Here is a 144,179-nt window from a genome sequence, read left to right as displayed (position 1 = left end):
GGATTTTAATACATAAAGACCCATTACTTGCTCAGGATCTCAATATATCTAAAATCAAAAACTTAGTTTCAAGTACTACATCTCGTTGGTCCCCGCTTTATTTGTCCTGGTGGGGTAGAATAGCCTCTATTAAAATGACCTTAGCCCCACAAATTAATTATACTCTATCTATGCTTCCCCTTCTCTGCCATAAATCATTCTTTCATTGGCTTAATATGAAAATTACTGAATTTATTTGGAACAAGAAAAAACCTCGTATTGCTCTCGCCAAGCTGAAGGCCTCTAAGATTAATGGTGGCTTAAATTTACCTGATTTTTATTATTACTACATCGCCTCCTTAGCCAAATACGGAGCTCACTGGATTGTTGACTCATATCCACAGGATAAACCAGCATGGTTTGAAATGGAATGCTTTTTATGTGCACCACTACACATCTCTTGCTTCCTTACAGTGTCGATACCTAGACACTTGAGAAAATATTCTTTGTTGAGTGCAACGCAACATGCTTTTCAACTATTAGATGCAGCGGCTGAGATCTCTGTTGCTGAAGGCCCACTTATGTCCCTTTGGAATAATTCTAAAATTCAAAATAAGGGTAGATCCCTTTCATGGAAGAGGTGGCAACGGGCAGGGGTGTGGTTTGTTCATCAATTGATCTCCTCCACTTCATTTATCCCATTTGATACTTTTTGTTCTGTAAACTCACTCCCATCCTCTATATATCCCCAATGGCTTACGCTTACTGAAATACTAGCTAATGTACAAATGCGCCCTGACTTTATGACCTCTCAACAAACTACTCGTCACTGGTCTACTTTGGCTTTACTGAAAGGTAGGGCGATATCTCTTTTTTATAGCATCTTAAGAGATCACACCTTCACCTTTACACCTCAATCCATGAACCATTGGGGCTCTATCCTAAAGACCACGCTTTCTGAAATAGATTGGGAACTCTTCTGGTCATCTACAAATCGCCCTCTATTATCCTCAAGAGTTTCACAATCAATGTTCTTTGTTATGTGGAATGCAGTATGGACTCCATTTCGAATGTGGAAAGCGAAACTGAAACAAGACCCTACCTGTTGGAACTGTTTGAAAGAGCCTGGAACTCTTGATCACATGCTTCTTCACTGCACTATGGTTCATTCCTTTTGGACTCGTATCTGGGACACCATAAAATCTATTACCAAATGTTCAGAAGCTATTTCCATAGACATTATAATCCTTCGTTCTCAACACCCTTGTTTCGCACTATCAAACTGTCCTCCTAAACTTATTGACACCATGATTGTGACAGCTCTTATGCACATTTTGAAAAATTGGAAGTCACCCACACTACTAGACTACACCTTTTGGTGGAACTCCTTAAGCATGTACCACAAATTCGAATCATATGCATATGAAAAGAACACGATATCTCGTTTATCTACAAATTTGGTGCGAAATAAATCACCTTGGTCATTCTTAGATTCATATGTTCATTCTGCCTTGTAGACACTTCTGCCTCTCTCTCTTTCTCTCTCTCTTTCTTTATCTCTCTTTTTTCTTTTTTATTTCAATTCATCTTCTCTGCTTTTCTATCCTTTCTATTTCTTTTCTTAGCAGTTTCAAATACTCTGAATTCTTCTTACTAATCTACTATATGCAAATAACAGCAATTATGGTTTCTTTTGTTTCTAAATCACTATTTCTTATTCAATTTTTATGTATTTGTACTGCTTTCTGTATATTACTTATAATATTCAATAAAATTAATGAACTAAAAAAAAAACAAATCAAAGTTCCGCATAGAAAATAATGGCAATGCAGACGATTCGTTCCACAACCTAAAAGGTGCTATCAGGAACTAGGAGGAAGTGGCAAGGTGTGGCCCAGGGGTGGGTACCTGTCTGGATGCTGGGTGCTGCAGTTTATAAGTGGCCAGCTGTGCGCAACCATCGGGTCCTTGTACAGCTGCAGGCAGCACCGCTTCAGGGAGATGCCTCTGCTGTCCACCAGCCTTTCGTACCATGTTGGAGAACCCCTGAACCCATGCAGCCGAGCGCCGTCCCACATGTGCATTACATAGAAGCACACACAATGTCGATGAGCGCATCATTGATGTGCGTTTATACGTAATCTTAAGGTTAGTGTGTTGGGGGTCCAGAATGGTGGGAAGGGGGGTCCATGGTGGAGGGAGGTTTGTTTGGGAGGATTATTTGGGGGGTGGGGGGGCTCGCAGGGGGGTTCACCTTCTGGCAGGAGAGCTTGGGTTCCCTCCTTCTGGTTCTGGAAGGGGGGTATTCGGGGGGGGGGGGTCTCGCCTTCCGGCAGAATTCCTATGAGCTTCAGAGCAATGTCGGCGCATTTAGCGTCCCGGGCTGTGGTAGAAATCTCTTATCATGGCTTAGTAAAAGAGGGCCTAAATGTGGACTATTGTGGCACAAAACAAAATAAATTTTATACTGTCAGATTCAAATTGATTTGCAATAAGAATTTTCCAATATAATTGAAGACTGGCATACCAGAAACTAACCTGATATACTGCATCACAGACATGACTGTGGTAAATTATGGAAACCCAGACTAGACCAATAACAGATCAACCCTTACATCTTAATATTTGATAATGATAAAAATTGTAATATATAAACTTAAGTACAGTTATAAGGAGAATCAGCTCCCATCTACTATTTTTATAAGAGCACAGCTTTAAATCTCAAGCAGCCTTGTTTGGATATTCAAACAACCTATTTATGAAGATTTGGCTTCATGTGAATTATGCTAATTAAACATCTACTGTATATAAAGCATTTAGACACCCTTTTATCAAGCCATGGTAGAGCGTTTTAGCGTGAGCTGGTGAGGTAAATGCTCCAACGCTCATAGCAATTGAATGAACGTCGGAGCATTTAGCTCGCCGACCCACACTAAAACACTCTACCACAATTTGATAAAAAGGGCCCTTATATAATAAACATAATTGATTTTTTTATACTTTTCTGTTATGAGTAGAAGAAAACCCTACATTTCTATAGATTTCTACCCTGCATTAAACTCTTGTTTCTTCCATTTACACTCAGCTATTACACTCTTGTATGTCTCCTTCTGCTCCTAAAGAGGGCATTTTATTTATTAGGATTTGACTCTTGTATTTTTCAGTTGTAACTCAACGTGAGTTACATTTCGTTACAACAAGTATTTCTAAGTTCTTGGAGTGCTCATAATTTAAGTGTATACCTGAGGCAATAGAGCAGGGATGTCAAAGTCCCTCCTCAAGGGCCGCAATCCAGTCGGGTTTTCAGTATTTCCCCAATGAATATGCATGAGATCTATTAGCATACAATGAAAGCAGTGCATGCAAATAGATCTCATGCATATTCATTGGGGCAATCCTGAAAACCTGAAGGAGGGACTTTGACACCCCTGCAATAGAGGGTTAAGTGACTTGCCAAGAGTCACAAGGAGCTGCAGTGGGTCTAACCATTAGTATATTCCTCCAGGAAAGTAGAAACACACATAAGCAGGACAGCAGAAAACTGCACCAGTACCGGTAATTTACAAACGTGCCAATGAAACCTGCACAGTTTATAATATACATGTATTGCTGCTCCCAAAGTATTCACATAATGGTGGACATATGAACAGAGTACGAGCACCAATATTATAAGGCAGTGTCTCTCAAACATTTTTTTAGTTTTGGAACATTAAACAGAGCAACGTTTTACACGGCACACTAAATGGAGCAAATGTTTTTCGTAGCACATTATTACCGTACTGAAATTATAAAATTGCAAAACCAACAAAAATTAACCCCTCCCCTATTACAAAACTGCAGCTTTATAAAAGGGGAGGGGTAAATTTGAGAGCTATTTATTTAAAGTTAAGATATGTATAGATAATTATAACTGGTGAAGTAGAACAGAATTACTAATCAATGCAATGAATGTGCTTGTTTTTGAATGCAAATTAACTCAAAGTGTGGCTCGATAGTTGACAAGCAAACATGCATTTCATCATCCACCATGTGCAGTTATTCTCTTTTTTCGATTTAAATTCTGTCAGAACTGAAAATCCAAGTTCACAAATATAAGAAGATCCAAACGGTAACAAAGCCTTGATTGCTTTGCTCAAGTTAGGATAGCTACTTCATAAAAAATAAAATTACTTGACAGGATCCAAGATGGCCGCTGCATCTCTGCTGCAGTGAGGACGCCGTCGAGTTTACTTACAATAATGCCGAAGAGACGGGGCAGGAACGACCCTTAACCCCTGCGGTTACCATTGATGATTTTCTTTGGCGCCTACAGCGGGAGCAGGAAGAGTCGGGTGCCAGCTCGCTAGGGACGCCACCGGAGAGTAGCGCGGTGGTGAGATCCCCTGGGCTTGATGTCACCCTTAGCCCCGATGTCAGCACGCCACCCCTTCAACCGACGCCGCAAGCAGCCAGCTCTCCACGGGACCAGAATGCACCCGAGGAGGTAGCTTCTTTGTTTCCAGAGGCTATCATGGAGGGCTCGCCGAACAGAACAACGCAGAGTGACATGCTCTCTCTGCTAGGACCTGCGACTGGGACAACAGAGGTTGGGGGAACACAAGACTTTGCTCAGGTAAAACTAACTTCAGAACAGTCATACACTACACCATTACAACCTTTTTCTCCTACTAAACCCCCCAAAGTTACACTTGAAGCATTATGGGACTTGGTAGTGAATTTGGGGAATTCCTTAAATCCTCAAATAAAAAGTTTGGACAAAGAATTAAAAGAACAGAAAGAAGAAATATAAGTGTTAAAACAGGATATATCTCAATTAAAAACAGAGACACAAAATACAAGTAAGGAGCTAATATCATTAAAACAAAATCAAGATTTGCTGGTTAAAGATAATATAATACTCAGGAGGAAGCTGGAAGCTCAGGAGAATAATGGCCGAGTTAACAATTTGAGATTTATAAATTTTCCAAAGATCTTGTCAACTTCTCCTAGAGAAATGTGAAAAGGTATTTTATGGAAATATTGGAATTTCCTGAAAGCTCTTTACCTCCTCTTACAAGAGTGTATTATCTTCCTGCCAAGCCCTAATCCAAAGAAGAAGAAGAAATCGAGGAATCCCGGGACAGACCATTGAACATTTCCGCAATTTTGGAACAATCGGATAGAGAATTGGCTGTTTCAGCCACTCTCTTGCAGTCTGTGGCCTTGGCTCCAGACAAGGATTGGATATTAAAACTTTCTTTAAAAATAGGTTCAGGGACTTCCTGGGATATCATATTCAGATTTTTCCTGATGTCTCTAGAGAGACTCAAAAGAGAAGAAAAGAATTTCTACTTCTGAAACCTGGAGTGATTCAAATAGGGGGTATTTTCTTTTTGAGATATCCATGTAAATGTGTAGTCAGATATTTATCTTTGAAATATATTTTTACAGAGCCGTCTCATCTGATAAGTTTTCTCTCAGCGAAACGTCTTGAGAAAGGAATAACAGCGCCCATGGAAGGTTAGCTCCCTGCACTGTAGTAAGACATGGTTTTCCTCTTAACCTATTGATTTATATTTGCTCTACTCTTTAAATCTTGGATCCAATACATGGAGGACTAGTGTGTGATCAATTAGATCATTTATTACTTCATTTAAGTATATTTTTATTTTTATTTTCAAATTGAATTATGTATTATGGTATATCTCAATTTTGGAAACTTAGTTTATTATGTTAGTGATCTCACTTTACTGTACAAGATGTATATGCTTGGTAATATTATAAAATTCTATAAATAAATAATAAAATAAAATTACTTGACGTTAGTTTTTAAGAACTAATCAAAGCAAAGAATGATGCTTGTCCAAGCGGTTGTATCCTTATGCACACAGATGCTCATAACATCGACAGACTCTTGTGTATGCAAGGTGCATGTCATCTATTCTAGTGTATACTTATGAAGGGAATTTTTAAAAATAAAGTCAAATTCTTGAATCTCTCTGGGGCACAGAGCTTGAGAGACACTGTTATAAGTCTATGTTCAGTACATACTGTAGACTTTTCCAGTTATGCAAGGAGCCATCAGCAAAACAAAAATAATGGCTCACATGAATTTCTCATGGAGGGATATGCATTTTCATGGGCCATTATTACTGTATCATGGAGACACAGTAATAATTGCCCAGGAATTGTTGATGCTCTCCCAGGAATTGTTGCTGCTCTTAAAGTGTATGGAGGAAGCAGGGCAGGGTGAACTGGGACTGGCATGTCCTTGTCTGCCATTTTAACCAGTAGGCCTTTTATCCAAGAAAGATAAGATCTTGCAAGTTTATTGATTCAAGAGTCACTGTGTAGATTTCAAGGAGGTAGGTGATGGAGAATACAATATGGGAAATGTGTATGTTTCTGTTCTCGAGATGCTGTAGTACTAAAGAGGATGATCAAAGGATTTTCTGGTCAAGGATAAAATTAGCAGGTAAGTTTAATCTGTATTGCAACTTGAGGATATTTTTGCCAGTAAGGGGAGAAAAAAAAGGACAGGCCAGACTGCTTGATTAAGATGATTGCTTTCAGCTGTCATGTTCCACATGCATTTGTATAGTAGCCCCCAAATTCTGTACATGGCGCCTAAGGTTGTATGCACATATCAGAATGCATAGCCAATGTGCATGCACAACTTAATTGATTAATTGGCTTAATCGGTAGTGAAAACTCCACATGGTAAAGAGGAACCTGTTATATAGCTATGTGATGCAAGGTTCCACAGTAGGAAAAGGATCTAGGTGTCATCATTGAGGATATGATGAATGGGGGCTTTGTGGAATTTTTGGCAAAGGATATTTGGATAACTTCAAATGTTCCACGTATTGATTTGTATAAGTTTGAGGATTATAAAGAAAGACACTACAAAAGTCTGCGTAGAATTGACGGAGTATTTATTGGGTACATATGAAGGTGTAACAATTGCAGAAAAGGACATGATTGGTTACAGAATTGCATATTGACATCCTAGGGAGTCAAGGGGGCAATAGGAGCCCCCTCATTTTATTATTTTTTTTGCTTGTTTTTAAAATAAGGGTCCCTGCTGAAGTGGGGGATTACAGTGTAGTAATTATATTGGAGTCTTAAACTGAATATAAGCAGTTATTTGTGCAAGCATTTGAAAGGTTTTTCCAAACTGAAGAGCTTCAGTGTAAATTTGTAGTCCATAGTGAGGTATGTTGCTTTGTCTGGTGTCTGTCTATTGAAATATTCTGTTTTTCCCAAGATTGAAGAGAAATGAAGTATCATTTGATGGTGTTGGAGAGGCAATCATTATGTGAGGAACAGGTATTATTATTCTTGTATGAGTTTGATTAGATTGCCATATTTAACAGCTGTACAGTTTGTGTCCTATATATGGTGATTCAATGTAGGCTGGGCCGAGGAAGGCATCAATGGGATCACCGCTAACTTGGAACATGAGGATGTTACTGGCCATACTTTATAGTAGATATCCTGCAATCAATGGGATGGTTGGATAGGCTGGAGTGACAAAGGGATTGAGGGGTACAGATAAGAGTAGAGGTAGATTATAGGGATGGGATTAGAGGTAAGTTACAAAATTAATCAGGGACCACTGTTCAGGCACTAGGCCTGATGGGCCGCTGCGGGAGCGGACCGCTGAGCAAGATGGACCTCTGGTCTGACTCAGCGGGGGCAACTTATGTTCTTATGTTCTTATGACAGTACCAGGTGGACTTTAGTCTGTGGCCCAACGATATCACATCAACCATATTTTACAGTACTCGACAGCATATCAATACAGAAACATTCATTTAGAGTTTTGATACAGTCTCTTATACTAAGCCAGCTTGATTACTGCAATATTGCCTATATGGCAATTTCCCAGAAGAATATGCAACAAATGCGAATAGTACAAAATTCGGCGGTCAGGCTGATTTTTAGGTTGAAGAAATATGATCATGTAACACCCTCCTATCGAGTACTGCATTGGCTGCCAATGTAGGCGCAGGTGAAATTTAAGTTTGGTTGCTTCTGTTTTAAAGCTTTGTTTGGTTTAGCTCCCAAATATATAATTGAGCTTTTCTCTTTTGCAACCAACAGACATAAGATAAACTTACATCTGAATTTTGTTTTTCCGCCTGTTAGAGGATGTAAACTTAAAAAACATCATCAAAATCTTTTTTCATATTAAGCAACATTATGGGGTAAGGATTTAGAACAATTGCTTTTGCTTACTGACACTTAAGGGGAATTTAAGAGACATCTAAAAACATATCTGTTTTCAAAGTATTTAGGCAGCTAATTGTAAAAATTTTATTATGCACTATTTTAATCATTTTAGTGTCTCTAATTATTGGCTTTTAACTTTTTTAGCTCTATTCAACCTCTTTTATTGTGTTTTTTTTTTAACTATTGTAAACCACATAGAACTTTACGGCCTTGTGGTATATAAACTGATTATTATTATTATTATACATATCTGTCTCCAGAATATCAGCACCTGGTACAGGAAAGCCTAGTAAAGCTGCACACAGGTGTCCTGAGTAGCCTGGTGGATGGACTAGTGAATCATAGAAAGGAATAGCAAGTCCCATAAGCCACTCTAACTACTACATTCATGGTGGAAAATGTGAGCCCCCCAAAACTTCCCAAAACCCTACTCTACTGCCATATATAGTAGGTGCTACCTGCAGCCATAAGGGTTATACAGGTTGGAGACAGGTGGGTATAGTGGGTTTTGGAGGCTCACCATGATCTATACAGGTGAGATATTTATCTGACACCATGTATGTGAAATTCATAGCAGTGCCCTCTATGGTGCCCCACTGCTCTGTTGCCATGTTTGGTTGGCCATTCTATAACAGGATTGGCCCTTCCCTCATCCAAATTATTTTGTTCTGGGCATTTGGGACTTGTATGATATTTTGGTCAAAAATGTGGTATAAAAATAGATGTCCTGGCGGTCTAGGCATCCCAATGGCCTGAACATCCAGATAGAAGATTTTCAATAAAAAGATTATTTCTAGACGTATGGTGGTTTGCCTTTCAAAAAAAGGCATTTTCTTACTGCCAACTTTGGACGTCTAGCACTATATGTCCAAATCGGACTTAGACATATGTTTTGAAAATGCCTCTCAATGTGTTTCAGCCTCAAAGCCTGCCTCAGGAGTCTTAGATTATGGAGTGACACTATATACATAGGGTTGTAGAAAAACTTTGTGTCAGAAAATCATATGCCAATATACCAGTGTTCTGATGTATCTATTCAAACCACAGCTGCCATGGGCCATGATGCACAATTATATATGAAAGCTACTTATGCATGTGCTGGAGAGATGTGACCCTTGATAGCAATTAATATACCCTTCTAAGTACTTTTGGCCTTTTTGTCAGAAATATTATTCCACTGCATATAACAGTCAATCCCCTTTAAACATTCAGTCCACTGTAGCCTTGTGCCTTCTAACATATATGGAACAAAACATTTATACAGCTTCCAAAATAGGGCATTTATTCAAGGAAACAAGTAGACTGATTTGCAAATTCTGAAAGCAGAGTTGCTTGAAACTGTGCGGTTCTCTCACAATACAAATTTTTTTTTACATCACAAAGCATAGATAAATTTTCTCCACAGCAAGCTTATATAGATATGAGTAAGAGTCATGCTTGAGTACCTGAATAAATTAATGTAAACCGTTCTAAGCTCCCCTGGGAGAACAGTATAGAAAACTGAATAAAATAAAAAAATTTGATATACCATTTTTCTGTGATGCACAAAAATCCAAACTCAAAATTGCAGAAACTAACAAAATCCCTATACTGAGTTTTATACAGTATATGGGAATTAGCCCTTCATTTGCTGTGAAGACAGGAAGACCTTTGCCCTAGGAATCAGCAGACTTGGTTTATCAACTTCTTGCAGGTACTGTATATCTCAAATACTGATCCAGGAATACAGTGGTTTGCTAGGGCAATGCCAGAGGAAATGGAGAATTATGAGTCCCTAAAGCAGAGATGCCAAGTTACCTAGTTCTAGGTTGAAGATTGTTGGCTAGTCCTGATTTTGAACTTACATCTCAAAGCAGTATGGGATTTGTAGTGCCTGATTCTGCCCATTTAAATCTGTGTTGCAGGTACCATAATGCACTATGATAAGGTCATCAGAAATCCAGAACTGTCCCAAAGTCTCCAGCCTGGAACTGGGTAACTTTATATCTGCTAAATAAGTGATATAAAACCAGCAGTGAATTAAGTAGTCTTGAAATAGGCTGCAGGAAAAACAGCCAAAAGGAAAGCCATTAAAGTAGTATTTGCCTGAAAATATACAGATTAGAGGGGATAGTTATGATCAGGATTCTGCCTGAGAAAATACTGCTCCCAAGAAATGCTTATCCTTTATATACAGATGTCACATATTTTATTTTAGTTTCTTCAAAATAAATTATACTACCAATTGAGCAGAGTTAAAGCTCGTCTACACGGTTAAAAAATTATAAATCGCCAGGACTGGATGGTATACAAGGTACTAAAAGAACTCAGACATGAAATTGCTGACCTGCTGTTAATGATCTATAACCTGCCCCTAAAATCATCTGTAGTATCTGAGGCAGCACTGGAAGTAACGGCTGGGGTACAAGAAGAGACTCGAGACGATGACACTGGCAACTAGTCATCTCTGCCAGCAAACACAAAAGGCAGTCCTCCTCTCGGTTATCTTCAAGCAAATACAGCAACCTCACATCAACTCTGCAGATCACCCTGAGCAACAGTTTTCAGCTCCTACATGAAAGACCTGCTAGCAGAACTCAGGAGGATACTCAGGAAGACATCCAAAGGTGTAATCTTGAAGCCCGGCAGACGACCCCAACTCAAGAAGCAATGAATCAGCACCCCTCCAAGAAGCGCAGAGTGGTTGTCATTGGGGACTCTATGCTGCGGGGAACTGAGGGACCGGTATGCAGACCAGACCTACAAGCAAGAGAGGTCTGCTGTCTACCAGGAGCCAGGATCCAGGATGTGACTACCTGCATAGGAAAAATAATTAAGCCCCAAGACCATTACCCAATGCTCCTCATCCATGTCGGGACAAACAACACTGCCAAGAACTCACCAGAGAAGATACAGGAAGACTTTAGAGCCCTAGGAAAGAAGCTGAAGCAATTGGAAGCGCAGGTGGTCTTCTCCTCCATCCTACCAGTAAGAGACAAGGGGAGAGCCAGAGAAGAACGGATCAAGAGAACTAATGAACGGGGATGGAGCAAAGATATGAACATTGGCTTCCTGGACCACGGAGAGGCTCTTCAGGGACCAGATGGGCTACACTTAACTAGAAGAGGGAAGAATGTCCTGGGACGATGCCTGGCTAACTTGCTCTTGAAGGCTTTAAACTAGGTGAGCTGGGGAAGGGGACCCACTCACACTAGTAGGGTAAGTATCTTTTAGGTAAGTAATCGCGTGATTACAAAAGGGGACAGAAGGAAACAAAGGCATGATCAAGGAAGATGTATTAACTCGTGTCGATGTAGAGAGGGGCAGCGCGAGCGACAGAGACTTAGTATCTGAGGTAAGCAATCGAGTCGGTAAAGTGGGGGACAGAGACTCCATCTTGGAGTCAGAGGTGAGAAATTGCATGAACACTGAAGGAGACAGAGGCAATAATAAGGGTGACAAAGGCAAGATTGAAGGGCGACAAAGGCATGATTGAAGGAGACAAACTATCTCAGACAGAAAACACTTCATGCAAACAGAAAGAATGGACAGCCATGTATGCAAATGCCCGCAGCTTAGGCAACAAAATAATGGAATTGGAAACAGAAATGAGAAACGCCAACTTTGATGTAGTGGCAATATCAGGAACGTGGTTCTCGGAATCCCACAGATGGGATATGGTCATACCAGGATACAACTTACTCCATCGCGACAGAGAAGGCAAATCAGGAGAAGGGGTAGCTCTGTACATAAGAGAAGACATCAAAGTTACAAAAATCACAGACATCAAGTATATGGGAGAATCCCTCTGGGTAAACCTCGCCAGGGGCAATAACAAATGCCTATATCTTGGTGTTGTATACAGACCACCAAAACAAAAAGAAGATGCAGACGATGAACTAATGAAAGACATTGAGACCATCACACTACATGGAGATACAGTGCTGATGGGATACTTCAATATGCCCGATGTGGACTGGAACAAACCAGCAGCTACAACCAGCGGCAGCAAGAGGCTACTAGCCTCCATGCAAGGAGTGTGCCTCAAGCAGATAGTATTAGAACCCACCAGGGACCAGGCAATCCTGGACCTGTTACTCACCAATGGAGACAGTGTCACAGAGGTATTGGTGGGAGACAACTTGGCCTCCAGCGACCACAACATGGTGTGGTTCCACTTCAAGAAAGGAACCACTAGGTCAAATACATCGACTAAGGTCCTAAATTTTAAAGAAACTAACTTTCGGGACTATGTCTACAAAGTGCTGCAAAACCAAAGCACAACGGACAGTGTAGAGGTACTATGGTCAGCTCTGAAATCTACCCTGCTAGAAGCAACCAACATATACAAAAAAAAACCGTGAGCAAACGATGCAAGAAAAATAGACCACAGTGGTTCTCCGCAGAGATCTCAGAACTAGTAAAGCAAAAGAAAAAGGCTTTTGTTACCTACAAACAATCACAACGACAGGAAGTTAAAGAAACTTATCTGACGAAATCTAGAAAAGTTAAGACGCAAGTCAGAGAGGCCAAACTCCGGATGGAAGAAAACATAGCTGGGCAGGTAAAGAAAGGGGAGAAATCCTTTTTCAAATATGAAGGTGCGCTAGTGTTTTTAGTGCTCGCTACAATGCTGCGTGCGCTAACCCTGCACTACGTGGAAAAAACTAACACCAGCTCTATGGAGGCATTAGTATGTAGTTCGCACAGCAATGTAGCACGCGCTAGGCGTGCATTAAAACCGCTAGCGTACCTTCATAAAAGGAGCCCTAAATCTTATAAATATTTTACAATTAATGGTTGATATTCAAAGAGTTTCCCGGGTAAATTTAGGAGTTTTCCAAACTGCCATTTTAAAGCTTCTGCACAATGACCGGCAGCTAAAGAAACTTATCTGGCAAAATCTAAAGAAAAACAAGTCAGAGAGGCCAAACTCCGGATGGAAGAAAACATAGCTAGGCAGGGGAGAAATCCTTTTTCAAATACGTTAGTGACAGGAAGAAGACCACAAGTGGTATTGGGAGCCTAAAGAAACCTGACGGCAACTTTACAGACTCAGACGCAGACAAAGCAGAACTACTCAATAATTACTTCTGCTCAGTCTTCACCTGCGAAGGGCCAGGATACGGTCCCCAGCTACAGACAAAGGGAAATCGGAGGACCCTTTCCAGGACATGGAATTTACTGTGTGCGACATCTACCACGAGCTATCAAAACTAAAAGTAAACAAAGCTATGGGCCCAGATAATCTACACCCTAGAGTACTTCGTCAGCTGATAGATGTCCTGGCAAGGAAAAAGTGCCCCTGGACTGGAAAACTGCCAATGTTATCCCACTCCACAAGAAGGGATGCAGGCCAGAGGCTGAAAACTATAGACCAGTGAGTCTCACATCAATAGTGAGTAAGCTCATGGAAACGTTGATCAAAAACAGATTGGACACAATTCTGGATGATGAAAGATTAAGGGATCCCACCAGCATGGCTTTACAAAGGGAAGGTCTTGTCAATCCAATCTGATAAGCTTCTTTGACTGGGTAACAAAAAAACTGGATGGGGGTGAGTCCTTGGACATCGTTTATTTAGACTTCAGTAAGGTCTTTGATAGTGTCCCACACCGTAGGTTATTGAACAAAATGAACTCGTTAGGACTAGGTGAAACACTGACAGCATGGGTAAAAGACTGGCTTAGCGGCAGACTTCAAAGGGTAATGGTAAATGGTACTCCCTCAAAAACGTCAAAAGTGACCAGTGGAGTGCCTCAGGGCTCGGTATTGGGCCCAATGCTATTTAATATCTTTATGGGGGATCTGACTCAGGGACTTTGAGGCAAAATTACATTATTTGCCGATGACGCTAAACTATGCAACATTGTAGGCAGGGCAACAGAACCCGACAGTGCAACCAGACCCAACACTATGGAGCAGGACCTACTTTTACTGGAACAATGGTCCAGTACTTGGCAACTGAACTTTAATGCCAAAAAATGTAAAGTAATGCTCCTTGGAAGCAGAAATCCATGCAGAACATACACCTTGAATGGTGAAAACTTAACAAGAACTACTGCAGAAAGGGACTTGGGAGTACTCATCTGGGAAGATATGAAAGCTGCCAATCAGGTGGATAAAGCTTCCATAATGCTAGACAAATGTTGGGTTGCATCAGAAGGAGCTTTATCAGCCGAAAGCCTGAAGTCATACTGCCATTATACAGATCCATGGTGAGACCTCACCTCGAGTACTGTGTCCAGTTTTGGAGGCAACATTATCAAAAGGATGTGAAGAGAATGGAGTCGATCCAGAGAATGACCACTAGAATGGTCTCAGGAGTTAAAAATATCCCATATGAAGAACGACTGACCAGACTGCACTTATATTCTCTCGAGGAGCGCAGAGAAAGGGGAAACATGATAGAAACATTCAAATACATCTCGGGCCGCATTGAAGTGGAGGAAGAAATCTTTTCTCTTAAGGGTCCCACAAGAGGACATCCGCTAAAACTTAAGGGGGGAAAATTTCATGGTGATACCAGGAAATACTTCTTCACCAAAAGGGTGATTGATTGATGGAATGGTCTTCCACGCCAGATGGTCGAGGCCAGTAGCGTGCTCGACTTCAAGAGTTGTTGGGACAAACAGGTGGGGTCGCTACAGAGTTATGCTTAAAGGATGGATTCTCAGGGGAGGGAGGGTTCTTGAGTGGGCAGACTTGTTGGGCCGCTGGCCCTTTTCTGCTGTCATATTCTATGTTTCTATGTTTAAGTCAGAATAGCATAAGGAATACTATGCAACTTCAGCCATCAAAGTATCATCCAGATTCTCTTTCTTTTTCCTGTTCTTGCTTCAAATTCATCAACAGAAGGTTCTAAAGAGGAAGTGGTAAGAACACAAAAGCAGAAGGGTGACATTCTATGTTGGGGGGGGGGGGAAGGGATGAGAGCAGAGAGCCCTGAGATAAATGGAGGTCTAAATAGGGGTTTGAGTAATAAGGCAATCCACTAGGTGCTGAGGTTAGTCTAATGTTAAAGCTTTGTAAACCAGCATAAGGTTTTTATGATTAATTCAACAAGCAATGGGAAGCCTGTATTGGGCTGCCATCAAAGTCACATGATTGAAATATTTTGTTCCTGAGAGCAGCTTCACAAATTTTGGAAAAAGTGCTTTAGCAGTGAGGAATGAATCTAGTAAACTATTATAGAGGGCATTACATTAATCCAATCTAGGGAGAACCAGAGCATGAAAGAAAAGCCTCAAACTCAACATTACTAACCAAAGTTTCAATGCCTTAATCCTTTGCAATATTGTTAAAGAAAAATGACCTATAGCTAAACCTGAGACAGTGCAGAATCTAGCAAGACCATAGGATACATACGGAGTCACAAACCTGCAATGGAGTCGCATAATGGAGGGAGCAAGGACAGGAATTTTATTGGGATGACCCAACCAAATTACGTCACATTTGGTGACATCCAAAACAAGTTTCTGGGAGCATAGCCAGTTTGCAATGGCTGATAATAAGTCATTCTTAACAGAAATATCTCGGGATTCTTGAGGTCAAAGGATTTCAATGACATCTGCATAGATGTTGGGGTTGCAACTATATAACTGAATTAGAGTTATCAGTGATAGATAAAACTGTTGAACAGGGTTGGATCTAATAAGAAAGCTTTGTGGAATGACTGAACGTGGCAGAAAGTCTGCAGAAAAAGAACCTTTGGGAAGCTATTTGAAATGTCTGAGAAAGTGAATAAGATGTAAAGCAGGCTAAAACAGTAGCAGTTAAACCCTACTTCCTTGAGCCAGGAAAGAAGGCACAAATGATCTATAAAATATTAAATAGTGTAAATTTCCTAAAGATGAATTTTCAGCAGAGGACTTATGCTCCTGAATTTGGCTGAAAACAGGGCACAGATTTACGAGGCTAACTTAAGGGTCCTTTGATTGTTGCAGTTGTTTGGGACTCGCCATGTCTGGATAGGTAGAACAGATGTTTTAGCCTGGGTCCTCCAACTGGGTCTTTCAACCTGATTGGCTGGGGTTTGAGGTTACTGAGGTAGGAAAATCAGTTGGTCATGAATTTGGAGGACCCACTATATCTATATATATAAAATCGGAGGTATGTATGTGTGTGTGTATGTGCCGCGATCACACAAAAACGGCTTGACCGATTTGAACGAAACTTGGTATGCAGATCCCTCACTACCTGGGATGATATGTTCTGGGGGTCTCGTGGCCCACCTGCACACGTGGGCAGAGCTACAAACATAAATTCAGATTTCACCCATTCATGTCAATGGAAAAAATGTAAAAAGCTGCCATTCTCACAGTAATTCAAAAACGGCTTGACCGATTTGAACGAAACTTGGTATGCAGATCCCTCACTACCTAGGGTGATATGTTCTGGGGGTCTCGCGGCCCACCTGCACACGTGGGCGGAGCTACAAACAGAAAATCAGATTTCACCCATTCATGTCAATGGAAAAAATGTAAAAAGCTGCCATTCTCACTGTAATTCAAAAACGGCTTGACCGATTTGAACAAAACTTGGTATGCAGATCCCTCACTACCTAGGGTGATATGTTCTGGGGGTCTCGCGGCCCACCTGCACACATGGGCGGAGCTACAAACAGAAAATCAGATTTCACCTATTCATGTCAATGGAAAATATGTAAAAAGCTGCCATTCTCACTGTAATTCAAAAACGGCTTGACCGATTTGAACGAAACTTGGTATGCAGATCCCTCACTACCTGGGGTGATATGTTCTGGGGGTCTCACGGCCCACAACTCTATGTTGCTTGCTCAAGGGTGGGTTCACCCAAGAATTTATATGTTCTTGCTCCAGGAGGTAAAACTAAAATTATTGTTTATAATCACGTTTTGCGTTAGTTGTATTGTATTCATTTTGTCAAATATTTCACATTATAATTTGAATATTGTACTTTTTATTAAACTGTAAAAAAATAATTTCTTTCACCACTATAAAGTATCTTTATTTGAATCCATTTACAGTGTTATTGCTATAATTAAATACCCATGCAACGCCGGGGCATCAGCTAGTTGTATATAAAGGCAAACTGCAGACCTCACAGCATACCATGAAGCAAGCCACAGCATGATTGCTGAAACGCTGGTTTTACCTATCCAGATGTGGAGGGACCCAGACAACTGCAACAATCATGACGCCAGCCATGGAAGCCTATGAGAACTTAAGGTTCCTTTTAATAAAGTCACAGCACAAGGGGCCTTAGCGAACTGCTTACACTTTTCTTTGCTGTGCGCCAAGGCAATGTGTGCTGTGGCTGTGGCTGGAAGATAGCAGACTTTCCTATTTTCCCAATTAAGGGCCATACATAATATCGTTTAGACCAGGGGTGTCCAACCTTTTGGCTTCCCTGGGCCGCACTGGCTGAAAAAAATGTTTCTGGGGGCCGAGCAAATGCCGCAGCAAGACAGAGGAGGGAGCCGGCAAGACGGTAAACACTCGTAGGCAGCAGAGGAAAACACTGCATCGCCCTCGACCAGGGCTGCCCAAAATACTTCACGGGGCTGCAGGTTGGACACCCCTGGTTTAGACTTTTAGGAGCCTTTAACATACAAAGATAAAGACTGATATAAGAGATACAGGAAAGGAATAATGACGGTAGATGTCAGTCTTTCATGATTCCACAGTGGGTTTTTTCTTTTTAGTTCATACACTAATTTTGCCATTGGTGTGTGGCCATTAAAAAGAGTTACTGGGTGAGTCATAAGAACATAAGAACATAAGCGTTGCCTCTGCCGGGTCAGACCAGGGGTCCATCGTGCCCGGCAGTCCGCTCCCGCGGCGGCCCCCCAGGTCCATGACCTGAAAGTGTTCCCTACCTAACCTAAAATATCCATACCCTATTCGCTCAATGTCCTGTAAGGTAAACCTCTATCTGTACCCTGTTATCCCCTTTGCTTCCAGGAAATCATCCAGTCCCTTTTTGAACCCCAGAATTGTACTCTGTCCTATCACCTCTCCGGGAAGCGCGTTCCAGGTGTCCACCACCCTCTGAGTGAAGAAGAACCTCCTTGCATTCGTTACGAATCTGTCTCCTCTCAGTTTTTCTGAATGACCTCTTGTTTTAGTTGTCCCTGCTAGTCTAAAGAATCTGTCCCTCTCCACCTTCTCTATGCCTTTCATGATTTTATAAGTTTCTATCATGTCCCCTCTCAGTCTCCGCTTCTCCAGGGTAAAGAGCCCCAGCCTGTCCAACCGTTCGGCATATGAAAGGTTCTCCATACCCTTTATCATCCTCGTTGCCCTCCTCTGGACCCTCTCGAGTATTGCCATGTCCTTCTTGAGGTATGGCGACCAGTATTGGACGCAGTATTCCAGATATGGGCGCACCATTGCTCGATACAGTGGCAGGATAACTTCTTTTGTTCTGGTAGTGATACCTTTTTTGATAATGCCCAACATTCTGTTTGCTTTTTTTGAGGCCGCTGCACATTGTGCCGCCTGCTTCATTGTGTTATCCACCAATACCCCCAGATCTTTTTCTTGGCTGCTTCCCCCGAGTACCCTCCCTCCCATCGTATAGCTGTACATGGAGTTCCCCTTCCCTATGTGCAATACCTTACATTTCCCCACATTGAAGCTCATAGAGTCCTTACCGACATCTATTTTATAGGCGATAAGGGCCCACATACTAACCCCGCAGTAATCAATTAGTGTGTGGCAATGCCTCACACTCTGATCAGCACTATCATCCCAACTCTCCACCCCCAAACATGCCCCCCTTAGAGAAAATTCAGAAAAATTATTTGAATGCATATTGTACTCATGGAGATAGGCAACTTTACCCCTGGACTGCAGCACACATCCCAAGGTAAGTCATTTTAACATGCAATAAGAATGTGCTAGCACTTATTGCGGTTTAGTAAAATAATCCCTTAAAAGCATAGATTTAGAAGTTCAGCATTTTCAAAATATTAGAACCCTTAACTTCTAAAACATTTTAGCTAGGAACAAAAGATATGAAATAGGATGGAACTGAGACAATTCTTTTTAGGATCATACTGTTTTGAGCTATGGATAGATCACTGCCTTCTTCCAGGTGATCTTGGGGGAAAATAAATCAAACAAAAAACCTTACCAGTAAAGCATAGCAACAAGTAGCTTTGTTAGGTTTCTTTTCACCTGTAATGCTGCTGCTGGAACTATGCAAGATGAGGTAGATTTAAGACTAACTAAGGTCTTTCTAAAGCAAAAACAACAACAGCAAAAGAAAAAAATAAATAAATAGGGTGAAAGAAATCAGTCCAGTAAGAAGAAATAGGAAGCAAATCATCAGATGGGAAGAAGAGTAAAAGAACAGAGGCCCCGATATTGTAAATGGCGCTATTATGGGCAGCCTCCAATCGCATGTCAATCACGTGATGGTGCCATTTAGAGAACTGCACCTCCGGCACAGATAGGCATCAGAAATATAGGCCAGGGTTTTCAAGGCCTACATTTGATATGAATCGTGCCTATGAAGGTATCTAATGCCTCTTCTGGTGCTTGCTATGCCTACTGTAGCATTAGGCGCTAGTAGACACCTCTGGAGGTGTGATTTTGGTGCAGATTTTTTAGACACCGGTAGGTGCCTTATAATTTCTCTTAAGTCCGCTTTTAAACAGCATTTTGGACTTAACTTAGGCACTGGTAAGGCACCTACTGGTGCCTAAGTTAAGTCACCATTTATACACCACGGGCCTGAATCTATGAGTAAAGGTTTTGAATTAGAAAACCCCTGTCTAATGGTGATCATCTTTCGCTATAAAAAGTTGGCAAAATCATCTACTGATGGCATGGAGGAGAGATACCAGAAAGCGTACTTGTTGGATCCTAGTCAGCAACTATTTGAAATCATTTTGGGGGGATGGTAACTGGAAGAGTTCTGTGATTTAGAAATGTTTGTCCTTTTACTAATCTCATTTATTTCTCGTACAACATTGCTTTACTATAGAAAAACCCTAAAGTGGTACCATATAAACAGCTACTAAATTATAAGTTGGTGGAAGTGGGTAAATAAATATCATACATAGAGAACTACTCCACTAATTAGGCTGAGTCTTATTCTGATGGAAGAAAAAGCCTCAGGTCTATTCTGGTAGAGTATAAATACTCAAACCACCGCCACCACCACCCAGCAGTCCACTCACGCGTTGACCTGGGGGCAGCCTTGTGAGTGGACTACTGGGCACGATGGACCACTGGTCTGACTCAGCAGTGGCAATTCTTATCTTCTTATGTTCTTATTTGCTTTGAAAAAACTTCCGTAGAGAATAACTAAGTACCACTATGATACTTTTTGTGTGGGACTGAGATATTGAACATCAATACTGATAACTGTGGTAAATTTAAGTGGCGTCTTGTTTGTAGCCAACATTTCACGGTACTTAACCATTTCTTCAGGGCTCTTAGACTCCCACTATCTTTGCACAGTTTGGGTATTTGCTCACTCTATCACCAGCTGGAGTCTAGGAGCCCTGCAGAAAGGGCTAAGTACTGTGAAACATTGGCTACAAACAAGACGCCACTTAAATTTACCACAGTTATCAGTATTGCTGTTCAATATCTCAGTCCCACACAAAAATTATCATAGTGGCACTTAGTCATTCCCTATGGAAGTTTTTTCAAAGCCAATGATGTGGCTGGTGGTGGTTTAAGTATTTATACTCTACCAGAATAGACCTGAGGTTTTTTCTTCCGTCAGAATAAGACTCTCAGCCTAATTAGTGGAGTAGTTCTTTATGTATACCATATAAACAGCAAAATAGGCACCAGAAGTAGAGATATTGAAGGTTTCTTTTTTAAGAACACTGGTTTGCTAAGAGGTACGTGTCACACAATTGAAAACAAAGGCACAGAATTAAGAAGTAGGTTTGCAAAATTCACAGAACTATGCTGGGGGCACTGGAATAGAGGAATAGCCTAATGTTTAGAACAGTAGAGTGAGAGCCAGGGGTATCCAGTTCAAAACTTACTGTAGCTCCTTGTGATCTTGGGCAAGCCCCTTAGCTCTCCATTGCCTAAGGTACAAACTCAGATTGTGAACTCTCCAGGGATAGACAAATATCTACTGTACCTAAATGCTTGAATAGTTTTAAGGCTAGTAAGCAATATGTAACAGATAAATAAAATAATGTCATAGAGTTCAGAATAGTAACATACGAAATGAGGGACATTTTCAATAGGACGTTTAAGTCTTTTTTTGTAAGATGAAATATGGGACCTGAATGATATGTATTTAGGGCATTTTGAGATTTTTACAAGGTTTGACATTATTGTCATGAATGTTTTATGATGGTCGATATTATTGTTGTGTATGCAAATTGATTATGTTTGTATTTTGTTGTGACCTGCTTTGAGAAAGATGGGATACAAATAAATAAATAAATATACATATATATATATATATATATATATATATATTTTTTTTTTTTTTTTGTGTGTGTGTGTGAAAATGACCTATGTAGATGTTTTGGTCCTTAGTATGTCTTTTTTATTTTTACCATTCTCAAATATAAAGACATCCACATGAAAAATGCACAAAAGCAATCTTTTCGGACATTCAAGCAGCCAGCATTCTTAGCAAACTGGCCACACAGACATCTGAGCAGTGCAGAGGGGAACTCTAGGGGGTACTACAGTGAATGTCTCATTTAAAAGTCTCAGGTACACATTTCACTATAACCTGCTTATATTGTATGGTGAGTCCTCCAAAACCTCCTGTAGCCATCTGTATACCACAACAATAGTCTTTATGCCTGCAGGTCTCATCTTTATGTAGGTATAGGGTGGGTTTTGGAGGGCTCACTATACAATCTGTAGATACGGAATTCATGAATACGGAGGGGGAAGTGTACTAAATAAGCAGGTTATGGTGACATGTATCTGGGACTTAAATGTGACATTCACTGCAGAACCCCCCTAGAGTGCTCTTCTCTGTTAGACTCAGCTGTCTGTGTGGCCATATGAAGCAGTAAGAAGGGGTGCTGAAAAGTTCTCACTCAAACCAAGAAGAGAATAACATGGATATGATTCAATAAATGATCTGAAACAATGTCAAAATATAGAATTTTGTTAATCTTAGCTATACATTCTGGTGGAATTCATTGTGCCACATTTACAAAACGGAAAGAACAACTGTTATATAGAAAGGGAAATATAATAATTTTTAAAAGATTTGGGGGACATTGACAAATTATTGTCATGATTAGACATCATTTTCCACTGACAATATATTTATACATAGGGGGAGGGGGATGGTATAAAGTTCTATTAAAGGTTTAATCAATAGATAAGAATACAATATTTATATGTTATTTTTGATTGAAATTTTTATAGGAAGGGTGGGTTTTGAGGGAATAAATTTATGTATTTACGATGACAATAGAAAGAAATTCAAGTGATGTGTAAAAGTTTTAAATGATGTAATATTGTGTACTTGTAAGATGAAAAATGAATAAAGAATTTGAAAAAAAAAAAAAAAATTTGTTTCTGCAGTTTAGCACTTAATGAAATAAGATAATACTCTTTTCAGCTACAGTGGCAAAATAATATTTAGAATTTAGGAAGTTGGTTGGTCGGGCTGAAAAGTTTTCAGTACCTGCACTTAATACAGGCTAGAACAAGGGTGGGCAACTCCGGTCCTCAAGGGCCGGAATTCAGTCAGGTTTTCAGGATTTCCCCAATGAATATGCATTGAGAGCATAGATCTCATGCATATTCATGGGGGAAATCCTGAAAACCTGACTGGATTCTGGTCCTCGAGGGCCGGAATCCAGTCGGGTTTTCAGGATTCCCCCAATGAATATGCATCGAAAGCAGTACATGCAAATAGATCTCATGCATATTCATTGGATAAATCCTGAAAACCTGAAATGGATTCCAGCCCTCAAGGACTGGAGTTGCCCACCCCTGGGCTAGAATGTACTGTTTTTATTTGTTTGTTTTTTCACATCTTTGGTTGGTAGGAAGGGGTCGGTGACCTCTGGGGGAGTAAAGGGAGGTCATGTCTTAATCTCTCCAGTAGACATCTAGTCAGTTTGGGTAACTGGTTGACCCTTATTCGTTTTTAAAATAGGTCTAACTCCAAACATATTAAAAAAAAAAAAGTCCTGGATGTTTTGTTAAAGGTTTGATTATTATCCCTGCAAAATGTCCAAGTCCTAAGCCCATCTAAAACACGCCTCTAACACGCCCCCTTAAGATTTAGATGCACTGGAGACAAAACAACCAGAAAGACATCTTTAAAGTCTGTTTTGAGAGTGCCCACATGGATGTCCAAGTGCCAGTTTATGCTTCCTTTTGGATGTTTATTTATTTATTTTTTAATGAGCCCCATAGGGTATATATTTTGGATCACTATAGAAATAATGATGTATAAGATATGCCTGCCCTTCTAAGGAACATATATGAAAAGATACACCAGGGATGAGCAACCTCATTCCTCAAAGGCTACAACCCAGTTGGGTTTTCAGGATTTCCCCAATGGATAAGCCTGAGATCTATTTGCATGTACTTCCTCCATTCATGCAAATAGATCTCATACATATTGTGTGGGGAACTGAGGACTGAGTTTTCCCACCCCTGCAGATATATGTACAGATGCTTTAGAAAGCACAGACAGAGAGAAATAGATATGGCGATTAAAAATATATGCATTTTCTGTAGCATTGTAGATGTCCCACAAACATTCATGAAGGAAAATTCTTGCACAGAGAATGGCAAACCTACTTTCCTAAAGGACAAGTTGCATACTGCAATCTGGGTTCACAAGTACCTGATCAATATATTTCAATGTGTTGGAACTATTAGATGAATGAGATCCATGATAAAGCCATGGTAGCAATGCTGCTACGGTAAATGCACTGAAGCATATTACTGAAGCCCATTCAATTTGTACTTTGGTGCATTTACTGCAGCAGCATCACTACTTCAGTTTTGTAAAAGGGACCCTGAATTAATCAATGAGAAGAGAAACAACTCTCAATATTCATTTTCCATTCTTCCCCCAAATAGCAGTTTTTATATTTCAGCCTTTTTCTTACAGTTGAGTTCTTTACAATAAGAATTAATAGCAATCAGAAGATCTGCTTTATTGATCCCAAAGAAGTTTATTAAGAGGAAACTTGTTAAAGTACATACAAGGGGTCGCTGAAAAGTTCTCAGCCCAGCCACCAACGTTGTGGTATAGTCTCCATCGAGGGCTATATACTTAGTCCAGTGATTTTCCATTTTCCAGTGATTTTTCATTCCATCAGAAAAATATGGAACGGAAAAGAAGAAAATTGCTGGACTACGCATAAAGTATTCGATGGAGACTTCCCCAGCTTTGGTGGTTGGGGCTTAGAACTTTTCAGTAGCCCCTCGTAAAATGTTTCCTTAAGCAGGTCATATCTATGAATATTTAAAACAGTTCTGTTGCTCAGACCAAGCATGGGAAGTTCCGGTGGCAGCTAGAGGCATGTTACTGACTTCCAAATTAAAGGAGCTGTGGCCAGGAGGAGGGGAACTCCTCAGGAACTGGCTGGTGGGGCTTCAGCATCAGCACTAATAAAGCTATCTTTAGTACATGTGCATGTGGGGGAAAGGAGGAATGTGTTACCCACCTAAGTGCCCCCCCCCCCCCCCAATTGAAGAGCTTGCTACTGCCCTGGTACATGGTAAAGAACTTTTCTGTGAAGTAATGAATTTTTCTGTTTAGTAGCTGCAAGACAATGCTATGAGGTATACTCCCAGCAGTTAGTATATAGCATTTCCATTTACCATGTGAATTTTTGCAGTTAAAATACAGTAAATGTCAAAAAATTATCACACTTTAGTAAACAAGTAACAAAATGAACAAAACAATTCATTCATTACGGTACTTTCCTTCATCAAATTTTTCCCTCTTTAGAGCTTTGAAAATATATCTTTGCTAGCTGATTATTTAGCTAGGGGTTGATTTAAAACACAAATTAAGAGCAGGGCTTTAATTCCTCAGTTTTCCAAGAGCTCCTCCATATTATCCTTAAGGTGCTCTGACAGGTGCGCCAAAGGGGTAAAACCTGGCGCTTAGGTCACGCCCCTTAAGGCACACACCAGAAACGGTGTTCCACAATAGAACACCAATCTTAAGGTGTTGGTGAAGGGCCTCATGTGACGTCAGCTAGGTCGTGTTCTGCCTGCAGAGGTGCCTACACTCAGACAGGTACTCCAAATCACTCAAGATGTTCCAGATTTCAAACACATTTATCATTGTTCTCTAAAACTGCTTGCTTAGGTGTGGACAATAATCGGCTGGTATTGTCATAAGTAGAAGTATAGAGGCATGCATAGGTATAGTTTTATCTAAAAAGTAACAAACCAGCATTTTATTAACTACTCTGAGACTTACAGAAAATCAATTCCTTACGCAGCTGCTTGATATGAATTATTTTGTTATTTTATGCCTGACAAGATGTTTAGAATTACAAGTAGCTATTAATGATAACCAGTGATGATACACTTCCCTTCTTTACTGCTTTGGTTGAAGAGACATGGACAGGTTATTGAGAATGCAATATATTTAGGCCTCAATACTATCACTAAATATAGTATAATGTTGCTTAACTACTATAAATTAACGGTTTTAAATGTCAGGAGCCTGATATTTAAAGCTCCTAATAGTATGCTCCCAAGTTAGACTCTTAAATTTGTGATCTAGTTTAAGCCAAAATTTTGAGTCTAAGATGCTCATTTTCAAAAAAGAAAAACATCTGAAAAATATCATAAAGAGATAGGACATTTTCCCTACAAAAGTGTCTAAGTTGCAATTTTCAAAACTCTGATCTGAAACATTTTTCTTCACAGTTTGTTCAAATTTCAAGGGTGCGTGCTTGAAGTGTGTTTTTGGCGGGACTTGGGCATTCCCAAAAGTTAGACATTTTTCTGCCATAATGGGACAAACCCAAAATGACTGGAACAAAAATTGAGATGGCTTTGTCTGGACCTGTTTCAACCATGGCTAAGTTACAAAAATGTGTCCTAAATGGTCAGGTGACCACTGGACAGATTAAGGTATGACCTCCTTCCCACCCCTAAAGATGTAGGGAAGAGGTCATGCAATTATCTATGACAGCTTCAGATATAATGGCCATTCCTATTAGAGCAATAAAGCAGCAAGCTGGTCCCAGTTGACCTACAATGAGAGGCTAGAGAAACTGGACCTCTTCTCCCTTGAAAAGAGGAGACTGAGAGGGGACATGATTGAAACATTCAAAGATATTGACTTAGTAGAGAAAGAGAGATTGTTCACCCTTTCCAAGGTGGAGAGCACGAGAGGGCACTCTCTAAAGTTAAAAGGGGATAGATTCCGTACAAATGTAAGGAAGTTCTTCTTCACCTAGAGAGTGGTGGAAAACTGGAATGCTCCTCCAGAGGCTGTTATAGGGAAAAACACCCTCCAGGGATTCAAGAAAAGGTTAGATAAGTTCCTGCTGAACCAGAATGTACGCAGGTAAGGCTAGACTCAAATAGGGCACTGGTCTTTGACCTAAAGGCCACCGTGCAAGTGGACTGCTGGGCACGATGACCACTGGTCTGACCCAGCAGCGGCAATTTTTATGTTCTTAGTGATCAGTGCGATGGACTGTTGCGAAGGAAAGCTAGGGCCATATCACACTCTAACTGGTACACTTGTGGTGGAAAGTGTGAGCCCTACATAAAACATTAAATTGTTGTTGTACCTATATAGTATATAGGTGACACATGCAGGTTTGGGGGCTATTGTAGGGTGTACAGTGAGATACAATTGTTTCTGGTTTTGTTAATGTTCTTAGAGGGCTCAGAATACAAGAGAGTTACAGTGAAAGTTGTACCTGGGAACTTTTATGTGAAGTTCATTGCAGTGCCTCTTAAGGTGCCCCACTGATCTACTGGGATGTCTGTATGGCCAGCCTACTAAAAATGCTGGTCCCCAGACTTTCTAACTGTCTGAAAGGGTGTACATATGTAACACACACATCTTGAATGTATACACCATGGACTTGCAGGTAGTATGGGTTTTGTTCTGTTCTAGTTGGTTTTATAATACAGTAACCATTAGCATGGGTTAGTGCTAATGTCTACCTTGTGAGAGAACCTGCACTAGTCGCTTAAATGTAGCTTGGAATAAGGGCTCGAAAACAAACAGCAGGTAGTTCTCTATAACAGGGAGCCTAGAATACATTGTAAGCAGGCATTTATTTCAAACCAATGCTAAAAATAAATGTAAACACCTGTTTTTATGTGGAATCATAGCACAAGTTTCACAGTAACATAGTAAATAATGGCAGATAGACCTGCATGGTCCATCGTGAGGGTCTAGGACGATTCATCGCAGCTAATTCAGCACAACTGTTTCATTGCGGCCATTTCATCACTGAATTGCCCACGATGAATTCTCCGCAGCAGCACCTGGCCTTTTATGGGGGAGGGGGCTTTGCCTCCCACCAACCCCAAAGTAGGAGCTCCCCCACATCCTTCCACCCCTCCCCCCCAAGTTAGGAGTGCCTCCTCACCCTACACAACTCTCAAAAAGCTCATTGGCACAAGCAGTATCTTCCACCTCCTGCTCGCACTAGAGGAGAACCATCGGTGCGAGGAAGATAGGCACTGGCAGAGTGGAGGGGGAGAAAGAGAGGTTCATCGTGGCCATTGTGGAGTGGACAATTCATCATAGCCATTTCATCGTGGCCATGATGAAATGTCTCATGATAAATGGCCATGATAAATCATCCCATTCCGATCCAGTGTGCCCGACAGTCACATTCATTATCAAAGCAATGTTGAACCAACAATCCAGTACATTATTACATTTTGCTTGCTAAGTTCCACTATAAGATGTCATTCTTTTCCCCCTGAGATATGCCAGATCTGTGTTCAGACAATATGATCCATCCTTGCCATCTTTAGGCCTCAGACTGTAAATAAGTGTGCCCTGCAATGGCCCTGCTTCCCAGCTACCATGGTACCATTAAAACCTACTCCAGCAAGGGGTGGCTCAGGAGCCGGAAATGGAAGTGAATGGCGGGTTAGCGAATAAACTCACCCAGACTCCACGCTGATGAGGAACAGGTTAGCATATCATCTCACTAAATGTTAGCAGCACTGAAGCAAAGGAAAGTTACCTCTGAGACATCTCTGCCCGAGCTGTGAGAGGGAGAACGCGAATTGTGGAGGAGAGAACCTTGTTTCCAGTGGACAACGGCAAGTATTACTGGGACAAAGAGGAGGGGCTATTCCATGGCTCTCCTGTTTTAAAAGCGAGTTGTGGAAGAGGAGGACACATTTCCTCTAACGGACCTTGCCAGGTTCTGTTGGAAACGAAGAGGAGCACAGGAGTGGAGGAGCGGTTTGACCCCTGAGAGCCTGAGAACCTGTTCAGAGGCAGTGAGTTGAGGAGGGCATAATCCCTCCAATGGACCTTGCCAGGCTCCATTAGGAGTAAAGAGCAGCGCAGGAGTAGAAACTAGATCTGACCCCTGAGAGCCCAAAGACACGTTCTGAGGCAGTGAACCATTGTGCCGGCAGCGGATTGGGCTCAAGACCTCTGGCAGCTGGTCTCTTGGTAGAAGAGGTGAGGAGAAATTCTGCATATTCTGGTTGAGGTTGGGAGAATTTTGGAGGTCCTGAAGCCAGGAGGCTTGAGACTTTGTTGGCTAGAAATAAATGGTATAGCTTGGACTAAGAAGAACTTCTTTAGACCAAAGGGGAAAGTACAATGATAACACCTATTGAAACTGCTGGGGGGAATTTTTTTTTTTTTTTAAAATAAATCAGGTGGCTAATAAATTAAAAGCTCTGCTCCCATACTGAAGTAAAAAAATTTGGGGAGAAGCGAAGATTTAATTACCTCCATTAAATTAAGTACAAGAACAAGAAGCCACAAAAGTGGGCTTAGGTCGAGCTGAGCTGGTGAGGAAAACAATTAATAAATCTCTGGACTGTTTAGCTATTCTGCAGTGAAATAAATTTTAGAAATATGGCTGATAAAAAGACTAGACCGGATCTTAAAACATTTGCCTATTGTGCAGAAGAACCAGAAGAAATGTTGACTTCTAAGCAGACTTCAATTTAGGAAGAAGTTGAGCCAAAAATATGTGATAAAGAAACAACAGAGACATTAGATCCTCCTTTGGCGGATTCAATATTAGCCAGTAAAGGAGATTTACAGCATTGAATGGCTGATATCAAACTCTCATTAGCAGTATTCACTTCAGATATTAAAGCAAATATTGATGGTTTACACAAAAAAATTGATGATATGAGTCAGAATCTGAATTTGAAGAACTGATTATTTCACATGATCAGGAGATAGCTGAAATCTAAAATCATTGTAAACAAATAGATTCATCAATAGAAGAATTACTCCTTAAAGTTGAAGATGGCGAAAACAGAGCAAGGCAAAATAATTTGAGATTTCGTGGAATCCCTGAATCAGAAAAACTTAAAGATCCATCGACATTTATACAATCTTTATGTCATAAGTTCTTGCAAATGGAAAATCCAGCAGCGGACTTGCCAACTATAGAATTTGAACGGATATATCGAGCCCTGGGACCATGTAAGGCTGAAAGACCAAGATATATAATAGTATGCTTTTTAAGATATCCACAGAAAGAAAGAGTACTGCAGGCAGCACAAAAAACTGTCCATTTATTGTGAAATAACACAAAAGTGGAACTATTTGCAGACATTTCCTCAGCAATCTTGCAACAAAACAATATTCACTATAAATGACATTATCCATTTGGATCTCTTTTATGTTGGAGAATAAACAATATAAAGTAACATCAGCTTTAGAGGCCCAACAACTGCTCAGACAGGCCAAACTATGGACTAATGAGGGAGAAAAACAACAAATGGAATAAACACAACCTGTTTCAGGAGGGCTTCCGAACCAGAGATGGCATAGAACTGATAAAAAAAACCATTTACAGAGACAAGTAAAATTAGAATTTTAACATAAATAGTGAAAGGGATAGATAGTAAATTTGATAATAGCTGTAAGATTTAAGGGTAAAAAGGAGCTGAAATGAGGTAGATAATTAATAAAGCAGTGGAGAGTCTGGGATAGGGTTAACCCTCTCTAACCCTGACATCTGGAACTAGACCTGACTTCTGGTATTTTTTGACTGGAGGCTGGATCTAGCTCTAAAGGAAGGGGAAGGGTAAGATTAGATAGGGTTGGGTTGAGGGGATTGGGGGTGAAATGGGGGGAATATGTGCAGAGCAGAGGCCACACTACCGTAAGGACGTACTGAGAGTTGAGTCGGTTCAGCGCATGGTCACTAGGATGATCTTGGGGCTTAAGGATTTCTCATACGAGGACAGGCTGCACAGATTGCGGCTATACTCTCTCAAAGAGCGTAGGGAGAGGGGAGACATGATTGAGACATTTAAGTACATCACTGGCCGCATAGAGGTGGAAGACAACATTTTCTCTTTCAAGGGTCTGTCAGCCACAAGAGGACATCTGCTGAGAATCAGGGGCAGGAAATTTCATGGGGATACCAGGAAGTACTTCTTCACAGAAAGAGTGCTAGACCATTGGAACAAACTCCCAGAACAGGTGATCGCGGCCAGCAGCATACAAGATTTTAAGAATAAATGGGATGCCCACGTCGGATCTTTACGAGGGCAGTGTAGAGGTGATGCCACCTGTGAGCGACCCCTTAGGAGGTTGTTAGGGGAGGGTTAATGGAGTGAGCAGACTTGATGGGCTATGGCCTTTTTCTGCCGTCATCTTCTATGTTTCTATGTTTCTAGGGAGGTATGTATGAGTTATGATTGGTGGAAAGATATGTATGGATTGGAAGAGCAACTGGGAAAATATATGTTATGCACTGTACTTATGGTAATTTTATGTTTATTAAATGGCTGAATGAGTATTTATGTCCCTGAATGATTGAGGATTAAATTCACAGTGTAAAAGACAACTCTATTTCAGGAAACTAGTAGAGTTAAGATGGCAATCAGTTTTATACAAGAAACACACTAACACCAGCCCATGAAAGACTTTTCCACTATGCTCACTATAAAGAAATTTATTTTACTTCTAACAGATTTAAATCTAAAACTAATGGAGTTGCTATTGTATTTGCCAATTATGTATTTGTCAATGTTAAAGAGGTGATCCGTGATAAATAAGGTTGATTTTTGCTTTTAAAAATATCTAGGGGGGGGGGTCAATTATATACTTTGTTAAATCTCTATGCTCCCAATGTAAATCAAGGTGTCTTTTATAATAAAGTAAGTGATGTATTGATACAATATGCAGAAGGGAAAATCATAGTAGGATGCGATTTTAACTTTATTCTAAATGTAAAGTTGAATAATTCTAGTATTGTGAATTATAGTAAAGTTGAGAGACGTCAGCTATGTCTATTCATGGAATCATGGGACCTAATTGATCTATGGAGATATCAACACCCGACAGAGACTGATTATACATATTACTCAGATGTACATTCTTCATATTCTAGAATTGATCTCTGGCTGGTGGGTAAAGATCTGATGGAACTTGTCAGTTCCTCTTCCTTAGAAACTAGGATATGGTCTGATCATGCTCCAATCTGTTTTAATCTAGTGAGGGGTGGTAGATTCAGGGGCAATGTTAGGAAATTCTACTTTACGGAGAGGGTAGTGGATGCCTGGAATGCGCTCCCGAGAGAGGTGGTGGAGAGTAAAGCTATGACTGAGTTCAAAGAAGCGTGGGATGAACACAGAAGATTTAGAATCAGAAAATAATATTAAATATTGAACTAGACCAGTTATTGGGCAGACTTGCACGGTCTGTGTCTGTGTATGGCCATTTGGTGGAGGATGGGCAGGGGAGGGCTTCAATGGCTGGGAGGGTGTAGATGGGCTGGATTAAGTCTTAACAGAGATTTCGGCAGTTGGAACCCAAGCACAGTACCGAGTAAAGCTTTGGATTCTTGCCCAGAAATAGCTAAGAAGAAAAAAATAAAAAAAAATTTAAATTGAATCAGGTTGGGCAGACTGGATGGACCATTCGGGTCTTTATCTGCCGTCATCTACTATGTTACTATGTTACTATGTATATGTTACTTTGATACAATCTGTCCAATCTGGTAGAAAATACTGGTGACTAGATGATAGTCTTCTTCTAGACCCTGTACATGTGCAACAACTGGGTAAAGATCTAGAAGAATATTTACAATTTAATGATACAGGAGATATCTCTCCTGAGATTCTCTGGGAATGCCTAAAAGTGTTTATATGGGGGAAAATTATTGGCTTGGTAGCTCATGTTCGGCGGGAAGTATGCTTAAGATTGGGGATTTGCGAGATCAGATTTATGCACTGGAATGGGATCGTAAGGGTGGGAGTTTATCCCCTGAAAAAGAAGCAAAATTGCAACAACTTAAGTTAGATCTTCAGGCGCTAGATCTGGAGAAAATTAGTGTTAGACTCCAATGGTTACGCCAGGAACATTTTGAAATAAATAATAGAGCGGGTAGAATATTGGCGCATAAGTTGAAAAAAAGACAACTTTGCAATGTTATCACCCGCATGCAGGGCCCAGTGGGGGATTGCACTACCCTAGACCATTTAAAGCACGCTTTTATTAACTATTACCATCAATTATATCAGCCTGAATATAAAGTGAAAGAAGTGGATATTTGTGCCTACCTGGATTCTATACAACTACCTAGTGTTACTCCTGGGGAAGCTATGGAACTCTTTCTCCCTATTACAGTGGAAGAATTATCATGGGCTATTAAAGATATATCGGTGGGAAAATCGCCAGGATTGGACGGTTTTACTGCTAAATCTTATAATACATTTCAAATAATATTGATCCCCCCCATTATTGTATTTTTTTAATACTTTAGTAGATAGTATTCATGGCAATTAGCTGGCATAACTTTGATATTAAAACCAGATAAAGACCCGACATCTTGCTCCTCTTATAGACCTATTTCACTGTTAGATGTGGACTATAAATTATTTACTAAGATTTTAGCTAAACGTTTACAAATGTATATGCCGTATCTAATAGTTGATGATCAATCTGGATTCGCATGAGGTCATCAGACTTTCGATAATATTCAACGAGTTTGTCATATACTGTGGCAAGTTATAGGTGGAAATGATTTGACTCTTATTCTAGATATCGAAGCTGAAAAGGCATTTGATAGGGTCTATTGGCCCTATTTGTTTCAAATACTAGAAAAGATGGGGATATCTGGAATATTTTTACATTGGCTTCAATTGTTGTATATGGACCCTTTGGCTTCAATTAATATTAATGGAGGGTATACTGAATGCTTCACTTTGAGAAGGGGTACCCGACAAGGCTACACTCTGTCACCGGTACTTTTTGCACTAGCTATGGAGCCCCTTGCACAATTGGTATGACAGACCTCAAATATTTCAGGTATAAGCTGTGGTGGGTTGGAGACAAAAATGCTACTATTTGCAGATGATATTCTTTTTACAATACAAGATCCTACTACTTCGCTAAAAGTTATAATGGAAGTACTAACAGCTTTTGGACAGATGTTAGGATTTCTGATAAATATGTCTAAATCAGAAATTCTAGATCTTACTATGTCAGATTTATATTGCAGATGGATCTCTAGTAACTATTCTTTTAAAAGGGCACAACAGTCATGACAATATTTAGGGATTAATTTGACAAGCATGTAGATCAGCTATATGCCGCCAATTACCCTCCTCTTCTGAAAGCGATCTGGCAGGATTTGGAGAGATGGAAACATCTATCTCCTGGTTGGGTAGGGTACAAACAATAAAGATGGTGGTGCTCCTGAGGTTGCTGTATCTTTTTCAGCTCTACCAATCCCTTTATCTAAAAACTTTTTTTACACAATTAAAGTGGAAGATTCCAAGAGTATCTCGAGCAATGATGTATCAACCTAGAAAATTGGGAGGAATGGCAGTACCACAATTTTGATATTACTATCAAGCAGCCCAATTATGATATCTAGTTAACTGGAAATGAGATAAAGGAAAATCATGGGTACGTATGGAGCAGGAAATACTGGGTGTGGTTCCATTGTGGGCAATACCCTGGCTCCAACTCCCACAACTCTCTATAATAGCCAGGAAGTCTAATCCTATATTACGACATATTCTTGATCTAGGTGTGCAGGCGATGTTATGGAGAAAAGAACTACTTTATAGGGAAATACTTTATAAGGAACTACTTTATAGGGAAATACTGGGTGTGGTCCCATTTTGGGCAATACCCTAGCTCCAACTCCCACAACTCTCTATAATAGCCAGGAAGTCTAATTCTATATTACGACATATTCTTGATCCAGGTGTGCAGGTGATGTTAGGAGATAAGAATTACTTTATAGGAGCAGCTATTACATATATGCCTAATTTTGCTCCAGGAGAGGTTGATGTAGCCTTCCATCGGAGGGGAAAGAAGGGTCTCAAAACATTAGGCCAACTGTTGGAAGATGGGAACATTTTCCTCTTTGAAGTACTGAGGGAAGAATATGGCCTCTCATCAAGTGATCTATTTTATTATAGACAAATTGAAAGCTTTATTAGAAAAGTAGTTCTTAGAGAAATAGTTATTGTTCAACAGTCGGAATTAGAGAAGGCTATGATAAAAGAGAGTGGGAGAGATTGTATTACTAAATTATACAATTCACAATTGGAGCATTTACATCCCCCTCTGAAATATAGATGCTGTTGGGAAAAGATTATAGGTAAATCCTATACTGATAAAGAATGGTTTGAGATATTGCACTCTCTTCTATATGGCACTATAGCTAGTAATATGATAGAGAATGGATATAAGATGCTTTATTGTTGGCATTATACACCAGTACAACTGCTAACTATGTATGGGAAAGGATCAGATAAATGTTGGAGAGAATGCTTAGAAGTGTGTACTTATGAACATGTTTGGTTGTATTGCACTAAAGCTCAGATTTATTGGGATAAAGTAATTTCCTTTATTGAGGCAGTACTAGGTATTTTGATTCCTAAAAGTATGGAGTGCTGCCTGTTAAATAAGGGACCAGATGCCCTGCCTCATAAGCACCAGAAATGGATACATTTGATAATGATAGCAGGTCGACTGGTTTTGGCATCTGATTGGAAACAACCAGATTTACCGATGTTCCGAGTACTATTGATTAAAGTTCAATATATATAACAAATGTCAAAACTGACTGCTCTGCGGAGAAATCAGATACATAATTATAATACCATTTGGAGTGCATATGAAACCTGGAACAATTCCCATAAGGATAATCCCATCGAATTTTAATATTTTTTTTTCTTTCATTTTTATATATAATCTTTTGCTTATACTTTATAAATCTCCTGCACATATCCTCCCATTGGGGTGGGAAGGGGGAGGGGGATAGGAGGGCTGGAATATAATAGTCATTATAGATATTTTGATATTTTGTAGCATTTATTATGAAATAAGATATATAATGAATTAATGTATTACTTTATGTATGACTTTATGAATTAGATGTTTTTAATTGCATTTAAATTCTAATTTTTTTTTTTTAAACCTACTCCAGCACATCGACCTGGATTCTCAGACTCACGCTGTTCAGAAGGCACCAATAGGCATCCAAACAGTGCCTAAGTTACATGTTTGGGTTTTTTTTATTTATAATTTTCATTATAATTCAACTAAGAACAGTAAGGAATGGAATATAAAATATAATCAAACACATTATTTCTTCCAATGTCTTCCATCTAGCCCACATTATGAGAGGACATAACTCATTTGAACAAGGTAAACACAACTAAGCTAAGTGTTTTAATTGGCCATTAATGGTATGATAATTGACCATGCTGTTAAAAACCAATTATAAACTAATTTAGAAAAAAAAGTTGGTGCCATGAGGTGCCTTAAAAAAAAAAGTGCCTGAATCACATCTACAAAGATGTTTAGCATTGCCAAACATCAAAAGAGGCATGGTTATGGATAGACTTGACATTCTGGCACCTATATTTGACACAGGCTACGATTCTGAAAATGGCACCGTAGTTTGAGTGATGTGCAACCAGCACCATTTTTTCAGGCGTCAGCTGATTCCGGCACTGTTTTGAGAATCTGGGCCATCCTGATCCATTTTTCCATTTACGAGACACAGACCACTGAAGTCCTTCCAGCATTGGCTTCCTTACTGCTGAAGTTGTCATCAAAACTAACTTCAACCAATCCTGACCCATTTTGCCACATACAGGACACAGACCGAAGAGGTTCTTCCAGCATTGACTTACTGTTTGGCTACCTTAAAATCATCACATACAATCACACCCAAGTCCCGCTCTTCTGTCATGCACTTAAGTTCTTCACCCCCTAAACTGTACCGTTCCCTTGGATTTTTGCAGCCCAAATGCATGACCTTGTATTTCTTAGCAAACTGTTTAAGAGTGTCAATGCACATGAAATGTTTTATAGAAGTCCAACATACATATTAGATTTAAAAAGAAGAAAAGACCCAGCATGGGCTGTGCTTCAGTGTATTTACCTACTTCAGGGGTCCAACATCATCTTCATAAAACTAATCAATGATATAAAATTAGATAAGTGTGAAAAAAGTACAATAAAGGTTTTGAATAGGATTTGAAAAGTCATGGCTCCTAGCTGCAGCTCAGCAATATGTCCTATGTCCTCTACCTTTTTTTTATTTTTTTTTTTTTTGGGGGGGGGGTGGACTTGCATGATCCAGTAGGCCTTGAGCACAGATGCTCAAGGCTCCATGCTGACTCTTCTTTAAACATAGTGAGTTAAAAGAACATCCTTCAAAAAATAGAGGAATCAAAATTAAGAAAAAAGGAAACGGCATAAGCAATGGCAAGTTAAATACAAAGTACTGATAAGAAAGGTAAAGAGAGAATTTGAAAAGAAGCTTGCATCAGAGACAAAAACATATAATAAAAATTTTTTAGCTACATTTGAAGCAAGAGCATCAGTTGGACAACTAGATGATCAAGGGGTAAAAGAAGCATTCAGGGAGGATAAGCACATAGCAGAGATCATGAATTGATTGTTTTGGTCTTCACTGAGGAGGATTTGGGAGAAAGAACCATACCAAAAATGATATTTATTGGTGATGAGTTAGATTCATTGAAACAAATCTCTGTAAACCTGGATGATGTAGTATGACAAATTGAATAGCAAATCATCAGGACCAGATGGTACATGCCTCTGGAGTACTAGTAGAACTTAAAAAAAAAATAATAAAGAAATTGTAGATTTTATTATTAGTAATTTGTAACTGATTGTGCTAGTTGAATTTGAAGGATGGCCAACATAATACCAAATTTGAAAAGATATCCAGAACTGCCCCTGGAAATGGTAGACCGGGGCACTTGATATCAGTGGCAGGCAAAATGATATAGACTATCATAAGTTAAAAAGTTACTGAATATATATAGGCATAAATTAATGTGACAAACTCAACATGGATTTAGGCAATTAAAATCTTACCTCACCAGTTTTGCTACATTTTTTCAAAGGGTGTAAAGATGAACTAATCACTATTAAGCTAAGTGAGGTTCCTCTTTCTAATAGGATTAATACAAAGATGATGACTAAAAGTAAATGAAGATTTTATACATATAAAGAAAAGGATAAATAAAAATAATCAATAAAGATTAATAAAGATTGGACTGACGAAGAATGTAGCAACTGAGGCGGTGTGGTGCCCGGTTGCAGTCAGAAGGTCCATACAAATAAATAGTATATAGGACTGTGTGAACAAGTGATCCACAAAATATAGTGGAATTGCTATAGTGAAGATCTAAAGGAAGACTTAGAACTGAATAACCCATCCTTGAGACAGCCCAAAGCCCGCCTATAACACACCTCCACCAAGCCCATCTTGTGCTCTGGGCGAAAATAAATGTGGATAAAGATAAGCTGGATAACATTGTATATCTGGATTTTCAGAAATCATTTGACAAAGTTCCTCATGAGATAGGAGGCAAAATCCTACTGTGGATTAAGAACTGGTTAAAAGAGAAAAAAGGGAGAGTAGGGTTAAATGATCAATAATCTCATTGGAGAAAGGTAAATAATGAGGTTCCTCAGGTAATTATTTTGCAATCACTGCTTTTTAGGAAATTTATAAATCACTGGAAATAGAAATAATGAGTACTCGTAAATTGATCAAATTTAGGGCTCCTTTTACAAAGCCGCGCTAGTGGGTTTAGCGCACGTGACTTTTAATCACGCGCTAACCCCTGCGCTGGCCAAAAAACTACCGCCTGCTCAAGAGGAGGCAGTAGCGGCTAGCGCAGCCCACAGTTTAGCGTGCGCTGTTACGGGTGTTAAACCGCTAGCACACCTTTGTAAAAGGAGCCCTTACTGATGACACAAGTTATTCAAAGTTTTTAAATCACAAGAGGATTGTGAGAAATTGCTAGATTTATGAGCCTGGGAGACTGGGCGTTCATAGAGAAAATGAAAGCTAATATGAGCAAATACAGAGTGATGCATATAGGGAAAAACAACCCAAACAATAGCTACATGATGCAAAGTTCCACATTAGGAGTCACCACCTAGGAAAAAGATCTAGGTGTCATCTTTAATGATACTTTGAAATCCTCTGCTCGGTACGTAAAGGCCTCAAGAAAGCAAATAGAATGTAATGAATTATTTAAAAAGGAATGAAGAAAAGCAGAGAATATTATAATGCCTTTGTGTTGCTCCATAGCGTGACCACATCTTGAATTGTGTATACAATTCTGGTCACTGCATCTCAAAAATCATATAGAAAAGTTAGAAAAGATACATTAAAGTGTGATGAAAATGAAAGCGAATAGAGCCTAAAAGGAAAGGCTAAAAAGGCTAGGGCTTTGCAACTTAGGGCTCCTTTTACGAAGGTGCGCTAGACGCTAATGCCTCCATAGGCATTAGTATTTTCCATGCAGCATGGGGTTAAAGTGCACGGCATTGTAGCGCATGCTAAAAATGCTAGCGCACCTTCGTAAAAGAAGCCCTTAGAGAAGAAACAGCTGATAGGAGCTATGATAAAGGTCTATAAAATCATGAGTGGAGTGGATGAATAGATGCAAATCATTTGTTTACTTTTTCCAAAAATCCAAAGACTAGGGGGCACACAGTGAAGTTACTAAATAATATATTTAGAACAAATTGGAGAAAATATTTCTTTATTCAATGTGTAATTAAAGCTCTGGAATTCATTACCAGAGAATGTGGTAAATGTGGTTACCATAATAAGGTTTTTAAAAAATGGATTGGACAAGTTTCTAAAAGAAAAGTCCATAAACCACTATTAAAAAGGGCTTGGGAAACTTCATTGCTTTTCTATTTTACTCTTTTCAATCCTTCCAGGTACATCTGATCAGATTGGCCACAATTTGAAAAAGGATACAGGCTTGATGAACCTTTGGTCTATCCCAGTTTGACAAGACAATGTACTCATGTAATTATGTAAGCTGACTGCTGCAACAGGGGAGTATATGGAAAGGAAGGGAGATGAGAGAAGACACCAAATATCTTGGGAGGAGGGGAAAGGGAGATGCTGAACATTTGGGTAGAGGAGAAGGAAAAAGCAGAGAAATGGTGGACACCTTTGGAAAGGAGGTAGGGAAGTTTAAATAGTGGACATCGAGGAATAAGGAAGGGAAGAGGAGATACTGGACAGCAGGGAGGGTCTTCAACTGCCCCTTGGAAGAGGGAGCTGTGTAGCTGGTTTGTCATGATTGGCCCTGATTGAAAAATAGAGAATACAACTATTCTTTTAAAATCTACCCAAACCACACTGTGATCATGGCACTTCAAAACTATGACTTTCCTAAGATCATACACGTGTACATGTATAAATGGCACCAAACCCTTCAAAAACACATTATATCTATAGTATCTATCGTTATTTCTATATCTAGATAGATACAGTAGATATAGACATGTACCTATGCATTTATAGATACACAAAGAGAGAGAGAGAGAAAGATGAATACCCATGGATATAAATCAGACTATATGTAAGTAAAGTGGAAAGATGATTATATTATCATGATTTAGGAAGCAGTACTGTGTATTTAACAGGAAATGAGGGGGATTGTAGTAAGAGATAACTGCGAGGTAGAGAATGACAAGGGGAAAAAAATCTGTCCCTATCACTGCACCATCCCCTTCACCGCCCCATCACCGTCACTGCCATCCCATTCACCGCCCCGTCACCACTACTGCCATCCCATTCACCGCCCCATCACCATCCCCGCAGCATCCATACAAGCCTCAGTACTGCAATATTTAGCTTATTCCTTTCTTATAAATCAAAGTTCTGGCTACTGAACTGGAGAAAGAGATCTTCAGCTGCCAGGGCTTTGTTTATAAATTTTTATCAACATAACTAATATATTACTTTATCTTAAAAAAAAAAGAAAGAAAATAAATAGAAATTTTTTTTCTACCTTTGTTGTCTGGTTTCTGCTTTCCTCATCTTCTCATTCAATTCCTTCCATCCACTGTCTCTCTTCTCTCTGTGTCTTCCATTTGCTCTGTTACTGTGCCTCTCCCTTTCTCCCCCCCCCCTCCAAATTGGTCTGGCACCCATCTTCTTCCCTTCACTCCCTCCATAGTCTGGCATTTCTGTCTACTACCTTGCCAGCATCTTATCCCCACTCTCTATTCCCCATTTCTCTTTAGCGTCTTCTCCCACTCTGTCTTCCTCATGTCCTTTCAGTGTCCTTCTCCCCACTCTGTCTTCCCCATGTCCTTTCAGCATCCTTCTCCCCACTCTGTCTTCCCCATGTGCTTTCAGCGTCCTTCTCTCCCCTCTGTCTTCCCTATATCCTTTCAGCGTCCTTCTCCCCACTCTGTCTTCCCCATGTCCTTTCAGCATCCTTCTCCCCACTCTGTCTTCCCCATGTCCTTTCAGCGTCCTTCTCCCCCCTCTGTCTTCCCTATTTCCTTTCAGTGTCCTTTTCCCCCCTCTGTCTTCCCCATATCCTTTCAGCATCCTTCTCCCCCCTCTGTCTTCCCTATTTCCTTTCAGCGTCCTTTCCCCCCCTCTGTCTTCCCCATGTCCTTTCAGCGTCCTTCTCCCCCTCTGTCTTCCCCATGTCTTTTCAGCATCCTTCTCCCCCCTCTGTCGTCCTTCTCCTCCTACTCTCTTCTCCATGTCCTTTCAGCATCCTTCTCCCCACTCTGTCTTCCCCATGTGATTTCAACATCCTTCTCCCCCCTCTGTTATCCTTCTTCCCACTCTGTCTTCCCCATGTGCTTTCAGCTTCTTTTTCCCCACTCTGTCTTCCCCATGTGCTTTCAGTGTCCTTCTCCCCACTCTGTTTTACCCTTTTCCCTTCAGCGTCTTTTCCTCTCCACCCCACCTTTCCTCCCTTTCTCCCTCCCTGCCCCTTACCTTCGTGGCACTTTCATCTCCCCCCTGCAGTGAGAACACTTCTTAGCCACTTCCGCCATGCACTCGTGCCCTCCCCCTGCCAACAGGCCCAGTCTGGTAAACCTCCCTGCCCTTTACCTGTGGCCGGCGATGTCTAAACTTCCTTCTTACAGCAGCCAGAGCGTTGAAGTTGCATATGGCTGCCGGAAAGGTCGTCTCTGATGCAACTTCCAGTTGCATCAGAGATGACCTTTATGGCAGCCACATGCAGCTTCGACGCTCTGGCTGCTGTAGGAAGGCAGTTTAGACATCGCGGCCATGAAGGTAAGGGGCATGGAGGGAGTAGGTAGGAGGGAGGCAGTAAGGAGGGAGGTTGCGCGATAGGTGACTGCGTGCATTCCCTCCCTTAACTGCGGGGACAAGGTCATTCACCGCTCCATGGGGTGGTGAATGGCCTTGTCCCCATAGCCACGGTAAACACAGGTTTTTCCTCACCATTTTGGTGGATTACCCATGGCTACCCGCAGGTAACAGCCACCCTGTCATTCTCTACTGTGAGGAATAATAGAGAGCTGAACAAAAGTAGATATATGTTGGTCTTTATTAAAACATGCGTCTTCCACTGTTTGTACACAGTGATCAATAAAACAGTACACTTAGTTTTCAATAGGCCTCAAAATTCCAAACGGAAATACAACCCAGTTCTTTTTACAATCATAGGCCTGCTCTGGAAACAAGCCAACGAGAAATAAAACTCCCTCCTAATAAGGGAGAAAATGTCTCTGGCCCCAAAAACTGGGCTTAAATTAAACTGACTGAAAACCAGATCACTTAGCAGAAGCAGTGTTTAAAAAATTCAAAGGTTAGCACAGCACAGTCGCCAGTCCTCATCTCAAGGCAGTCACTTCCTGCGTCATGCTACTATTTCCTCATTCCGCCGATGGTAATATATCCAAATATCATAGGATCAACTGATGATTGTAATCCAAAACTGCAACCTCTGCTGCAAACTTATCATCCAAGAATTAACTCTTCCAACATTCTCAACAAGAGTCCTTGCAAGACCTTGTTTTGCAGAACGCTGCATCAGAAGAATAACTGTTTGTTTTCCCATGCTGGGCAGTTTGAGTTTTGAAACAAATGGTTATTCTCCTGACGCAGCATTCTGCAAAACAAGGTCTTGCAAGGACTCTTGTTGAGAGTGTTGGAAGAGTTAATTCTTGGATGATAAGTTTGCAGCAGAGGTTCGTTTGGAATTTTGAGGCCTATTGAGTAACTAAGTGTACTGCTTTATTGATCATTGTGTACAAACAGTAGAAGACGCATGTTATATTAGTTAGTATACTGCAAAGTACTTGTGTCTTTCCTCCTGGGTTTAGTAATAATGAGATGGTCTTTATTAAAAGACATGATAATAATTAGGGAAGGGTAAAGCAATTTGGATTTTATTTTTGACCTATCTGAATTGTGGGGGTGCAGATAGAAAATGTCTGATTTAGAAACAGTTAAACTGGGATAGATAGCTGGGTATTAATATAATGTGATGAGGTCACCCGAAGGGAACAAGGAAAGACCCAATGAGAGGGAACACAGCCCCAGGGTCCCAGGATTATCTTAGAGGAAGATCATGAGAGCAAGGAAAAGCTGAAATGGATTCCCTATCAAGGAGACCAGCATCCTTATCACAAACATAGGGGTGGTTTACCCGATCTCCACTGGGGGTGGGGGGGGGGGGGGGAGGGGAGCATGAGAAAGATGAAGCTTGATTTCCTAGGCTGAGAAATTAGTATATTATGGCCCTAAAGAGAAATGAAGGAGAGGGAACAGTCCCAAGAGACTTCCCAGCAGCCTATAAGGGAACTATTAAAAAGGCCAGCACACCTGAAGGGGAGAGAGCAGGAGCTAGCCACTGAGTACATGAAATGGACGGAGGCTGAACCCCCAAGTGCTGGTGGAATCTGAGGAGATAGACTGCAACTTGAACAGAGGGCCTAAAAGAATACAAGGCAGGTATTGGCAGCCTAGTGGGAGACCAAAGTTAACCAAATTAATCTGTGAGAGGGAGGTGAGGAATAGAGGAGGGTTTGCAGCAGCTGTTATTGTGAGAAGGGAGCATTGACTGTTTGCCTTTCTCAAAGGACAAGCGTTTTGAAGCCATGGATTGAACTGTATTGCTTTGTATATTACAGTGTTCATGAACGGGTTGGGCTGACATAAAAGCAGAAATCCTGGAACGGCTGGTTTTAGAGCCATGGACTGATCTATATGGCTTTGTGGATTTCAGTGTTTTGAGTAGAAGGAGAGACAGCAAGACCAGAGGGACCGGCTTTGAAGCCAGGAAGGGAGCTGGTGCAGAACAAGGGTGTCTTGAGGGCACAGCCTGGACATTTCCAGAGAAGACCTCACCCTATCCATTACAATAAATAAATTTAAATCATTCACAGTACTACTCAAATCACTAAAATTTTTTGCTATTCAGCTTAAATGTATATTTATACATTTATACATAATAAATATAAATAATAAAATTTATTTATTGGGATTTATTAACTACATTTGTGAAAATTTTCACTCAAGGCAGTGTGTAACAGATACAGGTTAACATAAAACTTACAATTTTAGTATAACAGTAGTGAAAATGACCAAATATAAGACACACTTTTTCCCCCATAAAAGTGGGTGGAAATAAGGGTGCATCTTATGGAGCGAATACTCCTCACCCCCACTCCCAGCATCAGAGCGGCGCAAAAGGCACAGCTCCAGTCATTGAAGCGGGAGGAAGGAGCCCTTCGGATTCCCTGAGGAACTGACTGGCAGCCAGCGGAGCACATGATGAGGCGCGCTCGGCCTGATTCTCATCATTTGTGACCGTGACCCCTCCCCCTACCTTCATCTGCCTCCACTTGGCATTCATACCGGTGCACAGGCAGCCGTTGGGAGAGGCTTCTGCAGATGATGCCAGGCCCGTGTTAGCCCTCGCGGATTTCTCGCTCGGCCCATGAGGAGGAAGAAGAGGTGGTGGTAGTGGGGGGCATGGTGCCAGGCAAGGACAGCATCAGTAGCCTAAGTTTGGGCACGTCGCCTCTATGATGAAGTTTAAGCTGAACCAGACTCGGACTTACGACCAGGAAGTATTCAAGAAATGGGTGGCCTGCCTGTGTTTCAGGAACAAGCTGGAGGATGAGGTGAGCGCAGCTTAAAAAGTAAGCTTGGGCTTTGTGTGCACAGCCGTCATCTGGGAACGGGAGGATGGCAAATCTTGTCTGAGACACCGGCTGGGCTAGTCCATTCACTCCCCAGGGGGTTTTATGTGCTGGTTGAAGGGATTCATAGCGTCAGCTGTCATCACCTCCCTTGAGATTCCTGCCCCACCCCCACCCCCTGACTCTCTCCATGGCCCTTGCTTTAAGGTGGTCAACTTTCAAAGGATATTTTGAGGGAGAGTTTTGAAGCATGTGAGGTCTGAAAGGAGGTTACAACTGAAATGGATCCCTGTTAGTCTTTGATTTTTACAAATAATAAAAGGGCAGGACCACCGGAGGAACTAAAATAAAGTTTGGGGGGTCTACCTACCTGCCTCATAGTGTGGGGCCTTGCTGCCTGCCACTAGGTCTGCCTGCCATGTCCCTGCCTACCCTGTGCCCTGTCCCAGCCTACCACTAGACCACCAGATGGGGGACAGGGTGAAGAGCTTGGTATGGAGTGTGGGGTTGGGTGCAGAGCCTGGCAGGGAGAATTTGTTTAATAATTTTTTTTCTTATTTTCCTCCTCTAAATCTAGGATGTGTCTTATGGTCAGGTGCATCTTATGGAGTGAAAAATACGGTAAATACAATAAATGAAATAAATTCAAAATCAGCACATTGAAACCCAATAATAGGACTAGCATGAACAGTAACAAAATATAAATAAATAAACTGAGTGCCCTTGGGATGTGCCCGAAAGTGATGGACTGGATCAGGAACTGGTTGAGTGGAAGGCAACAGAGGGTAGTGATCAATGGAGATCGCTCTGAGGAAAGGATTGTTAGCAGTGGTGTGCCTTAAGGTTCTGGTTCTTGGGCCTGTTCTTTTAAACATTTTTGTAAGCAATATTAATGAAGGGCTGTTGGGTAAGATTTGTCTCTGTGAATGATACCAAAATCTGCAATAAAGTAAACTCCCCTGATGGTGTGAATAACATGAGGAAGGACTTAGCGAAGCTTAAAGAATGATTTGAAATTTAACAGCTAAGATTGAATGCTAAGAAATGTAAGGTTATGCATTTCGGTAGGAAAATCCTGTGGGAATGGTATGTGAAGAACTTTTGTACATGAAAGAGGAGAGGGACTTGGGTGTTATAGAAGGGTGCCATGGTGCATAGGGAGAGGTATGGCTAGTAGGAAAAAGGAGGCATTGATGCCTCTGTATAAAACTCTATTGAGACCTCATTTAGAATAATGTGTGTAATTCTGGAGACTGTGCCTTCAAAAAGATATAAACAGGATAGAGTTGGTTCAGAGGAAGGCTACTAAAATGGTCAGTGGTCTTCATCATAAGGCATATGAGGGCAGACTTAAAGTTCTCAATATGTATACTGTACTTTGGAGGAAATGCAGGAGAAGGTAGATATGATAGAAATGGTTAAGTACCTGTGTGCTATAAATGCACATGAGGTGAGTCTCTTTCATTTGAAAGGAAGCTCCAGAATGAGAAGGCATAGGATAAAGTTAATAAGTGATCGACTCAGGAGTAATTTAAGGAAATAGTTTTTTACAGAAAGGGTGGTGGTAGATTCATGGAATAATCTTCCGGTAGAGGTAGTGGAGACAAAGACTGTATCTGAATTCAAGAAAGTGTGGAACAGGCACATGGAATCTCTTATGGAGAGTGGGAGATAATAGATGCTGTGAATGGACGGACTAGATGGGCCATTTGACCTTTATCTGCTGTCATGTTTCTATGTTTCTCTGTTTCCTAATTTCACTGAAATTCAAATCACAGAGATATAGTACAATATCAGACTAATACTAATGAAACACCTAATAAACACAATCAATTGTCATATGATTTTGCAATATTCCAAATCAAAGAATATTTTAATAAATAGCAATAATAATAAATCCATATCCTCCCAAAATAATTAAAAAGATAATATGCGTCATATTTATATCAAGTTGGAGCTTAGTAATTATTCAATTAAGGATTTTTCCCTCTCTATAAATGGAGGTAGAGTAGAAGTTGGGAGGTGGAGGGAGAAAGTTGAAGGAATCATGTCCTAATCAGAAAACAAAAAAATTTAGGGAGCTTAACTTGTATTTAGATGAGGTTGGAGGATGCTTCTTCATTCCTGATATGGCGTTATCAATTATATCATGGTGTCATGATGAAAATAATACACAGTAAGATAATGTAGGTCTATGAAGAACAAAGGGAATTTTGACCTGAAATCACATAACAAAATTTGATCATGAGGCTCCTAATATAAACAGGCAAAATGAAGAAAAACCCTACAGCTTTAATACCTAGCGAATGCCATGTGGCAAATGCACTGAAGCCCATTCAATCTCAATGGGCTTTGATGCTTTTACCAAGATGGCTTACACTATCTGACTTGCTTAAAGGTGCCCTAAATCTGAATCAACATTTCTACTGTTATTGTATGCTGAAGAAGTCATGATTTGATTCATACTATAAAAGGAACACTCCAAGCTCTCTATATGGACAAATAAACTGTCTGATGGCATTTTATTTGGATAACTAAAACATTAACTCTTCCAAAATTATGTGTGTCTTCCTGTTAAATTATAAAGATAATATGTAATATCAGATTACGGATTACATGAAAAACCTTGCTCTCTTTAGAAAAAGGGTGGTGATTGTTTTGCTTTACAAGGTGTCATTCCCAGACCGCCAACAGATCAGGTTTCCAGGATAACATTAATGAATATGCTTGATAGAGATATGGATGCCAGTTATCCCCATTATCTTTCTCATTCTGTAACAGGTCACCCAGATGTAAGCGTGTTTTGCATGCTTAAATTTATAGACTACATTCATCTACGAGAGGCATATAAATAGCAACAGTGCTCCTCCTAAGCTCTATTCCACAATTATGCACTAAAATCGCATAGAGTGTAATTGTTAGGGGATGTTCAGAGGGGATGGGCATGGGAGGGGCACAGACTGAGCCATCATTTACATAGGTTATTTACAGAATACTGTAAGTTACAAATGTTAATGTTGCATTTAAGTGCTGGATGCCATAGATCTAAATTAATATTTGTTCCTAAATTTTGACACATTGATGTGGCTTTACGCTAGTATTCTCTAAGGACATTTATGTCTGCAAGTGTTCTTATAGAAAAGACTTACTATCTCAGGTTACAGGGCACTCTATTATAGAACTATCTCTTACAAGGGACCGCTGAAAAGTTCTCAGCCCAACCAAGAAGAGAATGATGTGGAGTCATGAAACTTACAAGTTATTCCACACTTTTCTTAACACTTTTCATTTCAATGATATGAAACAAAACAAAAAGTGTCAAGAAAAGTGTGGAATAACTTGTAAGTTTCATGGCTCCACATCAATCTCTTCTTGGTTGGGCTGAGAACTTTTCAGCGGCCCTTCATATAGGCAAAATTATCTCATGTCTATTCATGAGGGAGATGCTGAAAACCTAACCTGTTGGCATCCCTGAAGGATGAACAGTAAACACTGCAATAACCCCTTTCTTAGTTAAGTCGAATGGTTAAAACTTGAATAAGTTAAAATGATACTATTTGAGGGTCTCACACATTCTGAAAAGAATGGAATGAGATAAATAGGGATAAGGGACTGTATCAATTGTATTTCTTTTAAGGTGTTCTGAATAAATTTGATCAGAACTAATCAACAGTTATTTCATGTAAAAGCTGGTTAAATACTGTGAAGTGAACTGATTTTCTTTTCAGTGGGCAGTGTTCATCCTGGTTGGCTAACTGGCAACTCTGAAGCCAATTCTGTGTGTCTTTCTCTCACCTTCATTTCTCAGATCTGGCTGTGCTAGTAGATTGGAAACATGCTTGCTCTTTTCTCCTGTATGCTTCTTGTTTAGATTAGAAGCATATTTCAGATGAGGAAGATTGCGCCAGAGCAATCCATTGCTGTTTTCTGTTGCTAACACATTTTCCTCTGGATTCTATACAGGTTGTCCAAGTTGAGCATGCAGATTTGGGTGCAGGTCCAAGATCCACAGGCAAACCAATTAGTTAATGAGCAGTTAACAATCAAGAATTGGTGTTAATTGGCACTCATTTAGAGTTACACATGGATCTGTCCTACCCTCTAATCTATCACATACAACACCTACATTTATGGCATATAAATCAAAAAGGGGCATGGTCATAGGAGGGGCATGTGCAGAATAGGGGGATTTAGGCACATTGGTCCCAATTCTATAAACACAACCTAAGACATAGGTGCCGAGGAATTTTATGGGCGTCAGAGCATTTACATCACCGGCCAGCACTAGAAACCTCTAGTGCCATTTAGTAAAAGAGCCCAGTGTTTCTTAAAAGACAACTTATGTGCACGACAGAAGAGCGGGATTTGGGTGTGATTGTATGTGATGATCTTAAGGTGGCCAAATAGGTTGAAAAGGTGACTACGAAAGCTAGAAGGATGCTAGGTTGCATAGGGAGAGGTATGGCCAGAAAGAAAAAGGAGGTATTGATGCCTCTGTATAAGACTCTGGTGAAACCACATTTAGAATGTTGTGTACAATTCTGGAGGCCGCACCTTCAAAAATGATGGAGTCGATCTAGAGGAAGGCTACTAAAATGGTGTGTGGTCATCGTGATAAGGCGTATGGGGACAAACTTAAAGATCTCAGTCTGTATACTATGGAGAAAAGGCGGGAGAGGGGAGATATGATAGTCATTTATATACCTATGTAATATAAATGTGCATGAGTCAAATCTCTTTCATTTGAAAGTAAACTCTGCAATGATAGGGCATAGGATGAAGTTAAGAAGTGATAGGCTCTGGAGTAATCTGAGGAAATACATTTTTACGGAAAGGGTGTTAGATGCATGGAACAGTCTCCCGGAAGAGGTGGTGGAAACAGAGACTGTGTCTGAATTCAAAAGGGCCTGGGATAGGCACGTGGGATCTCTCAGAGAGAGAAAGACATAATGGTTACTGTGGATGGGCAGGCTAGATGGGCCATTTGGCCTTTATCTGCCGTCATGTTTCTCTGTTTCTATTTAACTAATTAGCAATGGCTGCTGATCACTTAAATAGTGTTTGGATGGCTAACTGTGAAAATACAGTGGAATATAACCGATTATTTCACTGACTATTTGCAGTTAGCACATAGTAGCTGTGGCTATGTCACACACTATAACCAGTTGGCATCGATATTCTGCACAGGGTTTGGCAGTTGAATAGGACGTCAGAAATAACTTTCCAACTTTAACCACTAGGAACTTAACTGGTTAAGTTCTGTAGGCCAAAAATGAAATCAGAAATTCAATGCCGATTGCCAGTTATTAGCTATTCAACAGGCAAAGGAGATCTACGGTATTGCTTACGCAGGTCGGGAATACAAGGTCTCAGCTTATGCAGATGACATATTGCTTCATTTGGGGAATCCTGAAACAACCATTCCACATTTACTAGATTAGATTGAAAGATTTGGAAAATTTTCAGGATATAAAATAAATTGGAGCAAATCAGCGATTCTTCCGCTTAATGTACATTGTCAAAAAGGATTGTTTGATTTATTCCCCTTTCTTTAGAAGGAAGAGTGTATAAAGTATTTAGGAATTTGGATTTACAAAACGCTGGAAGAAATGATGAAAGTTAATGAAAAATCCTTATTGCTAAAGGTCATAGAAATGTGTAAGCAATGTCTTGGTGGGGGAAAGTTCAGACGGTTAAAATGATGATTTTGCCTGTGGTTTGTTACCAAATGGTATGTTACCTATGTTTTTTCAGGGGTCCTTTTACAAAAAATTAAATGGTATTCTTACAAACTTTATTTGGCTGGGGAAAGCAGCAAGAATTGCTTTAGTATACTTACAAAAGCCAATTGTGGAGGGTGGAGTAAATTTCCTAAATTTTTATAGGTACCATAAAGCCTATATAATGCATCAGGGTATGCATTGGATCCTCCCCGAGCTCATGGAAAATCTTCCAAACTGGTTAAGGTTGGAATGGCAACTCCTGTCTCCATTGAGATTGTGTCATGTTTTGAGTATCAAGATGCCTATGTTGTATAAGGACAATAGAATTTTAATGGACAGATCTTCAAATTAACAGATCTTCCAATTCATAAATCCACTTCTTAGTCCTTTTGGTTGAACCCCAAGATTCAGATTGGTGGGTTTAAGGTCATCTGGAAACACTGGGTGAAGGCAGGCATACGTACTTTAGATGATGTAGTATCGGACGGAAAGCTGCTTGAGTTTTCACAAAAATTTGACATTGTTAAATCTCAAAGTTATAAGTGGTTGCAGTTGAAGCAGGCCATTCAGGAGGGGTGCCCTGACTGGAAAAATCTTAAAAATCAGTATTGTTTGCCATTCCTGTGCTTCCAGGCGGATTTCCTGGGTCACCAGGCCGTTCAGTGGTATAAATTAATATCTGGATTTTTGAATAAGAAACCAAAAACTGGTCTTCGTGACATTTGGAGAATTGAGATAAAGCATCAGATTACTGCGTCTCAATGGCCACAAATCTGGACTTGGAGGATGAGATGTATGGTGTCTGCATCTATGAGACAAACTTGGGTTTTTTTGTTATATAGAGCAGTTTGGACCCCAGTTCGGTTACAGAAATTAGATAGTTCCAAGTCTAATAGGTGTTGGCTCTGTCATCTTGAACCTGGCACATTAGATCATTTATTATTTTATTGTCCCTTGATACTTCAATTTTGGAGATCCATTTGGGATCAGGTAAATATAGTAATGGAAAATCCAGTGGCACTAACATATGACACTGTGCTATTTGGCACTATGATGAGAGCTAAAAGCCACATATTATCTCCAAATGATAAACTTTTCTTTAATATAACAGGGGTTGCCATACAGCTTATTCTAAGGAATTGGAAAAACTGGGATAGACTGAACTATACCTTTTGGTGGGAGTCTCTCTGTCACGTTTTTAAGATGGAACGTAATATGGCTGTACAGCGAAAGATTAGAGAAACTGGGCCTCTTCTCCCTTGAACAAAGGAGATTGAGTGGGGACATGATCGAAATATTCAAGGTACTGAAGGGGACAGACTTAGTAGATAAGGATAGGTTGTTCACCCTCTCCAAGGTAGGGAGAACAAGAGGGCACTCTCTAAAGTTGAAAGGGGATAGATTCCGTACAAACATAAGGAAGTTCTTCTTCACCCAGAGAGTGGTAGAAAGCTGGAACGCTCTTCCAGAGGCTGTTATAGGGAAAAACACCCTCCAAGGATTCAAGACAAAGTTAGACAAGTTCTTGCTGAACAAGAATGTGCATTGGGAGAGCTAGTCTCAGGGTGCTGCTCTTTGACCAGAGGGCCGCCGCATGAGCGTACTGCTGGGCATGATGGACCACTGGTCTGACCCAACAGTGGCAATTCTTATGTTCTTATGGCTATACATCAGGGACATTATAAGAAGTTTCTGAAGATTTGGGAGCCACTGATAAAATTTTGCAAAGAGTGATTGGTGATTATGCCCTTTGGTCATACATGTCCAGGGTGGGTGGGTGGGAGTGCTGGTTGGAATGTATTTTTCAATTTCTCAATCTGAGTTTACTTTTTTAATATAATTATGTGTGTGTGTGTGTGTGTGGGGGGGGGTGATATATCTATTTGTCACAGATTATAATTGTATTTAAGTGCTTTTATAGAGTTATATGATAGTATTATATTTTATACTTACTTATGGCTTTAAAATGAATAAAGAAATTAAAAAAAAAAGACGATCATAATTTTTCCAGTTGTGTGTTATCATCTGCATTGTAATCCCAGTCATGACTTGAAAAAGACAACTTTTATAATAATCAAATGGGGGCTTAACATGTATTAATGTACCGCAGATTACTAGCTCATATGTTAATGGGATTGATAAATTCCTAAAAGGGAAGTCCATAGGCCATTATTGAGGTGGCTTGGGGAAATTCACTGCTTATTCTTAGGACAAGTAGCATAAAATCTGTTTTATTACTTGGGATCTAGCTAGGTACTCGGGACCTGGGCTGGCCACTGTTGGAAACAGGATACTGTGCTTGATGGATCTCTGGTCTGTCTTAGTACAGCAAGACTTATGGTCTTTTTTCTATAGGCAACCTAAGACATTTTAAAATTAGACATACGTGTCTTATTCAGTGTTATTAATGGTTTTTATTTTGTTATCTGCTATAAATGCTCAGGATGCAGTGATCCAAGGAGTGGAGCAGCAGTGATTCTTCCTTTTCCAGTAGGATAGTATGCATCTATCTTTGCACCAGTTGAAAGAACCCTGAGGAGGGATTCTTTTAAATCTACAGTATCCATATTTCCAGTTTAATGGAAATGAAGCTATGCTGTGGGAGCACTTCTCACCAAAAAGGCAATTAATATATATTTTATGGGGGGCGGGGGGTTGTCATAAGAACATAGGAACTTAAGCAATGCCTCCGCTGGGACAGACCCGAGGTCCATCGTGCCCAGCAGTCCACGCACGCGGCGGCCCAACAGGTCCAGGACCTGTGCAGTAATCCTCTATCTATACCCCTCTATTCCCTTTTCCAGCAGGAAGTTGTCCAATCCTTTCTTAAACCCCAGTACCGTGCTCTGCCCTATTACATCCTCTGGAAGCGCATTCCAGGTGTCCACCACACGTTGGGTAAAAAAGAACTTCCTGGCATTTGTTTTGAATCTGTCCCCTTTCAACTTTTCCGAATGCCCTCTTGTTCTTTTATTATTTGAAAGTTTGAAGAATCGGTCCTTCTCTACTCTCTCTATGCCCTTCATGATCTTGTATGTTTCTATCATATCCCCTCTAAGTCTCCTCTTCTCCAGAGAAAAGAGACCCAGTTTCTCCAATCTCTTAGCGTATGAAAGGTTTTCCATCCCTTTTATCAGACGCGTTGCTCTCCTCTAAACCCTTTCGAGTAACACCATATCCTTCTTAAGGTACGGTGACCAATATTGGATGCAGTACTCCAGATGCGGACGCACCATCGCCCAATACAACGGCAGGATAACTTCTTTCGTTCTGGTTATAATACCCTTCTTGATTATGCCTAGCATTCTATTTGCCTTCTTAGCGGCTGCTGCGCACTGTGCCGTCGGCTTCATTGTCATGTCCACCATTACCCCCAAGTCCCTTTCTTGGGTACTCTCATTCAATAACATCCCTCCCATCGTATAGTTGTATCTCGGGTTTCTGCTTCCCACATGTAATACTTTACATTTTTCAACATTGAACTTCATCTGCCATCTCGTTGCCCATTCCCCTAGTTTGTTCAAGTCCCTCTGCAATTCTTCGCAGTCCTCCTTAGTCCGAGCTCCACTAAATAGTTTGGTGTCGTCCGCAAATTTTATTATCTCACACTTCATCCCTGTTTCTAGATCATTTATGAATATATTAAATAGCAGCAGCCCGAGCACCGAGCCCTGCGGAACACCATTCGTGACTGTCCTCCAGTCCAAATAGTGGCCCTTCACCCTTATCCTCTGTTTCCTACCCGCCAACCAGTTTCTGATCCATCTATGTACGTCTCCGTCCACTCCATGGTTCTTCAGTTTCTGGAGTAGACGTTCATTAGGCACCTTGTCAAAGGCTTTTTGTAAATCTCAAAGTTGTCCATGGGGTCTCCTCTGTCCATCTGTTTGTTAATTTCTTCAAAAAAGTGCAATAAGTTAGTTAGGCACGATATCCTCTTGCAGAAACCATGTTAGCTGGTTATCAGAAGTTTGTTTCTTTCAAAATGTTCATCGATGCTTTCTTTTATCAGTGCTTCAGCCATTTTCCCCGGAACCGAGGTCAGACTCACCGGTCTGTAGTTTCCCGGGTCACTTCTTGATCCCTTTTTAAAAATGGGCGTAATGTTGGCTATCTTCCAATCCTCCGGGATCACGCCTGTTTTCAGGGATAGGTTGCAAATTTACCGCTATCTCCTCCTTTAATTCCTTCAAAACCCTCGGATGGATTCCATCCGGACCCGGGGATTTGTCAGTTTTTAGTTTTTTTATCTGCCTGCGCACATCTTCAAGGCTCACTTCCATGGATGTTAATTTTTCTGCTTGATCTCCATTGAAGAATTGCTCAGGTTCCGGTTTGCTGGTTGTGTCTTCGTTTGTAAATACAGACGAAAAGAACGTGTTTAGTCTTTCCGCAACTTCTTTCTTCTCCTTCACCCTTCCTTTCTCCATCGTCCAGCGGCCCTACCTCTTCCCTAGCCAGCTGCTTCCCTTTAACATATCTAAAGAACGGTTTGAAATTTTGAGCTTCCCTGGCTAGTCTCTCTTCATACTCTCTTTTGGCTTTTCGAACCACACAGTGACATTCTTTTTGATATTCCCTGTGCTCATTCCAGTTCCCCTCAGTTTTGTCCTTTTTCCATTTTCTGAATCAATTTTTCTTATTGCCTATCGCTTCCTTCACTATTTTAGTTATCCATGCCGGGTCTTTTGTTCGACTCTTTTTGCACCCCTTTCTGAATCTGGGAATATACAGATTTTGCGCCTCGCTCACCGTGTCCTTGAAAAAAGACCAGGCATGTTCTACCGTTTGCCGTTTTTTGGAAGTTTTCCTAAGTTTCTTCCTTACCATATCCCTCATTGCTTCATAGTTTCCTTTCCTGAAGTTAAAATTTGTCGCTATGGTTCTCTTCCCTTTCGGTATTCCTACCTCAACCTTGAACTTGATCATGTTATGATCACTGTTTCCCAACGGTCCCGCTACTTCTACTTCCTTTGCAGGTCCCTCTAACCCATTTAGGATTAGATCCAGAGTGGCATTTCCTCTCGTCGGTTCCCTAACAAGCTGCTCCAAGAAGCAATCTTGTGTAACCTCCAGGAATTCTGTCTCCCTAGTGCATTTTGATCTTCCAAGACTCCAGTCTATCCCGGGGTAGTTGAAGTCTCCCATAATAACCATGTTACCGCTTTTGTATTCATCTCGGCTTCCATTTCTTCATCGATATCTCCGATTTGCCCGGGTGGACAATAGTATAGGCCCATCTTTATTTCAGGCCCTTTCATTCCCGGTATTTTAACCCATAGTGATTCCAGCCTGTTTGTCGTCTCTGCTGTGTCCATTCTTGTCGATTGTATGCTTTCTTTTATATATAGGGCTATTCCACCTCCTTTTTGCACTGACCTATCCTGGCGATAGAGCTTGTACCCCGGCAGTGCTGTATTCCAATGATGTCAATGTCCTCTGCATTGGCCATGACTTCTAATTCCCCCATTTTATTTCTTAGGCTCTATTCACTGAGTTAGGTGGGGAAGGGTCATTGCGGTGGGCAGACTGGATGGGCCGTGGCCCTTATCTGCCGTCTATTTCTATGTTTCTATGTTTCTATGTTTCTATGTTCCTTGCATTAGTATATATGCAATTTAGATCCTGGTATTTTGTTGTCTTCATTTCCTTTCCCTGTGCTGCGGTCTTTAGTGTCTTCTCTTATACTACAATCTTTCTAACCTCTTCTTCTGGGTTAATTGACTCCTGTTTCCCCTCAGTATCTTCATGGGATACCTTCTTCCGAATTGTTGACGCTTGGTCAACTGTCGGCTTTCCCCTTCCTCTCAGTTTAAAGCCTGTTCTAGTCCTCTCCTTACGTTATTTGCTAGAAGTCTAGTTCCCGCCGTGCTCAGGTGTAGTCCATCTCTCCTGTAGAGCTTGCTCTTGCCCCAGAACGTTGTCCAGTTCCTCACGAAGTGGAATCCTTCTTCCTCACACCATTTCCTCATCCACGCATTTATTGATTATAGTTCCTCTTGCCTTTTCACATCTGCCATCGATACCGGTAGGATCTCTGAGAACGCTATCTTCTGGGTTCTCATCTTCAGCTTTCTTCCCAGAATCTTGAATTATTCTATCAGTGTGCTTCTTCTGTAGTCTCTCCTGTTGACATCATTCGTCCCGATGTAGATCATTACTGTAGTCTCTTCCGTCTCTGCTCCTTCCAGGATCCTTGCAATGTTGTCCACGATGTCCTTGGTTTTCATTCCCAGGAGGCAGGTCACCAGTCGATCCTCTCTCCCTCCTGCTATGTGGCTGTCCACATGCCTCAGGATCGAGTCTCCCACTTGGATCGTTGACTTTCCCTTATTCAAATTTCGCTTCGGTCTCAAGTCAATGTCCTCGGTGTTCCTCGCTCTTTCTTCTTCTGGGTATCGACAAGCCAATTTCTCCCTCTCGTGTGGCTTCGGTCTCAAGTCAATGTCCTCGGTGTTCCTCGCTCTTTCTTCTTCTGGGTATCGACAAGCCAATTTCTCCCTCTCGTGTGGTATTCCTCTTTGGGTGACTTCTTTGAGGTCATCTGCTTGTTGTTCTCCCTTCCATGTTGGTGTTGGTGTAACTTCATCTTCCATCTGAAGTTCGTTCTCTTCCACCCTCTTCCTGTATGCTTCCTCAATGAATTTCTCAAGTTCCCTGACTTCCTCCTCGATGTGTCTCTCACTCATGATGTCCTCAGCTGTCCTGATTGGGTCCTCTGTGGTGTAAAGTCCTTCTAGCTCCTGTATCTTGTCCTCTAGTCGCTTGACTTCCTTTTTTAAGCTTTTCAGCTCCTGACACCGACCGCATACATATGACAGTCTGTGCAGAACACCGGAAAGCTCATCTTCTGGTTTCCCTCTGCTTCCATTGTCGTTCCTACTTTAAGATAACAGTTAAGGTTACGCGTTCCTTCTGTGCCTGCTGCTTGTCTTGCTGCCTTCTTCCTGTGAGTGCTGCCTTCGCTCTACCTTACCTTACTTTTCCCTTCTGCACCTGCTTCTTACCTTGCTTCCTTTTTCTTGTGTGTGCTGCCTTCTCTCTACCTTACCTTACTGTTGCTTGTGTGTTTTCGTTCCTTCTGTGCCTGCTTCTTCCTTACCTTCTGTGCTCCTGTGCTTGCCACTTCCTTACCTTTCAGTCCTTCCCTGGTGCTCCTGTGTGCAGTGACTTGGCCCTTCTTGAGGCCCTTCGCAAAGGCGCTCTCGCTAAGGCGAGCATCTTTGCCGTTCGCCTTCGCCACGTGCCGAACGGCTGCGTGCTATTGGCTCTTCCCCCTTTTAAGGGGGAGTTCGGCTCTGGCTCCGACGCGGCTCTGATGCGGTGGGGGTGGGCGGAGCGAACTCTCGCCTCTGCCCCAAACTGCTGGTATTATTCGGCTTGTCTGCTCTGCCGTTGCTGTCTGCCTCCCTTAGTGCTCCTTCTTACGATGCTGCTTCTTACTCAGACAGGGAAAGGAGAATTGTCATAGTTTTCTTGCAAAAATTAGGAGGTCCAAATTTCCTTCAAAAGTGCTCAAAAGTGAGAATTACATGAGTTTATTTTCTATGTTAGAACTATATAAATCATGAAGAAGGAATCCATAGATTTACAGAATTCATTTTTTCTGCAGTTTTCAGCAATTCTTCTACCTGATTTTTGCTTCTCTCTTAGTGAGCCTGATTTGATTTGGAACAATAATTCTGGAAACGGGTTATTCTTGACTGGCGTAACAGAGATGGTAATCCTTTAGTCTTGACTTCACACCTATATCTGATCCAAGCCCAATAACCTGATTCTAGATATTGTATCCAGCTATTTGTATATTTCAATTTCTGACGATGAACCCCATTTATCTCTAGGGAAAGATCCCTAATAAAACATAAGTTATACATGCATACTTGTGGCTTGATTTAAAAGAGATGATGAAGAGTGCCTATATAAGAAATAGATACTTTAGTCCTTACTGAAGTCAAGGAATCAGTGAAACCAGATTGTCTGGCTGGGAAACTGGAATGAACATAAACAGGCCAAAAGAGTTGCTTGCAATAGTTAATCAGCTCATGATACTGAGGACTATGAGACCATTGAAGGCATTTATTTTATTTATTTATACAATTTTAAAAATGCCTCACAGTTGTATACTTATATAGTATCACAAGTTGACTTACAATAAAATAAAATTAGAATAAAGAGGAAAATGGGTAGGGGAGAGCAAGAAAGGAAAAGTAGGTGGAATTACAGAAAGTTCTAGAAGGCTGATTGGACTATTAGAGGGAGGGTGATAGTAAACTGAAGGCCTGGATTGAAAAGAATCTCTAGTAATAATCTCTAGTCAGATGTGTGGTAGAGGTAGAAGAGCATGACATATTTTGCTGATCATATCTGTGAAAGAAGGGGTACTGCATTCACAGAAGAGAAATGAATAGCGGTAGAAACATAAAAATAGATGACAGATAAGGGCAACGGCCCATCCAGTCTGCCCACCCTAATGACCCTCCCCTACCTTTACCTTGTGAATAGGGAGACTGGCATAGAATAAAGAATAGGTAGTATAATTAGGGGCTGAAAGAGTTGATAAGGACATTATGGGCTCCTTTTACAAAGGTGTGCTAGCGTTTTTAGCGAATGCACTAGATTAGCACGCGCTACCCAAAAATACCTAAAGTTTCAAGGTTTTTTTTTTCTCATATCATTAACAGCAATGCACTCTTGCTCAGTAGTATACCCTACTAAAAAGTGGCATACCTATTGTGAGATAGTGCTGAATAGCAGGTCTCAGCTAGACTGGTGGTATAGAAACAGTGATTGCATTATCCATATATTCAGTGGCATTACCTATACAAATTAAAATTTAACTTATCTGGTCACTGCCCTGGCTGGAAATGTTTTAACCTCTGCCTATATAATTGTTCTGATTTGCAATAATGGACTACTTAGTACTGTGTTAATATATTCAATATTAATGATGATCACAGAAACCCAGAGGAATCTCCAATATGAAACATGCATGAGGGTTGTTTAGATACCTTCACCAACATGGCCAGTTTTTGTACCACTGAGATGAACTGATTTGATCTCAATGTTGGGAATGCTCTGCAACTCCTTCAGACAACATCCCCGAATGTTCATGAACAACCATTTCATAGTTTCTTTTGGAGCATGGGTTTATGTTTTCCTACAATGTCTTATGAAATGACTTTCTGCTAAACAAACTGAAATAAATTAGCCTGCACCTTTACGAATAAGCCTTTCTTGAAACGTTATGACTAGAGCAGGGCAGTCAGAAATGTTATTTGGTTAGTCTTCATTTCTCTTCCAGGAGCAATGCCAATAAGACTGCATGTTCTTTCAAAATAGTGTGCCCTCTTTGCAATGCAGGCTTTCTTCTTTTTCAGACAGAGTTCACCAACTTTCCTGATATTGTGCATATGAGTGCTGGTGTGTGCACAATTGCACTCTCAGGAAAGAGTGCACATTCATTTTGAAAAAGTGCATTCTCTTTGCAAAAGTATGTGTTCTATTATTGGCAACAGTATCAATTATAGTCATGGGCAAGTAAGACATTGACAAGTATAATCGCCACAATTTTTTCAATGTCCCAGATATTCTTTATACTTATTTTATAGATCCTATTTAGGGCCTCAGATTTGCCATTAGGTGTCACACATTTCTGGGGTCACCAATCAACTTTTGGCTATGGCTTCCTCACTAGCCCCATTATACTTTTTTTTATTTATACTAGGGATGCTTAAGTTTGACCCAGGCTACTTTTGGGTAAAACCACACCCAGCTTTGGGTGAGCTTAACTGTCTCTACCCATCTCCCTAGACCTGCAACAAGCACCTACAGTGTAGGCATCCTGCCTTGTTTTTTGTTTTTTTTTAAACATGCATCCTGATTGGCTGTCAGATGGTGATAGGACGCCTACCGCTGCCTACAATCGGGACATCCATTTATAGAATCAGCCCCTGAGTGCGTAAGTGTTAGGCATATCCATGACCCACCCATGCCCCTCACGTCTATGCCCCTTTTACAGCTGCACGCTATAGGTTTGGTAGGTTCAGTTTATAGAATACGAAGGACAGTTATGCAGATAACTACAAATTAGTGCCAATTATTGGTTTGTTAATGCCAATTTTCAGCTAATATACTCTGGGTTTTATTAAGCAGCGGTAGAGGTTTCTACCATGGCCCAGCGAGGTAACTGCTATGAGGCTCATAGAGCTCATATGAGTGTTGGAGCAGTTACCTCGCCAGACCGCAAATACATAAGTCACGCACAATTGTAAATCATGCAAAATTTTGCATGCTAAGCATCAAGTTTTTATAATTAGGGGAAATGTGTGTTGTCTGCTTGTTTTCATCTATTAATGACACACAATGTTGCGGGATATATACTGACATTCCCCCTTGACCTCTAAGCAAGGCAATCTTCTCGGTATATATAAAAGATATAGTATAACACCAAACAAATATATACCTCTATAAAGATTAGTTGAAAAATGACCTTCTGAAGTTTAGCCTTAACGATTGTATAGCATATCGCTAAATCAAGAAGGACGTTGCCAACTTCGTCATTAGGTCAGATTTTACTTAATCATATCTTCATTCAAGTAATTATTTTAATTATTATTAGTTTTTTTTCAAGTTTTAGTCAATTTATCTTTAACATTTGAAGACTATTAAATAGAAGACATTTTCACCCTAGAAATCATTTCACCCAAGACATCTTCACCCTTGGAGAAGTTTCACCTGACATGAATCCAAGTTTTGCTATAATTGCTGAGTCATGAGAATTTCCTTAAACTAAAGCATGACTCGAAGTTGTGTTGGTAAAGTCCTTCTTGATTTAGCGATATGCTATACAATCATTATGGCTACACCTCAGAAGGCCAGTCTCCTATAATTAACATTTTTCAAAGAATCTTTCTAGAGATATATATTTGTTTGGTGTTATACTGACATTTTCCACGCCAGTATAAACAGCCCATCACTAATGAAGACTTCACTATTTCCATTCAATTGAAAATAGCCCTATCTCTTGTTGATTCATGGGGCCTGTTATTTTGTTTTTATTTCCTAGATAATTGCCTGCTTGAAATTCTTCTCTGTGGTGCTTTCTATTACTTTGGGTAGCTATACATACAGTAAATGTTTAAAGTTTTAACTCTGATTCACCAGAAAATTTATGCTAAAGTTATGTCTTTTATCAGTCAAGACATACTTTACAATTTGAATCTGCTATGCATTTCAATGTTTCCTCTGTTTCAACTTATCTTTAGGCCAAGACTTATTCTTGTGAGTTGTCTGGTGTTGAAATGTGGAATGATTTGCCAAGATATCTGCATCTTTGTTCAAATGTTCGACAGTTCAGAAAATGTTGGAAGACTTCTTGCTTTGTAAAAGCTTTTCTGGATAGTTAGACATTTGCATGTGTGAGATCTATTGATTTAATAAGCCTCTGTACAAGGTATGAATTGCATATTATTTTTGTTACATGTTTTGTTTGAATGATATTATGTTTTATTGTAACCTGCTTTGGTTTAAAGTGGGTTATAAATAGCAAAATAAACATTTCCATACTTAAAGGACACAGCTTCCCCATGTTTTGTTTTGTTTTTTACCTGATCTCTGAATCCTGATACCACTGTTGTCTTTTGGAACTATTCTAAACATATTTGAATTCTGTTATAGTGTTGATGTCCCCTCTCATCAATGGTTGGATATTCTAAGCTTTGCTATCTTCCTCTTTGGTTCCTAGAAGACCCATTGTTAAATCAACAGCCAAGAAACCAGTTTTACTTTGGCCCTATAATCTGGCTGATAAATTGCCTGGTAATTTTTGTCAGCTAGTGCTAAATATCAGTGTTATCTAGCCAAAGTTGAATTGTGTTCCAGGAACATGCTCACTACTGTATTTTTTTATCTGGTTAAATTTGGTATGAATAATTATATTCTTAGACAAAATTTTGCTGGTATCAGCAAGAGGTGAGGGACATAAACATAGAAACATAGAGTATGATGGCAGAAAAGGGCCGGCGGCCCAAGTCTGCCCACTCAAGAACCCTCCCTCCCTTGAGAAACCATCTTTTAAGCATGACTCTGTAGCAACCCCACCTGCCTGTCCCATCAACTCTTGAAGTCGAGCACGCTACTGGCCTCGACCACCTGGCGTGGAAGACCATTCCATCGATCAATCACCCTTTCGGTGAAGAAGTATTTCCTGGTGTCACTATGCAGTCTTCCCCCCTTAAGTTTTAGCGGATACCCTCTTGTCGCTGTGGGACCCTTAAGAAAAAAGATTCCTTCCTCTACTTCGAAGCGGCCCATGATGTATTTGAATGTTTCTATCATGTCTCCCCTTTCTCCGTGCTCCTCGAGAGAATATAAGCGCAATCTGGTCAGACATTCTTCATATGGGATATCTTTAAGTCCTGAGACCATTCTAGTGGCCATTCTCTGGATCGACTCCATTCTCTTCACATCCTTTTGATAATGTGGCCTCCAAAACTGGATACAGTACTCGAGGTGAGGTCTTACCATGGATCTGTATAACAGCAGTATGACTTCAGGCTTTCGGCTGATAAAGCTCCTTCTGATGCAACCCAGCATTTGTCTAGCCTTTGCTGAAGCTTTCTCTACCTGACTGGCAGCCTTCATATCTTCCCGGATGAGAATTCCCAAGTCCCTCTCTGCAGTAGTTCTTGTTAAGTTTTTACCATTCAAGGTGTATGTTCTGCATGGATTTCCGCTTCCAAGATGCATTACTTTACATTTTTTAGCATTAAAGTTCAGTTGCCAAGTACTGGACCATTGTTCCAGTAAAAGTAGGTCCTGCTCCATAGTGTTGGGCCTGGTTGCGCTGTCAGGTTCATTGCCCTGCCCACAATGCTGCATAGTTTAGCGTTATTGGCAAATAATGTAATTTTGCCTCAAAGTCCTTGAGTCAGATCCCTTACAAAGATATTAAATAGCATTGGGCCCAAGACCGAGCCCTGTGGCACTCCACTGGTCACTTTCAAAGTTTTTTAGGGAATACCATTTACCATTACCCTTTGAAGTCTTCCGCTAAGCCAGTCTTTTACCCATGCTATCAGTGTTTCTCCTAGTCCTAATGAGTTCATCTTGTTCAATAACCTGCAGTGTGGGACACTGTCAAAAGCCTTACTGAAGTCTAAATAAACAATGTCCCAGGGACTCCCCCCCATCCAGTTTTTTTTGTTACCCAGTAAAAGAAGCTTATCAGATTGGATTGATAAGACTTTCCCTTTGTAAAGCCATGCTGGTGGGGATCCTTTAATCTTTCATCATCCAGAATCGTGTCCAATCTGTTTTTAATCAACGTTTCCTTGAGTTTACTCACTATTGATGTGAGACTCACCGGTCTATAATTTTTGGCCTCTGACCTGCATCCCTTTTTGTGGAGCGGGATAACATTGGCAGTTTTCCAGTCCAGGGGCACTCTTCCCTTGCTTAGGGAAAGATTGAAGAGCTCTGCTAACGGTTCTGCCAGGACAATTCTCGAAGTACTCTAGGGTGTAGATTATCTGGGCCCATAGCTTTGTTTACTTTTAGTTTTGATAGCTCGTGGTAGATGTCGCACACAGTAAATTCCATGTCCTGGAATGGGTCCTCCGAGTTCTCCTTTGTCTGTAGCTGGGGACCGTATCCTGGCACTTCGCAGATGAAGACTGAGCAGAAGTAATTATTGAGTAGTTCTGCTTTGTCTGCGTCTGAGTCTGTAAAGTTGCCGTCAGGTTTCTCTAGGCACCCAATACCACTTGTGGTCTTCTTCCTGCCACTAACGTATTTGAAAAAGGATTTCTCCCCTGCCTAGCTATGTTTTCTTCCATCCGGAGTTTGGCCTCTCTGACTTGTTTTTCTTTAGATTTTGCCAGATAAGTTTCTTTAGCTGTCGGTCGTGGTGCAAAAGATTAAAAATGGCAGTTTGGAAAACTCCTAAATTTACCCGGGAAACTCTTTGAATATCAACCATTAATTGTAAAATATTTATAAGATTTAGGGCTCCTTTTATGAAGGTACGCTAGCGGTTTTAATGCGCGCCTAGCGCGTGCTACATGCTAATGCCTCCATAGAGCTGGTGTTAGTTTTTTCCACATAGTGCAGGGTTAGCGCACGCAGCATTGTAGCGAGCGCTAAAAACACTAGCGCACCTTCATAAAAGGAGCCCTTAGAGGCCCTTTTACTAAAGGGTGTTAAGCCCTTAATGTGCAATTAACACATGGAAACGGATTACTGTGAAATCATTTTAAGAGTTTTTTTTGGTAGCTTGCCCTCCCCAAATACATTTATTTTGATGATGTCCCTATTTCCTGTCATTCCAGATAATGATGTCTTATTCCTTAAATGTTCTTTTATATGGAAACTTTAATTATTCAATTCATACAGAAGTCTTGATTTACCACTCTTGTGTTCCTTGCCAATGTTTTTCTTTTATTGTATGAATTCATAAGGTAGAATTGTTTCATAGTCCCCTAAGCTGAAAGGAGTTAGGGGGCTCATAATCGAAAGAGAAAAAATGTCCAAAAACTGGCCTAAGTCGGCACTTGGACGATCATAAACGAAAGACGTTCAAGTGCCGATAATAAAACTGGATTTTGGACGTATTTCTAAACGACCTAGGCCTTCATAGTGCCGCTGAATGACCATAGCTAAATGGGGCGTTTCAGGAGGAGTGTTGAAGGTGGGATTTGGGTGGGACGTGGGCAGGCTTAGACTTAGTTGTACTGCATGTATAACCGAAAGTTATATATAGCCCAGGATCGACGGAACTTGGACGTTGTGACTTAGACCATTTAAAACATGGTCTAAGTCACAAAACAAACACCTAAAGTGACCAAATAAGCACTGCAAACACATAATACAGACCCCCACATACTACCCCAGTGATCTCTGACCCCCATACCCCCATAAAAATATTAATCACAACTTGAAAATTGTGCCTCCAGAACATCATCACCTGGCAGCCTGGCATAGGAAAGCCTAGTCGTGCTGCACAGAGGTGTCTTAAACCGTCTTGGGGGTGGGTTAGGGACCCATAGAGAGGTGGACCCATGCCCATAAGCCCCTGTAATCACTGCATTGATATTGAAACATGTGCACTCCCCTATACACCCCAAAACCCTTTTATACTAGCATATAAGTGACTCCTGCAGCCATAAGGGCTATTGGGGTGGTAGATAAGTGGGTCTAGGGGATTATGGAGGTGGTTTGGGGGGCTCATCATGCCCTATAAGGGAGCTGTAGTGAGATGAAGACATGGCACCCTTTTTGTGAAGTTCACAGCAGTGCCCTGTAAGGTACCCCATTATTTAGGTGCCATGTCTGGGTGTTCAGTCCATCACTTTGCAGACCCCTCCCACGTCCAACAGGGCTTGTTCTAGGCATTTTTGGCTTGGATGAAAAGTTGGACAAAAATGATTTAGCGGCTTGGACAATCAGATCGGCAGGACGTATACTTAGACGATTTTCAAAATGAAAAAAAAATTGGATGTATTTTTCAAAAATGTGTCCTAAGCTATTTTTCACTTTGGACAACTTGCAACTTGGACAAAAACAGACTGAGACGTTCCTTTCGATTATGCCCCTCCATGTGTATATGATTAGATCATTGGAGAGACAGCAGAGACCCAAATTTTACTGTGGATCTTATCTGCTTTTAAAATAGTTTAGATGGTCTCATATTAGCCTTGCTTCTTTTACAAAGTCACATCTTAAAAATAGGTTATAATGAGCTTCAAAAGTGGAACAATTTTTTTTTAATTAACAAGAGAAATCTGTAATTCATAAATAAAGACATCCATAAAATTGCCAGATGAAGTATAGCTCTTCAATTAAAATCAAATGAAAGTCTCAAAAGTCATATAACATCTAGAGGCAAAAAAACCCCCAAAAGCAGCAGTAACAAAAATATTCTAAAGTACATTAAGCAAATAGTACAAGATTCAGTAAATGGGCACCGAAAGATAGGCAAGGGGATGGTTCATGCTAAGGTAATATTCTGCATAGGACAATTTGAACAGAACAACCTTTACATTCTAGCTACTTAGCATACATTGGGCTCCTTTTATGAAGCCACGGTAGCAGCTTTAACGCGCACGACTTTTTATCACGCGCTAACACCCACGCTAGCCGGAAAACTACCGCCTGCTCAAGAGGAGGTGGTAGCGGCTAGCGCGGCCGGTGGTTTAGCGTTAAACCACTAACGTGCCTTCATTAAAGGAGCCCATTGTGTACCTAACTTTGGATGGCAGCAGTTATGCCTGCCAAAAACTGGTGTAAAATACTGGTGGCCCAACTACCATATTTTCACATAGATAACGCGCACCCGTGTAAAACGCGCACACGGGTATAGCGCGCAAAAAACACATATTTATGTACATAAATTTTTATATACCGCGCACACCCGTATACCGCGCATGCTGCCCGACTCTCCTTTCGCACGCCCCGACTCTCCTCTGGAGACCCCGACTCTGTTTTCGCCCGCCCCGACTCTCCTTTCCTCCTTGAAGTCCTGTCCCTACCCTGAAAGCCTGATGCCCCCCCCGACATCCGATTCACCCCCCCGCAGGACTGCTCGCACCCCCACCCCGAAGGACCGCTCGCACGCACCCGCACCCCCACCCTGAAAGACCGCTCGCACCCCCACCCCGAAGGAGCGCTCGCACTCCCACCCCGAAGGACCACTCGCACCCCCACCCGAAGAACCACTCGCACCCCCACAGCCTCACCCCCCTCCCCCATGGAGAAGCTGTCTACCTTGTTTCCGGATGCCAGCGAGCCCAGCTGTTTTCTCTGCTGGCGGTCCCGCCCCTTCTCTGAGCCCTGCTGCGCTGCTTTTTCTTCCGGTGGTCCCACCCTTTCTCTGACATCAGAGAAAGGGCGGGACCGCCTGAAGAGGAAGCAGCGCAGCACAGGGTTCTGAGAAGGGGCAGGACCACCGGTAGAGGAAGCAGCTGGGCTGGCATCCGGAAACAAGGTAGACAGCTTCTCCATGGGGGAGGGGAGGAGGCTGTGGGGGTGCGAGCGGTCCTTCGGGTGGGGGTGCAAGCAGTCCTTCGGGGTGGGAGTGCGAGCGCTTCTTCCGAGTGATGAATAGGCCGTCGGGGGGGGGAAACTATGTAAAAAAAATTTTGTACAACGCGCTCACGCGTATAACGCGCAAGGGTATGCGTGGTTTGTAAAAACCACGTATAACGCGCGCGTTATATGCGAGAAAATACGGTACTGGCAGTGGGGCCGGCAGATGACTGTATTCTAGTAAGGTTTGAGGAATGGTCTGAAATTTGCCAGCTAAGATTTAATGCTAAGAAATGCAAGGCAATGCATTTGGGCTGCAAAAACATGAGGAAACGAGGTGAAGGGGGTGAAGAACTTTTCTGCATGAAAGAGGAGCAGGACTTGGGTGTGATAGTATGTGATGATTTTAAGGTGGCTGAACAGGTCAAAAAGGTGGCAGAGAAAGCTAGGAGGATGCCAGGGTGCATAGGGAGAGGTATGCTCAGTATAAGAAAAGGAGGCATCGATGCCCCTGTATAAGACTCTGGTGAGACCTCATTTAGAATATTGTGTGCAATTCTGGAGTCTGGACTTTCAAAAAGATACAAACCAAAAATGAATCCAAGAAGTCTGCAGGTGCAAACAAAAATCAAAAGGAGAATTGCAGAACTGATGCACTTGATGCAGGAACATTATTGAGTCAATAAAACGTTGCTTGAAAATGGTCCACCTTTGTTCTAGGGAAATAAGAACTCAACACAGTCAATGTTTTGATTAAAACATCTTCCTCAGGAGTCCATGACATTGAGAGATGTGTCTCAGAACACTTCGTCATCAGCAGTGTTCTGAGACACATTTCTCAACGTTTTTATCCCGTCGAACAAACAGGCATCGGATTCTTTTATACGTTGTTGGGTTCCACTTAGTTCTCTCTAGAAAGAACATTTTGGACCCCTGAGGAAGATGTTTTAATCAAAACATGGACCGTGTTGGGTCCTTGTTTCCCTAGAACAAAGGGCGACCACTTTGAAATCCGTTTTATTGGCTTAATAAAGTTCCTTTTAAAAAGGTATAAACAAGATGGAGTTGGTTCAGTGGAAGGCTACTATAATGGTCGGTGATCTATTTCATAAGGCATACGGGGACAGATTTAAAGATCTCAATATGTATTCTTTGGAGGAAAGGTGGGAGAGGGGAGATATGATAGAGAAGTTTAAATATCTACTGTATGTGGCATAAATACTCATGAGGCGAATCTCTTTTAACTGAATGGAAACTCCAGAGTGAGAGAACATAGAATAAGGTTCAGAGGTGATAGGCTCAGGAGTAATTTGAGGAAATACCTTTTTACAGAAAATGTGGTAGATGTGTGGAATAGTCTCCCTGAAGAGGTGGTGGAAACAAAGAATGTGTCTGAATTCAAGAAAGCATGGGATAGGCATGTGGGATCTCTTAGGGAGAGGAGGAGATAGTGGATGCTGCAGATGAGCAGACTGGATGGGCCATTTGACCATTATCTGCCATATAAAAAAACCCCAATAATAATAATATTGAGCCTAAATTCTGAAAACACCCTGACTAACCCTTGATCTCTCCCCCATACCCATGCCCCCTTTGGAGTCAAGCACTATGAAAATTAAGCACAAAAGTTATAGAATAGAGTGCAGTTCAGATCCACATGTAACTCCTAACTATCACCAATAATTGATTGCTATCACCTAGGGGTCCATTTACTAAGGCGCGCTAACCGATTTAACGCACACTAATTGATTAGCGTGTGCTAAATCGATTAGCGTGCGCTAAATTGGTTAGCACACCTTAGTAAAAGGACCCCCTAATTAGGTAACTAGTTTAAACATAGGTCTAGGATTAATGCCCAAAATTCAGTGCCCAACTTTGGGATACCTATATAGTATCCAGATGTTAATGTGTAAATTAGTGCATATTAATTGCTATCACACAAGCATGCAATTTCCATGGTGGTTTAGCAGTTAAAGCACACTAATTCATGCATTGAAGTATGTTTTGTGCTGGGGTGGGAACAAGGCACGGAATAGGTGAACAATAGACATAGATAGTACATACTGTGTGCTGTCACTTATTCAGTTAACAGAGGGTCACTTAGGAACACTTAGGGTCACTTAAGAACACTACGCGTGTTCGCACATGGAATCATGTTAGCATGTGCTAACCGCTTAATAATATAATAGCCATCTTTAGCAATTAGCAAGGCACAGGCGGAATAGAAATCCCTAATGTAATGTAATGTAATGTAAGCATGCGTTAATGCACTTAGCACCCTTTGATGAATTCCCCCCTTAGCACCATCTCAATAGGAAGAACTAAGGCATGGATTCTCTATAGGATGCTGATATCAGTGGGCACCTATAAAGTAGCCACTGATCATGTGTCAATCACATGATGGCATCCTATAGAGAATTGCACCTCTGAGAAAGATAGGTGCTGGAAATGTAGGCTTGGAAAACCCTATCTTGCCATGAATTGTGCCTATGTAGCGGCACCTAATGCCACTTCTGACATTAGCCACGCCCATTGTGGCATTAGGTGCCATAAAGCACCGATGTAGGCACAACTCTGGAGCCTTTTATTTAGGCACTGGTAAGCACTTTAACTTTGTGGGGTTTTTTTGCCATTTTAAATGGCGTTTGTTAATTAAATGAGATATCGGTAGGGCGCCCCCCCCTAAATGTGTCTATGCTAATTACAATCAAATTTCACTTGCGTTAATGAACATTTCTCCACTGGAACTACAGAGGTCATGCTGGGCACCCCCCCAACAGTGCTGTCTTTGCATATATTGTGCTTTACCTTTTGATGTTAAGGTGTGCTAAGTGTAAAACCTAATACATTTTAGCAAAAGACCCCCCTATGTCTTCTCTTCCATTACAAAAATATTGGAAAACTAGCTGTATGTCCAATAAATTAACAACTGCAACCCATAACACTACCAGAATATACTTTATTCTAAATCTGTAAATTATCTCTGCTGTTTTAAAACATTGATATAATTGATTCCCATCTAAAAACCTGAAAAAAAAGCATATAATGGGTAAATATTCATCTGGCAGTGGTCAGTGATTTTTTTTTCAACATCGGGTATCTTTATGCCTGGATATTCGATGCTGGACCACATCTAGATATCAGCACTGGATACCTGGATATGTGCAGATGAATGGCCCTTAACCAATGAAGTGCCAATATTCAGCCTTAACTAGTTAAGTTAAACAGGCCAAAGATAAGACTGCTATTGGCCTAATTGGACGGTTAACTTAACCGGTCAAGGGCTGAATATTGGCATTTAACTAGGTAAGTGCCGTCTTTGCCCTCAGATTGCCAATTAGATAGCTAGTTTTGGCTTGGGCAGTTGGTGCTGCACTGTTTGGTTATGTACTGCTCAGTATCGGCAAATAGCCCCACACAGGTGATTTAAACATGCAGGAGCCTCTCCTGCCCAATTATATCGCTTTGAAGATTGACTCCCTAACCCCCTCCTTTCACAAAAGTGTGGAAGAGGTTTTTAGTGCCAGCTGGCATGCTGAATGCTCTGCGCTGCTCCGACGCTCATAGGAACTCTATGACTGTCGGAACAGCGCAGAGCATCTAGCACACCAGACGGCGCCAAAAACCTCTTCCTCACTTTTGTAAAATGGAGGGGGGGGGGGTTAGATGTTTTATTAAAACAGATATTCTCAGTGCAGTCTTAGGGACGTACCTAGCCAGTCAAGATTTCAAGATTCCCATAATGAATATGCATGAGATAAATTTGCACGCACCGCCTCCATTGTATGCCAACCTATCTAATGCTTATTCATTATGGATATCCTGAAAACCACTAAAGAATAACGGTGAATAATAAGATCCAAAGGTGAAGTTATCATCTTCCCTACCCACCCCACCCAAAAAACCCAAACAAACAAGGATTACCTCCAAAATCTGGTCTGAGGCGAATGTCATACCCCTTCAGCAATTTGTCCACAGTTTTTTTCACCACAGAGATATTCCCAGAAGGTGGGCTGAAGAGACAGAACAGGAATGAGAACTGTAGCAAGAGTTTGGAACAATAGAAAGTCACCCTACCCCACCTCCAATATACATCCCTTCCAACCTTCCCAAACAGTTTATCTTGATGGCCTTTTGCATCTAGAGTTAAAATATTGTACTTTATTTTTTGCTGTTCCATATGCCTTAGCAACCCAGCTTTAGATCCTCGTGAATGGATCATTATTATATTTCTATACTCAAAAGATAAAACAGCTTCTGTTTTCTGACACGAAGTGGGTTATATCCACTGGTCTCTTGATCTCTAACCATCCTTTGGGACAGTGGAGAGGGAATGCTTAGCCATAATAAGAGTGGTAAGTTGAATTAAAAGCTAAGAACATGGAAATATTGCACAAATTGAAGAAGAAAAGAGGAGAGAAGAAAGAATAATGACTAGAACCAGGTGATGGGGGAGAGGGGAAGGTGTAAAGAATCATGGCTGTATATGTATGGATGTTATGCACATCTGCCATTTCACAGTATTTTCTCATAACCACATATTTAAATTCTCTGTCATATTTCTACACAAATTAATACAGTCTAATTGGGAATCCTTCTGACTCTCTTTCCTAAGTCTCACTATCTTGTGCTCAAGAGAAATAAGTTCAAGTTCAATTTATTTAATATAACGCAAATATAAAACCAGAAGGCAAATCTAAGTGGTTTACAATTAAAAAAACAAAAAAAGAACAGAACCTAAATAGAAGGTTCTTGTTAATAGCAAGAGTTACTTTTCACAATATTACAGTCCTGCACTGGTCATTGTCACTGATATTCCAGATCCAAACAGGGCCAACACTATAATTAGGCAAACTAGGCAGTTGTACAGGCATCAAACTTTTGAGGCTGGCAAAAAATCACCCCCTTCCTTCCCCCCCCCCCCCCAATTCCCTGGCAGTAGTGGCATCCTGTGTCCCATCCCTGCCATTAACACTTCTGAGCCATTGCCACATCTCATCATGACTGTCGGTGGTGGTGACAATGGCAATGAAACAGGAAAGAAGTGAAGTGAGGAGCCTTGGAACCCCTTCCTGCGGCACTTGGAAAGTCATCTGACGCTGACTTTCTACTTGCATGTGGGTGAGACTGGCTGGCTCTCAGAGGGCAGCACACAGGGGTTCAGAAGCTCTGAACCACGTTTCTTTCCTGTTTTATTGCTATTACTGTTGCTGTAGATTCCAGAGAGATGAAGGAATGAGAAGGGGGGAAGGGGTGTTGGCAAGAATAATATTTCACCTAGGTGCCTAAATTCCTTGCACCAGTCTTTTTGAGCCAAAGCCACATATTTGGTGCAACACGGTCTTGCTGCCACTGTTGTATCCTTCCATTGCCAAAACTCATCTGCTTCCTCCCCCTCACAAAAAAAAAAAAATCAACAAACAAAATCTATTATTACCCCACTACAAAGGGCAAGAGTTTACGGGAGATGATTCTGAAACACAAGCAGCACTTGGCCTTATTTATATTAATCACTACTGCCTGAATTACAATGTACCTGATAGAACAAAAACATGCATCTCAAATATGGTAATTGTTAAGGGGAAAAAAAACTTCTGGGGGGGGGGGAGAGAGGAGACAAACTGATAAATGGGAGAGGAAAAATTAATAGAGGGATATAAACCATGGAAGGGGAAGACTGCTGAGAGAGGAAGGGGGTGAGTGGGAGAAGGTTGGAAGAAAGACACAGGACAGAAGGTTCTCCTATTGTGGAAGATATACTGTTGAAAGTAACAAAGACTGTTGAGGAGGAGGAAATTGAAAGTTTTAAAGGGAAATACACTACTGTGGAAGAAAAAACACTAATCATAGAGGATGTGTGAAATGGCAGAGTTGCTAGAGACAGAAAGAAATGCTGGGGAAAAAGTGCAAAGAGAAAAGATGTGTATAAGCAAAGAAAAACCATGAGATTAATAGGGTAGACTGATGGAGGGAAAAGTGGAAGAAAAACATGAAGGGAAAGGAAGAGATTAAGGAGATTAAAAAAAAAAAAATGCTGGGGAAAAAACTGCAAAGAGGAAAGATATGTATGAGTAAAGAAAAACCGTGAAGTTGAGATTAATAGGGTAGACTGATGGAGGGAAAAGTGGAAGTAAAACAGATGAAGGAAAAAGGTGAGGTGAGATGAACAAGAGGAAAGGGAGAGAGAAAAAAAGAAAAGAAAAAGACTACAGAAGAACAATGATTAAAGGGAAACAGACTAGGGAAAATAGTGACATAATGAAAAAGATAATGAAAAGTATCAAGGGAACGGAAAAATGTATATGTTGAGCGAGAGACTAAAATTTAGACAGAAAGCAGAAGCTGAAAATCTGTTTTGGTTTGTTTCTAAAAGAGATTCTGGAGTCAAAATGTAGTCAGTTTAAAATATATATGACTTTTTATTGTCTGACCACATTTTCACATAATAAAGTATTTACATTAGAAAAGTCCAAATTCAGCTGCTTTGGTGTAGACTGTAGAGTATAATGCATCTGCTTAGGAGGTTACAGTTAGGCCACAAATTGAGAGGCATCCACATTTTAGAATGGTTCATAAAATCCTGCTTAAAATTAAAGTAAAAGGAGATATCTACCGTACTTATGCATCACAAATATATTATGATAAAGTAATGTATTTTGGATATATTTATCAATCCATTTGTAGGAAGAGAAGGATATGGGTTCTGTACATAAGTAGTGGGCCAGTAGGATAGCACATGGAATTGCTCCATCATTATTTTCACTGGAACCACATTTAAGTTTGACCATTTATCAGAGAACATCATATTTTCTCATCACATCATTTTTCATTGTTTAGTGTAATTTTAGTGAAGGCTATTCTGCAGTATGCTTGCTCTTATTGTTGTATCAAAAATAATATACAATTACATAGAAGTTTTACTTTGGATGCACAACAAGAATGACTCAGTCTCCCACTGACGCCACTAGAATGGAAGCAACCAAGCCAAAAGAAGCATAAGCTAAGGATGGAAATAGTATATCCAGGATCATTCTGCATTGTATTATTAGGATAGAGTGAGGAAGAGGAAGGGCAGACTGAATGGATGAAGAGGTGATGGAGTGGCAGGAAGGGAGGGAGTGAAAGGGTATGGTAAGTAATTCTGCTGGGCAGGAAGGAACCACTGATGGGCAGGGGTGGGGAGGGGGGGGAGGAGGGGAGCAATAATGCATAGGCTTCATCAAAGGTAAACTATAAAACCAGAAGTCCAGAATCCTTCATTTTATTATCATTCTTCATTATCATGCATTTCCTTATTTGCAAGTAACTGGTGATCAAAATTACATTTCTGGGCAATGTGGAAAGAGAAAGAAGTCCTTTATTTATGTTATCATTCAATAAAATTCAGCAAATGGTAATGAAAAAGCACAACTGATTCCAGGAAGTGAGTACATATGATATGAGTGCAGCATTTTTTTAAAAAAATTAATAAAAGACCATTTAGCAGTAGTATTTTAGTCTTTTCAGCAGCAAACCGTGAGTTTTAAAACGAGACCACATTTAAAAACACGGGGACACACATTTCTTGAGAACAATGCAACATGCTGACTCGACCTGTGCCCAGTCCAGCATCTAACCTGCAAAGCAACACTTGCCTTGCCAACAAAGCCTAGACACACTGGGAGAAGGGTTTTCTTTCCCCAGCTACCATGTTGGCATTCTGTGCAAGCTTGTCCCTATGATGAGTGCATCCATGCACAGAGCTGCATGCATGTGTGCACATGCGACTTTATGTCTATGCAGTGTATATCGTATTGACTGTTTATTACAGGCTCCGTAAATCTGGACAACATATTCCTCACTAGAGAGTTTGTTTTGCCAGTTCCCCCTCCATGTCTGCTTCACTTAGGAAAATCAAATGGACCACTGCAGGAAGGCAAATGTTCACCTAATGTACGCACATTAACAAGACATACTGTAGCAACATTGGTAAAATATGCAAATTATATTTTTGCAAGATTTTTAATGGAATGATGCCTCTTACCTTTGTGCACAGCAGACAAAGCAAAGAGCTGCTAAAGCAGATAAAATTCCACTAAAACTGCCTGCCTGAAATCTCCACATTTCCACATACACCATTGAGGGGAAAAATATGGAGGGGGAGGGGAAGTGGATCTTCTGGAATCCCCTCAAAAATAATTCCTAAAAGCTTTTCTCTATCTACCTATATATATATATGTATATATATATATATATATACACACACACACACACATATATATATATATCTATATAAAAAGAAAAAAAAAAGAACAAAATCTTATTAGTGCCAGTCAAAGAAATCGTCTTTTCTTTCTTTCAGCATCCTCTCGGCAAGAGGCATCTTCTGGCTATGAAGAATATCCCAAGAGAAATAAGACAGATGTCTCCAAATAGAGTCAAAATGTGGAATAAATCTTGTCGAAAGATATATTTTTTCTTCTCCCCACTTTGATTTTTTTCTCATGCTATTTTGCCAGCCGGTTCTGCAGATGTTGCATGGTTCCTGCTTTCCACCTTCGGAGAAGGAGGAGGAGGAGGAGGAGGAGGTGAAGGGGAAGGGGGAGGGGGTGAGAGTTATCTAGCAATTCAATTTTACACTGAATTTCATCCCGGTTTTTTTTGTTGTTGTTGTTTGGGGGTTTTTTTTGTTGTTGTTGTTGCTGCTGCTCCCCCTCTTTTGGTCGAACCCCCAGTGTGTTTAGGGTCTGTGCACTGCCACTGATGGATGCTTAAATGGTCTTGTTCAAGAAAAAACAAAAAGACCAACAAAAAAAGCAAAATAGCTGTGATGAAAGGATGGCCACAAAAGGCAGAATTGCATCTCTTACTGCTGTTGTCGCAGCTCCTGTACAGTTTGCTCTGCTCATTGCAAAATCACAAAAGGCAGAGGGGAAAGGGGAGGAGAGAGCGTTTGCAGAATGTTAAAACCCACCTATCTATCTATCTATCTATCTATCTATCTATCTATCTATCATTTTCTCTGGGCAAATTAAGATTTTGACGTCTTGGCTGACCATATTAACCCTTCCTAGCTTGGAAGGCTTTCCTTTCCATTTTATTTCCCAGAAGATTGGGATTTTGTAAGAAGGAGAAATGTTATAAGAATTGACAGATTCCTCCCTTATTACTGATTCTCATCATCCTAGATGCACTTTTGCTCTTTAATTCCTGCAGTCTCTCTTTACTCCTCTCAGACATTTCTCCCTCTGTCTTTTTCTCCGTCTCACTTAATCATTAGCCTTCCCTTTTCATGGGTCTCCTTGTTCCTCTTTTCATCAGTCTTTTTTTTTTTTGTCTTCTTCTTATCATCTCTCTCCCTTGATTGTATTGCTCTTTCCCTTCAGTCTGTTTCTTCCTTCTTTTTAGCACTCTTCTATTTTGATGTCTTTCTATTCCAATATACATCTCATTTTTACTCTTACTATTTTCATTTTCAGTGCTTAGGTCTCTCCCTTTTCATAATGTTCTGTAATTTCCTCATCAGCATCTCTTATTACTCAGTAGTTTTGGTCTCTCAACACTTCTTTTTGTTCCTCCATCTCAGCATTATCTGTTCTTTTCACTAGTATCTCCCTCTCCCTCTCTCTCCTGCAGTCTCTGTACATAAGCAGCCTCTTTCCCCTTCTCAGTAGTTACTTTCTGTTACTTCTCAGCAGTTTCACTCTTACTCTGTCATCAACAGTATCACACTCAGTAGTCTCCATCTCCCCTCAGCATTTTTTTCTCCTTCTTCAGCAGTTTCTCTACCTGCTCATCAGTCTCTGCCTCTCTTCAGTTTTTCTATCACTACACCTCAACTGTTTCTCATCGCAGCAGTCTGTCTCTCTTGCTAAGGTCACTACTATCTTTTCTTTATAAGGAGTTTCTCCCTTGTGATGTCTCATCCTTTAAGTATTTTCTTTTAACAGTTTCAGTCTTTTCTTGAACTCCTATCGACTTTTTCTTAATACTCTTTATGGCGACTCAGCAGTTTGCTCTTCTTCAGCAGTCTCTTTTAGCTCTTATTTCTTTTCCACTCTATCAGCGGCCTTCTTTTTCACTTCTAGCAGTCTTTTCTCCCTTTGGCCAGGATTCATTAACCTGCCTGATCGGGCCCGATCCGGGCAGGTCCGACAAATTCAGCAAACTCCAACATGCAGATGAGGGTGATCGGAGGAATGCCCCCATCTGCAGGCACGGATCGCTCTATAGCGATCCCCGCGCATGCGCAGACCATCTGTTGGAGTTGTTGGGTATTTTTTTTTCTTCTTCTATTTTTTTACACTGAGCGCAGCCAGGGAACCTGAAAAGTGCTTGACCTCAGGGCCAGCATAGATTTTTTTAAAATAGGCAATTAAGGAACTTTTGGGAGCCCGTGGTTTTATCCCGCTTAAGCCCGTGGGTTAAAACCATGGACTTGCAGTACGGAGAAAGGTGGGAAAGTTGGGGCAGGCAGGCAGGCAGAGTGTTCGGGTTTGGGGCTGGAAAGCAGGCATGTTCGGGGCAGGCAGGCACGTTCGCATTATCGCAAGGATGTGCTGAGACTGGAGTCGGTGCAGAGAATGGCCACCCAGATGGTCTCGGGACTCAAGGATCTTCCATACGAAGAACGGCTTGACAAATTACAGCTATACTCGCTTGAGGAGCGCAGAGAGAGGGGGGACATGATCGAGATGTTCAAGTATCTTACGGGCCACATCGAGGCGGAGAAAGATATCTTCTTTTTCAAGGGTCCCACGACAACAAGAGAGCATCCGTGGAAAATCAGGGGCGGAAAACTATGAGGTGACACCAGGAAATTCTTTTTCACTGAAAGGGTGGTTGATCGCTGGAATAGTCTTCCACTACAGGTGATTGAGGCCAGCAGCATGCCTGATTTTAAGGCCAAATGGGATCGGCACATGGGATCTATTCACAGGGCAAAGGTAGGGGAGGGACATTAGGGTGGGCAGACTAGATGGGCCGTGGCCCTTATCTGCCGTCTATTTCTATGTTTCTATGTTCGGGGCTGCAGGAGGCATTTGGGGCAGCAGGAGATCGGGGCATACAGGGCAGAGAGCAGAGCTGAAGAAGGCAGGGCAGTCGCAAAGGGCTTCAGCAACTGGTCCTCAAAAGTTGCTTTTTTTTGATCGGTCAGCCCAGCCCAGGTGTTGCAGGGTTTTGTTTAGTGAATCGCTTCCCTGCCTACTTTGCATGCCGTTGCCCTCATTTGCATGTGCAGATCGGAGGATGGTTGGAAGACAGGTAAGTGAATCGGGCTGGGGTCGTTAAGGGGTCGCAAACCGATCGGTACACGATCGGTTTGCTTTGTGAATCTAGCCTTTGTAAGCAACATTTGCCTTTTCAATAATTTCTGAACTTGTTTCATCTCTGATGGTACTCTCTCATAAGTAGTTTCTTTTCTCAAACCAGTCTGTTTCCCATATTCATTTACTTCCTTCTCAGCAGCAACTTCCCTGTGAGCAATCTTTTTCTTTTTCCTACCATAGTGAAATCTCTGTCCTCTATAGCTCTAGCAGAGCTTCCGAGAAGTTTATCTTCTGTTGAAGTTTTGCCTTCTTGCAGAAGTCTAATTTACCTATTCTTTGCAATGCGGGCAAAAAGGATAACCCCTCTGGTACACAGACATGAAGAGAACATCATGCTGCCTCTTTGAGTCTGTTTGTAAAAGGGATGGCAGCATCCTTTATGCTTAGTGTTATTTTGTCCAGCAAGGACTCAGCTAGATAAATGGCGCCCAAAGTTTCAAGTTTTATTAGGATTTTATATACCGCCTATCAAGGTTATCTAAGCGGTTTTTACAATCAGGTCTCAAGCATTTTCCCTCTCTGTCCCGGTGGGCTCACAATCTATGTAATGTACCTGGGGCTATGGAGGATTAAGTGATTTGCCCAGGGTCACAAGGAGCAGCGCGGGGTTTGAACCCACAACCCCAGGGTGCTGAGGTTGTAGATCCAACCACTGCGCCACACACTCCTCGGTTGCAAGTCGATAAAAATTAGCACTAAGTGTTATTCTATAAATGGCACTCAGAGCTGGGTGTCATTTAAAGAATAGAGTTTGGTGCTAGGATCTGTGCTTCATTTTGGATGTGAGGATTTACACCAATTGAAACCTGATGTAAATTCCCAAGCTTAAATTAGGTGTGGATCTTCTTTATTCCATAACACTGCATATAAAATTCAGGAACAGCCCCAGATCCCCTGGCTGTGTCCCCTTTCCCGATCCACGCATAACATTTGCACACAGATCCTGGTTCCTAAAGATGAATGTATACATTTAAATTAATACCAATTAGCACCAATAATTAACAACAAATTATTGACACTAATTGGCTCATTTGTCAATTAAATTATGCATATAAATTGGGTATGCACCCAAATTTGTCATGCAGTTTTGAATGCCATATATGGAATTAGGGTACAAATGTCTAGCATAGCAGTCTATCCAATCTATAAAACTTTCTTTGGGAAAAGATGGGGTTATCTTCTCTCCACCTAATCATCCCTTACACCTGTTCATTATTGGGTACACACCTGTTATTTTTGGTTTTATTTCATTAAATTACACCTACCTCCCATTTGACATACAAGGAGTTCAATAATTTATGTGCCTCAGTAGGAAATAAGAGGTTTTCTAAATTTTGTTTTGTTTTATTTTTCAATATAGTCCCCTGATTGCTCCATGCACTTCCTCCACTTTTCCTGCAATGACTTTAATCCCTTTAAAAATAATTCTGTTTGATCTTCAGACCAGGATGTCACAGCTTCCTTGACATCTTCATCACTTGAAAACTGCAGTCCACGGAGAGATTTCTTCAAAACTTGGAATAGGAAATAATCCGAGTGAGCCAGGTCTGGACTATAGGGTTGATGGTTCAGCTGCTAAAACCCACATTCTCGGATGGCAGTCTTGGCATGTGCATTGGCTCATTGTCATGAAGAAGCAACACACCTGCTGTGAATTTTCCTTGTCTTTTCTCCTTGATTGACTACCGCAAATCAATCATTGTGTTGGTGTAACTCTCCCCGGTTATGGTTGTCTTGTATGGCATGAATTCCAGAAGCAAAAGTCCTTCATCATCCCAGAAGACAGTTGCTATGACTTTGCCTGCAGATTTTTTTGTCTTGAACTTTTTGGGGGTAAGGGATGGTTTGTGTTTCCACTGCATTGACTCCATTTTGGACTCAGGATTATAGAATGCCACGGGGACTATTTACCATGGTAAATCGTGGTCACCGCAGTAAATCCGCAGTAATGGGGACATTTGCAAATGGTTTACCGCAGGAATAGGGACAAGACCTTTCACTGCCTTGTGGAAACGGTGAAAAGTCTTGCTCCTGTGGTAAAAAATTACACCCATGTAAGACTCAGCATCTCCTCCCCAGCTCATCTTGTGCCTATTTTACCTTTAGGAGCCAGCCAATGTTATTTGAAGAATAAAATTACCAGACAACAAAAGGTAGAAAAAAAAAAGATTTTATATTTTGTGATTAGAATATTGCAGATTTGAAATACATATCCTGCTAGAGCTGGTATTAGACATAACTGGGGACCACAAAACCCAGACTGTGCTTCTTTAGCTTCCAGCTAGCTTAGGGCTCTCTCTATGACCAGGGGGCAGTTGCCCTAGTTGCACTCCCATAACTGTTCAGGTTTCAAGTTTGTTAATTTTTAATATACCGACCATCAACTGGTATCTAGCCGGTTTACAATAAAATGATAAAATAAGAAAAGGAGAAATGCTTGTTCCTGCCATGACTGACTGAAGTATTCTGTTAGCTTAATTTTTCTATGTAGTATTCTGTAGTAATTTGGTTTGTTCAGTTTTCATAATAGTGGAGGGGATATTTGTGAAAAGGAGAGGAGACAGGGGTTTTGTTGATCCTTGTTCTGTATTATTTGTGTTTATAAAATGATAATTGTACAGAATAGTCTCTTTAATAAAATAGGTTCAGTATAAAATCATAACTATTTGAGGCTTGTACAGATGGGGTCTGACAGTTTGCAGGATGGGGACGAGGATGGGGACTCAGTTCATGGGAATGGGGCGGGGACGGGGACTGATCTCGCAGGGACGGGGATGAGCTCATGGGGATGGGGCGGGAACGGTGATACATTTTTTCCCCATGTCATTCTCTACTCAGGATCTCTGTGGTAGACCCAAGTCCCATCTCCAGTGATCAAATGATGAAAAAAAAAATTAACTTGGTTTTCACAGACCATCTCCAAATTCTCCTGATATCACCAGAGCTTTGTAGCCACTCGACATGGTGCCAGCATTTTTAGAACCCATCTTGTACTAACCCTGGACATGCCCATCTTTTCAGGAATTATTTTACAAACTGTACTTGTCCAGATGCCCATTTCTTCAGCTATTTGAGAAACCTTAATTCGTTTGTCTGACAAATTTAAATCCTTGACTTTCTTGCACATTTCTATGGAAATTGCTTCCATAGGCCATCTAGTGTGAAGGTCATTTTCAATGAACTATCTAACCCACTTAAACTGCTAGCTCCAAAATTGTACTTTGTAGGATGATGGGGAAGACTCATCATAAACTGCAGTCATGTGGTCATTGATCTCATGTACCTTTTTCTTTTCTTTTGTGAGAAATTTTATCACTCAATGGTGCTCCAAATCTAGTAGTTTCTTACTTGATTTGCATGAGGACTCTCCTGACATCCTCTTTCTTGGAATGTTAGACTTGCATTGACCCACAATTGTGCATGAGTAACCTTGAGACATGCTCAAATTTGTTTCAACATGCTTACTACTTTCTTTCTTACTCAGACAGATAAATTATTGAACTCTCCTTCGTGTCTTACCCCCTCTTTTACTAAGGTGCGCTATGATTTTTAGCGCGCGATAAATATTAGCATGAGCTAAACATGCACTTAAATGCTAATGCATGCATGTTATCCCATGGATGCATTGGCGGTTAGCTCATGCGTTGATATAGCGTGCGCTATACGTGTGTTAAAACGCTTAGCGCACCTTATTAAAAGAGGGCCTTAAATTCTTGTCATTGAAGAATATCAGGGCAATTCTAAACTTAGGCACCCCAATAAAATATGCTTAGCATCAATTCTTTAATGGTAGCTTGGTGCCAAGATTCCAATGTAGAATACTAGCATATGTCAGCATTGGTGCCTCCATGTTTAAGCATGATCTCTTACAGCAGTCATTACAGGCATAAGTTGGCATGCTTAAATGTGCCAAGTAATATGTGTAACTTCTAACATTCTATAAACAGTTTAGGGGGTGAATAATTTTTTTTGCGTAAAAGAGCAACAAAGATTTGGTATGGTAGCATGTGATGATCTTAAGGTGGATAAACAAGTTGAAAAGGAGGTGGTAAATGCTAGAAAGATGCTTGGGTGCATAGGAAGAGGAATTGCCAGTAGGAAAAAGGAGGACATGATGCCCCTCCAAGGATTCAAGACAAAGTTAGACAAGTTTCTGTTGAACAAGAACGTGTGCTGGTATGGCTAGTCTCAGTTAGGGTGCTGGTCTTAGATCAGAGGACCACCGTGTGAGCGGACTGCTGGGCATGATGGACCACTGGTCTGACTCAGCAGTGGCGATTCTTATGTTCTTATGACCTCATATAAAATATTGTGTACAATTCTGGAGACTGTACCTTCAAAAAGATATAAACAGGATGGAGTCAGTCCAGAGTATGGCTATTAAAATGATTGGTGGTTTTATCATAAAACTTAGGGGGGTACAGACTTTAAGATTTCAATGGGACTCATAATCAAAACTTCCAGATATCCAAAAACCCACCTAAGTCAGAACTCAGACATCCTACTAGTTGGTATGTCCAAGTGTTGATTTTTTTAAACCAACTTTCTGGATGTCCAGTAGGACTTCTAAGCTGCTGTGCATCCAGAGCTCAAAAGGGAATGTTGGGATTCATGTTATGGGCGGGCATCGGGCAAACTTAGACCTGGATGTTCTGCAGTGATAATCAAAGCTTTCCCAGGATGTCCCGATATGAGACAACTTCGCCCCCCATCACCCGACACCCCCATACCTTCTGATGCAAAAATCAGCAGGAGGGAAGCCCACTCCATCCTGTTTACAAGGCCATGTGCTAAGAATGATTGGCCCTCAGGGGGTAGAAGACTCCATGGCTTTGGGAAGGGGGCAGGGGTGTTGGGGGCTTGGGGTAGGTGTGGGGGTGGGAGGGGACTGTTGAGCTTGGTTTGTATGACAGTGGGATGAGTGGTAGAATGCTTCAGTTATGTTATTCTGTACATGGACATGGGAAGAATTGGGACCAACTAGTAGAGCGGGGTTGGGTACAGGCTGGGATGCTTGACCCCTTTGGTTATGGTTTTATTATGCTTTATTTGTTTACTCTCTTTCAACCACACGCCTTGTAAGATTATCTCAAGGAATGTGGGGGGCATCCATTCACCATAAAGAGAAGTAAGATATTGCAACAGCTGAACCATCACAAGGCGCAACTAGCTTTACTTCAGGAAACACGTCTCTCCACACCTGACTATGCTAAGCTTTGCATATCTATGATCGTACTTTCTTCAAACCCTTTCTTCACACCCTTTTTTCCTCCCAGGCACTTGTTAAAATAGGGGGAGATTTTAACATGGTTTTTGACCCTCTATTGGATCATTCCTCTACCCCAGGGGTCACCCCTATCAACTATTCAAAAGGGATCCCTCTTTTGTATGAATCTCTGGATTTGTTGGACTCTTGGAGATTTTTACATCCCAATGACAGAGATTATACCCATGTTTCTCGGGTACATGGTACTCAATCTAGAATAGATTATTTTTTGCTCTCTTCTTCCTTATCTTCACGATTATGTTTGGTGGGCATTAGGCCCTGTTGTATATCAGACCATGCGTTCATTTGGATGGAGCTGCAGGAGATTGGGATGGCTTTTAAGACCAGGCACTGGAGGTTCCCTAAACACCTTTATATCAACACAAAATTTCAGGCTTTGCTTAGGGAGCATTGGAAATTTTCTATGGCCAACAATGACGCTTATACCTCCCAACCTTCTCTTTTTTTGGAGGCCACAAAAGCTGTACTCCAGGATGAGATCATCTTTTATAGTGCCCTCAAAAAAATGTGCAAGAGAAACAGAGATAAAACATTGGGAGAAACAGGTTCATTTGGATAGGCAGCATTTTGGGTCCGTCCCTTCAGGAACTCACAGGGTGGCTGGGCTGGCTTCTCAAGCTACTTTAAATCATTTACTACAAGAACGGGCTCACAAATCAGCCCAATATTATAAATTTCAACTGTTCCGCTTTGCTAACAAGCCAGGCTCTATGTTGGCTCGGCTGGTGGCTAAATCTCAAGGCCCCCAATGTGTTTTACAACTTCAGGAAAAGTGGGAGAATCTGCTTCACTCAGACCAAGAAATCTTACGTGCTTTTTCAGTTTACTATGAAAGGCTATACGTACCCCCCGAACATCCAGTCCTAGAGAGTACCCTATATCTCTCTAATGTGGCCCTTCCCACTCTTTCTGAGGCTCAACAGCTGTTACTTAATGCCCCTATCTCTGAGGATGAGATTTCTTATAATATCGGATTCAGCGCATTGGGTAAATCCCCAGGGATTGACAGTCTTGCGTGGAATTCTATAAACTTCTTCAATCAGAAGTGTCGGGCTGTTTGATGGAGGTGTTCATCTCCTTTATCAAGCGTGAGCGACTGCCCAACTCTTTAAAGGAAGCCCTCATCATAGTTCTTTTGAAGCCAGGCAAGGATTCCCACTCGCTGGATTCTTATAGACCCATTTCCTTGATATCTTATGAGGTCAAATTGTTTGCTAAAATCCTGGCTCAGGTGGGATTTGTGCGGGGCCATTCGGTTACCAAAAGTATTAGACAAATACTTTTGTCACTGAAAAGGGGAGAAGAGACTCCTTACCATCCCTGCTTATTAGTTTTGATGCCAAAAAGGCATTTGACTGGGCCCATTGGTCTTTTATGTCTGCAGCGCTAAGGGCCTATGGCTTTTCAGGAATCTCTGTGTCTGGCGTCCAAGCATTATATCACTGTCCTATGGCACAGATGGGGGTTAATGGTGGTATCTTTGAATCTTTTCAGGTACACGGCAGGGATGCCCACTGTCTCCTCTCCTTTTTGTTTTGAGTTTGGACTCCCTGCTCAGGGATATTCTCAGAAACCTGGTCATTGAGGGAATCCCCATGGGTTCGGAGATCTTTAAACTCTCTGCTTTTGCTGATGATATTTTAGTACACATTACTCAGCCACAAAGATCTTTACCAGCTCTGATGGAAACTTTTGCCGAATTCGGGGATTTTTCCGGATTTAAACTGAATTTGACTAAATCTGAATATTTAGAGACATCTCCAGGTTGGTGTCCGAGGGAGATATTTCACTGCCCTCTGTAAAGAGCCCACAATTCCTTTCAATACTTGGGAATATTTCTGAGTGTGGATCCTTCCTTGCTGTTTGAACTTAATGTCTCCCATTTATTGTCAACTACTCAAACTTATTTTTGAAGGTGGGCATCCTGGTACATAGCGCATATTTGTCTTGTGTGCATTTGACTTACCACCGGGCATCCCTTCCCCTATCTCTTATGGGTCATATTAGTTTATACGCTATGGCAGTGTTCCTGAGATGGTTATATTTTCTGCAGGTTCTTACATTATACTTATTGTATAAAGACATTAAGGCCCTTTACAGTATGCTGATTCATTTTTGTTAGGGGGTAGGAGGTCAAAGATACATATGAATACTTTGATGGGTAACTGGAGATGGGGTGGTTTGGGAGTTTCAGATGTTAAGCTTTACAATATGGTGTGCCTTCTCTGTAATTTGGAGGACTGGATTAATTCTACCTCCTACTACTCCCCATTGGCAATGGAGCAGTCCTGGTGTACTCCATATGATCTTCTTTATATTTTATATGCTCCATCCTTAGCTCATCCCCCTCAGATCGCTTCCTCGATAATATTCCAGGCTGCACGGCAGCTTTGGAAGGATCTTGCTGCATGGGGCCAATTTGTCCCTCATAGTCCTTCTTCCACTTTCTGAAGGATTCTCTTTTAGCTCTAATAGCTTACTTCACCTCACTCGTTAACCACACTGGCTGCCGTTTGGTCTTCCTTCCTCCTTTTTTAATACATGAAATGTATCTAGTGTGTGCTTCTAAGATGGAATTTTTAAATAACATCCACACCTGATGTATATTTTTGACCTTTGCAGCTGCACCTTTAAGTTTCTTTTTTTACTGTTCTCCTCATGTTATCATAGTCTCCTTTTTAAAAAGTTAAGTGCTTTTGTATTGGATTTCCTGATTGCACCAGACTGTGAAGTAAATTCACTTGAAATGATAACAGTGATGTGTGGAAGTTATTCTAGAAGCTTCAAAGATAGTGGAGGGGATATTTGTGAGGAGAGGGGAGACAGGGGTTTTGTTGATCCTTGCTCTGGGGACAGGGCAGGGATGGGGATCAAGCTCGTGGAGACAAGGCAGAGACGAGGATTGAACCAGCAGAGATGGGGAGGAGATGGGGACTGAGCTGGTGGAGACAGAGAGGATGGGGACTGGCTGGTGGAGATGAAACAGAGACAGAGCCGATCTCACGAGACAGGGACAAATTTTTTCCCTATGTCATTTTCCCACATATGCCAGTCCACAAGGACAAGTGATGCAGTATATAACATAAGCAGAGTTACAAGTGGTATTAGCTCTAGCTGAAAACATCTCAAATGTTTGAGGATCTCTCCACTCAACCCCAATTTGGGCTCGATCACACCACTAACAGGATTCACATTTTTGCTGGCCTGATATAACCTCATCATTAAGCTGATAATCCATTCTTCTATAAGTCAAGATCTCCTCAATGTTCTTATGTCTGAAAAAAAGAAAAGATTGGTCGATCCTTAAACCACAAATGTAAGGATAGAATTTATCAATGTTTCATACATATAGATATTATTTTTGAATTATATTGTGAATGAGGAAAACAGTTATCACCATCTCTCCCTGTGGTCTGTTCTTATGTTGTAACAATAGTTTCCCCTGAGCATATCTTGCCTGGGTACATGCCTTACAATAATCACGATCCAAAAATCGTGACTCCAGGTCCTCAGACAAAATTTTAAAATCGTCCAAGGATGAACAAATCTGGCGAAAGACATAAAAACTGAACCACTGGTATTCTGGATTTAAGAGAATAAGGATGAAAACGTTCAAACTGAATAACAGGTGGCAAAGAAATGCATATTAAACAGACTGCAATATTAAGAAATTGAAAGTCATGCATTTGGGCTGCAAAAACCCAAGAGAACTGTACAGTTTAAGTGGTGAAGAGCTTTTGTTATGAAAGAGGAGCAGGACTTGGGTATGATAGTATGTGATGATCTTAAGGTGGCCAAATAGGTAGAAAAGGTGATGGTGAAAGCTAGAAGGATTCTTGGATGTATAGAGAGAGGAAAGGTCAGTAGGAGAAGGAACATAAGAATAACCTTACTGGGTCAGACCAATGGTCCATCTAGCCAGTATCTCTAGTGTAAAGTCTTTTATTTATTAGTTTACTATACTTGATAATACCCTTCTGCTAACAAATCAATCAGAGCAGTTAACAAAAATTCAGCCCAATAAATAAATGACAGAATGAAGAACCAACAAAAATGGTAATCATCTCAGCAAATGACAAGCAATAGACAATAGACCAGTGGCACTTAAACCTGTGCTAGGGGACCCCCAGTTAGTGAGGTTTTCAATATATCCCTAATGAATATGCTCGAGGCAGGTTTGCATATAACAGAGGTGACAGGCATGCAATATACCTCATGCATATTCATTAGGGATGTCTTGAAAACCTGACTGGCTGGGGGTCACCTAAGACAGGTTAAAGAACCACTGCAATAGACAATATATTTGGTTAAGCTGGCAGGACAACCTAGTTAGTGATAAAAAAAGAATTGTCTGTGGGCTTTGCAGCGACATGGACTGTTTGAAAATTGCACTTGAAAGTCTAGTTTTCCTGTTTTTCTTATGGAAGCTACTCAGGATGACAATTTCATGAATGCGTTGGAGAACCAAACAGGTCTTTTTCCGCTTATCCCCGAAGATCTGCAAATCATGTGATGCTTGGTTTGTGTTGGGTATGAAACTTACTTTACATACTCAGAATGCCTGGTGGCTCTTAAAGATTTTTTAATTACTATTTAATTACTTAGTTATATCATTCACATTCATTTCAAGAAGACGCTTGAAGAGAAAAATAGCTATAATAAAGTAGTAAGATAAACCAACCCCCAAATAAAATGACAAATGCTTTGTCATATGTTCTCAATAAAGGGTATAGGGGAAAATCAATATGGACAGAAGATACAACTCACATGATAAAGAAAAGAAACCTATAGCAATACATTGTTCAGCAGTGATTCATTTGTAAATGACAGGTGGAACGGAGTTGTCCTGACTAGGATGTCTCAATTTCTCCCTCAATGTCTTGAGCAAAATGGAATTTAGTTCATTTTGTATAACATTTTTTATTTAAAAGACAATCAAGGTGGTTCATAATATGATTGCAACTAATATGTGTTAATCGCATTAATGAATAAAATATTAAGTGCAATGCATGATAAAGTAACGAGCTACAGAACATTAAAATGCAGACAAATCAGATCATCGGCATATAAAAAGAATACGGGCCATTGCATTAACCCTCTTTGCTACACGTTGCAGTCTGAATGCTAACATACCTCTAGTGGTATAGTTAAGTTTCCCCAGGCACATGAACTCACTAATATGGGAGATGATGCTTGTGGGAACCATCTTAAAGAATCCAGCTAGACAAAGCAGAAAAAAAGGCCCATTCACTCTACTCAGTATGTACTCAAAAACTTTTTGTGGCTTACTGGTCACATCAAAGCATTTCTCTTGCAGGTCCCTCCCAAGAAGAAAAGCATAGAATAAGTATTTCTAAAAAAAACAAAAACATTCTCCATAGTGCTTCTCATAAAAAGGACACCATGATAATGGATCCATACCTCTACTTGGCGATTCCATATGACTTAATGTAAGAGCCCTAGAAACCACACTTCTTTTTCATCTTGTTCATGGCCCCCAGCCATTCAAAAAAAGTACTGCCCTGGTGTCATTCTTTCCATGATAGTACCATTGTTCAAAATGGCTCCATCTGATCCCTATCAGAATACCGAGGAAGGGGAAGGAAAAAGCCTGCACAGGTGCATAGAGGTGAATAGGTAAGACCTCCATGAAACTGGAGGTGAAGATAGAGACCCCTAAGATCCCCAGATTAACAGAAATATGACAATACCATTACAGGCCTGAAAAACACCCTGAACAAGCTGTTACATCTCTCTGCTAACATAAGTAAATTTCAGGCGAAACTCATTTTTCACAACAGGCATGCTGACCATGGGAAACAAGAAGTTTGTTTGTGAGAAAGGAAAATTACTGACATCAGAAGGAAATTAACACATCTCTGTAACCTAGGTTAAGTTGATTTACCAGAAATAAGATCAACCACAAGGATATGAAACTGACAAACTGCAGAAAAATAAAGAGGAATATTATAATCCCTTGCTCGGAAATTGATGATTCTTGATATTAAAAGGACATATGCCAGTAAATTAGGCAAGCCTTTTGGTAAACAGGACATCATGCTCAATATGACTCAGAAAAGTATAAATATTAACCAATCAATGAACTAATAAGAGAAATGACAATTATAAATAGCCAATAGAAATTAGGAACGTAATATGTACTAATGTGGTCTCAAGTTGTCTAGAATATATAAAAAGACAGTCTTTTGAGGACTTAATCAGGACAGACACCCAGATTTACTCAAGCCGGCTTGACGTATATATGCTCTGTTAACTCAATTGGCTGAAAGACTTGTTTCTGTAAGCTGTTATTGATTATTAATAAAATATATATTACTTATACCAGCACATTGAGTTGTCATGAGGTCATTGGTGAAAGCCTAATAACAGGTGGTCTTCAATACATGACTAAGGGACAGGTCGCATAATAAAATGGTGGTGCCAGAGCCCTCATGCTACTTTGAGCAATGTTGCTCTGGGAGAGGAACAACCTGGTCTCACTTCCTCTTCCACTGTCTCTCTTCCCTCTCCCCCTCCCACACACTAAATACCAGAAATGTTCAGGTTAACCTGGAAAATTTTAGAAATATAGGGTAGAAGTCAGAGTGCCAGTGTGATAATTGTAAAATGAAGCAGACCATCAGTAAGGGGTATAACTTTGAATGTCCTTCCTTTTAATAGTTTAGGATAAACCTGGTAAGAGTGGAGGATCATTATAAGATGGCCTTTGGGGAGATTAGAACTATAGCAACTGGGCTTCAGAAATGCTTATATTTTCTATTATTTATCTCAAGAGGGACCCATGAGGAGAGGCTTCAACATGATCAGTAGGCCTATGTGATAAACAACATAGGGGATATCTTAACATTTTAATGCTAGCTCTTTCAAATAAATAGACTTGGAATGGGGTCCCACAATGCCACATTATTGTGACCGGGGCATAGGGATGGTTAGGGTAATTAGACAGAGATCAGTTGAATAGGAGATACACAGTGTGTCATTTAGAATTTAGATGTGTAGTATAGCTAGATTTTGTCAGCTGTTTTGGTTTTGCCTTTTTTTCTATGCCTTATTTGCAATCAGAAAAGTTGGAATATATTTTATGGTTTGAGGGAACTGCATATTTTGAAAGAGTATATATAGATAAGAAAGGGATTTATCCTCTACACCCCTTTCTATAGACTCACACTTCTTAACGAGTCTCAATATTAACTGACCCTGAGAGGTACCACCATGATATTCAACATGTTTCACTGTATCCGGCTTCACGTACCATATCTTAACCGGGCCATACTATATAAATATTCTTACTTTTTCAAATATTTTGGCAAATATGATTCAGGCGTTCAAATACTTGAAAGGTATTAATGTAGAACACAATCTATTCCAGAGAAAGGAAAATGGTCATAATTTAAAAAAACAGAGGTCATAATTTGAGGTTGAGGGGTGGTACATTCAAGAATAATTTTAGGAAATTCTTCTTTACGGAGAGGGTGGCATGCGCTCCCAAGGGAGGTAGTAGAGAAGAAAATGGTGAAAGAGTTCAAAAAGCATGGGATGAACACAGGATCTCTAATCAGAAAATAATGGGTATACATTGAAGGAACTAAGGCCAGTACTGGGCAGGCTTGCCAGTTGAGGATGGGCTGGGAAGGAGTTTGATGGCTGGGATGGTTAAGATGGGCTGAAGTGAGCTTTGATGGAGACTCCTGTAGATGGAACCTAAGCACACTACTGGGCAGGACTCTAGGTTTCTGGCTAAGAAATATCTAAGAAAAAGGACCATTTAAACTAAATAATTAATTTATGGTGCATGCATGGTTGGGCAGACTGGATGGACCACTCGGGTCTTTATCTGCCCAATGTGTGGTGGCAGCCAAAAAAGCAAACAGAATGCTAGGAATTATTAAAAAAGGGATGGTTAACAAGAGTAAGAATGTTATAATGCCTCTGTATCGCTCCATGGTGCAACCTTATCTGGAGTATTGCATTCAATTCTGGTCTCCTTATCTCAAGAAAGATATAGTGGCGCTAGAAAAGGTTCAAAGAAGAGCGACCAAGATGGTAAAGGGGATGGAACTCCTCTTGTATGAGGAAAGACTAAAATGGTTAGAGCTCTTCAGCTTGGAAAAGAGATGGCTAAGGGGAGATATGATTAAAGTCTACAAAATCCTGAGTGGAGTAGAACGGGTAAAAGTGGATCGATTTTTCACTCAGTCAAAACTTACAAAACTAGGGGACACTCAATGAAGTTATAGGGAAATACTTTTAAAACCAATAGGAGGAATTTTTTTCTACTCAGAGAATAGTTAAACTCTGGAATGTGTTGCCAGAGGATGTGGCAAGAGTGGATAGTGTAGCTGGTTTTAAGAAAGGTTTGGACAAGTTCCTGGAGGAAAAGTCCATAGTCTGTTATTGAGAAAGACAGGGGGGAAGCCATTGCTTGCCCTGTATCGGTAGCATGGAATACTGCTACTCCTTGTATTTTGGCCAGGTACTAGTGACCTGGATTGGCCACCGTGAGAACGGGCTACTGGGCTTCATGGACCATTGGTCTGACTCAGTAAGGCTATTGTTATGTTCTTATGTACTTTTGAAAATATTTCTTTCAGCTAGCTTTTAGTGAAGAATCCTTCAAAATGACCACATTTACTTGGCTCTCTTGGGTGGTGACTGGGACTCTCCTTTCTGACATGACAATTGTTTTTTAAAAAAAAAAAATTTATATACAGTATCTTGCATGAATTTTTTTAGGTCTTTCCAATATTTTATGGAGGGTTTTTTTTCTTTTAATTACCATTTAATTGTAAACAAAATGTCTATCCTTATGGCTTAATCCCAAAATAATGGTGGGGAAACTAAAAATCTTATGGAAACAATGGTTACAGGCTGGTATTCAAACATTAGACAATCTCTGATGATAAAATGGCTTCTTTAATTCAATTACAGCAATCGTTTGATCTATCAAAAACTCAAGGTTATAAATGGTTACAATTAAAGCAAGCTATTCAAAAAGGGTTTCCAGAATGGCGTGCTTTAGTAAGTCATCATAGTCTGCCCTTTTTATGTTTCCAAGTGGATTTCCAAGGTCATTAGGCTTCTAAATGGTACAAAGTAATAAATGGTTATCTTTCTAGAAAACCAAAAACAAGTTTAAGGGATATATGGAGCATAGAAATACAACAAAATATCACTGCTACTTAATGGCCCTGAATTTGGACTCGAAGGATGCATTGTACAGCATCAGCATCTATGAGACAAACTTTGTTTTTTCTATTTTATAGAATATTTTGGACCCTAGTAAGATTGCAAAAACTTGATAGTATTAAATCTAATAGATGCTGGTATTTGTCATCTTGAAGTGGGAACATTAGATCACCTTTTATTTTATTGTCTATCAATACTTAATTTCTAGAAATCAATTTGGGGCAAAATTAATTTTGTTTTAGGAGTCTATTCCATTGTCTTATGATGTGATTCTATTTGGTTCATTGTTGAGACCTAAAAGCCCAATTGATTATGTGACAGGGAAGCTCCTGTCACCAGTTTAAACCCGGCTTTAAACCCTGCCAGGCAAAGGGCTGCCCCTATTCCTAAGCCCAGGAAGCTACCCATTAAGAGCCAACCGGCAGGGCAAGGCAGAGAGAGAAGGGCAGAAACCACAATATCTGATTTAGGGCACTATAATCCCTTTTATAAATCCTTGGGCAGTTCTCCAGTAAAGCCTCTGGTAAAGAAAACTAGCCCAGGAAGGGTTAAGGAAAGGGGCGGAGCTGACAGGCAAGACGAACCCAGAGGGAGAGTGGGAATGAGCCTGCAGCATAAAACCAACACACCTGGGAACACTCAGGGGAACTCAGGAACTGCAAGAAAGAGACGTGCCGTGCAAAGCAGGAAGGAAACAGCTAGGAGTTTTCTTTCACAGTCCAGGGCTAAAGAACAGGCTGTCCTACAGCCTTCACGAATTAACAAACTTCTGGCTCCCAGGCAGAGGCTCAAGGGAGGAGAAAGGCTTCCAGAGCAGGGCTGGCCAGTAGCTGCCCCTGAAGGGAATTCCTATCCAGCCTCAGAGAGCGGGGAGTCCCTAATGGCGATAGAGATAGAAGTCTCTGAAGGAAGTGAAATGGAGTGCAATCTGGCAGCCTGGGATCTCCTACCTAACTACAGTCAATAAGGTAATGAATGGGGGAGGGGAATGAAAGTTAACGTCTTTCTGTGCAGCGTTCTTTCTCCCTTAGGCAGGACTGTAAGGAAGTGTGAATGTGTCAATTAGAGCCCGAGAGATAGGCCCTTGCAGAGAGAGTGACCTGATTAACCTCCAAGAAAATCCTGAACGGGAATTCAGTGACCTGACGTTATATAGCCCTGAATAGGGGAACTTTTGGGTGGGGACTTAAACCAGTCAGAAAAAGGTGGAGGGTTCCCCAGCCCCTACTCCAGGAGCATAAGGGTAGTGGGGGCATGGTACTTCAGGTGGGTCAGGTGGGAAAAGCTTCCTGAAGTATCCACAGGCACAATTGGTGAAACTGAAGGAAAAAACGTTTTTGTTTATTTTTGGTTTATCTGCCTGAACAGCAGTCTGGACTCTCTTATAAAGGAGAAGCATTGCTGATGTATTATTTGTTTCAAGTCCACTCAGCCAAGAGGGACTATTTGAGACCCAGTACCTCGAACTGGGGATAATAAAAAGAAAAATCTGAACTTTACCAAGTGAGCAGTGTATATTATTTTCTACTGGGATTATCCAGCGGGGCCCTCCCGGGAGTGCTCCGTCCTGCACCTGGGGCGGGAGCCGGGTTGCCAGCGCTAGGCTTATTCCTGGCCCCGCCACAATAATAATAAAGATAGACTTCTTCTTATAATGACTGTTGTGGCCATACAACTAATTACTAGAAATTGGAAAAATTGGGATTGTCTATATTTTACATTTTGGTGGGAAATGCTCTGTTTATATTACCGGTATGAAAGAATCAGAGCAATCAGGAAGGATCAAGAATTTTGGGGTCCATTGGATTCATTTGTTAAATACCTTAAGGATTATTTAATTACCTATCAGATTCAATTTATCTTTTTATTTTTATACACACATCCAGGACGGGAGGACGGGGGGAGGGGAGGTTGGGTAAATTGATGATTCATGACTAAGCAAGTATGCAAGTGATGTTTATTGATTATTGAGTGTTGAAATGTTGCACTTTTTATATGCTGTATAAAATCAAAATATTTCCGTTTGTTGAAGAAGTAATTTAACTTCTTTTTGGTTTATTAAATTAGAGTGCTACCCAACAAAGGGGGAAAGAAAGGGTACTAAGGAGATTATGTAAAAACTAGGGTAGCTTTCTACATGCTGACTAATGCTAAAAATGAATAAATAAAAAGTTATTTTAAAAATTCCTCTTAAATAGGTAAATAAAGTAGCCTAGTGCATCTATATGCACACACAGATATCTAGGATATTTAGGATTAAGAGATCACCAGGAGCATCTACCTTTTCCATCCTCTCTCTCTCAAGGTTTAGATATGCATACATAGTTATTGATAAAGGATTTTAGATATCTGTAAATATATATGTTTCTCTCTGATAAATCTATCATATAGCTCTATCTATTTGATAATATAGCCAATACTGCAACAAAGAGGAAATAGTTGGTTAGTTCCCAGTAGGAATGTCTATAGGATAAACACAGTAGGGACAGGGGATAAGATAATCATAGCACATATAACCAGATTTATCAGGAAGTTAGTATTTCCAAGATGAACATAGATCACGATACAGACACTAAACATCAATTGAAATAGGAGTAGTATGAATATACTACACAATATTAAATATGGATATACATATGTATATATTTATATGTGTGTATATGAAGGTATAATATGAATACATATATGATATATTTTATATAGGTATGTACAAGTAGGTATGTATAAGCAGGTAGAATGATTATATATTATAGGCGGTAATAAGAGAGAGAACTGATTATGGTTTAAGAGGGCTGTATTGAGAATCAACTAAGAAAATTCAAAATCTGTTTGTAACACCTTTACAAAAGCACAAGAATTGATTAAAGTTTAATAATGTATTGATTATGGTTTAATAATTTCTATATTGAAACCATCCCAGGAAACGCAAACTCTGTATTGTAACACCTTTACTGAAGCTCATGTATTGTAACACCATTACAAAGCTCATATAAACCACTCTGAATTGACTCCCCCAGTCATTAGCAGTGGTACTGAAGCTTTCAATAAAGAATAAACAAACAATAGATAGATAGATAGATAGATACCTTCAAGTTACACAGAAAGAAGAAGACCTATAAACCTCTTCTGTAAAGAAACAAGGGACTTTGGGTGGTTTCATTGTACTGAGTTACTTAGCAACAGGCTGGGAATGCTGATGCGGTGTAGTACAATGCAACTCCCTTCTGAGGCTGTGAACAGAAAGGCTCATTTAAAGATATGATGTGCAAGCATTTGCAGAGATGGTGAGCCAGGAAGACAGATAAAAAGGAAAGAGAAAGATGTAAAAGAGATGGGGAACATGGGAAACCACAAGGCAGTGTGGAAGATTTAGGAGCAAATGATATGTTTAGTACTTTATTAAAACTGGAATTACCAGATTGCCAGAATGCAAATGGGACACGTTGAACATTATTGCAGTGTGCTGTTGTGATCTAAGGATGGGGGGAGGGGAGAAGGGAGAGAGAGTAGGTTCTGCATATACTTTTTGCAGAATTACTCTGCAGGAATATGAGACATTCCTAAGGTGATTTTGGTCAGGCATCAGAAGCATGGCACAAACAAGAAATTATGGAGCAGGTTTAACTGACGACATGTGTATCATCTAACTAAAACTTGAACCCTGTAGAAAAATATATCTTTCCAGAGGAAACTGAGATGGTAAAGATAGAACACAGGTAGCATATGCTTCCTTATAGTTTACCTGTAGAAATCAATGATAAAATGTCATTTGAAGAACAGTTGGAGGAGCCACACCTTCAAAAGAAAATAGGGAGTGGAGATCATCCAGAGAAGGCTTCCCGAAATGGTGCAGTCTGGACCCAAATACCTATGAAATGAGACATAATAATAATAATAATAACTTTATTCTTTTATACTGCCATAACCAAAAGTTCTAGGTGGTTTACACTAAAAAGAGCTGGACAATCAGTGAAATACAATAATACAGTAAAAAAATACAAATTTTGTAAAATAGAATTTCAATAATAAAACTCTCATTAGGTAATAAACTTATTAAATCAAGTGGTCTTAATTAATTTCCGAAAACAGCAATAGGATAACATAGCTTGCTGAATACATTTACCTAACCAAGATTGTTGCCTATCTAATTTTTGGATAATCAAATAAGTAGAAGTTTCTAGTTTCTCTTGATGGTCTATGCAACACAAAATGAGGAAAAAGGTAAGCTGGAGACAATCCCGATATCAGCTTAAAGCAGATACAGGAAAATTTGAATAATACTCTTGCCTCCAAAGGCAGCCAATGAAGTAAACAATAATATGGCCTAATATGGTTGTTCTTTTTAAAACCTAAATACATGTGGGTCAAGATTGAGCCGGCTGTTGGTTGTAAAATTAGACCCAGATATTCAATGCTGGGCCTAACACAGGCATCAACACTAAGGCCCTGATTCTCAAAAAGTGCGTCCCGATTTTAGGCAGCTGTAGGCGTCCTACAGCTGTCTAATCAGCCAATCGGGATGCACATTTTTTTAAAAAAAATGCTCCCCAGGCAGGCCGCCTATATTGAAGGCGAGGCCCGCAAGACACCTAGGCCCTGATTCTGTATAGGACGCCCGGGAGAGGCGTACTATTCAGAATCGGCCTACACTAAAACCCCGATTCTGTAACCGGCGTCCATGTTACAGACGCTGGTTAGAGAATCGGGTTAGGTTAGATTAGACATGGCCCGCTATACTTATCGCGGCAAGGTCTGATTGGCCAAGTGGGGATGGGCGGACCCGCTATGCCTAAGGCCTGATTGGTCCAGGCTTCTAGAGCCTGGGCCAATCAGGCCTTAGGTTTCGGCGGGATGGGCCGGGTAGGGGCAAGCCCGCCTTATTTCGACGAGGCGGGCTTACCGGCTAGACGGGAAAGAACCGTCTGGCCTGAAGAACAGGTTAGTTTGGGGGTTGTTAGCGCCGGGGGGGGGGGGTGTGCCATCTTCGGGCAGGAGGGGGGGTGTGCCGTCTTCGGGCAGGAGGGGGGTGCCGTCTTCGGGCAGGAGGGATTGGACACTCTCCTGCCAGCATCGGTAGTGTCGGGGTGGGAGGGAGATCGGTAATGTCGGAAGGGGGGGGCGGTTGGTAGTGTCGGGGGGGGGGGGCGGTCGGTAGTGTCGGGTGGGGGGCATCCGATCGGACAGGCCGCCGCCCGCTATACTTATAGCGGCAGAGAGATCCCTTGCCGCGATAAGTATAGCGGCTGCGTCTACTTACAATGTAGACCAGCATTTTGCTGGCCTACATTTTTAAGGTTTCTTCCTCTACTAGGGAGACGCGTAGGGCCACCTAGGTTCACCTAAGGCCCTTAGGCGAGCTTAGGCGTCTTGCGGGTCTCCCTAGGCTCCCGGAGGCGACTTCAGGCCTGCCTGGGGAGCATTTTTTTAAAAAAACGTGCATCCCGATTGGCTGATTAGACAGCTGTAAGACGCCTACAGCTGCCTAAAATTGGGACGCACTTTTTGAGAATCAGGGCCTAAATATCTGGGTTAGGGCCAGTGGAGTAGTGAGGGTGACCAGTACCCATGGCGGTGGCACTCCACTCCTCCCTCCTCCCCCCACCCCTGCTGTGCACACACCCGCCCGTACCCTTTCCCCATACCTTTTTAACTTCGGTGCAAGCAGCAAAGAACTTGCCCAGAAGTGACATCAGAGAGAGCTCTGAAGCCGGTGCGAGAAGCAAATTCTTTGCTGCTCATGCCGAAGTTAAAAAGTTACGGGAAGGGTTGCAGCAGGGGGATGAGTTGGAAGGGGAACAGAGAGGAGGAGGGATGCCAGTGCCCTGAGGAAAACCGCACCCGGGGTGGACTTCCCCCCCCCCCTCACACCCCACTTACTACACCACTGGTTAGGGCTGGTAAATGGAAGCTTTCAGGGTACTGCTGATATTCAGACTGGTACCTGAATAACTGCCCAGATATCATTAGCCCTTTCTCGGTACTTCATTCGGAGGGCAGGGCATCGGAACTGGTGACATGACTGCCCTATGACCTCTAAGATTGTCAAGAACCAAGAAATTCATCGGCCACCAGTCAGATCGCTATGTCAAGATTAAGCAAAATTGGCGTAAACCTAGAGGTATTGATAATAGAGTTTGCAGGAGGTTCAAAGGCCAGATCCTGATGCCAAACATTGGTTATGGCAGCAACAAAAAAACCAAGCACATGCTGCCCTCAGGATTCCACAAGTTCCTGTCTGGGAGATTGAGGTTCTCCTGATGAGTAACAAGTCCTATTGTGCAGAAATCGCCCACAATGTTTCTTTGAAGAACCGCAAGACCACTGTAGAGAGGGCAGGTCAGCTTGCGATAAAGGTCACAAATCCCAATGCCAGACTGCACAGTGAAGAGAATGAGTAGATGTTTGTGTGTGGCTTTAATAAAAGATATAAAAAAGACCTGAAAAAAAAAACCAAAAACAAAACATTAGGGCAGCCATTTCTGTCCTCAGTGTATCTGGGCATTTACCCTGTCGGTGGAATAAATTTCCCTGCTAACCAGGTAAATCCTGGCATTATCCCAACTTTCCCCCAGACTGTCCTAGCTAGTGTCAAAATGGGCACACCAAATTTTTAGTGGTATTACTCAGTTAAAGGGGGTAGTTATCAACATGGGCTACCTTAAGTTAGCTTAGTTTGCAATATTCAAAGCTATTTAATTAGCCAGAAATGGTTACTTGCAGAGAGGCAGAGGAAGAGACACATGCACCATGCCCCAGGGCCAGAGGAATTACAACAACAGGAGAGGCACATTCCAGAACAGGTACCTAATCAGGAAAGAGAGTTGGAAATAAACATTCCCATCATCAATTTATCTGATGTTATGGATTCACAAAATCAATTGCTCCAAAAAGGCTTGAGGTTTGTATCACCTACAAATATAATGCCATGCAAACATGCATCAATCTTTTTCAATTTACTAGAAAACTCAGAATCTTGGAATTTTTTTCAAGGAATTCAGAATCGACCATAGATAGAAAAAGAAGGACGGATTGAGACATCCAGGTTTTATTTCCACAGAAAGCAAAGGAAGTAAAACCCAGATGTCTCAATCCGTCCTCCTTTTTCTGGAGCCATACGGTAACCCTTTACATGAGTATATCTATATATATAAAATCGGATGTATGTATGTATGTGCCGTGATCACGCAAAAACGGCTTGACCGATTTGAACAAAACTTGGTATGCAGATCCCTCACTACCCGGGATGATATGTTCTGGGGGTCTCGCGGCCCACCTGCACACGTGGACGGAGCTACAAACAGATAATCGGATTTCACCAATTCATGTCAATGGAAAAAATGTAAAGAGCTGCCAACGCAAAAACGGCTTGCCCGATTTGAACGAAACTTGGTATGCCGATCCCTCACTACCTGGGGTGATATGTTCTGGGGGTCTCACGGCCCACCTGCACATGTGGGCGGAGCTACAAACATAAAATCAGATTTCACCCATTCATGTCAATGGAAAAAATGTAAAACAGCTGCCAACGCAAAAACGGCTTGCCCGATTTGAACGAAACTTGGTATGCAGATCCCTCACTACCTGGGGTGATATGTTCTGGGGGTATCGCGGCCAACCTGCACACCTGGGCGGAGCTACAAACAGAAAATCAGATTTCACCCATTCATGTCAATGGAAAAAATGTAAAAACTGCCTCCGCAAAACCGGCTTGCCCGATTTGAACGAAACTTGGTATGCGGATCCCTCACTACCCGGGATGATATGTTCTTGGGGTCTCGCGGCCCAACTGCACACGTGGGCAGAGCTACAAACAGAACTTCAGATTTCACCCATTCAAGTCAATAGGAAAAATGTAAAAAGCTGTGGGACCGATTTGAACTAAACTTGGTATGCTGATCCCTCACTACCTGGGGTGATATGTTCTGGGGGTCTCGCGGCCCACCTGCACACATGGGCGGAGCTACAAACAGAAAATCAGATTTCACCCATTCATGTCAATGGAAAAAATGTAAAAAACTACCATTCTCACAGTAATTCCAACTACCTGGGGTGATATGTTCTGGGGGTCTCACGGCCCACCTGCACACGTGGGCGGAGCTACAAACAGAACATCAAATTTCACCCATTCATGTCAATGGAAAAAATGTAAAAAGCTGCCATTCTCACTGTGACCAATTTGGACGAAACTTGGTATGCAGATCCCTCACTACCTGGGTTGTTATGTTCTGGGGGTCTCGCGGCCCACCTGCACATGTGGGCGGAGCTACAAACAGAAAATCAGATTTCACCCATTCATCTCAATGGAAAAAATGTAAAAAGCTGCCATTCTCACAGTAATTCAAAAGCGGCTTGACCGATTTGAACGAAACTTGGTATGCAGATCCCTCACTACCTGGGGTGATATGTTCTGGGGGTCTCGCGGCCCACCTGAACACGTGGGCGGAGCTACAAACAGAAAATCACATTTCACCCATTCATGTCAATGGAAAAAATGTAAAAAGATGCCATTCTCACAGTAATTCAAAAACGGCTTGACCGATTTGAACGAAACTTGGTATGCAGATCCCTCACTACCTGGGGTGATATGTTCTTGGGGTCTCGCGGCCCACCTGCACACGTGGGCGGAGCTACAAACAGAAAATCAGATTTCACCCATTCAAGTCAATGGAAAAAATGTAAAAAGCTGTGGGACCGATTTGAATGAAAATTGGTATGCAGATCCCTCACTACCAGGGGTGATATGTTCTGGGGGTCTCGCGGCCCACCTGCACACTTGGGTGGAGCTACAAACAGAAAATCAGATTTCACCCATTCAAGTCAATGGAAAAAATGTAAAAAGCTGTGGGACCGATTTGAACGAAAATTGGTATGCAGATCCCTCACTACCGGGGTGATATGTTCTGGGGGTCTCGCGGCCCACCTGCACACGTGGGCGGAGCTACAAACAGAAAATCAGATTTCACCCATTCAAGTCAATGGAAAAAATGTAAAAAGCTGTGGGACCGATTTGAACGAAACTTGGTATGCAGATCCCTCACTACCTGGAGTGATATGTTCTGGGGGTCTCGCGGCCCACCTGCATATGTGGGCGGAGCTACAAACAGAAAATCACATTTCACCCATTCATGTCAATGGAAAAAATGTAAAAAGATGCCATTCTCACTTTTAATTCAAAAACGGCTTGACCGATTTGAACGAAACTTGGTATGCAGATCCCTCACTACCTGGGGTGATATGTTCTGGGGGTCTTCCGGCCCACCTGCACACGTTGGCCGAGCTACAAGCAGAAAATCGGATTTCACCCATTCATGTCAATGGAAAAAATGTATTAAGCTGTGGGACCGATTTGAACGAAACTTGGTATGCAGATCCCTCACTACCTGGGGTGATATGTTCTTGGGGTCTCGCGGCCCACCTACACACATGGGCGGAGTTACAAACAGAAAATCAGATTTCACCCATTCAAGTCAATGGAAAAAATGTAAAAAGCTGTGGGACCGATTTGAACGAAAATTGGTATGCAGATCCCTCACTACCGGGGGTGATATGTTCTTGGGGTCTCGCGGCCCACCTGCACACATGGGCGGAGCTACAAACAGAAAATCAGATTTCACCCATTCATCTCAATGGAAAAAATGTAAAAAGCTGCCATTCTCACAGTAATTCAAAAGCGGCTTGACCGATTTGAACGAAACTTGGTATGCAGATCCCTCACTACCTGGGGTGATATGTTCTGGGGGTCTCGCGGCCCACCTGAACACGTGGGCGGAGCTACAAACAGAAAATCACATTTCACCCATTCATGTCAATGGAAAAAATGTAAAAAGATGCCATTCTCACAGTAATTCAAAAACGGCTTGACCGATTTGAACGAAACTTGGTATGCAGATCCCTCACTACCTGGGGTGATATGTTCTTGGGGTCTCGCGGCCCACCTGCACACGTGGGCGGAGCTACAAACAGAAAATCAGATTTCACCCATTCAAGTCAATGGAAAAAATGTAAAAAGCTGTGGGACCGATTTGAATGAAAATTGGTATGCAGATCCCTCACTACCAGGGGTGATATGTTCTGGGGGTCTCGCGGCCCACCTGCACACTTGGGTGGAGCTACAAACAGAAAATCAGATTTCACCCATTCAAGTCAATGGAAAAAATGTAAAAAGCTGTGGGACCGATTTGAACGAAAATTGGTATGCAGATCCCTCACTACCGGGGTGATATGTTCTGGGGGTCTCGCGGCCCACCTGCACACGTGGGCGGAGCTACAAACAGAAAATCAGATTTCACCCATTCAAGTCAATGGAAAAAATGTAAAAAGCTGTGGGACCGATTTGAACGAAACTTGGTATGCAGATCCCTCACTACCTGGAGTGATATGTTCTGGGGGTCTCGCGGCCCACCTGCATATGTGGGCGGAGCTACAAACAGAAAATCACATTTCACCCATTCATGTCAATGGAAAAAATGTAAAAAGATGCCATTCTCACTTTTAATTCAAAAACGGCTTGACCGATTTGAACGAAACTTGGTATGCAGATCCCTCACTACCTGGGGTGATATGTTCTGGGGGTCTTCCGGCCCACCTGCACACGTTGGCCGAGCTACAAGCAGAAAATCGGATTTCACCCATTCATGTCAATGGAAAAAATGTATTAAGCTGTGGGACCGATTTGAACGAAACTTGGTATGCAGATCCCTCACTACCTGGGGTGATATGTTCTTGGGGTCTCGCGGCCCACCTACACACATGGGCGGAGTTACAAACAGAAAATCAGATTTCACCCATTCAAGTCAATGGAAAAAATGTAAAAAGCTGTGGGACCGATTTGAACGAAAATTGGTATGCAGATCCCTCACTACCGGGGGTGATATGTTCTTGGGGTCTCGCGGCCCACCTGCACACATGGGCGGAGCTACAAACAGAAAATCAGATTTCACCCATTTAAGTCAATGGAAAAAGTGTAAAAAGCTGTGGGACCGATTTGAACGAAACTTGGTATGCAGATCCCTCACTACCTGAGGTGATATGTTCTGGGGGTCTCGCGGCCCACCTGCACACGTGGGAAGGGTGGGTTCACCCAATAATTTACATGTTCTTGCTCCTGGAGGTGAAACTAAAAATGTTGTTTATAATCAAGTTTTGTGTTAGTTGTATTGTATTCATTTTGTCAAATATTTCACATTATAATTTGAATATTGTACTTTTTATAAAGTAAAAAAATATTTTCATTCACCACTATAAAGTATCTTTATTTGAATCCATTTACAGTGTTATTGCTATAATTAAATACCCGTGCAACGCCGGGCCATCAGCTAGTGTACACATATACATGTAAATCATTTACATGTAGTCTAATCATTTACTCAAAGTTTTTGGCTGTTCCCTCATTAAGAATTAATAACACACGACGTTCTACTATATTTACAACTACACCACCTCTAATATGGAATTCCCTGCCTGCCCACTTGAGAGAGGAAAAATATTTAGACAAGTTTAAAGGACCACAAGGGACAGAGAAAGTACTTTCATTTAATGTGTACAGCACTGCATACATCTAGAAGCCCTATAGAAATGATTAGAAGTAGAAGTAGTAGTGTCTTTTTGAGGCTTTTTATAGACATATAGGGAGAAAGTTGTTAACATGGACTGCTGATAAGTTGGATTGTTTTACCAGAACAAAGAAAAGCACGAAGGGCCCTCAAGCATGGGACAAAATAATTTATTTTTATTTGTGGACCCAGCACATGCCGTGTTTCGGCACAACTGCCTGCGTCAGGGGACAATTAAGTTGATCCATCCACACATCTAACAACATCCAAAAATGGGAGCTCAGTGTTGATAATAAATAGTCTAACTAATGATTGCTGATATATAAGTATGCAGTTTTCAAAAGTATTTATACCTACCAAGTACCATGCTTGCATAGAAAAGAAGCAATGTACTGTAGGTAGGACAGGGATATAAATAAAGATAGAGATTGCAAGGTGATGGGATTAGAGGAAATTAGTGTGGGGAGTTGGCAACAGGATACAGATCAGGAGGAGGGGCAGTGAGGTGAAGTGAGTAATAAATGGAAGAAATATGAGGGTCATTTCATAAATAATGCACACTATTTTTTTTAAAATTTACATATATATATATATATATATATTTTGTCAAGTATTTCTTTATAATCCTTCAATATAGTCTCCATGCTTTGCAATGACTGAGTCCCAATGTGCGGGAAACTTTATTATTCCATCCATGACACCATTTTTGTTCAGTTGCTGAATGGCTCAGGTACCGGCGGAAAAAAAGCTCTTCCAGAGATGCAAAATGATGTCCATGCATAGTTTGTTTCAACTTTGGAAAAAGGTCGAAGTCTGGTGGACTCATGTCTGGACTGTAGGGAACATGAGGTAACACCTCCCAGCTGTGTTTGTGTAGTTTTTCAATGATGAGTGGAGAGCTCCATCTTCACCACGGCCAAAAAAATTTCAACAAACTCAATCATAAGTCAAACAAATAATGACTTTTGCTTATGATCATGAAGGCAGCATCATTACAGACAAAGTTCCATGTGGAAGAAGTGTCACAGCAGTGTATTAATGATTTTTTGCAAAAAAAACTGTGCAGAAAAATGCACAAAACCCAATCTCAGTTGCTCTTGGCTGGACCATTCATTCTTCACGACAACACTCGCCCGCACATAGGGAATGTCATCATTGAAAAACTGCGCAAATACGGCTGGGAGGTGTTACCTCATGCTCCCTACAGTCCAGACATGAGTCCACCAGACTTTGACCTTTATCCATAGTTGAAACAACCTATGCTTGGACATTGTTTTGCATTTCTGGAAGAACTTTTTTCTGCTGGTACCCGAGCCATTCGGCAACTGAACAAAAACGGTGTCTTGGATGGAATAATGAAGCTTCCCAGATGTTGGGACTCAGTCATTGCAAAGCAGGGAGATTATATTGAAGGATTGTAAAGAAATACTTGAAAAAAAAAAATAAAACATGTAAATTAAAAAAAATAGTGTGCATTATTTAGGAATTGACCCTCGTAAATTCCTAAATGAGAAAGGGGTGAAAGAGAGAGGAACAGAGAGAAAGAGAGAATAAAACATGGAAGGGTGAAATACTGAGAAATGCGAGAGAAGTTTAAAACAGATGGAGATAATGGGGTTTGAGAGAGGACGTAGGGTGAGAGTTTTGGCAGGGGTATTGAAAAAGATGGATGTATTGAGGTAGATAGGATTTTTTTTTTTTTAATGGGAAGATGGAGAAAAACAAAGTTGTATATGTTAAATAAAATGAAAACCGAGAAAAAGAACCAGAATAACAGAAAGATTAACAAAGCAGTAACTGAAATCAACACAAGCTGCAAAAATACTCTATTGCAAAAGAAAAAAAAAAAATCATTTCAGGAATTGGACACGTGATTCTGAAAAGTTTCAAATTATGGGCTCCTTTTACGAAGGTGCGCTAAGTGTTTTAGCGCATGCACCGGATTAGCGCGCGCTAGCCAAAAATCTACCACCTGCTCAAAAGGAAGCGGTAGTGGCTAGTGCGCGTGGCAATTTAGCTCCTGCTATTCCATGCGTTAAGGTCCTAACGCGCCTTCGTAAAAGGAGCCCTATATGTAGTGTGTGATTTTTAAAGTTTTATGTTATGTGTGCTATTTATTTTTGCTTGTAAATACTGAAAGGGGAATGGGGTGACAATCTGCAGTTATTACTTGTTCTACATCATTCTTTGGGAATCATCAGTATAGGCTTGGGCTGTCTGGTAACTCAGTGGCACAGGAAGGAAAATGACTGATGGTCTATTGTGTCCATCTTGTTACTGTGGTAATAGCTACTGGTGAGGATTTTGCTACAGTTTGATTAATGTTCCATGTCTACTTATACTTTTCTCAGTTCTCACCCAGCTATTTCTATGGTTCCTTGGTTCTGGGTAGCAGTTAATGCCAATATGTGCCCCTCGACTGACATAAAAAATTAATGATTACGGTGCCTTCACCCCCTTGACCTTTCTCAGAAAGGATAAGGAGTACTTCTCAAGGAGAGAAATTGTAATCTGTACTGTATGGTGCACTAATGCCATGCAAGTTGAAACAGATGATTCACTTAAAACCTTGGAGCCTCTTGTACAACACAATGCCAGAAGATAAAGCAACGTGGGAACACTTATTTAAAGAAAAGGTTATACAAACAAATTTAATTGATTATATCACAACTTTTTGGGCACAGAAAAACAACGCTAGGTGTGATCATTTTTCTTACCACCAGATACTGTTGTTTATACTACTTTAACATGTGTTAATGGACATTGGCACACTCCAAAATGCTTCATGTACTATTTTATATATATGGGTCATGTGACACTTAGCACATGTTAATTTCCATTAGCACATGCTGTTTTACTAAAAGTGCTCCTAAAATAGGAGCAAAAAGAATTTGACCATAAGGTGTCAACATTGTAAAATGACATATTATATAATATTTAACAAGCAGTGCTACTAAGCTTTCAGTCACTAGTGGTCATTCCACAAGGCAAATATTAGTCTGATGAAGTGGACTCTGGTCCCCCAAAATTCATGCCTCAATAAATTGGTTAGTCTATATGGCACCACGTTCTCTGTCAATTTGGTTTTATCAGGCTACTACCCCTTTAAAAATATTTCTCATCCTTTGAAATGAGCTTTGAGAAATATACGTACCTTTTGGAAATGGCCAGGTGTTTGTGATCCAGACAGCTCATGATTAGAGACAGCATGCTGGACTTGATAGGCCTTGGATTATTTTATGTTCTTATATATAAGAATATAAGAATTGCCATACTGAGACAGACCAAAGATCCATCAAGCTCAATATCCTGTTTCCAATAGTGGCCAACCCAGGTCCCAAGTACTTAGCAAGATTGCAAGTAGTAAAACAGATTTTGTGTCACTTATCCTAGGAATAAGCAGTGGATTTATCCAAATCATCTCAATAATGGTCTATAGACTTCTCTTTTAGAAAAATATCCAAACCTTTTTTAAACCCCGCTAAGCTAACTGATTTCACTACATTCTCTGGCAATGAATTCCAGAGTTAAATTATACGTTTTGTGAACAAATATTTTCTTCAGTTTTTTTGTTTTTTTTAATCTACTTAGTAGCTGCATCACATGCCCCCTAGTCCTACTATTTTGGGAAAGAGTGAACAAGTAATTCATATCTACCATTTCCACTCCACTCAGTATTTTATAGACCTCTATCATATCACCCCTGAAATGTCTCTTCTCCAAGCTGAAGAGCCCTAGCTGCTTTTGCCTTTCCTCAAAGGGAAGTCATCCCATCCCTTTTATCATTTTTCTTGCTCTTCTCTGTATCGTTTCTAATCCTGCTATTTCTTTTTTGAGATATGGCAACCAGAACTGACACAGTATTTGAGGTGCAGCCATACCAGAGTGATACAAGGACATTATAACATTTTTATCTTTGTTTTCCATTCCATTCCTGATAATTCCTAACATTCTATTTACTTTCCTAGCTGCTGCTGTACATTAAGCTGAGGATTTCAATGTATCCTCAACAATGACACCTAGATCCTTTTCCTGGGCAGTGACTCCTAACACAGAACCCAGCATCATGCAGCTATAATTTGGGTTCCTCTTTCCCACGTGCATCACTTTGCACTTGCTCACATTAAATGTCATCTGCCATTTTTACGCCTAGTTTTCCAGTCTTACAAGGTCCTCTTGCAATTTTTCACAATCCTCTTGTGATTTAACAACTTTGCACAACTTTGTGTCATCAGCAAATTTAATTATCTCACTAGTTATTCCCATCTCTAGCTAATTGTTAAATATGTTAAAAAGTAGTGGTCCCAGCAAACCCCTGGGGAACCCCATTATTTACTTATATATACTTATATTTATTTATATATAAGTGAGAAAGTTATAGGAGTTGGATTTGATTTTCTTTCTCATTCCTGTATAGAAGATTTTGTGGGAACCCCATTATTTACCCTTCTCCATTCAGAATATTGACCATTTAAACCTAATCTCTGTTTTCTGCCTTTCAATCAGTTCTTAAGCTATAATAGGACATTACCTCCTATCCCTTGACTTTCTAATTTCCTCAGAAGTCTTTCATGAGGAACTTTGTGAAATGCTTTTGGAAAATCCAAATACAGAATATCAACCAGCTCAACAGAATCATAATTCTCTTGAACACACTATAGAGGAGCTTCTGTTCTCATCTCTGGTAAGTAGAAATTCTGTAAGAGCTTCAAACTTCTGGAAATCCTTTCTTCTGATTCCAGTTATTAAATCTAGTCTTTAGACTCATGCAACTTTTTAATGAAAGCAGAGCAAGGGACTAACTTCCCTTTCACCTGTATCACTTTTTCTCCCCTTAGTCTCCAGGTCCTCTTTGTAGATGCTCCTGAAATTCCCATCACATCCCAAATCTTGAGTTCACAAGAGCTTCTCTCGAGCATCAGAATACTCCTAAGACAAGAGTTCAGAGGATGAAAAAGAATGTAGAACCAAGATTAAAAATGCTTCTTTGGATTATAGATCATCCTACTAGGGAGTGTCTATAAACATAAGAACATAAGCAATGCCTCTGCTGGGTCAGACCTGAGGTCCATCATGCCCAGCAGTCCGCTCACGTGGCGGCCCAACAGGTCCAGGACCTGTGCAGAAATCCTCTATTTATACCCTTCTATCCTCTTTTCCAGCAGGAAACTGTCCAATCCTTTCTTAAATCCCAGTACCGTACTCTGCTCTATTACATTCTCTGGAAGCGCATTCCAGGTGTCCACCACACGTTGGGTAAAGAAGAACTTCCTAGCATTTGTTTTGAATCTGTCCCCTTTCAACTTTTCCAGATGCCCTCTTGTTCTTTTATTATTTGAAAGTGTGAAGAATCTGTCCCTCTCTACTCTCTCTATGCCCTTCATGATCTTATAAGTCTCTATCATATCCCCTCTAAGTCTCCTCTTCTCCAGGGAAAAGAGACCCAGTTTCTCCAATCTCTCAGCGTACAAAAGGTTTTCCATCCCTTTTATCAGACGTGTCGCTCTCCTCTGAACCCTCTCGAGTAACGCCATATCCTTCTTAAAGTACGGCGACCAATATTGGACGCAGTACTTAGCCTGATATAACGACAGGATAACTTCTTTTGTTCTGTTGTGATACCCTTCTTGATTATACCTAGCATTCTATTTGCTTTCTTAGCGGCCGCTGCACACTGTGCCGTCGGCTTCATTGTCATGTCCACCATTACCCCTAAGTCCCTTTCCTGGGTACTCTCATTCAATAACATCCGTCCCATCGTATAGTTGTACCTCAGGTTTCTGCTTCCCACATGCAGTACTTTACATTTCTCAACGTTGAACTTCATCTGCCATCTCGTCGCCCATTCCCCTAGTTTGCTCAGGTCCCTTTGCAATTCTTCGCATTCCTCTTTAGTCCGAGCTCCACTGAATAGTTTGGTGTCGTCTGCAAATTTTATTATCTCACACGTCGTCCCTATTTCTAGATCATTTATGAATATATTAAATAGTAGTGGCCCGAGCACCGAGCCCTGCGGAACACCACTTGTGACCCTCTTCCAGTCCGAGTAGTGGCCCTTCACCCCTACCCTCTGTTTCCTACCCGCCAACCAGTTTCTGATCCATCTATGCACATCTCCATCCACCCCATGGTTCTTCAGTTTCCGGAGTAGACGCTCGTGAGGCACCTTGTCAAAGGCTTTTTGGAAATCTAGGTATACGATGTCTATGGGGTCTCCTTTGTCCGTCCGTTTGTTGATCCCTTCGAAGAAGTGCAATAAGTTAGTTAAGCACAATCTCCCCCTGCAGAAACCATGTTGGCTTGGTATCAGAAGTTCGTTTCTTTCCAAATGTTCATCGATGTTTTCTTTTATCAGCGCTTCTGCCATTTTCCCCGGAACCGAGGATAAAAGAACTTATCTTTGACCTCATAATTCAGTAAGAAAATGACACTTTTGTGTCACCCTTACACACAGAACTCCCAAACAAAACTCAGTCTTTACTGTTACCGCATAGTAATTTAGGCACTTATGTTGTAGGTACAACATTTAATGCACTTTAGCAGAAGGACCTGTTAACTTTTCTTTCCTTATTGTGAGAAATGTGCATTCTAACCTCACTGGATACAAACCAGGTAGTCTTCCACTTGGATTTCACCATAATCTGCTTTTGAAATCTCCTAGCTATCTAAAAATTAGAAATGGTACTGTTGTGGTAACATCCACCATAGGGGCACCAATTTGCAAAAAATTTTTCCACACCTAAATTTATAACCAGCAGATTTTAAGTCTTTCTCACACTTTCTCACTGTAACAATTCTGAATCTGTGGCTCAGAATCTAGAAGTAGGTGACAGGAAACTTGCAATTAGATCACAGAAAAATCCTTATTAGGAAAGACTAGGATTCATTATTTTTCAATTTACAATCGGATCGAGGCAGGCAGGGAGAAGGTTCCGAACAGAGCAGAGGAGAAGGAGGACTAGGAGGCAGGAGGCAGAGAGAGGCGCTTGCAGCGCAGAGCATGAGGGGACTTGCTGGGGTCGCGGCGTGAGTAGCTCCGCCCACCCCACGACGTAAGCAAACAGCGACCGGGCTCCTCCATTAAAGGAGGCAAGCCAACGGGCGCTGCACCTGATCGGATCGAGGCAGGCAGGGAGAAGGTTCCGAACAGAGCAGAGGAGAAGGAGGACTAGGAGGCAGGAGGCAGGAGGCAGAGAGAGGCGCTTGCAGCGCAGAGCACGAGGGGACTTGCTGGGGTCACGGCGTGAGTAGCTCCGCCTACCCCACAACGTAAGCAAACAGCGACCGGGCTCCTCCATTAAAGGAGGCAAGCCAACGGCGCACAGCCATTCGGTGCGCGGCGAAGGTGAGCGGCAAAGGCGCTCGCCTTAGCGAGGAGCCTCAAGAGGAGCCAAATCTAGGGAAACAAGACACTGCAGGACATTTAGCTTAAGCTCATCCTTGCTTAAGCTCAATCTTACATTCACACATCCTGCTGCTTAGATTTCTCTGACACACTAACTTTTCAAACGCTACTCTTCAGACACCCTCTCATACTATCCCTTCTGACACCTTTTTCATTCATTACCCTTCAGACGCACTAACCAACATACTCTCATACTATCTCTCTTTCTCTTTTATTCCCTCTCATATACTCTCCCTCATCTCTCATCTCTCATCTTCTCGTTAACAGGCAGACCACATATATTTCCAAGTATGGCAGGGCGAACAAGAAGCGTGAAGCCTACAAGCAAGATCGGCACTCCCTGCACTAAGGAAGTCTCAGTGCAGACCGAGACCATCCCACTGCAGTACATTACGACCTCTACTCAGACAGAAGAGGTCGGCCAGCAAGACGACAACATCATACAGGAACTAAAGAGCCTCAGGGAGGAGGTGAAATGCCTGAGAGGCATCAGAGAGGATGAGGCTTACATCGATGGAACAGTGCAGGAGCTGTCCCTTATAACTGAACACACCTGTGGCAGATCCCTTGTTGAGACACCAGGGCCGTCGACGCTAGAACCAACAGTTGGAATCCAGGAGATGGCTGGAGACACTGACTCCTGGCAGTTAGTGACCTCCTCCACAGGTAAACATAGGAGGCCCCCCCCCATCTACAAACTCTTCACCTTCCTATTCTTTCTCTCACCAGGGCAACTCCACATCGACTCCACAACTTAATCTGAAGAACAGATTTCACGTACTGCAAGAAGAGACTGCCGATGTGAAGCAGGACCAGGTTCAACACACGTCATCATCCCCAGGGACAGCAGATCGACCCCCCCCCAAAAGAAGCGGAGAGTAATAACCATTGGGGACTCCATACTGAGAGGCACCGAGGGACCAGTATGCAGGCCAGATATACAGTCGAGGGAGATCTGCTGTCTGCCTGGAGCCAGAATACGTGATGTGACCGCCTGCCTTGACAGACTTCTTAGGCCCCAGGACCACTTCCCCATGCTGCTCATCCACGTTGGAATGAATGACACAGCCAAGAACAGCGTGGAGGACATAGCTAGAGACTTCAGAGATCTGGGGAAGAGGCTGAAGCGGACAGATGCACAGGTAGTATTCTCTTCAATTCTTCCTGTTAGGGGCAAGGGAAGAGAGAGGGACGAACGTATCCTGAAGACGAATGAGTGGCTACAACGGTGGTGCCGGGAAATGAACTTCGGATTCCTGAACCATGGAGAGACGCTGAAGGGACTCCAGGGACCAGGCGGACTACACCTGACCAGCAGAGGTAAGAATGTCTTTGGACATCGTCTAGCCCGCCTACTTCGAAGGGCTTTAAACTAGGTAAGTTGGGGGAGGGTACCCACTTATATACAGGAGCAGTAAGTATGTGATCCAAAACTCCGCTTCTAGGTACGAGGTAAGAACCCTCACTGCTAAAGATTCGCTAGGAGACTCTTTGACACAGAGGGGTAGCTCTCTACATGGGTTTAGCAAACACAAACAGTGGAGAGCTATGTATGTTAACGCACACAGTTTAGGGAATAAATTTCTAGAACTGGAAACAGAAATAGTGGATGCAGACCTGGACATGGTGGCAATATCCAAAACATGGTTCACAGACTCTCATGGGTGGGATATAACTATTCCAGGGTACAACCTGCTTCGCCAAGACAGAGAGGGTAAGTTAGGAGGGGGAGTTGCACTTTACATCAAAGAAAACATCAAAACAACCAGGATCACCGATGTCAAGTACACCGGGGAATCCATCTGGGTAAACCTGGCCAGAGGCAGAGAAAAATGTTTATACCTTGCGGTGGTATACAGACCTCCAAGACAATCGGAGGACAAGGACGCAGAATTAATTGAAGACATTGAGAATATCACTTTAAGGGGGGACGCTGTTCTGTTAGGGGACTTCAACATGCCTGATGTAGACTGGAATACACTCTCAGCAACAACTTGTGAGAGCAGGAGGATATTATCGTCCATGAAGGAAGTACGGCTTAAACAAATGATACATGAGCCCACTAGGGCCCAGGCCATCCTAGATCTAGTACTTACAAACGGAGAAAGCGTCTCGGAGGTCTCGGTGGGAGAAACGCTAGCCTCCAGTGACCATAACATGGTATGGTTCAACCTTAGGAAGGGCTTCCCTAAATCACAATCAAAAACGAGGGTACTCAAATTCCGGGGCGCGGACTTCGCACGCATGGGAGATTTCGTCCAGCAAATGCTACAGGATCAGGAGGAAACTGATAATGCGGAAGCTATGTGGTCAATCCTGAAACTGACCCTACAGGAGGCAACTGTCCGTTACATAAAATCGGTAAATAAACAACAAAGAAACAAGAAACCTCAATGGTTCACGGATGAAATCTCGTATCTCTTCAAGGAGAAAAAAAGAGCATTTCTTTCATACAAACGTACGGGGAAAGGAGAAGCTAACAGTCAATACAGGGCCAGGTCTGCAGAGGTCAAAACAGCAGTTAGGGAGGCCAAACTACGAGTGGAAGAAAACCTAGCAAAGAACATTAAAAAAGGGGACAAATCCTTCTTCAGGTATATTAATGATAGGAAAAAAAACACCAGCGGAATAGTACGCCTTAGAACCCCAGATGGGAATTACGCAAAAGCAGACTCTGACAAAGCCAAACTACTGAATGAATACTTCTGCTCAGTCTTTACCTGCGAGGCACCTGGACACGGACCTCAGCTGGTATCAAATTCAAGCGTGGAAGACCCATTTCAGAACTTTGAGTTCACACCGGCTGACGTTTACAGCGAACTGGCAAGACTCAAGGTGAACAAAGCCATGGGACCAGACAGAGTGCACCCAAGAGTGCTCAGAGAGCTGTGCGGAGTCCTTGCAGAGCCATTAGCCATGCTCTTCAATCTTTCCCTAAGGACGGGGAGAGTCCCACTAGACTGGAAAACAGCTAACGTCGTTCCTCTGCACAAAAAGGGTTGCAGAGCAGAGGCTGCGAATTACAGACCGGTGAGTCTCACATCGATAGTGTGTAAACTCATGGAAACACTACTTAAACGCAAGTTAGACATGATCTTGGAGGATGGGAATCTGAGGGATCCCAATCAACATGGATTCACTAGGGGTAGGTCATGTCAATCTAATCTCATCGGCTTCTTTGATTGGGTAACAACGAAGCTGGACTCCGGGGAGTCTCTGGACATAGTGTACTTGGATTTTAGTAAAGCTTTTGACAGTGTCCCACACCGCAGGCTTTTAAGCAAGATGAAATCAATGGGGATAGGTGAGACGCTAACTACTTGGGTCAAAGATTGGCTGAGTGGTAGACTTCAAAGGGTGGTGGTCAATGGCACCTTCTCTGAAACATCGGAAGTGACCAGCGGAGTCCCGCAGGGCTCAGTCCTAGGTCCACTCCTTTTTAACATATTCATAGGGGACTTGACATGAGGGCTTCAGGGTAAAGTAACATTATTCGCCGATGATTCCAAAATATGCAATATAGTAAGGGAAAATGATTTGCAGGATTGTATGACGCAGGACCTGCTTACATTGGAGAACTGGTCCTCAACATGGCAGCTGGGCTTCAACGCCAAGAAATGTAAGGTCATGCACCTCGGTAGCAGGAATCCAGGCAAAACCTACACCTTAAATGGAGAAACGTTGACCAGGACGATAGTTGAGCGAGACTTGGGAGTGATCATCAGTGCAGACATGAAGGTTGCAAATCAGGTGGAAAAAGCATCATCCAAGGCAAGACAAATGATGGGATGTATCAATAGAAGTTTCGTAAGCAGGAAACCTGAGGTCATATTGCCACTGTACAGAACCATGGTAAGACCTCACCTGGAGTACTGTGTGCAGTTCTGGAGGCCACATTACCGCAAAGATGTGCTTAGAGTCGAGTCAGTTCAGCGGATGGCCACTAGGAATATTTCGGGGCTCAAGGGTCTCTCGTATGAGGAGAGACTGAACAAACTGCAGCTCTACACTCTGGAGGAACGCAGGGAGAGGGGAGACATGATTGAAACGTTTAAATACATCACGGGTCGTGTCGAGGTAGAAGATGACATCTTTCTACTCAGGGGACCCTCGGCCACAAGAGGGCATCCGCTCAAACTCAGAGGAGGGAAATTTAGGGGTGACATTAGGAAGTATTTCTTCACGGAAAGAGTGGTAGGGCACTGGAATAAGCTTCCGGAGCAGGTGGCCAAGGCCAACAGCGTGCTTGACTTTAAGAATAAATGGGACATCTACGTGGGATCCCTACAGAGGCCTAGTAAGACACTCAGACTTGATAGGGCGGGTCAGTAGAGTGGGCAGACTTGGTGGGCTATAGCCCTTTTCTGCCGTCACCTTTCTATGTTTCTATGTTTCTATCTTTTGACTACACACATCCCCATAAAATTCTAAAGCAAGGTGCAACAATATAAAATTTGAAATAGGAACAATCTTCTTGATATTCAACCAGTGATCAACAATGAATATCTGGGGTTTCAACGCCAGCTACCATATGGCCAGTTAAGGCTTTGCGGGCAAAGATAGACAATCTTTTTATGCAGACTTGTTTGCCTGCTAAACCTTCCTGCTTAAGTTCCAAATAGTAGGACTTAAGCAGCCATGCCTCCGGAATGCCCCAAACTTTGCCGTCTTCTTTTTGGCATTAGCCAAGCGTTTTCAGCAACGATAACCAGACAAATGCCACTGAAAATGACCAGTTAGCTGCCAAGATGTGAGTTAACTGATTGGCGTCTGTCCCGCTCAATTAACTCGCACTGAATATTGGTTAGAATAAACACATCAATATAAAAGAGCTAAAATGCAAACTACAAAAACACAATGCAGTCAATAAACTGTTCCCAAACTAATTATTTTTTTCCCCAAAAAAGGATGGCTACATTACAGTTTGTCAATGTTTTTAAAGATGCTACCAACTCTATCACTGCATCAGCTTTCCAAACTGTCTATTAATGTCAAGTCAGTCAGAAACACTAAATCAGTTTGTTTCCTTAAACCTCTGGCCCAAAACATTCAAGGGGATATGCAGCCCTGCTTTGCTAATTCAAAATGCAGAGCTGTTAACCCCAGAATGATGAAGACTGGCTCAAATAATTCTTGCAGCTAAAAATTGGAGTTTTCATTCTGTAGCATTAATGGTATATAAGAATGGGAGGAAATCTCAGATATTGCTGTTTATATTTAGTGCAGGCAGGTGCCAATGTTTGGTCATTAAGTGTGTGTGTGTGTGTGTGGGGGGGGGAGTTATCAAGGTGCAGTAAAAGTTGGGCTTGTACTACATCTTGATTTATCATGGGAGACACCATCCTGCGGTAGCTCAGTAGTCTAGGGTTAAAGTATGGCTCCAAAGAAAGGAGGACGGATTGAGACATTCAGGTATTACTTCCTGTGCTTTCAATGGAAGTAAAACCCGGATGTCACAATCCATCCTCCTTTTTCTGGAGCCATATGGTAATCACACTCACTACTGCAGGTTGCTGACTCCCATGTTAAATGAATAATGCTGCTTAAAAGCCACCTTGCAAGCAGCCTTATTCAACCAAGGAGCATTGGGGTAAAATAAGCCCTGTGTACACCGTAAGCTGCAGCATACAATTTACATAGTAATGAGCTGCTTTATATGCATTTGTATATTTTGCATCTTATTACTATTTACCATGGGGTGACCTATTTAATATTGTATTAGTGCCCTTCCAGTTATGTTAAGGGGAAAATAACAAAGTTTATTGCTCTATTGCAGGTTGATATCTTAAGTGCAACCATAAAGTGAAACCCTGCCTTTTCAATAAAATTGCTAAGCTCATTATTCATCCATGACAAAGTGTGTTTGGAAATAAAGCCTGAAAGCAGGGCAGGATTAATTCTTCGAGGGCCCCTAGGCACACAAGTACACTGGACCCCCCTGGCTTTGCCCCGCCCCCATTTATCTGTTTTCTTATTTACTTCTTTATTTCCACTTGTATTTCTTTCCTTTTATAAATTCAAAACAAACAAAGATTAGCACATCAGTGCACAGTTTTTCTTCAATGCCAGCCCCAAACATCTCTGAACAAATCCCCCTTACTTCCCTTACCACCTACTTACCCAGGACTTTAACTCTGAACCCTTTCATACGTATATAAAAGTGTTCAAATATATTGTAAAGCAGTAATACTATCCAAAATATGTCTATATTAATAACCATGTTTACAATAACTCTCAACTGCCTCACTCTATGTCGACCAACTATAACCCATATGTATGTATAAATAACTAAATCTGTAACTCTTATAGTACATTCCACTCCAAGTATATTAACTTGTAATGAAACAACAAGCCAAGCAGTCCACCAAAGAATCCATCATGAAACAAAAGATGGGCAGAAAATAAGGAGATTCAAATCAGGTTTATTCAAGGTGCTCCCAAGAACCATGCTCGATACATTTCGCCAAACAAGGCTAGTCAACGCTAACAGAAAACCATGTCTTTCATACACACAGAACACAGATACACCCTCACCCAGTATGGAATAAGTAATCACAAACTAAAAATAGAAATATGTAGATAAAGGTTAAATTGAACCGCCAAGAAGCCAAATTGCATATAGTGAAACACACCACAGAAACAATGACACATAACCTCCTAATACTCTGCAAAATATAAATATAGCAGATGTAAATTTGAAGAAACTGACACATTTTGATTACTATTGAAAATAAAATTATTTTTCCTACCTTTATTTGGTGATTTCATGAGTCTCTGGTTGCACTTCCTTCTGACTGTGCATCCTTTCTTTCTTCCTACTGCATGCTTCCTCTCCTGCAGACCTCATTCCAACCAACATATCTCTCTGTCCCTCCATGAGTCCAACTTTTTCTTCCTCTCTCGCTGCCTGCCCCCTGCCATCCAACACACTCCATTCCCTTCTCCAACTTTAAACTTTTTCTTCTTCTCTCACTGCCTCCTCCCTTTTTTTTTTCTTTCTCTCTCTCCCTGCCCCCTTTTTCTTTCTTTTTCTCTACTTGCCCCTTTCTTTCTTTCAGGCTTTCTTTCTTCCTGCCTCTCCCCTTTCTTTCTCTCTCTCCGCACTGCCCCTCCCCCCCCCACAGCCACCACCACAGGTGCTGATTTCGCCAAGCCTCTCTGATGTCAGAATTGATGTTGGGGGGGGGCGAGGAAGAAGGCTTGTGGGCCCTCCGCATCAGGGAAGTAGGGAGAAAGCAGACCATCATCACTGCTCAAAACAGAAGGCAAGAGCCTGGAGTAGCTGCTCTTCTTGCTCCCCCCTAATGCCGGCCCTGCCTGCCAATTTAGTCAAGAAGGGAGGAGGTATTCTGGCCAGCAGGGGAGAAAAAGCTGGACAGTACGGAGGGAGGAGGTGAGGCAAGAGATTGCAGCCAAAATTGTCCTTTTCATAGGGGCCCCAACACACGGCAGCTGTTCTCACAAGCTGCCAGAGGCTTCCCCGTAGTTTTCCCTCTGCTGCAACTTCCCGTTTTTGACAGGGTAGAGGAAAAGCTTCGGGGCAGCTTCCGGCAGCTCATGAGAACAGCTGCCATGTCGGGGCCCCTCTGAAAAGGAAAATGTAGGAGTTTGATCAAGAAGTTCAGACTGGGGGGGGGGGATCCCTGGATCTGTTGGGCCCAGGGCCCTGTTTGCTCCCCCCTAACATCGGCCCTAGGGCCCCCTGACAATTCCGTGCCCTAGGCACGTGCCTCCTGGGCCTACCCTTTAATCCGGTCCTGACTGAAAGATTTACACAAGTAACAAAACTAAGAGGTTCTATTTATCAATAATAGAACTCAAGCAAACTATTAAATATCAACTTACATTTCCTTCCAGTAGGGGTAAAATTAGAACTTTCAAGAGAGTCAGCAACTCTTTCATTTTCAAACTAACTGAGCTCTGGAATGAGTTATCGCTTTCATTTAGAAGTCTAGGCCTCTTTGTTTTATTTTGGAAAGCTCTGAAAACGTTCTTGTTTACTAAACACTTTGGAAACTAAGCCATTCTAGATTATATTCTTCTTCAATATTTATGTACTATACTTACATTATTGTAAAATGAGTTGAAGACCCAGTCTATAAAATTAAGTTTTAGTTTAGTTTAGTTTAACTCAGGGATACATATACTGTACTCACTAATCCCGACAATCATATATCCTAATTTAATCTACATTCATTCATAGTTTCCTTGGACCATCAGTTTGTCAAACTCAGATAAACAGAAAAATAAAGAGCTAATTCACCAAGACTTCTTCATCAGTCGTCATGGGAAACATCAATCATGCAAACTTAATTTCAGAAACATTTAAACATCTATTCTTTCAACATGATTACAGAACAATCTTAAAATTATTTACATATCAAACTGTGATTCGGTGTTTAATATATATGCACTTGAGAAGCATGAAAACTTACCTTAATCATAGTCAGGGGGTCAGAATCAGGCTGGCATGAATTCACATTTTGCCCTCGAGGGGCTGTTTCAAGGCAATTCCCCCTATAAATTACAAAACATGCATTCAACATCATTAGTTGCTCCCAGTTCTAGCTGTCATTAAATCAGTAATCTCTCCAACTCCTACCTTCACTCTCACTCCTTCAGAGCCATTCTCATTATTCACCTTAACATGGCCACGGCAATTACTTGTGCTATATGGGCTGATCCTAAGACCGGATACAGAGTATATGTTAACAGAACTGGAAACTATCTAGCAAAGAATATTATCTATGCAAGGGCTGCCCAAGTCCGGTCCTTGAGATCTACTAGCAGACCAGGTTTTCAGGATATCCACAATGAACATGCACGAGAGAGATTTGCATACCAAGAAGACAGTGCAGGCAAATCTCTCTCATGCATATTCATTGTGGATATCCTGAAAACCTGGCCTGCCAGTAGATCTCGAGGACCGGACTTGGGCAGTCCTGATCTATGCTATTCAGTGTCTGTGTGATTTTATATATATTGGCAGGAGTAGCAGATCCATCAAAGTTAGACTTACAGAGTAGAGAATGACACAGGGACAAATTTATCCCTGCCCCCGCAAGAACTTAATTTCCCCGTCCCCATGAGTTTTGTCCCTGTCCCTGTCCCTGCCCCATTCCTGTAAGCTCTGCCTTAACTGCACAAGCCTTGATCACTTATGATTTTAAAGTGTTTGAGGCATGTGCAGATGGGGATGGAGCTTGCAGGAATGGGGTAGGGACAGGAAAATAACTTGTGGGGACAGGACGGGAAAATGAGTTCCTGTGGGGATGGGCGAAACTTTGTCCTCATGTTATTCTCTATCACAGAGCATAAATCTAAAATTAACATCAAAAGTGAAGAAGCCCCGCTGGTACGATATTGGATAACCTGTTAGCATGAAATTGGTGATTTAAAATGGTGCATATTATAAGTTGTGGATAGTGGTGGGTGGTGATTCGTCAAAAATATTAAATTTCAAAAAAACAATTTGGGATTTTTAAATTAAATACTGTGGAGCCTGGTGGTCTTAACATAGAGATTGAATGGATGACACTTGTCTGATCCAGTGAGGTGATTAGAAGATGTTGTTATATGACTGCAGCACAGAGAGTTTTGAATAGACACCGCGGCCATGTTGAGGTGAATAATGAGAACAGCTCTGACAGAGTACAAGTAAAGGTAGGAGTTGGAGAGAATTACTGATTTAATGACAGCTAGAACTGGGAGCAACTAATGATGTTGATTGTATGTTTTATAATTTATAGAGGGAATTGCCTTGAAACAGCCCTATGGGGTGAAATGTGAATTCATGTTGTCTTGATTCTGACCTCCCCCCCCAACTTTGATTAAGATAAGTTATAATGCTTCTTCAAGTGCATATAGATTCAAAACTGAGGGCTCCTTTTACGAAGGTGCGCTAGCGTTTTTAGTGCACGCACAAGATTAGCGGGCGCTATAGCGCGGGCTAAAACCACTAGTGCACCTTTGTAAAAGGAGCCCTGAATCTCAGTTTGATATATAACTAACTTTAAGATTGATCTATAACCATATTGAAAGAATAGATGTTTAAATGTTTCTGAAAGGAAGTTTGTATGATTGAAGTTTCCCGTGAAAACTGATGAAGAAGTCTCAATGAATTCGCTCTTTATTTTGCTGTTCATCTGAGTTTGACAAACTGATGGTCCAATGAAACTATGAATGAATGTCATATCTACAAAATGGAGCGTATTTTGGCCACACAGCAGGGGCATTTAAAGAAATTTAGGATGATTTGGGGACCTTTAGAAAAATATTGTAATGATTGATAAAACTTTTCCTTTCATATCCTATGCTGTGTATACACATCCAGAGGGAAGAAGGGAGAGGGTGGGATTTTTAAGATTGAATGAGGAAATGAAGGTAGGGGAGGGAGGATAATTGTTTTTTGAAGGAATTTTGTAAGAATTATAAGTGATGTTAAATGAAATTGATTATATTATTGTATTACACTTATTGAAAGTTTCAAAATAAATAAAGAGTAAAAAAAAGAGTAAATTAGGATATATGATTGTTTGGTTCTATTTATCAGACCATCATGCATAACAGTGGGTGTTATATACCAGTATTTGCAAAGGAATCCATTTATTATAACCTATCCTAAAGTATATAATACTGTGATACATAGGGAGAAATACTTAAAGATCCAGAATGTAAACTGTTTTGAACAAGTAATTATAATAAATACATTAATAATAAACATAGATGAAGTGTCTCAAATTTTATGGATCTGATCAACAATTCCTTTACAGGCATGTTGCCTGCAAAAGACATCCCACTATAGGCTACATGACACCTTTTAAAGTTACATAAACCATAATTAAATGGATACTCTTCTTTTTGATAGAAGCTGTGCCCACAGTTCCAGATCACATAGATTTATTTCCCATAGTTCCAGTTTCTCTAGTAGTAACCACACATCCTGCCTCTTTGTGATTCCTCATAGAATCTGAAGTTGTTTCATTTCACCTATTGCCCTCTGATAGACATGCAGCTATGAAAAGGAAGGTTTTCTGTATGTGACCCAGTGTTCAAAAATAGCCATGCAATTACATTAGGTGTACTAAATTAATTCCCATCTTCCTTTCCTCCTTCCTAAACTAAACTAAACTAAACCTTAAGTTTATATACCGCATCATCTCCACGGAAGTAGAGCTCGGCACGGTTTACAAGAACTTAAAAATGAGAAAGGGTAGGAAAAGGTTTACATAAGTTTATAAATCGAGTGGAAAAGTAAGGGAAAAGAAATTACATGTTAGAGAAGAGCCAGGTTTTTAGTTGCTTGCGGAATAAATGGAGGGAGCTCAGGTTCCTCTTAGTGCTGTTTTATCTTTTGCTTTCTTGCTTTTTTTCTGCACTCTCTTTTCCTGACTTCTTGACATTTTTCATATATTTTTATAAAATATCTGTGCTTCTATTTTACCCCAATAGCCCTTATGACTGCAGGAGTCACTTATATGCCAGTACAAAAAAGTTTTGGGGGTGTATAGGGGAGTGCACATGTTTAAGTATTAATGCAGTGATTACAGGGGCTTATGGGCATTGGTCCTCCTCTCCATGAGTCCCTATCCCACCCTCAATATGGATTAAGCCGCCTCTGTGCTGGATGACTAGGCTTTCCTATGCCAGGCTGCCAGGTGATGATGATCTGGAGGCTGAATTTTAAAGGTGCGATTAATATTTTTATGGGGTGGGGGGCAGTCGGTAATCACTGGGGTAGTATGTGGGGGTCTGTTTTATGTGTTTGTCCAAGTGCCGACTTAGGCTGGTTTTTGGACGTTTTTCTCTTTCGATTATGAGCCCCCTTGTGTTTTTCGGGAAAGTTGATCATTTTTGCTTTGCACCATTTCATTTTGTATCCCTTCCTCTTTCCTCCCCACAAACAGGAGTTGCCCATCTTCTTGGGTTCCCTCTCCCAAATGTCTTTCCTCTCTTCCCTATAGATCTCTCCTTGGGTCTATCCTTCATTTTATGGTAGTATAGAGGCATAGTTGGGGAAGGTGAAATCTTCAGTCATTTCTGTCCACGCTGGCTCTGCTCTCAAAATGGCTGCCATGACCTCTAGTGGAAGTCTTACTCCTGCCCTGACCACACCCTAGACCACTAGAGATTGTAAGACAGTCCTGAGAGTGGGAGCGGGAGGGTATACTCATTGTGTGTATATATATGTATATATATATATATATATATATATATGTATTGTGATTAAATGTTATACAGTTATAATCTTGCATAGTAGTTTATATGACAAATAAGGTGATACATAAGTTGAGCAGAAATTTGAGTTTGAAAATTTTAGATAAGTTCCTTGAAATTAACCTCCTTTTGGAGTTCTGACACCAATTATCACTCTGAGTGTGGCATAAATTCAGTCATTATAAAAACACTGTGGCTCTTTGTTTCAGTTTTCATTAGTGGTGGTCTGTGAGTTCAGAGACTATTTTGTTTGGAGGTAGAATACAGTCTTTATTTAAGTTATTATAGATATTTTGGTTTGGATAATATTTGGGCGATTGTAAATAATTTGCAGGTCCTGTTAAGTATGATGAAAATGCTGTACTTTATTCAAACTTGTGGTGTGCAGAAGCTAGATTCTGTGAGAGAGGAAGCTGTGGTAATTGTTTTCAAGCACAAGTACTTCTCAACTTATAATATTAGGAGGCAATGATATTATAATGAAATGAAGTTTGCATATTAGAAAATAAATTAAGAAGTTGAGAGTGCATTCTTGATTGTAATTTTTCAGAGCATACAGTCCTTATAACCAGTATCATCAATGTGCTTTTTTTCATTCTGGACTGTTCATCAGGCTGCTATAACACATGCATTGCAGACCAGTATCTGGGCTTCTTTATCCTACTTTGGAAAGAATAATCTATAGTATATCACTATTTGTCCTTAATCAGTTTTATGACTAAATACAAAATGTGAAACATCCCAGTGCTACTTTCTCTTGTTATTCATGCACAGTTTGGGTAACTATAAAAAGCTGGTGGTAATGATTTTTTTCACACCTTCTCACAAAGTTCTTTTCTCAGAAGATATGTAGCTACATCTGCACTGAATTGGGAACTTAATCATGCCAGTCTTCTTGTCAGGCTGCACTTGGAGTTCCTGAGACCAGAGGTTAATAATCCTCTGTGGGTTTATCAGAGGGCTGTAGGATGAAAGCTCTGACAATCCTCAGTGGGCCTCATTGGTTTACATTCAACTGACCAAGCAACAGTTTTTGGTTTTGAATGCACCCAGGTGATGAGTTTCAGCCAAAACCATTTAGACCAGTGGTCTCAAACTCGCGGCCCGTCAGGTACTATATTGAGGCCCTCGGTATGTTTATCATAATCACAAAAGTAAAATAAAATAGTTTCTTTATCATATGTATCTTTAGCTATAAATTACAATATTATTATTAAGCCAAAAGGAAAGATATTACTTAGCCAAAAGGAAAGATTTATAAACTATAAAGAGTTTTACCTCATGCAAAATTGTCATTTCTTTAATAAGAGATTAACTTTTTTTTTTAGGCCCTCCAAGTACAAATCCAAAATGTGTCCCTGCAAAGGGTTTGAGTTTGAGACAGTTTCAATTGAAAGTGAAAACAAAGCAGTTTCAGTTGGCTCTTTATAGTAGTATTTGATAGAAGTAAAGCTGCCATATAAGGCAAGTAAAACTCACTTTAAGGTGGTAATTAGTTTGTACAGTGATAGATCGATAAGAGTGAGTGAGGCTATTGCACTGTTCTTAGGGTTACCAGACGTCCAGATTTACTCAGACATTGTCCTCTTTTTAGAGGACTATCTGGGTATCTGGACAGCTTTCTAAATTGTTTGGGGCTTTCACTGGCCTGTCCCCTCCCTATCTCCTCTGCCAAAATTTAATCTGCCAGCAGTGGCAGTGAGGTGAGCCTGCTGCCATCAGTCAGCCCTGGAAATCTTCTCACTGCAGCATCCCACCTACTCGAGAACAATAAGTCACTGCAGAGAGAAGGCTTTCGGGGTAGGCTGACGGCAGCAGGTTCACCTTGCTGCCGCTGCTGGCCAATGCGAAGATTAAATTTCAGCAGAGGAGGTATGTGGGGGACAGGCCAAAGTGTCTAAAGCACTCAAAGTAAATTGGATTATTCCATTACTCCAGGAAATACAATAACTTTGTGGGGTGGGAGCTAATAACTGCAAAAAAAAAAAAAAAGGCCCAGTTCAAGAATTTATTGTAACAAAAAGATCTAAGAGCAACTGTGCTTTTGGGTGGGTTTTTTTTTTGACTCTGTCTCAAAGGAACTATGAAATGGTGCTAGAGGAAGGGGGTTATGAGGAGTCTCTGAAATGCTGCATTTTGTATTTTAGGCAGTGCCTATTTTCTCATGTTTCACGATGTTAAAGAGTTTTCTTTCAGATGTTATTTGTTGAGTAGGAAAAGGCAGGGCAGGATTAAAGCTTAAGCAAACTAGGCATATCTAGGGCTCAAATGTTTAGGAGAGGGCCTCTCCCATATGCTAATTCAATAGGTACATTAGATAGAGTGTGAGCCTGCCAGGACAGATAGGGAAAAATGCTTGAGTACCTGAATGTACACCACTTAGGTTATAAGTGCTATATAAATAATATTGCCCAAGCCAGATTTTGCTCTCCTAAGTCAGCTGCTAACAGAAATAAAAGTGGAAGTGGGTCAGGACTACTGCAGAGGTCATGTTTGTTCTCCCCACACCCCTGTGCCTTGTCTTCCAGTAGGTAAGCAGCCCTTCTTACCTACTACCGTACTTCATCTTCTGGCTACTCTCTGCAGTCAGAACCAGGCCAGTCCTATTTTCAGGAGCTCTAAAATATATATTACAGTGGGAGTGTGACGATTCATTTGCTTACCTAGGGTTCTGTAGAAGGGTTAATCCTACCCTATAGAAAGGGCTTGGGCTTTTCTCAATGTATTGAGGTTTCTTTCAGTTGTTGATGCATGGATAGGAAGGCTTTTTCCTATGAATAATAAAGTGGGTGCTGGATTTTTCTGTCATTCTGCTTTAATGTTTTTTTTTCCTCGCATGCTGAGTCAAGGGTACCAAATTTTCTCATCTAATTCAGCAGGAGAGTTCCAGGTGGGGCCCAAGCATACGGTGCGGAACTTGGTAGGAATAAAAGTTTTTTAAGATTTTTGAAGTGATAAGCATATTTTGTAGGAATAAAATGGTGCCATAAAAACGTTGATAAAGACCATATGGCTTATGCATACCATCTACTATCCCTTCCTCATCCTATGTGCTTTTCCCGTTCTTTCCTGAAGTCAGATAAAGTCTTTGTCTCTACTGGTAGGCCATTATCTACTACCCTTTCTGTAAAGAAATATTACTTCATTCCATGCTGCCTTATTCCAGAGCTTCCTTTCAGCTGTAAAAGACTTGTCTCCTGTGGATTTATGCCACAGAGGTAGTCAAATTTCTCTAACATATCCACACCCCTCCCAAAGTATACATATTGAGATCTTTAAATCTACCTTCATACACTTTATGGCAAAAACTACTGACCGTTTTAGTATCCACCCTATGAGTTGACTATTTTACGCATATTTTTTTGAAGGTGGGTATCCAGAAGAGCCATAGAGAGAGATCCTGTGCCACTGGATTCTGCTGGGGAATGGGGGTTGGAGTGAGTGGAAGGGGAAGTAAGAGAGAGAGGGAAGCAGCCGTGAGAGGGAAGTTGGAGAGAGAAAAAGAGAGAGAAAGCACTAAAAGGGTATAGAGGATAGGAAGGGAAACTAAGGAAATGGGTGTAAAGTAAGGGGTGGGGGGTGGCAGGGGTGAGACTGGTGGGAGGTGGGGTGGGTCCAGAACAAGACTGATAGGGGGAAGCCATGTGTCCTATTTTTTATTTTTTTTTTCACAAATATGGGAACCCTAACAATTCTATGGAGTACAGCAGACAGTGTGATTATTGAATTGGAACAGGATGGATAGCCGAGTGTGAGTGAGGTTTATTATTTATCATTTTCTAGGGACTCTTTTGCAAAGTGCAGTAAGCACTAACACATGCATACTGCAACAAAAACGGTACACCATGGGGTGCTGAGGCATTTAGTAATTTAGCCATGGCCACGCCCTACCTACATGCTAAAAAATACAAATTATTTTTTGGCACAGGGAGCGTGCCAGTGTACAGAAAGTGGGCTTGTCTATGCAAATCAGCTTGTTGGAATTGCCATATACTAACCAATTAGCCCAAGTTTAGCATATGAGTTTCTACTGCCTACAAAATACCGTATATACTTGAATATAAATCAAGACCCCCATTTGTCCCTCCAAAATGGATGAAAAATGGTTGACTCGAATATAAGACAGGGGCTTAATATTCAAGTGCCATGCCCTGTCAGGATTTATACCCAGTGCCCCCTCCCTGCCAGGTTCTGCACCCAGCCCCCTTCACTACTTCCCAGGTTCAGAACCCAGCCCCCTTCCTGCCCTGCCCTGCAAAGCTCTGAACCCAGCCCCCCTTCTCTACCAGGTTATGCAGCCAGCCCCTCTCCTTGCTAGGCCCTGCACCCTGCCCCCCCTTCCCCGCCAATCTCTGCACCATGTCCCACCTTCCTGCCCTGTACCCTCTTCCCCCTCTGGTGGTCTAGTGGGACCCCTCCCATCTCCTGTCCCGACCGATACTAACAATTTTTTTATCCCCTTCACCCCGTGTACCTTTTCTTATATCCCTGGTGGTCCAGTGGTGTATGGGCAGGAGTAAACTTTCCACACTCCAGCCCTGCACCCCTCCTTCTGATCTCACGGCTCGTGGCATGCAGCTAGCGGCTAGCGATTCACAGGCATGCAGGAGCGAGCTTCTCGAGCTTCCGCATAGCCCTGCGCCACTCACTGAATGTCTGCTGCAAGTTCTCACGAGTCCTGCGATAACTGATGGCAGCCATTCAGGGAGCGGTGCAGGGCTGGGCAGGAGCTCGAGAAGCTCGTTTCTGTGGGCCTATGCGCCGCTGGCTGCAAGATTGGAAGGAGGGGGCACAGGACAGGAGCGCGGAATGTTTGTTTCTGCCCATACACCTCTGGATCACCAAGGATGTGAGAAAAGGTACACGGGGGAGGGGTAAAAAATTGTTACTATTGGCTGGGATGGGAAGGATCCCTCCTGTCCCGGCCTACCAGAGGCCTGCATCAAATCCGGGAGGGGGTTGTCCTATAATTGAGTATATATGGCAGGTGGCTGTAGGAGCTAACATGCTAATGGAGAAATTATTAAGTGGCCATTAATAGGAAAAATCTGAAAATTCGCCATTTTACCTCTCTGGTAAAAAATAGATTTAGTGTAGATAAATTTAGTGTAGGTAAGTGTAGTGTAGGCCATTTTTTACCAAAGCTTTGTAAAAAAAAGTCTCTCAGTTTCTTTTTTTTTTTTTTCTCAAATTCTTTATTCATTTTTAAACTTTCAATAAGTGCAATAAAAATACAACCATATACACTTTAACATCACTTACTAACCCATCAAAGACTAAATCACATCAAATACCCTCCCTCCCTCCTTTATATCCATCATTATAACTTTAGCCCAATATAACATTATAATAATCCCCCTCCCCCCTCCCCTGGACATTAATAAACAAAAGGGGAAAATAAAATTATTAATTATATTCAATCCGTACAATATTTTGTTATGGTTCCCAAACATCATTAAACTTTTTAAAGCGCCCTTGCTGAATAGCTATTACTCATTCCATTTTAAAAATGTGACACAATGAATTCCACCAAAAACTATAACTTAGTCGATCATAGTTTTTCCAATTTTTCATGATATGCTGAATGGCAACTCCTGTCACTATGAGCAAAAGTTTATTATTATTAGAGGGTAGTTGACTCTTAGCCCTCATTGATGTACCAAATAATACCATATCATATGATAGCGATACCGGGTTTTCAAGTAAATTATTTACTTGACCCCAGATGGATTTCCAAAAGCGAAGTATCAGAGGACAATAAAACAGTAAATGATCCAATGTCCCAGCTTCAAGATGACAGTGTCAACATCTATTAGACTTAGAGCTATCTAATTTTTGTAAATGAACAGGGGTCCAAAATGCTCTATGTAACAGAAAAAAACAAGTTTGTCTCATAGATGCCGACATTGTACATCTCATCCTCCAAGTCCAAATTCGTGACCATTGAGACGCAGTAATTTGGTGCTTTATCTCAATGCTCCAAATGTCACGCAGACCAGTCTTTGATTTCTTATTCAAAAATCCAGATATTAATTTATACCACTGAGCGGCCTGGTGTCCCAGGAAGTCAACCTGAAAGCATAAGAATAGCAGACTATACTGATTATTAAGAGTTTTTTCATTCAGGGAACCCCGCCTGAATAGCCTGCTTCAACTACAACCATTTATAATTTTGTGATTTATTGACCAAATTTATGTTGCAATTGTGAAAACGCAAGCAGTTTACCATCAGAAATAACATCATCTAAAGTGCATATTCCCGCCTTCATAAGTCTCTCAATTTCTTGATAAACTGCCCTTCTAATCAACAATCAGAGTTGTTTCCAATTAAAATCATTAGAAACCAGAAAGGAACCACCATCATCAAAACAGGACAGTAGAGAAAAGGACAGTTGAAGAAGAGAATTGGAAATGAATTAATTGATGTCTACAGTACCTGCCACATATGCTACATCCATCACTGCAGGCTATCCTGCTGCTCCTGGAAATGCACAAAAAAAGGTGTTTCTAGCTCGGATTTAAATTTGGGATATGAGGGTTCACTATGAAGTTTGAGTAGGAGGAAAGTCTAGAGAGAAGGAGAGATCAGTGGCATAGCGAAGGTGATAGGCACACCTCCCCTGCCCTCTTCACCGCCCCCACCACTACATGCTACTTCCCCGCTCCACCGCGGCTGCACGTGCTTGCCACGTTCCTTCCCCCATACCTTTGTAACATTTGTGGCACGAGCAGCAACCTCCAACCTGCTGTTGCACCTGCATAGGCTCTTCCTCTGGCGTCACATCCTAGGCGCAGGTCCAGAAAGTGACAGAAGAAGCGCCGTGAGTGCGCGGCAGTGGGGGGGGGGGGGGGGGAAACGAGGAAGATATGGGGGTGGATTGGAGGATGGGTGCCACGTCCCTATCAAGACAGCAGCCTGGGAGGACCACCTCCCTCCCCCCTCCCTTACTATGCCACTGGAAGATAGATAGAAAAAAGCTGGAATGGTGTATATAGCGGAGAATGTTAAGCATATTATAGTTTATACTTTTTTTTATGAGTGCTAGAGCACTATACAGGGGTGATAAATATTCAGGTACAATATTCTCTGCCCTTGGAGCTTACTGTCTATCTCCCTCATTCTATAACCTGGCACCGTAATTGACTATGCAAATTCCAGAGTGTGAAACTGCAAGAGGGAGGGTGGGCCTAAGAGGGGCTTGGGTGGATCAGGAGCATATCTGGCAGAATATCTGCAGTGACTTACCTAACCTCTGTTAGTTGCCTAGCATTTACACCAGCCTAAGGGCTCTTTTTACAAAGGTGCGCTAGCGTTTTTAGCGCACGCACCGGATTAGCGCGTGCTAGCCAAAAAACTACCGCCTGCTCAAGAGGAAGCGGTAGCGGCTAGCGCGCGTGGCATTTTAGCATGCGCTATTCCAAGCGTTAAGGCCCTTACGCACCTTTGTAAAAGGAGCCCTAAGTGTTTGCACCTAAAACTAGCCACTAACTGGAGGCTTCTGCTAGAATTTTATAACGGCAATTGAATGCACTCTTGCCTTTCTAATTTTAGGCAACCTTTTGAGAATTACCCCCTAGGTGGGTATCTGAGACAAACATGTCAGGCGGACGGGCTGTGGCAGAAACAGGCTCTGAACTTTGACTCTGAGCACACAGCTCTAACCACAAAGCCATTTCCACTCCTGCCTGCATGATTGAGTGCTTTTGTGGTTATGACACAGTGCTGGCTGGGAAGGTGAGTGTGAGCGGCGTTGAACTAAACTGGGATGCGAGCTTAAGGTGAGTGCAGTTAGTGTATTTCGCTGGGTTGAAGTATGTGAGTGAGGTTATCCCACGCCGTGCTGCAGTTTTGAATTAGTGGCCACTGCACTCTGTGACTGCTTATAACAGAATGTGAACAAGGTTAAAGCACAGCCCTGGGGAATCTGAAATGAGACCAAGACAATGCTGGAGTTCGTGCTGCGACGGCACCCACACCCATTTGCAATCTTGTTCCTTATAACTGGGGCAGAATGAAGATATTACACAGTCGTATGAGTTAAACACCAGTGTGGTAATTGTTACTGCAGGAAATGCAGATGAGGCAGAATTTGAACATTACTGTTTTCAAGCATCAGCACATCAGCAAAATTTACACTACCCTGGCACTGCTCTATTCTATCGACATATCCAAACCTCAAATGGATCAGTAATTACTCCAGGGACACCATACAGATTTTTTTTTTTATCCTACGTAGCTCTCTATCGAGGGCTTTTTCTGACAGTAAAACTGATATGCTAGTAAAGAATATTTTCAGATATAAGCAATTTAAACCCTAGACTTTATTCATCTTTCCTGTGTGCATTATTTTTAGTCTGGTATTTATTGTGTGGATTAACATCATTTATTAAACCTGTACCGTGTGCTAAGGTTGTTCAGTTCTCGTGCCGCTCAGCAATCTTACAAGTACAGTGTATTAATTTAATGGAAACTCATGCAAGCCCTAGCATTGCACATTCATTTAGTTCATCCTTCTCTATAAAATCATTGCCATGCATAAATTTTACCCCATACTTATACACTAAGGGGCTCATAATAAAAAAAAAAAAAACGTCTAAAAAGTGGCCTAAATGGGTACTTGGACGATCAAAAAGCCTGATCGTCCAAGTACCCATAATCAAAGCTGGATTTAGATGTATCTAAAACCAGCTTAGGCCTTTCCCCTGCCTTTAAACACACAGAAAGAAAAGAGGCGTTTTTAGAGGAGGGGAAAGGGTGGGCGGTGGGCGGGAGGTGGGCCAACCTACACCTAGGCGTACAACACGTATAACCAAAACATTTGACAGGTTGCCTAGTCGGCACTTATACGTTTTGACTTAGACTTAGTATAAGTGCCGAAAAAGGGGCCGCTGAGCTGATCGCTGCAGCTCAGCGGCCCCAGCAACCTGCCTATGGCTGCAGGAGAGATGGCTAATCTCTCCTGCCATGATGATGATCGCCTATACCCCTCCGAAGCACTTCGGGGTGAGCATCAAGGCAGAGCATCTCCCCTGCTGGCGATGCTCACCCCGAAGTGCAGCGGTTCGGAGGGGTGTAGGTGATCATCATCCTGGCAGGAGAGATGAGCCCTCCCCCTTACAACAATCGGGCAAGAGGGAGCCCAAGCCCTCTTGCCCCACCAGCCGTGACCTTCCCCGACAACATCGGGGCAAGAGGGAGCCCAAGCCCTCTTTCCCCGCTAGCCGCAACCCTTCCCGACAACATTGGTGCAAGAGGGAGCCCAAGCCCTCTTGCCCCGCGATCTCCTCCCTCCCTCCCCCCACGATCCGGCCAGGAGGGAGCCCAAGCTCCCACAGGAGGGGCCTAAGACAACTGAGCCGATTCCGATTGGCCCAGGCGCCTCAAGCCCCACCTGTGGGTGGGGTTAGAGCCGCCTGGGCCAATCAGGCCCTAAGGCCAGCCATTTCCATGATGGCTGGCCTGTCGGATGGATGGGCTTGGCACCCGTCCGTCCGACCAACTTTTTTTAAGGTATGGGAAAGGGGGTCGTGGGGTCAGCGGGGGGGGTCACAGGTCGGCAGGGGGGATGATTGGGGGTTCGGGGAGGTGGTCAGGGGGGATTTAGTCAAGGGCAGGAGGGCCTGGGATCCCTCCTGCCTGTATTTTAGTGGAGGGTGGGGGTTAGAGGGTGTCCCGGGCCAAGAGGGCTTGGGCTCCCTCCTGGCCAGATCATGTGGGGGGGTGATGGGGGAGGAAGATCGCTGGGCCAGGAGGGCTTGGGCTCCCTCTTGCCCCGATGTTGTCGTGGAGGGTCGCAGCTGGCGGGGCAAGAGCGATTGGGCTCCCTCTTGCCCTGATATTGTCAGGGAGGGTCGTGGCTGGTGGGGCAAGAGGGCTACCTCTTGCCCTGATGTTGTTTTGGACATTTGGGGCTTAGGTTGACTATATGGTATAAGTTTAGACGTAGTGGTGGTCTGGGCATTTAAACAGCTGAACGTAGAGGCAGGCCATTATTAAAAAAAAAACTCCTTTTGGACGTTTTCTTTGATTAAGGACATTTTCCCTGCTTCTACTTTCAACGTTTAAGACCTTAGGCCAAAAAGGGACTTAGACATTTATTTTTATTATGCCCCTCCACTTTCCTAGCTCAATATTATTCTTATTGCTTGTATGCTTTTAAAGGTATCACAGTATACATCTAATGTGTTATTTTTGTTGTAAGATTTAGGTTGAACTTTCTGTGAGAAAGGTGGTCTAACAGTATAACATAACATGTAAAAATATCCTCCATTACCACATATAATCCCTGGCACTGCACAATAATGGGGCAATTGTCAAAGAGATTTTCCAGTTGAGAAGGTTCCTCTGAAAATTCTCCTTTGTGAAGAAAAGTTTGTATTCCTTTTCTCACAGGATATATAGGCAGAGCTGGGAGTGGAATGGACCTGGAGCAGGCTGACTCAGGGACATGCGGGAATTTCTTTTTGAAATTGATACACATTTAGAACCAGCCTGATCACCAGGTAGATTAGGCATCTTCCTGGGGCATGACAATTTGGTGGATGGCATAGACATGGCAATCAATGTGCTTATGTTCAGCGTCTCCCTATCCTCAATCTGATATTCAGAATTTTCCTTTCCTTTCCTTACCCCTTCTAGGGCAGTACCGGCATTTCAGTCAGCTTGCCAATACCAGCTTGGATCCTTTTGCATCCACACATGTTTAAAACCTGCTGGGTCCTGCGGTGCCTCCTCTGAACTGTTAGAAATGAAGAAGCCTGGTGAGTCTTGAGCATAGGCAGATGTGAGGGCTCTGCATTGGCTGTGATGAGTGCTGTGTCGGCAATTAATATGCTGGTGTGGATCGCAAGAAAAGGGAAGGAAGGCTATTGAACACCTCAGAGGAAGAAGGGGGAGGAAAGAAGTGCTGGACAAAAAGGAAGAAGTAAGAGAGGAGAAATATGCTGGACCTCAATGAGGGAGTATGTAAGGAGTAAGATTATGGACACCATGGTGGGATAAATAGTGGAAAAAGAGAGATGCTGGGCACTACAGGGAATGGGGAAGTAGGTAAGGGGAAATGTTAGACTTGAGAGGAGGTGGGGTAGAGAGAAGAGAGGGAGTGCCTTGGAATGTCCAAGGGTGAGGGGGTGGGGGGTATAGTGCATGGCTGAAGGTTTATTAAGGGTATTGTTGTACAATGCAAGGTCCAGGGGCCAATGGTGGCCCTTGGAAGCTTCTGGGGTGGCCCTCATCATCATTCTGGCTTTTTTTCTTGCTACTCTATGCTTCTCTAACCAAGTTAATGACAAAAAAGGGAGAAATGGATGGGCGGAAGAGCTACATGCTTGAAGGACAAGGCATTTATCAATAAGTGAAGAAAATGCATTTGGAAATGTCCATCTCCTTGAGGACATCCAATATACACAACTGGGTAAATTTCAAAAAAAGGAGATTTGTTCCCAAATGACCATAAACAGGCAAAAAACTAGTAAAGGAACAAACTACTTTAAATACCTTTTTAAACGAGAGTGGCGCTCAGAATCCAAGATGGAGTAAAAAACTTCAAATTGGGGTGCAAACCCCTAAAATGCGTTTTTTATAGAATCAATCATTGCACCATTTTGAGTGAAAAGGTAATAGAAAGTGCTTATTGAAAAACACTCTTGCTTTAAATGTCCAATAAATGTCCAATAAAGTGAAAATGTTCCAACTATTATATAAGTCCAACTACATGAGTTCAAATCAGAACTTATCTTAATGGTTCAGATAGCGTTGACCCGGCGAGGTTCTGACGCGTTTCGCCAATCCTGGCTGCCTCAGAGAACCTACTGCACTGCTAGTGAACTACTGCTTAGTTTAAAGGTGCTTCTTTATCTGGTACAAAGGAACTTCTTTTACATTTCCTGGTCACAGGAAATGTAAAAGAAGTTCCTTTGTACCAGATAAAGAAGCACCTTTAAACTAAGCAGTAGTTCACTAGCAGTGCAGTAGGTTCTCTGAGGCAGCCAGGATTGGCGAAACGCGTCAGAACCTCGCCGGGTCAACGCTATCTGAACCATTAAGATAAGTTCTGATTTGAACTCATGTAGTTGGACTTATATAATAGTTGGAACATTTTCACTTTATTGGACATTTATTGGACATTTAAAGCAAGAGTGTTTTTCAATAAGCACTTTCTATTACCTTTTCACTCAAAATGGTGCAATGATTGATTCTATAAAAAACGCATTTTAGGGGTTTGCACCCCAATTTGAAGTTTTTTACTCCATCTTGGATTCTGAGCGCCACTCTCGTTTAAAAAGGTATTTAAAGTAGTTTGTTCCTTTACTAGTTTTTTGCCATCTCCTTGAGGAAACATTCAATAAACAGTTTAAGGTTGGGCAGGATGTCACTGACACACACTGATCAGCATTGTTGTGATACATGCAAAAATATTTGGCAGCTCTTTAAGCTCATTGGATCCAAAGTAGCTCTGACAAAAAACATAGTGAAGACCACTGGTCTAGGATATTAAATGTCCATCGGCTAATCCTGTGTATATTGTTTGACCCACACACTATAGACCTAAGAAATATATGAGATAAAAATTCCCCAAAGAATTTCTAGCCATAGGATTGTCAGAGGAGATCCATGGGAATATCATACTGAAACCTGGTTTACAAGCCTGTAGATTCACTTACCCTTATTATGCCACTGAACATGACACCTCCCCCCCCAGTCCTCCCACATGACCCCCTTTCACCGCCCCAAAGATGTTTGTTTGTGTTGCAGCTTCAGATGTTTTAGCTAGTCCTAGTAGAGCAGTAAGCGATATAGTCAACCACAAAAATGGGGACTCAGGCTTCTGGGGTGGCCTTCAACATCATTCTGGCTTTTTTTCCTGCAACTTTATGCTTCTCTGCTTTCCCCTGCCACGTGAATGACCCCTTCCTTTTCCCCAAACCTTTTTAACTTCTCTGGCACGAGCAGCATGCCCATGCTGATGTTTGCTCACCCTTTGACGTCACTTACTAGGGGTGGGTCCCATAAGTGACATCAGAGAGAGCACTGATGCAAACGTGGACAACAACCTCATGCGAGGGAAGTAAAAAAGGTACGGGGGAAGATGAGAGGCATGCGTGTGCAGCAAGGAGAGGAGTTGGGGGGCAGAGAGGAGGAAGGGTGCCACGCGCTAGGAAGACCGCTCCCCTCGCACTCCCCTTACTAAGCTACTGGTCATGTTTATATCCCTTCAGTGGTCATCTGGTCAGTTTGGGCACCTTTTTGGCACTTATTCCTTATTAGAACAGGTCTTGCCCCAGACGTCTAACTTGTGCCCAGGCCGAATTCTTAAATGTTCAATTATGGCAGGAAGATTCAGCAGCAATGCCAGAAGTGATTTCAGAGAGTACCAAGCCAAGGTGAGAATAGTATTAGGTTTATTAGGGTTTTTTTTTTAAAAAAAAAATACTGCCTATCAAGATTATCTAAGTGGTTTACAATCAGGTACTCAAGTATGTTCCTTATATGTCCTGGTGGGCTTACAATTTATCTAACATACCTGAAGCTATGGAGGACTGAGTGACTTGCCCAAGAGTAGCTTGTGCTAGTGAAGATTTTAAAGAGGTATGGGGGTGCTGTGAGTGTGGCAAGAGGGGGGGCAGAGATGTGCAGGTGCCCCCACCAATATGGCACCCAGAGCAGTCTGCCCCCAGCCCTCCCTACCACACCACTGGTCTAAAAGGCATATGCTTTAATGCCCTTCCAATGCATTGGCATGGACTCTGTCCCTGCTGTGTGACAGAGGGATAATAGTCTTCATGCTGAAGTGGATCTCCCTGAAACAATTTTCTCCAATATGGCCAGAAATTAGTTCCCGGGTCTACGCATCTTATGGTAAAGAGGCCTCCTTCTCACTCTCTTCTGTGACCTTTGTCTCCTGATCAAAAGCAACGCGAGAAACCAGTTATTTGGAACAGATATCATATAGCAAGATATCATATAGCAAGATATCTAAATACAGATTTGTAGTAAACAGAAAAAAATGGGAATGGGAGACACTTATCTGAAGACGCTGCTCCCTCAGAGAATGACAACCAAGCCAAACCAACAGCAAAACAAGCAAGTCAAACAGGTAAGCATAAATCTAGAACATACAGCGAAAGAGGGAGATGCATAGAAGAATGAGAGAGAGAGAGAGACGGACACAAAAAGAGAAAGATCAGAAAAATGTGGAATAATATTATAAGGGCTGAAAAGGGTAAAGGGAGAGACAGAAACAAAGATAATAGTGAGCGATAGTTTGAGAACAGCAAATCCAGCAGACGTTTTAGTTGCAACAAACATCTCACCAAGCTCCAGGTCAAAATATAAGTTTCTGTGGGTCTGTGCATGATTTATAACAAGTGTACACGAACAAACCAAAGTGGAGATACGTAGTAATGTTGGTGTGCAGTTTATTCATAAAATGTAAAAGTATGTGTGATTTGTTCGTGTCTACTTGGATTTTGGAGATCTTTCTCCTGGTTTGTTTGACCCCTTTTATAACATGTGTAAATACAGAAGTTTACATTTAGAGTTTTGAAAATGTATTGGCTCTTTTAAAATATGTACAGTATATATACAGTATCTGTAAAAGCCTGTGCTATGCTATTTGCTTAAGCAACACCTTTTATGACTTTGCCATTTTGTGTGTGTACTGTCTGCATATACATGCAAATAGCATGCAAGGTTGCTAAAATTAACTCCTAAAATTCCCTCATTCCACATGTAACTCTCACTACTGAGCATTACAATTTCCAACATACAACCCATCTGTGGTATGTTCATTTCACCCAGGCTTCCATCTGCTGTGCTGACAGGACAAGAAGCCCAAGAACTTCAAAGAAGATGACAGACACAGCTCTCTACCTATTAACTTGCAAGGCACCTACTGTCTCATTTCTTCTGTTCTGACACTTCATCATGCTGCTGTAGGAATCTGTGTTGCAACTTGGTTAATGTGGTAAATTTTGTTAACACTAACTGGATTTAGTGCAAATTATTCAGAATAGACCACCACTTCCAATGCCCTTTCTACTTTTCTGTGAAGAGTAGAAACAGTGTAAATCAACAATTTGATAGCATTACTTCAGCAAAGAATTTGCATTTCTGCAGTAAAATTTTCTGGATTTCCCTGATTAGTTGCAGTTGTCAATTAATGAATGATGGGACCAATGTTCTAAGGCAGTGGTACACAAGGTGTGTGTCCTGAAAGACTTGCAGGCAGGCCATGTGATAAATCACTTTTAGAGTACAAACAAACAAACCCAAAAACCCGGGACAGCACTTTGTAAATGACCTTCAACAGAAAGCATCAGCTCTAAGAGTGTTAGAGCTATAAAAGTACCTATTCAATGGTGTGGAAAGAGCTGGGTGGTTAAAGATAATTTTTCACTGCATTGTCTCTGGATTTAAAACAAGTTTGGACAAGTTCCTGGAGGAAAAGTCCATGATCTGCTATTAAGATAGATACGGGGAAAGCCACTACTTATCCTTGGGATTGATAGCATGGAATCTTGCTACTCTTTGGGATTCTGCCAGGTACTTGTGAACTGGATTGATCACTGTTGGAAGCAGGATACTGGCATAGATGAGCCCAGTACGGCTATTCTTATGTTCTTGTTTTACCATTAATTCACTGAGTCAGGTCTGGATCAGGTCATTCATAGCTGAAAGTCATCTGAAAGCTATTTAATAGCCTTTGTAAAATTAGTTGATAATCTCAGGCAACTCACCTAGACAGGTCTTCCCAACATATTAAAAAGCTATCACACTATGGCCCCAACTGGTACCCTTACGGGTAGTCTTAACAGAGAGGTTAAGGAGTGCATAGACATTAGGAATGTACATTCATTTGCAATGAAAATAAATAATAAAAAAAAAAGGGCAAAGAAACAAACTATTTCATTTTTAAATGAAGGCAGCAATGAAATAGTTCTGTTTTGTTGTTATTTTGTTTTATTTGTTATTCAAGTCTATGGGGAAATAAGCATGGAAAAGGCAATTCTATAACCTAGCCGTGGATTTATAATTCAACAATAGACACCCAGTAGAATGAGTGAACTGATAACTAATCGAGTAGAAACATAGAAACATAGAAAGATGACGGCAGAAAAGGGCTATAGCCCATCAAGTCTGCCCACTCTACTGTCCCACCCCATTAAGTCAGAGTGCTACTCGAGCTACGTAGGACTGATTTTTATTTGGCCCTATCTACTTGGTTACCTACATTGTTACCAACACTGAATAACGCTGGTGTCTGGAGGGAAGGTGGTAGAACTAGAAAATGTAAATTTAGATTGCAGTAGGGCCGAGTCAGGAAGCACTTTTTCACAGAGAGGGTGGTAAATGCCAAGAATGACTTCCCGGGGGAGGTGGTGGAGATGGAAATGGTAACGAAATTCAGAAATGCATGGGAAAAATGTAAAGGAATCCTTAATGGAAAGCATGGGACCAAACAAGCTTGGCAGTGATTAGATGGGAATACTGGTAATTAAGAAGCAGAGCAGGTGCCGGGCAAACTTCTGCAATCTGTGCCCTTATCATGGCTGGACAGATTTGGCTTCAGTAGTTGGGTAACAAAGCTTGGGTCAGCCAGATTTCTATGGTCTATGAGTAATTGTGGCTGGAGAGATTTGGAAAGGCTGGAGTTGGGCTTCGGTGAGAGCTTAAATAGCTAGAGAGCAAGGCTAGAACCTGGAGGACTTCAATGCTCTGTACGCTGAAAATGGCAAGGACAAATCAAGATCAAGTGCGCATAAATAGTATTACCTCATACCTTATGTTATGAGTTTATCTTGTTGGGTAGACTGGTTGGACCATACAGGTCGTTATCTACCATCTCTTCTGTGTTATTATGTTACTATGTAGTGGCACTTCTGTGTGGGTGTCGGGTGGCATTTTCTACATTTGGATACAGGATTATTTCAGATAAGTTGCCTTTGTTTTTTGCTTAGTATCTGAAAATAATTGAAACGTTGTTGTGAGAACGGGACTCTACATTTGCAAACTAAAATTTTATAAATTTGAAAGATATACCCCCCTTTTTACAAAACCAAAGCACGGTTTTTAGAACCGGCCATGGAGGTAGCAGTTCCGATGCTCATAGGATTCCTGAGTGTCAGAGCTGTTACCACCACAGGTGGCGCTAAAACCGCACTATGGTTTTGTATAAAGGGAGGGGGGGGAGGAAGATAATACCTTAGAGGGTGTGGCACATGATGTAGGCATACTTTGCTCAGGTCTGCACATGATATAAGGGGGTGGTGTGCCCTTTATAAAGACTTGCAAATTTCTATGACTTATTCTTGTCTCCTTAAGCTCTCCTCTTTCACATACATAAATTAATATAAAAAAGGACATGCAATAATTACACACATAGTTGAATAATGTTTATGTTTAATAAGGCCAGTAATCAAAGATTACGGTACAAATAAAATCATTAGTCACAAACTCGAGACGTTTCAAGATTAGTTATCTTTACCTTACCAGTTGTTTTTCCACTTTTTTTTTGTCTAACTTTGGATGCTCTGTGTACAGTATATACTCATGCATTTCTAGAAGTTGTGGGTTTATCACAAATCCACCTCTGTTTTGCTCATCTCTATTTCATATACAGTAGACTTAGGGGTAAAAATAGAATTTTCAAGAGATTCAGCCACTCTTTTATTTTCAAACTAACTAAGCTCTGGAATGAGTTTCCACTTTCACTTAAAAGTCTAGGCCCTTTCATTTTATTTTGGGAAAGCTCTGCAAACTTTCTTGTTTACTAAACACTTTGGAAACTAAGCCATTCTAAATTACATTCTTCTTCTATATTTTTGTATTATACTTATATTATTGTAAACCGAGTCGAGCACCTTTTTGGCTGAAGACCTGGTCTATAAAATTAAGTTTTAGTTTACCGGAACTCAAGCAACCAGCAAAAAAAAAAATAAATAAAAATCAAAGAAATACTGTAATACTTTAAATAAAAAAGAAAAGAAAATCAATTTCTGGCAGAAATTTAAGTGTAACCTTGGCACACCACACCTGAGTATGCCCACACTTTGCCTACTACATGTCCTATATTTTGTCTGGAACAATTTATGGTATGGCATGGGGTATAGTATTAGTTAGGCCTATTTTTAATAGTAACTCTCAAGCAACCAGAAACTATAATTATCTGACATCTATCAATCCCCAAAGGTGCCGGTTAACTGAGAGTCTACTTGTACGTATGTTTAGTTATTTGGTTTTTGCTCACACCTTTTTCAGTTGTAGCTCAAGATGAGTTACATTCAGATACACTAGTTTCCCCCTGCTCCTGGAGTACTCACAATCTAATTGTGTACCTGATGAAAAGTATAATGTCCAAATTGTTTTGAAAAGGATATTGTCGAGAGTGTCCGTGATTGTTTAATTTAATGTCCAAATTTGGGGTTGGGGGAAGGGAGAACTACCCAGGGTGCTTAGTACTTGTGCACCAGTACTAAGGAAAGCACTATTTGTCATCGTACTAGCGCACTCTAGTGCAGCTCTTCTCATACAGTATATAATGGCTACTATAAGCAGGTGCTGGCAGAAGTCTATATTTTAAGCCCTAAGCTTATCTTGCAGCTTTGTTACTTTAGACTGATAGAATACATAAGTAGGGCAGCTGAGAGCAGAGTCCTTGTCAGAGTGCTCTAGCGTGTGTGTTTAGGAAAAGTACAATGTCTGAGAGAAATTGCGTCTGTGTTTTCAGTGTGCCCTTTGACAGCATACTTGCTCTCTCTGTGTGAAGGTGAAAGGTACGATGCACAGAACAGCATCGCTTTAGAATTAAGAGTAATCTGAGTGATTATTCAGGAAATGCACTTTCTGACAATTAAGAGGTCACTGATTCTACTGGGTGAATGTTGTTGCTCTCTAAATCCATAGTCACCATCTTCCAGTGATATTGTTTTAAATAAAGTCTTTCATATTAAAGACAGCAATGTGAAAAAGGCAGACCACTAAAGCCTGAAGAAAGGAAGGCTGTGGCAGCCAGGATCATCAGCCATATAAAATGGACCATTGCCTCAGAATTAGCAGCAGCAATCCTCTAGCTAAGATCAGGTGTGCTTACTTTTGTTTTAAACGAAGGGGTAGCTAGCAATTGTACGAGTATATTCAGGATCAGTTGAAAAACCTACCTCCATATTACCATGTTTCCCAGAAAATAAGACAGCGTCTTATATTAATTTTGGGTCCCAAAAATGTTCTGGGGCTTATTTTCGGGAATGTCTTATTTTTTTCGTTGTACAACAATCATCTCTCCCTTCCTCTCCTCCATCCCAATTCTTCCTTTTTCTTTTCTCCCTCCTCCCATGTGCAGCACCTGTCCTCCCCTATCACCCATCCCCTTGTGTAGCATCTTTCTATCCCTCCTTCCCATCCCGCTGTGCAGCAGAACTCCACCAACTCTCCTACTGTGAAACTGACATACCTCCACTCTGAGGCTTCCAAAAACAGCAGCAGCACTCTGAATGAGCTGCTTCATGGCCTTCCCCACTGGGGCCTTCCCTCTGCCACTGATGATGTCATCAGTGACGTGGCAGAGAGAAAGCCCTGGCAGGGAAGGTCATGATGCAGCCCATTCAGAGCATCACCACTGCTGCTGCATTAGGAGGCCTCAGAGTGGAGGTATGTCAGGTCTCACCAGGATGGAGGTCACTGAATTGACGAGTCCAATTTATTCAGCATATCGGGCAGCA

General features: G+C 41.4%; 1 long non-coding RNA gene across 1 annotated transcript; it reads left to right on the top strand.

Moving 5' to 3' along the window:
- Positions 1-93,889: 93,889 nt before the first annotated feature.
- Positions 93,890-139,515, top strand: LOC117360547. Its single transcript, XR_004539445.1, has 3 exons — positions 93,890-94,255; positions 135,100-135,221; positions 139,261-139,515. It is a non-coding gene; the product is annotated as an uncharacterized LOC117360547 (long non-coding RNA).
- The last annotated feature ends 4,664 nt before the right edge of the window (positions 139,516-144,179 follow it).

Source organism: Geotrypetes seraphini, chromosome 5, assembly GCF_902459505.1.
Source record: "Geotrypetes seraphini chromosome 5, aGeoSer1.1, whole genome shotgun sequence".
Taxonomy (NCBI): domain Eukaryota; kingdom Metazoa; phylum Chordata; class Amphibia; order Gymnophiona; family Dermophiidae; genus Geotrypetes; species Geotrypetes seraphini.
This window is presented reverse-complemented; position numbering and strand designations above follow the sequence as displayed.